We start from the raw sequence: 144,179 nt of genomic DNA on the forward strand, positions 1-144,179 counted from the left end.
TGAATAATATTCAAAAGAAACAAATTCTTCTGTGTGCAACAACATAGATAAGCTGGAAAGACATTATGCTAAATAAAATTAGGTGGGCACAGAAATCACAATATTACATTTTATTGTTTACATGGACTCTAACAAACTCATAAAATTAGAGACTAGTTAGACTGCAACCAGCAGAGATATTGATTTAAGAATGGAAGGTTTCAGTTTGGAAGATGAAATTTATATGTATATATATATATATATATATATACATATATATTTACTGTATTTTATAAATTTTGATCTTTAGTAACCTTAATTTTATCTGGAATGTTAATCCAAGTTTGCAAGAGATTCTAACCTATTCCTAGGTTGTTAGGGTCAGGTTGTGGACAACTATAGGTGTATCATTTTTTGTCGGTCATAAGTAGATAATTAAAGTTTTTGCCTAGATCCTAATTTACACACTAGAAAAGAATCCTTCAGAGTCATCTTAATTAGCAGTTGCATTAGTTATACACTTGGTTCTACACAGTGCATTAAGAAGAATTTTTAAAGATTAATTTTGGCACCTTCATCATTCTAAATTTGAAATTGTTGAATTTAACTCAAAGCACATAAAATTTTGTAGTCTACAGCCTTTAGACATCATGACAATGAGATTATTAAATGATTACTGCATAATACAGGTACTTAGAAAAGACCTCAAGTTCATCCAGTTGTCAAGCATTGATACAATATTGTTAAGTCTTTTTTTTTTTTGCCAGTCCTGGGGCTTGGACTCAGGGCCTGAGCACTGTCCCTGGCTTCTTTTTGCTCAAAGCTAGCACTCTGCCACTTGAGCCACAGTGCCACTTCTGGACCTTTTCTGTATATGTGATGCTGGGGAATTGAACCCAGGGCTTCATGTATATGAGCCAAGCACTCTTGCCACTAGGCGGTATTCCCAGCCCTATTGTTAAGTCTTCTTCTAATAGGTGAAGGAAATTTTCAAGCACGCTACACTTAACAAGGTATTCTTTTCCTACCCTTTCTTTCTAGTGATTGAGTATTCTGAAAAAGATGTTAATAAAAAAACCTTATAATTCCCTTCAGAAGGCTGCATTGGATACTTGTAACCTTCTCTAAAACAATTAAGTTACAGAATACAGAGGACTGGGTCCACAGTTCTCAATTTAAAAGAATTCTCAACAAGACTTGGACTTGAAAACCTGCAACTGACTTAAAACTAAGATTTTTCTTGGGAAATATTCCCCAGTAGCATGTGACTTTACAAAGATGGTATCTATCTAAGATAACAGACTTGTCCACTGACATTATGGTTAAAGTGTTCTCATTACTCATAATTCTATTAAACTTTAATGATATCATGTTTTGCATCCCTTAGTAGACATTATATAAGAATGTCTTTGAGAAAATATTGAATATGTGCCATATAAATGAAAAACATGCAATATTCTTACAGCTTTATCTTACTAATGAGACAATTGGGAATTTACTCCCAAGAACATACAAAAAGTCCACCCCTATCTAATGTGTTCTCCTCAATTACACATCTCATTGATAATCAACTGGATAAATCCATCATTTCTAATTGTGTTACGGAGACTCTTTGCATTAGATTTTGTCACTGGAATCACACAAAGTCCTCTTCTAAATTTAATCATTACCAATACATTGTCTAGAAATTTTCCTGGATTACATATCTTAACCTCAAATTCTACCACAACTTTTCCTTCTACCTAAGATCAGTGGCTGGGAATTCTTCTTGGTCATCAGTTCTTAACAACATCCACAATGTCTGATTACAAATAGTCTATATCAAGAATGTCATTCCAAGTTATGGAAATAAGTGATTTATCATTGTTGTTATTTTCAATGTAATATGTGAAATTATGCCTTTTTATTTTGTTGTTCTTCCCTATGGTTTTACCTCTGATGTCACTGTAACTAATTTTGGTACTCTGGGTATTGTATATATGTTTATCGGAACTAGGGAAGGGAAGGAGAACATCAAAATGGAGAGACAAAGTGTAAAAGGAGAACCAATGCAATAGCAATACTTACAAGACAATATGTTGTAAACCAACTCTACAACTGGGGTTGGGAATTGGGGAGGATTATGGTGGGAGAAAAATGAGGAAGGAGGTAAGTTTGGTAAGAAATGTACTCACTGCCTTACATATGAAACTGAAACCCCTCTGTACATCACGTTGACAATAAGAAAAGAATGTCCAATTTATTTTTATAATTGTAAAATCAAAATTCAACTTCTTTTTAAAAAAAGAACAGCTAATGGCAAAATCAGGAATCATCTAAGGTGTTCAATTACTAATGAATGGATGAAGAAAATGTCACACACATACACATGCACATGCATACACCCACCCACCCGCCCCCACACACGATAGAATATTACTCAGACATAAATAAAAACTGAAGTTGTATAATTTGCAGAAAAGTGGCTGAATTTCTGTGAACCTCCAGTTTTGTGTGTCCAGAGGCATAAAACATCTATGCCTCTAACAGTCCTTTGATTACATCAGAGCACTGGGGAAGTAAAGAACTTAGTTCTGCGTGAGACAGGGGAAAATGTGAGTATCTGGCAAAGTACTTGCTGCTGTTCTCTACTCTCTGAGAACCTGCCCATCAGTTAAGCCTCCTTAGGGAGAGAGGAAGCAAATGAATCATTCACAGAACTTTTGGTTAGAATTGTCTGTCTTGCCCAGCAGCAAATCCTAGACAACTAGGATTCAGCTTCCTAAGCTTAAATAATGTTCACACCAAGAGCTGAGAGCTGTTTCCTCAGTGATCCTCAGGCATTGGGCTGTCCCTGAAAACAGAGGGAAAGATCACTGGCCACTGTACTTGACACTGCTTGAGTTCACTGAAAGTTAAGCTGATAATACTATCTTCATTTTATGGCTTTCAGTCACTCAGATACTACAGCAGAGTCCCCAGATCCCTTGATTCTGACTAGTCCTCATTTTCAGGTACCAAAAGAAACTCAATCTCAAATAATAGACACCATTTCAAAATGGTGTCTAGCTGTAATTCTTCAAGTTAAGTAGAGTGACAAAATACTTTTCTTCTCCATTGTTAACCTGCCTCACAGGAAGTTACTCTTCGATCTAATGTCCTCATTAGCTTTAAGGCTGTCAGGAAGAGGGGTTTGTCTGATTTTTGTGGTTGGAATTTAGCTTCCTTTCCCCAAATGAAGATTGAATTGATGCTTTAGAATTTTTTCTACTTTTCTCTGCATCGCAAATCTGTTTCCCCATAATTTTTCGGCTGTCCTATTAAAGCTTGCATAGTATCTGATGCTCTTCTGTTCTTTCTCTCTTTGGAATTTAGTCTCTACTTTGTTATACTCTTCTCACTCACAGCCATGGTGGAAGTGTCTAATATACCACCTTTCCTTTGAGACCCTTGAAAACTTTTAAGTGGTCCATTTCTTACAGCTGTATTAGATAAATATATCTGTGATAAAAGCAGTGCCAGATTATACTTTTGTGTACTGTTTGAATGATTACTGTAACCTGTAAAATAGCTTTCTTTAGTTTTCTACAAGTTTGTCGATTTAAAATTCTAGAGTCTTAAAGCTTTAGTCACTATAAGTTACATGGTTAATGATGTGAAAAATGTATATCTCATGTAGATCATGAATAATGATCAGATATTTTTATATTTTCCTTGAATTGGTCAATCATATAAGTTTTTATCTTGTGCTATGCTAGTTTTTCTGTTCTGTTCCAGAAAACAAGAAATGTTATTTCCTGAATATTTTTCAGAAAAGTTCATTTGTCTATTATGTGACCCATGGCATTTTACCTGATAAATGATTTGAACTCTTAAGACTTATAGATGCCATAAGATTGGAGAAAAAACCCTAATTATTGTTTAATAACAGAATTGGTAGGTTTTGATTATTGGATGTGGCTTATGGCTTGCACATCTAATTTGATAATCCTATTCCTTGAGACTGGCAATATAAAAGGAGGAGAAAAAGAGGTTTGGGAGAGAAACTTTAATGTAAGGGAAGACATCATGAAAATTTTAGGAATGGGTGGGGCAAATACTAGGGCTCATCGGCAGGGGTCAAAACTTCCTAAGATCTAGAATCACAACAAATCAAAGAAAAGTTGGATAAATGGGATTGCATCAATCTGAAGAGTTTCTTCATGGCAAAATACATAGTTAGCAAGATAGAGAAAGCCCCCCAATGGGAAAAGATCTTTACTAGCTATGCATCAAACAAAGGCCTCATACATAAAATATATTTAGAGCTCAAAAAATTAAATCCCCCCAAAACAAACCCTCAAAATAAACACAACCCAATTAATAAATGGGTTAAATATTTAAGACAGACTTCTCAGAAGAAGTAAAAATGGCCTATAGACATACGAAGAGATGTTCCACATCTCTGGCCGTAAAAGAAATGCAAATCTAAATAACATTGAGATTGCACCTCTCCTCAGTTAGAATGGCCATTATCAAGAAAACTAACAACACATGGCGATGATGGTGCCCAAAGGAAATGATACTACCCTGTTGGTAGGAATATGAACTTGTTCAACTCCTCTGGAAAGCAGTATGAGTGGAGTTCCTTAAAAGGCTAAACATAGAGCTTCCCTATGACCCAGCAATTCCACTCCTGATCACAAAACAGGTTACACTAAAGCTACCAGCACAAACATATTTCTTTCAGCATTGTTTACCATAGCCATGAAATGGAATCATCCCAGATGCCTCTAGAGGATAAATTGATTTTCTTGAATGAGTCAAGAAAATGTGGTATATATACACAATGAAATTCTATGCTTCCATCAGAATGAATGATATTGCTCCATTTTTAAGGAAATGGAAAGACTTGGAAATAGTTATATTAAGCAAAGTAAGCCGGACCCAAAGAAACATAGGTTGCATAGTTTCCTTTTTTGGAACTAGTTCCTTTTTTGGAACTAGAATATGCCTATAAAACCATAAATAAATACAGTGGATGGTAAAATGTATATGATTGCATGTACATGATCATATTAAATATTTATCAAAATGATCTCCAAGAAATGGAGCAAGAAATGCTTTCTATTTTCTTTTTTATTTAAATTTTATTGTAAGAGTGTACAAGGATTATGTATAGAGTGGTTACAGTTATACAAGTCAGGTGTATATTTCTTTTTAGCAGTGTCATTTTTCTCTTCTTTTCTCCCAATATTTGCCTCATGATCCCACTCCCCTACAAGTTGTATAGTTCATTTTTAACATGGTGAGTAGTGAGTATCACTGCTGAGTTAGTTCACCCTTTGTCCCATCATTTTTGTGTTTCCCCTTCCCCCCCTCAAATCACATAAACTTACTTGTAAGACAAAAGGCACAGAATTAAAAAGCAGCAATAAAAAGGGAATAACAGAAAAATCCCCACAAAAAGTAAAATAAAAAACCATCTTGTTTCCGTTGGTTGGTGATGATTTTTATAAGCATCCTTTTATATCATTTTTTTTTTTTTGCCAGTCCTGGGCTTGGACTCAGGGCCTGAGCACTGTCCCTGGCTTCTTTTTGCTCAAGGCTAGCACTCTGCCACTTGAGCAACAGCGCCACTTCTGGCCATTTCCCATATATGTGGTGCTGGGGAATCGAACCCAGGGCTTCAGGTATACGAGGCAAGCACTCTTGCCACTAGGCCATATTCCCAGCCCATCCTTTTATATCATAACAAGCACATAGCTATTGGGTCCTTGTGATCCTTTCCTAAGAATATCCTCATTTGGTAATTTTGTCTTTCACCCTCACTGAGTTTACTTGTAGCTTCATAACTGTATTATAATTATTATAAATGAGAAGAAAACATGTTGCCTATTTCTTTAGATCTGGCTTACTTCACCTAATAAAGTTTTTCTGAAGCTTTCCATTTTCTTACAAATGGGTCAATGTCATTCTTTCCAATAGAAGTACAGAATGTTGGATATATAACACATTTTCTTGATCCATTTGTACACTGAATAGCATCTTAGTTGATTACATATCTTAGCTTTGCTGAAGTGTTGTTATTGTGAGTTTTCTTGATAATGGCCATTCTAATTGGGGTGAGTGTTTCTTTTTTGCTCCTTTGTCACTGTTTTTTTAAAATTAGTATTTCTGTGCCTTTTGTCTTGTGTGTAAGTTGCTATGTCTTGGAGAAGGTAAGGGGAAGCACAAAAATGGTGAGACAAAGGGTGAACTAATTTGGCAGTGATACTCACTAGGCACTATTGTGAAAATGAACTATAACAAGAAGGTCAGGAGGGAAAAAACTAAGAAAACCAGGGAATGGGTGACACTGTTCAAAAAGGAATGTACTCATTACCTGACCTACATAACTGTAACCACAATAAAAACGTAAAAAAAGAGGGCTGGGAATATGGCCTAGTGGTAGAGTGCTTGCCTTGCATACATGAAGTTAAATTCCTCAGCACCACATATACAGAAAACGGCCAGAAGTGGTGTTGTGGCTCAAGTGGTAGAGTGCTAGCCTTGATCAAAAAGAAGCCAGGGATAGTGCTCAGGCCCTGAGGCCAAGTCCCAGGTCTGGCAAATAAGAATAAATAAATAAATGAAAAAAATGTAAAAAAGAAATATACTCATTACCTGACTAATGTAACTGTAACCCCTCTTTATATCACCTTTACAATAACAAGAAAAAAGGATCTTAATTTCATATAAGTTCTAAGATGCCTTTGAGATTTCCCAGTGAAAAACAAATTAATTGGGAGGATTGTGCTCAATTAAGTAAAACAACAGGAAGGAAACAAGCTCATTCTAATTTCTGTTCTATAATATTTCATAAACAAGCCACTACAGCATGCCCTGAGGACCCAATGCACATTTAAAATTATTATAACTAGTTGCATGAATGAGTTGATGATTTGACAATACCCGGTAGAGTATCTTTAACTCCATCCTATGGGGAGTCCCCTAAAAATATTCAGAGGGTTTTTAAAGAATGGGTTTGCAGTAGAAGAAAGAAATGCCTCTCTCTCCAGTTTTGGGTTTGTGCAGGAAAAGTGGTAAGCAATTAATATTGCTTCTTTCAATATCTTCCATTTTATAGAAAATGAGTACACTTCTTGTTTTCTTGTGGTTGCCAAATTTTTATGGTTTTAAATATTAACATATTGTGATTTATATGTAACAGAACTAAATCATTACTTGAAATCTTAGTAGATAGGTGTTAATGATCAAATGAACACATATTTCAATTAGCATTTTACTATTATGGAAAAATAATTGGTGGGGAGCTTTTTCTTTATTTGCAATAGAATGAAGAATGAAAAATTTATGTAATTATGAAAAGGAAAATTCAAAATATACATGGATTGCATTATAATGTGAAAATTTTCCTTAATTGGTATATAAACTATATTGCTTGAAGAATACTCTTTAATAATTTTTTCTATATATGTGTTCTTTGAAATAAAATCTTGAAATAAAAATTCATAACTCTTACTAATTTGGGATGCATTATACATTGTCAGATCTAGTAATAGAAATATTAACAATTTTTTTTTTTTTTTGGCCAGTCCTGGGCCTTGGACTCAGGGCCTGAGCACTGTCCCTGGCCTCTTCTTGCTCAAGGCTAGCACTCTGCCACTTGAGCCGCAGCTCCCCCTCTGGCCCTTTTCCATATATGTGGTGCTGGGGAATCCAACTGAGAGCTTCATGTGTAGGAGGCAAGCACTCTTGCCACTAGGCCATACTCCCAGCCCAAACATTAACAATTTGATTATTTGTGATTGTAAAGAAGCTTAGACTGTCTGAAATAAATATGTGATGCACTTGTTCTCTCTTACATAATCAGGCTGTCTGCTAGTACATATTTAATAGTAAGAATTCCAAATCTCTTTCAGTCATCATTTATTTTCTATAAAGTTAGGAGAACAAATCATAATCACTTCCCATTTTAGTATTTTTTTCTCCAAAAATAGCATATTATTTTGAAATTAGATGAACAAAGTGTTCTGTTATTTAACATAAATTTGTACTACAGAGTATTGAGAAGCATAGCTATAGCATTAATAAAACATTTTTTATGGATATAGTATGTCTGTTCTGCATTTATTTTAAAATATTCATAATTCTTTTAGAGACTTTTCAAAAATCATGAGAAAGATTTAATTCAACCATATGTTATTAAATTCATGATTGGAACAAAGAATGATGAAGTTAGAAATAACCTTATGAACATTATTGAAATTCATAGAAACTAAAAAATCCTCTTACTCTAATGGAATCTGCTTTCTGCGTGAAAAATAGATATTGAATATTAAATGCTTAACTACAATGATATCATAATTATTTGTACTTTTCTGTATCTGACCTTCTCATATTCTTTTTTTTTTTTTTTTTTTTTTTTTTTTGCCAGTCCTGGTGCTTGGACTCAGGGCCTGAGCACTGTCCCTGGATTCTTTTTGATCAAGGCTAGCACTCTACCACTTAAGCCACAGTGCCACTTCTGGTTTTCTCCATATATGTGGTGCTGAGGAATTTAACCCAGGGATTCGTGTATACAAGCTAAGCATTCTACCACTCGTCCATATTCACAGCCTTGACCTTCTCAGATTCTATACACTATGGTTATTGACAGTAGTTCATGGTGATATTTTATTTGTTTTTTCATTGCTATATTTTATTCTATATTATGAGTGCATTGTGATTTATTTAGCTGTTTCACTGTGAATGTGTCTCACCTTTTTCATCTTGACCAATAATGTATCATGTAGTTCATTAATAACTTTAGATTATACTACTTTAATATTAGGATGTTTTCAAGAGACACTGGTAGACTGGAGAACATTTGCATTTTTAAATAACTAAGATTATATTTAATGACTAGTATAATTGTAAAATAGCTTTTAATATTGCTATTTAAATAAATATTTCCACATGTAAAACATTGAACAGGAATTTTTCATGATGTTTTCAGTGAGAAATGAATACGTATTAAATTTTCTCTTACTATGAATGAGAAGTGTTTGGGTTTCTCTTTCTCATTTTGTGTGTTGTATTTGTGTCTATTATATAAGGAAAGTTGTTTTTTTATTGTAGTTATTGGTCATTGTGATTTTTCATCTATAAGATTGATAATTTATATACTTTATATATTTTTCCTTTATCCATACACATAATTGTTCTCTTTAAAATATAAGGATATCATTCATATGCATAAATATATCTCCTAGATTTTTCATATGCACTTTGCTGTTGTGTGATGCTTTGTGTGCATTAACATACACTCCATTAGGATGTACATTATATTTATAGTATGCACTATTATCAATCCTGAGTGACAAGATATCTAAGTATCCCGTATAGTTGGTGGGAAAAATGGTTCAGAAGCAGAAAAAAAAGAAAAATAAATAAAAATTTATGGTGATAGTTATATTTTATACTGCCTTTCCTGATTTGAATAAAGGTTACAGCAATATTCATGCCATACTATTATCTCTTAAATTTCATAAGATACATTTTTTTGTAAAAATTTATGGTCTGAATTTTCATTTCTATCCAAATGTACAGCCAATAGTATTAGCAATATTTCCAAAGCAGCATCATTTTCTTATCCAGTGGAAATATTATATTTCTTATTATAAATGTTATGCTAATCAAATCTATTTCTGAACTCTGTTTTAATGGTAGTAATTATCTTATCTAATCTCATGCCAATATCATAATGTTTTATTTATATAGGCATCACATTATTGTTATATCTGTTGAGTTTTACTTGATATATATATATGTATATATACATACATACATATATATGTTTTTGTTAGTCTAGGGAAAATGGAAATTCTATTCTTCATTAGTATATTCAAGTTTTATATAACTCTTGTTACAGTGAAGAGAGTAGTTATAAAAGTTAGATGTCACTTGGAAAACATTAAGCATATAACAAATCATACAAATGTGAAATATTAACATTGCTAACATAGAAATCACTTCAGAGATCATGTCAAATAGAAAAATTTAAATAATTTTAAGATTCTACTATGACTTCATTTTTTCTTTCATTTCAGTGATTGTCTGCAGCACATATGGCAGATAGAAATAAGACTTTGGTGACTAAGTTTGTGCTCACAGGACTCACAGATCAGCCAGCGCTTCAAGTGCCCCTCTTCCTGCTGTTCTTCTTCATCTACCTCGTCACCATGGTGGGAAACCTGGGACTGATTGCTCTCATCTGGAAGGACTCTCAACTTCACTCCCCCATGTACTTATTCCTCAGCAGTTTAGCATTTGCTGATGCATGCACTTCCTCCTCTGTGACTCCTAAGATGCTTACACATTTTCTATCTAAAGATCACAGTCTATCACTCATTGAGTGTTTTGCCCAGTTTTATTTCTTTTGTTCCAGTGCAACCACAGAATGTTTCCTTCTGGTAGTGATGGCCTATGACCGTTATGTGGCCATACGCAATCCTTTACTTTATCCAGTGGTGATGTTCAACAAACTCTGCACTTTGTGTATATGTATTTCTTATTTTATTGGTATTCTGAATTCAACAATTCATGTGAGTTTGTTATTTCGATTACATTTTTGCAGGTCAAATGTCATAGATTATTTCTTCTGTGAAATTATGCAATTATTCAAAATTTCTTGCATAGATCCTACAGCCAATATGCTGGTTTCTTTCATTTTTTCAATCTTTATACAAGGCTTCACCTTTATAAACATTGCCATCTCTTATACATGTATTCTCTTTACCATTCTGCAAAAGAAGTTTGAGAAGGGCAGAAACAAAGCCTTTTCCACTTGCAGTGCACATCTACTCTCTGTCTCTTTGTTCTATGGAAATCTCTTCCTCATTTATATTTGTCCTGAATCTGAAACAGCTGAAGCTAAGGAAAAAATATATTCTTTATTTTACACAGTCATCATTCCTTTGTTAAATCCTTTTATCTATAGTCTGAGAAACAAAGAGGTTATAGGTGCTTTGAGAAGAGTGATGAAATAGCTTTTAGACAAGTTTCAAGTGGTTTCTTTAATAGGATCAGTAATAATAATAGTAACAACAAGAAGAAGAAAAAGTAAACAAGTTAGTCAAATTAGCTCTTACTATACCATTTCGTTAGCGGGCAGGTGCTGTCAATGCTAGGTTAGCTCTATGTGAAGAAATTCAGCTTTGTATTTGGATTTGTTACCATATGACGTTTCCTTGCATATATATCCAGCTACTCCTCTTATTCATAACTAGCTTGTTTATGCCCATTGCACCTTGTCTGAGCATTGAGATTCTACAAAGCAGTTATCCAATAGGGACTTTCAATTGCTGTAATGGACAATGTTACTCAAATATTAAAATTATTTAGTAATATCTAGCACTACTATGTATACACATACATAGCTTGTTATGTTCTGACTTACACAGAAGATGAAAATTATTTAAGTGGTTCTTTGCTACACTCAATAATTCTGGTGCACTGATTCACACTTTCATAAGACATTTCTATAGGTCACATAAATTACTGATATGGTGCGCCAGTTGTAGATGCATTTGAATTATGCCTGTAATGGTAAATTGTTTTATTCTCTCACCCACACCAATATTTCAAATGTCAACAGTCTTGGTTTAGAATTTTGCTCTATCTTTATGGCTATATAATACTGTATACATGGACTCCTAGAAAATATTACCTTAAACTTTTAATTCATTTTAATGTTTAAAATATTTAACAATAGAAGCTACAGTTTCACATGGCATGTTGAAAGTAATTACAACAGTGATATATCACTCGTTTCCATAACATGGAGTTCATTTCACTTAGCATTATCTTATGCATTCATAGGGGCATAGCAATTAGGCTTTGGTGATCCTCTGCTGTGACTAGCCTAACCTGTGTTAATTATTCCCTATGAGGGAGACCATAGAATCCATGTTTCTTTGGGTCTGTCTCACTTAACTTAATATAATTTTTTCCAAGTCTTTCTATTTCCTTATGAATGGGGTAATGTCATTCTTTCTGATATAGGCATAAAATTCCATTATGTATATGTACCACATTTTCCTGATCCATTTGTCTACTGAGGGGCAGCTTTAAAGTATTTAAATTAAATTAAAGTATTTAAATCATTATCTTTCTTTTCTCACTTTGATAACACACTATGTAGTAAGAGAAGTCTATCAGTTCTGGTAATAGACAGATTGTAGATAGAAAAAATATATATCAATAGTTGAGAATAAATGGAGGGTGGGTTTTAACTCAGCCCTCTAGAGAAGATGAGAACAGTAAAACCGGAGAGGGAACAAAAGATAATAGTGTATTTTGCTCATATAACAAATCCCCAAAAGATTAATGGAACATGCAACACAAATTTGTTATGTAGAATATTAATAACTATTAACATAGATTACTATACCCAAAAGATATAATTTGAAATTTAACAAGACATGAAAGTCTTTCATGATAACTGCAACTAGGGAGCTTAATAAAAACTAAACCAGCAATGCAGAATGCACTTAAAGAAATTTCAGACAGAAAAAAAATATAACTACAACTATAAGAGTAAAAGAATGAGTCTCATTGAAAAATTAAACAGGCAAATTTAGAAAACAACCAAACATTACCAAAAAATTTCTTAAAAGGCAGAAATTTATACATACCTTTCAGTAATAACTGATAAATATAAGTGTTCTCAGTTGTCCAAATGAAAGATACCCTGGAAGAATGGATGAGAAAACAAGTCTATATTTTTAGATGCTTGCAATGTAAATAGTTCACTGTTGGGGACTCAGTTTTGGCCTTGGTGGGGGAAGGGCGCCAAGAGCGAGACACTGCCCTTCTAACAATCAATGTGTTTATTTCTTTGAATTGATAAGCCTTTACCAAATAAATCAAAAGGAAGGGAAGAAAGAAAATCACATATTGAATGTTGAATTTTAAAAGACTTTTTATAAAGTACTACCACCAATGCTTTTCAAACTATTCTATAAAATGGAAATAGAAGTGTGAAGCCAACATTACCCTCATATCAAAACTGGATAAAAATGTAATGACAACATAATTACATAAAAATCTTGATAAAATGCTTGAAAACAAATTCAACAGCACATTAAAAATCACATATATCACAATATAGTAGAATTAATTTCAATAATGGATAGCTCAAAATTGGCATGCTGATAAATGTCAACAGAATATGTACAGAGTCTAAGAAAACAATCAAATGATCAATTTAATAGATACAGAAAGAAAAACTCTCTATCTCTTTCTCTCCCTCTCCCTATCTCTGTTTGTTAGTTGTAGGGCTTGACCTCTGGGCCTGGGCACTGTTTCTGTGCTCTTTAGCTCAAGAAGGGTTCTGTAGCACTTTGATTCACAGAGCCACTTCCGGTTTTCTGGTGGTTAACTGAAGATAAGAGTATCACGGACTTTCCTACCCAGGTTGGCATTAGTATGGTCTTGTTTGCGATCCATTGGATAAATGCCCAAAAGTGGGGTTTCTGGGTAATAGGGGAGCTCTTTGTTTATCTTTTTGAGGAACGTCCATACTGCTATCCATAGTGGTTCTTCTAGTTTACACTCCCACCAACAGTGTAGTAGGTTTCCTAAACTAAAGTTTCTTTTTCCTCATAGAAGTATTTTAATGTAAATTTGACAAAGCTTAAAGGTAACAGCATTTTCTTCTTGTGAGGAATATGTGCTGAGAAAAGATTTCATGGGTATACAATACCAATTCCATAGCAGATCTGATACTAGCAAAACATTCTATTTTTTCAATTGAGGTAAACACATAGAATATCTAACATGACACAATTAATAGACTGAACTCTGTACAGAGTTGTTACAGCGTCCTCCTGATCCTTTACACCCCCACACTGGAGTGTCTGAGAAAGTCCTGGTCGTGTGCAGTTAGCGTTCCTAGCTTGTGTGTGTCACAGGCTTGCAAGGAACCCAAGATGCTCCTGCTTTGCCTGGATCTTCATTGGTAAGCTCTTTGAAGAAGAGTCCCTAGAAATCAGAACAAGAATTGGCTTATGAAGCACAAACAATATAAAGATCTGTTTGAAACTAAAGGACAGGCTTATGGAGGCATAAAGGCTGGGTGTGAAAACACATTCTTGAAGCTGGAGTTGGGGGTGATGCAGTCCACCACCAATGCCCATCACGCCCTCCAGCCTGCCCCAAGGGCTTGAAGATACACCACAGTCCCTCCTGGGTAGTGAATTCACTGATGAACCAAAACAGTCATTCATTTGGGAACAACACACATAGTGTGGAAAACAAGGATATATTTTTTTCTCTTCTAAAAATATTTGAGGCAACATAACGGAGTGATCAACAGAAATGTACAAGTTTAACTTAGCTCCTACCTTTATACTACAGTAGTTGTAATTCTCAGAGTCTTTTTCCAGAGGATCTTTACATGGGCATCTTGTTGTCAGCAAGCCCTTGGTTCCTTTCACATTTGTGTTCTCACAGTTTTTTTTTTTTTTTTTTTTTTTGGCCATTCCTTGTCCTTGGGCTCAGGGCCTGAGCACTGTCCCTGGCTTCTTTTTGCTCAAGGCTAGCACTCTGCTACTTGAGACACAGAGCCACTTTTGGCCATTTTGTATGTATGTGGTGCTGGGGAATCGAACCCAGGGGTTCATGTATAGGAGGCTAGCGCTCTACCACTAGGCCATATTCCCAGCCGCCATCACATTTGTGTTCTTGTCATATTGGTCCTCTGTTGCTTGATTAAAAATGACAAAAGTAAAAAAGAATCACAGCTGTCTGGTCAAAGTTCAGAAAGTCTTAGAATAGCTTTTGCGTTCATTTCCTTTTCCCTGGAGGTCCCATCCACTACTGGGCCCACTCGTCCATTTATAAAACTGTGGGGTTCAAGACCCCATCCCCCTGCTTCATCCAGGAAGATGTTAAATCCCAAATTGTGAAAGAAACTTGGCTCTTCTCCTCCTGCCCGAAGAAGGAACAAGGCATGTCTTTATGGGCTACGCTAAGCTGAGGAAAGATGCTGAAACCTCCTCTCCCCCCCCCTCCCCCCGTCCCCCCTCACATGCCCGAAGTAGACGCAGGACAGAGATTTCCGGGAGCTTCCACCAGTCTCAAAGAACTTTAATCAGGGTGGGGTTTATATAATGGTAATGGCGGGCAGGAAGAGGAGGGACTAATTGAATATTAACAATTGGCTAAATAGGCTGTCCCTCAGGTGATGTCACGGAACTTCCTCTATGGGTGGAGACCACAGCCTCCCAAGGACCGGGTCTCCGCCATTACCCACGTGGCCGAGCTGAGAGGTGGGGCTGCTTTGCTTCTCTTCCGGCAGAACCCAGAAGATGGGAGTGGCTACCTTTTACACTGTCCCAGGGCTGGGGGAAGGGCAGCGTCTCGGGAGCTCTTGCCCCAACATCTGCCCTTTTTTGTTTTATAAATTAGCAGGGGATGTTGTAAACATATGGCATATATAGGCATGAGTCAAATGCTGACAGAAGACATAAGCCAGGAAAGTTCCATTTGGAGCATAAACCCAATTGTGAAATGAACAGGTAAGGAGGAATGACTGAAAGAAGTGTTTAGTGATAGAGAACCAGTTTGGCGTAGCCAGTCAGAGGCAATAAATAAATAAATAAATAAATAAATAAATAAATAAATGTATGTATGTATGTATGTATGTATGTATGTATATATACAACTGGCAGAAAAAAGAAAAATGGACAGGTATTATTTCTTTTGATTTCCCGGCTCTGATCCCTTTTGAAAGGGCGAGACAAAACATCTCCATTTAGGATATGACACCATTCTCCTCTCACTCCACTCCACATTCCCATCTCCTGGACTGGCTGAGTCCCAGGAGTTCCAGCGCTTGTTGCTGGGATGGCATGTTCTCATCTGCATTTACGGGTTTTGAACTCAGGGCCTGAGCACTGTCCCTGAGTACTTCTGCTCGAGGCTAGTGCTCTACCACTTGAGCCATGGTGCTACTTTCAGCATTTTGCTGGTCCTCTTGAGCCAAGCTCTCAGTCTGGCTCTGTGCTGGTTAACTGGGAGGTGGAGTTTTGGAGAGATTTTTCTTTTGCCTGGGCTGGCTTTGAACTGTGTCCAAGGAGTTTTAGATATAAAAGCCCTTTTTATTCCCAATAGAGCAACAGGAGAACAACAGAAATAGTCCATTTGGAACTTATTGAGAGCTGGCCAAAAGCCATTTGTTAAAGTTTTGCTGTAACATTTAGAGGACATGAAATCTATGTGCCATCAAATTAAATCATCATTTAACCTTACTGGAAAGTGGAAGAGAACACAAATGAACAACAATCAGAGGGCAGAGGGTTAAAACAATGTGAAAGTGGCTGTGTCTTTAATCCCAAATTGGCAGGTGCCATGCCATGCGATGGAGTCAGGCATGAGAGACCTGGGCAAGGCTGCAGTGGCATCTCTGGATAGACTGGCACATCTCCTTTTGGGTTGCCTGCAAAGTCTACACAGACTGGTTAAGATATTTAAATCCCTAGCATTCCTGGCTTTTGTAGGCTGATGCCCTTCTGGTTTAAGCAGGGTAAAAGGATTTTCTTAATCACAAAGAGATTAATCACAATGCAAGAGAGAGAGAGAGAGAGAGAGAGACAGACAGACAGAGAGAGAGACACCAAGGAATCGTTAGTAGTGAAACCAGGCAGCTTGGGAACAGACAGCTAGCACACGCGTTGTACCTGCATCCTAGGAAGCAAAATGTTTAATTTTGGGTCAGGAAAATTTAGGTTAATAGTCACATTTGTATGAAATGATTCCGATTCTTTTATCTTGAGAGTTTATGAGAACACAGGAGAGAACAATGGGAAGGTAAAATCTTAATTTGTACCAAAGAATTGTCAGGACTAGATGTACACTTGACTCTTAACACACTGGATATAAAGGGTAACACACTAGTTTTATATCATTGTACTTATACCACATGCTGAATATTTGAACCTTTTGGAGTTTTTCTTAGACACATTTGCTTGCACCTGAACATGACCAGTTTGTGTTGAAAACCTATTTTTGTTCTGCTTTTTAGTTTTACCAACAGACATACAGACACACAGACAATGCATCTGAACCTTGAGTGCTCTTAAAATTACTTTTCTGATTGGCCATTTAAGTTTCTGGAATTCCAGTGGCAAATGGTATTATTTTGCCCATAATAGAACCACGTGGTTGAATAAAAAACAAAAAGAAACCTCTCCTAGTCATAGAACCCCAAGACAACTCTGTGGCTCCCAACATGACAATTTTTTCAAATCATATCAGACAAGCAAACTTTCCATCCATCCAGAAAAGCTCTTCCAATTTTTTTTTGATGTAGGAATCATAATTACAAATTTAGACATTTATCCATTTAGCTTTTCAATAAGTTGGTGAGAATCATTAGCTTGCTTAGCCATATATTTTCTACATACAGGGCTAACGAATATTTACCTTTATCCCCACAAGTCAATTGTACATACTTAAACATACTTGCTTGATTACATGTAACTTAAGATGGGAGTCTTGCTTATTGCATCACTGTATTTACATAGAATTTGGTACCAAATCATTAGACTGACATCCAAAATAACTGTGACAAAAGTACTTTGAACTGGTAATTATAGGAAATCCAACCAAATTACTTATTGCTGTATCAGAACCATTTGTTTGCCCTTTTTTAGTATCTCCAATTACTCCGTTTTTGTTGGAAATCTGGGTCTTTTCCTTGTTTTAACCCCACCTGCAGCTGTAAGTTTGACACAGAGAGAAATGACAGGGAATCACAGCAGGGGTTTTTTCATAGGCCAGCAACAGGCGTTAGCCCCGCCCAGTTGTAGCGGCAGGAAAACAACACAAGGCTAACAGAATACAGACCACCCCCGCCTGCTGCCGCCACCACCGTGTCCCAGGAGCCCAGCGCACGCTGCTGCTAGCAAACCCGAGCGTGGCCACCGAGTGCTGCCGCCACCTGAGGCCACGCGGACCCCCAGATCGTCCTTCGCACACTCCCCATGACCCATTCGCAGATAGGGACCTGGTAACCCTGGGTCGGCGGGCGCTCCTGGGCAGGACGGCGGCATCCGCTCTGGGCACCGCAGCCACCTGTGCCCCCCTGCGGCATCTCTGCGGGACGCGAGCCCCACTGCACCCCGCTCCACCCCGCCTGGCGGGAAGCTGCCATGGCGGGGCCATTCTTTCTGGCGCCGTGTCCCAGGACTCGTGAAGCTGCGCGAGCCCATCCCCCCGAGGGCAGCGGAAAATCTGCTTCTCTATGCTTCTGCCCTATCTGGATGGGCAGGTCCTTCTCCTGAACCCAACTACTCAGCGTAGTCTGTGGGGTTATTGAACCCTGAAATTACCGGCCATGCGTTCATTCGCCCCCTGACTTGGGCGCCACTTGTGGAGTTCAAGACCCCGACCCCCGCTTCACCCAAGGAGATGTTAAATCTCAAATTGTGAAAGAAACTCAGCTCTTCTCCTCCCGCCCACAGAAGGAACAAGGCGTGTCTTTATGGGCTACGCTAAGCTGAGGAAAGATGCCGAAACCTCCCCCACCCCCTCACCTGTCCGGAGTAGACGCAGGACAGAGATTTTGGGGAGCCGGTTTGGATGTTCCACCAATCTCAAAGAACTTTAATCAAGGTGGGGTTTATATAACAGTAATGGCATGCAGGAAGAGGAGGGACTAATTGAATATTAACGATTGCCTAAATGGGCTGTCCCTCAGGTGATGTCACCGAACTTCCTCTATGGGTGGAGACCACAGCCCCCAAGGACCAGGTCTCCGCCATTACCCACGTGGCCGAGCTGAGAGGCGGGCTGCTTTGCTTCTCTTCCGGCAGAACCTGGAAGATGGGAGTGGCTACCTTTTACACTGTCCCAGGGCTGGGGGAAGGGCAGCATCTTGAAGCTCTTGTCGCCTTTCCCCCCATTAAGGCCAAAACTGAATCCCCAACAAAAACTAAAAGTTTTATAATCATTACTTTAAAAAAATAGCATTTCATTATGTTTTAAAATTAGACAAACAATATTGGTAACTTTTCAAAAGATAAGGTTTATGTTCTCAATGTGTTGAATAAATATGACTATAAAAGTATTAAAATATGTTTAGATACCTACAAATATCATCATGTGTCACAATTTTCTGAGCTATTTCTAAGACAGTTTATTAATCCTGTATACTTTATGCATGTATCAAAACTATATTGATAATATTGATAATAAACAAGGCTTACATGAATGCATTTAATGTTAAAAAATACCATAAAATACCTGGTAATCTTTTTTAATCACATGAATACATAATAATAAAAATATTTTGATTGACATGTACAGATCTGAGTCTATTCTTTATAACAATATCATTTTTTGGCAATTATCATCATTTAATATTGATTGGAGGCCTTTGAATGAATATCAATGTATGCAAAGGTAAGCGCAAGATAAAGTTTGAAAGTGAGCAACGCTTCTTTAAAAAGGATAAGCCTCTTAAGCATATGCTCAGCACAAAATAATGATAAATTAGTTACCTAATTATGAGTACCTCATATTTATTCTTTCATTTTGTGATGGACCAGGTCATTTATGGCTGAAGAAAACCTGACTCTGGTAACTGAGTTTGTGCTCACAGGACTCACAGATCATCCAGGGCTGCAGGTACCTCTCTTCCTGGTGTTTCTCCTCATCTACCTCATCACTATGGTGGACAACCTTGAGCTGATCGCTCTCATCTGGAAGGACCCCCACCTTCATACCCCCATGTACTTATTCTTCAGCAGCTTAGCTTTTGCTGATACATGTGCTTCATCCTCTGAGACTCCCAAGATGCTTATGAATTTTTTGTCTAGGAAACATGAGATATCTCTGTCTGAATGCTTCACTCAACTTTACATTTTTGGTACCAGTGCAACAACAAAATGCTTGCTCCTGTCAGTGATGGCCTATGACTGCTATGTGGCTATATGCAATCCTTTGCTTTATCCAGTGTTGATGTCCAATAGACTATGTACTCAATTTATTTCTGTTTCTTACATTGTTGGTCTTCTTCATTAAGTGATTCATATGGGTTTGCTAGTTATTTTTCTGCAGGTCCAATATCATACATTATTGCTTACTGTGAAATTTTACAACTGTTCAAAATTTCTTTCACAGATCCTACAGTTAACATGCTTATGATTTTAATCTTCTCTGTCTTTATACAAGTCCTCATCTTTCTGACAGTTATCATTTCATACTCTTTTGTCCTCTTCGATGTCCTGAGAAAGAATTCTGAGAAGGGCAGAAGCAAAGCCCTATCCACATGCAGTGCTCACCTGCTGTGTGTCACTTTATTCTATGGCACTCTCCTCCTCAGGAATGTGTGTATTATTATACAATAATAATTCCCCTGCTAAATCCTTTCATATATATACTGAGGAACAAAGAGGTTATAGGTGCCCTGAGAAGAATAATGAACAAATAAATTGTCTACCAATTTTTGAATTGTTTCTCACTTAAATTCTAAGGATGAGAACTCAAGAGATACAGATTAGCCAGTATGCTGCCATTTTACCAGAGTCTTCCAGTACTGTCTGTGGAGAAAGTTGGCTTTGCCCTATTTTCCTGTATTTGATTCCATTCACAGTATGGATCTGTGATAACTAGATTTTTTGGAAACTCTGTGCTCTATTTTATCTAAGAACTTTGCTTTTGCAAAATATGTATTTCCTTGGGACATAATGATTTACAAGTAGTAACTGACAATGTTACTGAGAAATGTGTAATAGAAATATCTCCAACTGAGACTGCATATAAATTTAGCTTCTTATTTGAATGTACCTACCAATCCTCCTTTGTCTTCAGATTAATAATGCTTTTTATTTGTTGTCATATGCAGCAACTTCAGTAGAATCATAAGAAAAAATAACATTCTGCTACTTCTAGACCTTATTTTTTTTAAAAGAAATACATCACTGAGTAAAAAAGGAAAGAATGAAGAGTGCTACAAATAACGTTGGGTATTAGGAAGAAAAATGGAAGTTAGGGGGAACTAAAACAGGATTGGTATATTAAAATTAATCAAGTTTGTTCTTTGAATTGAATGCTGTTAGTGGAAAATATGGCTATTCAATATTTTATAAAATTTTGAACATTTTCCTGCTAGGACTCTCCTAGATATAAACTCATTATTACAAATGAGGGAAACCGGAGCCTACAAAACAGGATGAGATCATTTTTTTCTTTTTCTTTTTTTTTTTTGGCCAGTCCTGGGCCTTGGACTCAGGGCCTGAGCACTGTCCCTGGCTTCTTCCCGCTCAAGGCTAGCACTCTGCCACTTGAGCCACAGCGCCGCTTCTGGCCGTTTTCTGTATATGTGGTGCTGGGGAATCGAACCTAGGGCCTCATGTATCCGAGGCAGGCACTCTTGCCACTAGGCTATATCCCCAGCCCCCATTTTTTTCTTTTGTTTGTTTTTTCCCCCTTTGGTTTATCCCCTATTGTCACTGTTTTAGATTCTGGTGCCCTGTGTCTTGTATATACATTTATCTGATTTGATACATTTATCTAAATTGTGCTTCTGCATTGCTGGTGAAATGATGATTTCTCTGTATGAGGAAAATGTGTACAGATTTGCACAATATTTCTAGAAATGTAGAAATGTCTACATATTGTGTAAGTACAATATGTAGATATGTTGGTATATACTTTATAATAATCCAACAAGTAAACCACTAATAACTACAAAACCTGGAATACACAACAGTCAGCAACTTGAGAATACAATTTGAGAATATGTATTAATCTGTGGGATAGAATTTCATTGAAAGAATGGAACCTGTGCCAACTAAAATTATTTTAAACAATTTAGATATTGCTTTGCCCATATTTATAGCCTTCATGTTAGACAACTTTCTATCTCTGTGACAAAGTATGTCAAAAAATAAAATTAAAGAAAAAATATTTATTTGGGCTCATGGTTTCAGATGTTTCTGTCATGGTCACAGAGCTCTGTTATTTCTGGTGTATAGCAAGGAAGGGTATTGTTGTAGGGTTGTGTGATGGAGCAAAGGCAAAAACTCTTGGGGCCCAAAAACCAATAGTGTCACGAAAAGGTATTGAGGACAGAATATACCCTTGAAAGGAGACTGTAGTGACTTGCTTCCTTCTTTACTCCCCACCTCCTAATGTTTCAACCATTTTTACAGTAGCCAAGTAAGATATGAATCCATAAATGTATTAATTCATTCATTAGAATCCCTATCATCTAATCATCAGTAAACGCTTCAATGTTGAATTCTGACCTGTTGAGGTACCAGACTTTTATTTTTTCCCTTTTATTTTATTGTAAAGGTCATCTATAGAGGGGTGACAGTAACATAAATCAGGTAATGAGCACATTTCTTTTTGAACAGTATCATCCCCAACTCCCTTATTTTCTCCCAGTACCAGTGTTTTATTTTATTATTAAACTATTTATTGAATATTTACCATCAAATATTGTTAAATACATTATCTTGCAGCATATCGCTTTCAAGTTAAAATGTCAGAAACAAACACCAATATTTACAATTCTTTTAAGGAATGTTATATAATGACACATTAAGGCGTAAATTCTTTTGGCTTATAATTCTTCAAAGAATGATAATAGCAAAAGTGATGCAAAATCTTCAGTGTGAGATTATGATTAAGCTACATTTTACAAAAATATGGTGGAAGATGGCAATAATCCCATTCAACATCCTGGATATATCCCTTCAGGAGGGACTGATAATTTATACAGTCAAACTTTAAAATTTACAGATAAAGTCAGTTTAATACTGCCACTGAGAAGTACATCCTTAACATATACAACTTTCAGGCCACAGTTTTGAACGTCTGAAGTATCAAGTTGGTTTGATGAATTAGTCGGTTGGCACTTATGGCATTTATTGCCTTACCATGTTTAAAATATGTTTTCAGGGTATCACTGAATCTTTTGGAGTACTTTACAAACTCTTCCTTTTGGTGTTCGAGTGCCCTGCGGTTCTGGTATTGGTATTTCTTGAAGACATTATTCACTGTATCAAGTAGTTCTTTTATTGCACTAGCTATGTCCTTGATTGTCTGCAGAAATCTCACTCTGTCATTGATCTCATCTGGGATCTTACTGAGAATCTGTTTAAGTGCTCGTGCCTTTTTGTTTAGGTCCTGGAATTCTGGCTCGGGTTGTTCAATCATATACTCTTCTACATCATCAGCAGCCATTCGAAGAAGGGACTCCATGAAGTTAACTTCTACACTTTTTTTCTCTAAAATTTTCATAATGATGTCTTGTGTCAGACCTGGATTTTCTTTTTCAGCCTTAATGAAAGCAGCTCTCAGTGTCTGAGCTGCAGAGAGATTTACTCGTTCTAGCTCATTAAACACAGGATACATGACTGCATAGAGGGGCATAGAAACCATGGGAGTGGTCTCAGCTTCATTCTTCATCTCTTCCATTGTCATCCTCATTCAAAAGCCAACTAGAGTAGAAAAAGCAGTGCTAAAATGCAAAAGAATCTTCATTCACTGCAATATTTCTTCTCTTCTTTCGTGTTAAACAATAGGGCACAAAATATACATGGACCGGCAACTGAGACCCCGACTTCACTTTCCACCTCTGGAGCCCCCTCAACTCCCGGATCGATTCACTCCGGCGACGCCGGAAGGACCCTTATTATTATTTTATTTTATTTTTTGCCAGTCCTGGAGCTTGGACTCAGGGCCTGAGCACTGTCCCTGGATTATTTTTGCTCAAGGCTAGCACTCTACCTCTAGAGCCACAGCGCTACTTACAACTTTTTCTGTTTATGTGGTGCTGAGAAATCAAACCCACGTGAGATAAGCACTCTACCCACTAGGCTATATTCCCAGCCCCAGTTCCAGAGTTTTAATACATAGGAATTTGGAGGACATTTCAGATCTTAATCATATCAGCCTCCATCATATACTAGATTTTTGACGCAATTTTATTTTGTTTGAAGAAACAGTTGAGAAGAAATTGTGCTTAAGTAAGACCCATAGATATTCCGAAAGATTATGAAAAGATGATGATGAAAGAGAATCCTTCAAGAAGGTACAACTTTAAATTGTGCTTTTGGTTGATCACTTTTCTCAGAAGCAGAAATGACCAATCTTTTGGTTACATGAAGATTCACATTCGGTTGGTAAAAGATTAAAAACTATCGTAATTGTAGAAATGGCTAAAAAGCACTTTGTGGAAAAGATATATTGATATACACCATAAAAATAAGATCATCAAGAAAGTTATAGCCTATGTAAATGCATTCCAAAAGCCAATATCAAGAAGCAGGAGTTTAACAATGAGGAGTATAGACTAATTCCTTCTTAAAAATTTATTCATTTATTTACTTTTTATTGTTGGAAGTCATGGGGCTTGAACTCAGGGTCTGTGCACTGTCCCTGAGGCTGTTTGGCTCAAGGCTAGCACTTGCACCATTTGAGCCACAGAACCTCTTCTGTTTTTTTCTTTTTATGTGATACTGAGGAATTGAACCCAGGGCTTCATGCATGCTAGGCAAGCACTCTACTGCTAAGCTACTTTCCAAGTCCTTAGTCTTTTTTTTGTTGTTGTTAGAAATCAATGTATTCTAGGAAAACATAAGAAACATAAGACAAGAAATTTGTGAAAATTAAATCTTAATATTTAGAAACTGTGAAACCTCACCAAACCCCTAATTAGAGAAGCACTTGTATAGCTGATTATAAGGTTAAAGGCTTGAGCACCAAGGCATCCAATGATTCCAGTCACAGAATTCAGGACTTGGAGCTCTGCTGTCCAATGATAGAAAAAGATGGGCAACTGAGATCTACAAGAGATGGAGGTGTTTTTTTTTTTTTGTTGTTGTTTGTTTGTTTGCTTTTTCTTCTGCCCGAAATGTAAAAGCATAAGGTGGTTCTTGTCTGCACTGCTAAGGTGGAATCTTTCTTGATTTGATTCTCTATTGAAGTAAATCATTGATTGATTCAAATGTCAACCTCTTCTAAAACCAATTATCAAATTTACTGAAGAATAGTTGTCTGAGGGTCCCTTAATCGAATCTTAAGATCTTGTTATCAATTTACCAATGTATGTCCTGCTGTGTGACATGACGCACAGTATATAATGGACATTTTGGGACACATGACAACATGATGGCCTTTACTTACACATTGAGTCTTTATTAAGGTCCAGTGATGGAAGAAAAGTTGTTCTCAAAAGGAGACAAGTTCTACCAAAGGATTCATAGCTCTCAAACATCTACCTACATAGACATCTCAAATACCCCATAAAATATCTCTTCTATCCACTGCCTCTTTAAGTACAAGTGTTATTTCTTGAAAGGCATGGAGCATGTGTTTATAGAGAAGAAATGCAAATCAAAACAACATTGAGATTCCACCTCACCCCAGTAAGAATGTCCATTACCAGGAAATCCAATAATAACAAATGTGGAGAGGATGTGGCCAAAAGGGAATACTACTACATTGTTGGAGGGATCTTTTCTTTTGTCACTGCCTTTCCTCTTTTTTACTTTTATTTTTATTTATTTTTAATTTTAAAATTTTATTGTAAAGAGGGGCTACAGTTGCATAGGTAAGGTCACAAGTACCTTTCTTTTCAAGCAGTGTTACCCCTCCCTCATTTTCTACCATTTCTGTCCCCTGACTCCCCTCTCTCCCAAGTTGTAAAGTTCATTTCCAACATAGTGTCTACTGAGTATCACTGTTGCATTTGTTCACCGTTTGTCCCACCATTTCTGAGCTTCCCCTTCCCATCCCCAAATCAGATAAACTTATATACAAAGCAAAACATACTGAAATCAAAACCAGTGACACTGCCTTTTCTTTGTGCTTCCTTTTTCACAAGGAAATTCTAGGTTTATTGATGAATGAATCTGTACTTGAAATGCCTCCTTGTTTAAACCATTCTTGCCAGTAATAACCCAAGTCTGGTCAAATATTGTTGATTGTTAAATTTTTTTTAAATTGTTTTTTTCAACCCAGAAACTAGTAAGCACCAATTAAGTCAAGCCTCTAGTCTTTTATGCTGCCATTATTTCTAAAATAAGGTTGCATGTGTTGTCAGAGCATACTAGACAGACATACACTATAGGTGCTAGAGTTCTATTGACTGAGATGGATCCTTACTTGTTTTCTGGCCAGGATGATTCAAACTGTGGTATTCTTGATGGTAGTACTCCAAGAAGAGACAGCATTTCTAGCTAAATTTATTTTTTACAATGACCATTGTATCTCTATATTTGTGAGGTAAATTGACATTTTGATTCATATATACGTTCAGGTTTAGCTTGGACTACTTATTATATTCCTTAAATGTTTATTCTTTTTCTGAGTAAATTCAGAATTTCTGCTTTTAAAGTATTTTGAAATATGAAATTATCATTATTCATAATTATCTTCCTAAAGTGTCATGGAACATGAAAATTTGTTCTCAAGCAATAACTGTTGATTATATGTACCTGTCTTCTTTCCTCCAGTCTCCCTTTGTCTGGTAGGGACTTGCCAGCTTCCATGGCATCCATATTTTAGAGTTCAACCACTAGGGAGACTGTAAGGCATTTATTCTGCTGTTACTAACTTATATCACCTTACACACTGTACCTTGTCTGTAAAGTTTGACATAGATCACAATATTTTATGCTTTATTTAAGAGTATATAGTACTCAACTATGTTTGTATATCACATTTTCTTTATCCATTTATCTACAGATGGGCACCAAGGTTGGTTGCATACTGTACTTTTTATAAAAAAAAAGTATGCAACAATTTCCTTTGGTATACACAATGGAAGGATTACAGATTTTATAATTGTTCTATTTTTAGTTTGGGGGCTTTTTAAAAAAAGAAAGATCTATACTTTTTCTATAATGAATATTTAAATTATCAGCAGCAGTGCATATTTGTTCTATTTATTTGTTTGTTTTGGTTAACTTTAATTCTTGCTGACTGATAAAAGATAACACTAAAGATACCAATATTTTTCATATATATGTACCATTTGCAAATCTTTCAAAATTGCAGTTTCAGGTTTTCTCATTTTTATTTTTTTAAATTTTTTTTCAAATTTTTATTATCAAACTGATGTACAGAGAGGTTACAGTTTCATACGTTAGGCATTGGATATACTTCTTGTATTGTTTGTTACCTTGTCCCTCATACCTCCCTCCCTCCTCCCCCTTTCCCTTTCCCCCCCTGAGGTGTTCAGTTCACTTACACCAAACAGTTTTGCAAGTATTGCTTTTGTAGTTGTTTGTCTTTTTTTACCCTGTGTCTCTCAATTTTGGTATTCCCTTTCAATTTCCTACTTCTAATACCAGTATACACGGTTTCCAATATACTCAGATAAGATTACAGAGATAGTGTAGGTACAACCACAGGAAGGTGATACAAGAACATCATCAATAATAGAATCTACAGATACAGATGGGACGTTGAAAGTAGTTACAACTGTGATATAACAATTGTTTCCATAACATGGAGTTTTTCACTTAGCATCATCTTATGTGTTCATAAGGGTATAGCTATTGGGCTCTTGTGATGCTCTGCTATGACTTGCCTAAACCTGTACTAATTATTCCCAATAAGGGAGACCATAGAGTCCATGTTCCTTTGGGTCTGGCTCACTTCACTTAGTATAATTTTTTCCAAGTCCTTCCATTTCCTTACAAATGGGGAGTTTTCTCATTTTTAAATTTTAAGTTGTTTTTGTCAAAACAAAATATTTTGGAAGTTTATGTTGTGAGTAGTAAATTATTGGTAGAATATACATTCTCTACAAGACTGTTAAATATATTGCTTTCATGTGTGTTGCTTAGATATAGACATGTACATTATATATTTTTAATTTTTGTATCTACAAATATACATTACTTTCATATGTGTTACTTATATATTATATACATATATGTATTTTATATTCTTATATATAATATAAATTAAATAAATATATGTATTTTCCTGATATAGACCACTATATCAATATCTACTCATTCTACATTCATGTACAGTATCTACAGACATGTCTATACTATAAATGTCTATTCTATATTTATAAATGTACATATAATATAGATGTATACATATATAATTATAGGTACACATATGCTACATACACATGTATAGTCTAGTCATCAGGGATTAATATAAAAACTCAGCCCAAACTCCTAAGATTGTAATATATAATGGACTTTTCATTTTCAAAACTAATATGTTGGTTTCTATCTATTAAAAAAAATACCAACAAATGTTTAATTTTATTTATTTTTATTTTAAACGTGATATACAGAGAAGTTACAATTACATAAGCCAAGTAATGAATACATTTCTTTTTGAACTTTGAGGTATGCATAAACTTGTCCAAAATTACCGCTGTGTTGAATAATGGGCCCAAGTGTAATTTCAGTTGTCAAAACTAACATAGTTTTCTAGATATCTATTTGATATCTAGTATTCTAAAGATTGTAATGCCCTGTTGGATGCCTTGGATTTTGCAAATAGATCCATATCAACAATGTCCAGCTGGAGATCTTCACCTTGACCTGAAGGGATTTCTAAGGCTCTCTTAGGAAATGTTTTGTATGCCTTCTAATTCTGGCCAAAACCCAGAGGTGTTCAACTGGTTTACAACTGTATTTAAAGAAAGTTATAGGGCTAGGAATGTGGCTTAGTGGCATAGTGCTTGCCTAGCATGCACAAAGCCCTGAGTTCAATTCCTCAGCACCACATAAACAGAGAAAGTCTGAAGTGGTGCTGTGGCTCAAGAGGTAGAGTGCTAGCCTTGAGCAAAATAAGCCAGGGAGTTCAAGCCCCAGAACTGGAAAAAAAAAAAAGAAACAAAATTATATAAACTATATTCTAGTTTGGGAAGAGAAGCCTTTACCATGCATCAGTGTGGAAAGATTTGAGAACAGAGCTGCAGTAACACCCATGCTACAACGTTTTTATTTTTTTTCTGTTTTTTCAAAAGTCTAATAATTTTAAAGGATCTCCATAATTTCTTAGAAGATATTGGTAAGAACAATCATTTTTTAATATTTATTATTGTTCATAAAACCTTTTTGTATTTATAAGGTTTAATTTTTCTTGTGATATTTTAGACGGTTTTCATAATATGAAAATTATTCAGGATTTATGGGAAATAAAGAATTTAGTAAGCACATTTTATTCTCATGATTAAAGTATGAATAACTAAAAGATCTTTTAAGTTGATTGACTTAAGAAGAAAATGATCTGTTAATCTATCCCATTTGTGATGACTTGCTACATTCTAGTGAAATCTAATGACAAGTGCTTTAAAACTATATTTGCAGATTTTCATCATTATAATAGTTACATAAGAAACATTTAGGATTGTTCTAGTAATGAAAATGCATTTGGGATAATTGCACTTTCTAATCAAAGTGCAAGGTTTATAAATTAAACATTAACTCATCTATAACTTTCTCCTAGATATTCTCATATATTTATAAATACATGTATATATCTGCAAGCATGTGTACATAAAATATTCAAAATATGCATAAAGTGAAATGCAGATATAATATTACATGTTTAAAGATATGAAGGTTCCAATATAGAAGTATAGAATTAAGCATTTAACAACAACACATAAATTTCATTGAGTAATTTTAGAGTACTATTTATTTCATATGTATATATATGACTTATGTTTATTCCTATATATTTTGTATGTATACACATATGTACAGTGCAATATGTATATAAATGTAAATATATGTATCATCTTCCTGTTCAGGAAACAGTATTTGAAAAGAGCCCACAAACAGTATTTTTTTTCAAAACTTTTTATTTTGAATTGAGTATAAGTTCATTAGTCTTTGACTCATTTTACTCAGATTTAAAAAGAAACTAGTTGAAAGTAAAGGTTCTCAAAAAGCCTAGCAAATTTTTTGAGACATTAATCCTAATTCTGGAAAGATACAATGACACAGTATGTAAATACTGAATTAAATTTGTACATAGAAATTTGTACATAGAAATGAGGTAAAATTAAATATCAAAATTTCTCAATCATGCACAAATTCAATCAGAAAATAGTCTTGAATTGTAAATAAAGTACTCTGAATTTCTAGTATTACTCAATATAATGGCCAGTGTTGATATAAATATCCACACAAACATTGGAGATTTTTGAATCATCTTATTGTCAGATATCTCTGATGTTCCCTTTCTCTCATTTCTTTGACTTGCCTCTCTTCCACTTACACACCCATCAAATGATTTTCCTTTTCCTTTTTTCCTCTTACTCTCTATTGTATTTAGTTTTCATCCATCGGAATTTCTCTTCCCACTCTGACCAATCCCTCTATGGTTGTCTTCTTGCCCCCTTATGTGCCTCTTCATTTGTTTTTTTTTTTTTTTGGAGGAAAATAAAGTTTCAAATCCTACAAAGAAGAAGAAAAATTCTGTGAGTTTCTGAGTTGTAAATAAGTCTGGTGACACTTGCTTCCCTTTCACTTGCTTTCCCTTAGTTCTTTTCCTTAAAAGAAAGTGTTATCAGTAAAGGCAATAAATAGCTCTTAATTCCTCCTCTCAGTAATCTCTCCGCATTCTTTTTCTTTTCCAGAATGGAGGACCTCTCTCTTCATTTTTTGCTTCCTGAAACATTTATTTTCCTACTTGGCACTGCCATTTTTATTATCTTTCCTTGTTTTATCTTTGTGACACTCAACTATCTTGTATTTCCCCTGCACATTTTTTCAATTACTCTTCAGAATCTTTTTTGTTGTCTTTCCCCAGCAGAAGGTTTGTTGTCTCTCTCTGCAGAGGTTGGGATTCTAATAAGGAAAGACAAGTTTGACAAGAAATGTACTCATTACCTTACATATGTAACTGTAACCCCTCTTTACATCATTGCCTTGACAATAAAATTAAATTTAAAAACAGAGAATTTTAATTGGCATTGGCTCTAGCATAGAATGGGAGAAATCACTTAGCTAAAATGACAGGAACCAGAAGAGTCATGGGCCAACGAACAACCACAATCACATCTCAATAGTGGATGGAAGATGAGCCCTCAAACACACAGTCAGTTTCTTTGCAGATGCAGAAGGTGGGTAGTAGTGCTGTGATACTTTTGTTTTTCAGGACTTGGTGCTTACAATGGTGATTTTATCTCTGAAAGATTGGTTATATTATTCTATATCCAATTCTAGGTTGGTGGGCATGAGTAGGCAAATCTATAAGCTCATCCTCTATAGGCTTTCTGAAGCTATATAGTCAGCAAGGATTCCATACTGTCCCTGGAATAGATTGTACTTAGCCTCTAATAGTATCTTCCATATCACATTTCAAGTTTTCACCTGCTGTTTTTATTTTTGTCTACTCTTCAGTGTATGTATGGTTCATAATTAGATCTTATCCAAGTCAATGATGGCCAAATCATTATTTAAAGTATTCTATTAGATCTATACTACGAGATATAACTTTCTTTGATGTTCTGAGAATGCTGCAACACAAACTTCTCAAATTGTGTAAGGGCTCAGTCTCAATTTTCCAATATCTTTCTAATCACCAGGAAAATATTGCCTGTTTACTAAATACTACCTATTAACACTAAATACTACCTACTACTACTACCACTACTACTACTATAAACATGTGACTATATTCTCATGACTCTACATTCTGAAAGCTTTAGAACCAATTTCTTTTTCCTCCTGAGCAGTAGCAATAGCATGCCACCATTAGGAGTACACTCTACATACATTTGTTCATCTAGGGAGCACTGTAAAAATGTTCATAATTTAACCTCATTTCTGGAACCAAAAGGAATGCATTAATTTCCACTTTCTTATTTCTGTAAATTGATGCAATTCTAAGAATGAAATGAGGTAAAATTTTATTCTGATAAGTGTGTGATTAAGAGCTGATAAAAGGGAAAGGGTGGTGGGAGGGGTAGGTGAAAATCTTAATGAAGGTGACACTGATCAATAGGTCTATTGAATTAAAACTTTTTTGTACAACTACTTAAAGAAAATAAAAATAGGGGCTGGGGATATGGCCTAGTGGCAAGAGTGCCTGCCTCATATACATGAGGCCCTGGGTTCAATTCCCCAGCACCACATATACAGAAAATAGCCAGAAGTGGCGCTGTGGCTCAAGTGGCAGAGTGCTAGCCTTGAGCAAAAAGAAGCCAGGGACAGTGCTCAGACTCAGAGTCCAAACCCCAGGACTGGCCAAAATAAATAAATAAATAAATAAAAATAATAAAATAAATAAGTAAATTTAATTCTGGTAACATGGGTCATCCTAAATATTAATTTTATGTTCCTATTGGCTGATCTTTTCCATGTATTTCCATTTCAGAAGCCATCTTTTGGAGTCATGAGAAGGGAAAACTCCACATTTCTGACAGAATTTGTCCTTACTGGACTTACACAACATCAAGAGCTTCAGTTCCCCTTGTTTCTAGTTTTCTTGGTCATCTACCTGCTTACCATTGTGTGGAACTTTGGTCTGATTGCTCTCATCTGGAAGGACCCTCACCTTCATATTCCCATGTACATTTTCCTGGGGAATTTAGCCTTTGTGGATGCTTGCTTATCATCCACGGTGACACCGAAGATGCTGGTAGACCTCAGAGATGAGAGCAGGACGATTTCTTATTCCCAATGTATGACACAGTTTTTCTCCTTTGCCATCTGGGTAACTGTAGAATGTTTTCTCCTGTCAGCAATGGCTTATGATCGCTATGTAGCCATATGCAGCCCCTTACTTTATCCAGTGATTGTGACTAATACACGGTGCATCTGGCTAATAGTTTTGTCCTATGTAGGTGGACTTGTTCATGCTTTAATTCATGGAGTTTTATTATTCAGATTAACCTTCTGTAATTCCAATATAATACAACACTTTTATTGTGACATTATGCCATTTTTTAAGATTTCCTGTACTGACACTTCTATAAATTATCTAATGGTATTTATTTTTGCTGGCTTAATTCAGCTAGTTACGATTGGAACTGTCATTATTTCCTATACACTTGTGCTCTTCACCATTTTACGAGCGAAGTCGATGAAAAGCGTGCGGAAAGCGTTCTCCACGTGTGGAGCCCATCTCCTGTCGGTGTCCTTGTACTATGGAACCCTTTTCATCATGTATGTGCTCCCCACATCTCAGCAAGCAGATGACCCCGACATAATGGACTCTCTGTTTTACACGGTCATAATCCCTGTGCTAAATCCAGTGATCTACAGTCTGAGAAACAAGCAAGTCATAGATTCCCTGAGAAAAATATTTAAGAAACGTTCTTAGATATGAAACTAATATTTATTCTGTGTCTAATATAAGCATTTTTTGCAGTTATTTGGGCATGTTTTGAAGTGTTTCGAAGCTTTATGCCATTGTAATTTTCCTGTTTTTTTTCCATTTTTAATTAAACTAACACTTTTTAATGGCATATGTTGATATATCTAATAGAACCCCTAAAATATTGGTATCATAAATCTGAAAATATTCAGAATTTAAAGTATCTATGTATGTTGACTAGTTATAAAAAGAAACATCGAGAGCACTTTTCTGCTCTTTTTTTTTTCATTGTGACTTTATCAATACGGCACTTGCTAAAATCCTTTTTTTTCAAAGGGGCCAACATGTAGGATTTATTTTACAGTTGGAAGTTTTATGTATGATGGAAATTCATTACATTTAGGCTATCTTGTTGGCAGATTTGTGTTTTCTGTGTAGAAGAAGCTTCAAACTCTACTAGTCTTCTAATATTTTCTTCCTAATTCTTTAATGGTGAATTTGTCTTTTAAAAAGTCAACTAACATATGCTCTGGAGAAATAAATAATATTTGGAATGCAATATTGAGAAAAATGACACAGTGATGGCAGGGCTAAATTCTGAGTCTGTTTTACTCAATTTGTATCTAGATAGGGAAAGAGACAACTTCAGGCTGTTTCCTTTGTCGTTGAAGGCCTTTGCCACTTTATTTTTATGATACATCCAATGCAAGAAGCTTTGTTAGTTCAGAAACAAAAGCATTAAATTTGCGTGGATGTAGAGAAGAAAATTGGTATAAGAAGAGGAACATGGTCCATTTCTGGAAATTAAAAATGATCAATATGAGTAGGAAGTCAGAAACATATCAATAGTTATTGGAATATATTACAGAAATATATTCACAAAGATCTAGTAATACTAAGAAAATGTGATGTCATAGCACTCAGTGGGGGTGCATGAAAGACATAGAAATGAGCAAGAGTGTTGTTCTTGCTGGTGGGATGTTCTTAGATGCTATGTTTCCTTTTACTTCATGCACTCCAACTATACTATAATCAGTGAGCTGTCTTCCACCCTAAGCCCCCATCCATCCATTTTGTTGGTCATGGGGCTTAAACTGAGGGTCAGGCTCTTTAATGATATGTTTTCTGGTGGTTAATGGAACATTAGAGTCTCATGGATTTTCCTGCCCTAGCTGGCTTTGAATGGCTGTCTTCAGATTTCAGCCTCCTGAGTAGCAAGGAATATAGCTGTGAACCATGAGTGCCCAGTCCATCACCTTTTTTTTTTTTTTACTGACACAATCAGAATCACTCTATAGAAAGTACTCATATATGGTAACACTCTTGTTGCTTATTTCCTCTGATATTGCCAAAGCAGTACAATTCTTTTGCAGATTTTGTTCTTATACAAACTTTGATTTAGTTATATTATTGTTCAGTAAGTTTTAACAATTGTCATTGATACCTGATCATATACATGTGTGATATTTTTATAAATCTGAATATATAAGTACAGATATGAACTATATGGATAATTTAGCTTGTTATATGTATATATACATAAGATATAATAGATACAATATTTCAGTGATTAAAGCATATTAGGCAGGTGTTTTTCTTTTTGAGTCATGCCTCCAGTCCTTTTGTGTGTGCTTATTTTGAAATAGGGTCTCACTCTTTACCTGAGGACAGCCTGGACCATTATTCTCCTATTTATGTTTCCAGTGGTGGCTGGGATGACAGGTACGCACATCACACCTATCTTTTTATGTAGAGATGGAGCTATGTAAACCATTATTTTTGGCCTAGAATAACCTCTAATCTAATTCTGATTCTCTTAATCTCTTCATTCTCTTAATTTCTTAAACCTCTCACATAGCTGGAACAATAAACCCATTTCACTGCTTCTTTTGAGATAGATGGGGGTCTCACGAACTTTTTTTTTTGGCCCTTATGGAGCTTAAACTCAGGGCTTGGACATTGTCACTGACTCTTTGGCTCGAGGCTACTCTACTACTTTCAGCCACAACTCCAATTACACTTTTCTGGTGGTTTATTGGAGATGAGAATATCAGATTTTCCTGCCTAGGCTAGCTTTGAACCATGATCCTGAGTTCTCAGCCTCCTGATAGCTCAGATTACTGGTGTGAGCCATCAGCACTCAGCTCATAAACTCTTTGGGGTGGGCTAGTCAGCAAACTTGATCCCCCCCAACCCTGCCTCCTGAGTAGCTAATGAACTACTAGCATTCCATTAAACATACATTCTCCAAACTACGTTTATTCATTCTGAATTATTTGGGGTTCCTCTCAAATTGAACTGAAATTTATCTCTAGAAACTTTTCTCTACTACTATAAAAGGATGAGGAAAGTTTCTGGACACACTCCCTCAGATACTTGTTTTTCTCATACAGTTCTCTATGTGAAAAATCAGCTCCTACATCAACACAACACTTATATCATTTATCTAAAATTGAAAAGTGATGCATGTGTGTCAGACATTTGACAAGCACTTAACACATAACAAGACATTTATTAGCTCAATAAACAATGGACAAAGATGTGACGAGACAATTCACTGAAGAGGTTTTACCATGCCAAATAACAGTGCCAAGTCATACTGGCTCATCAGTGATGTGGGAATGTGGACACAAACCTCAGTGAATGTCATTCAACGAATACTTTTGAAAGTTTATTGAAAGTAGGAATCTATTTGACTATATTTTTATAGTACAAGATAATAAAAATGATGAGTAAAGAGATAATCATAAATGATTAAGAGGATGAGTCAATTTAAGTCAAAATTTGATTTGGTACTAGTTATATCTGTAGATCATATTGTTTACCCCATAATTTTGCATATTATACTGACAGGAACTTTTGTGTAGTATATTTTTTTGACACATTTTCCAACCACAGGATAATACTAAGGAAGTTGATAATTGATAAGTGAGTGCTCTAATATAACCTCTTACAGTAAGGTGTTGGAAAGAAAGAGAAGGGAAAAGACAGGGAAGAAAAAAATCATCTCCAGTTTTTCTGTGATGTATTACCTGAGATGAGAAAGAGACTACTAGAAATAATGGCATAGGTTTTGATGAAGTAAATGATACCCATGACTGAGTGAAATGCTCTATGCTAAGACAAATGCAATGAATTTTATTGCTTTCAAGAAAAGTTCAGAGAAATCCAATGAAAACCATCACTTTGTAATTCCCTATAAAATAATTTGGATAATAGATATGCTTGTTATATAATTTGATTCCAAAAGTATTCAATAAACAATAGCTCTGATTGATGATTAAAATAAAACATGTCCTCTTTATTGTTTGTAGAGGTTGAGGGAAGAAACAAAAAGAATTAAAAAAAATCCTGCATTCATATAGTATTCTACTTAGATATCAAATCTAAAGGCCATCAAAATTAAACTGAGTATTTCTTTTTTTGAATTAATGCTTATTGACAAGTTCTGTGTTTATACCTAAAGGGAAAATATGAACAAGTTACAGTCCTATTTACAAGTACATTCTACCAGTTTCTTACTGTAAAGGAAGATGGCTGAGCCTGACCCACCCCACTATAACAGAATCTGTATTGTTTTTTCCTATTTATTGTCAAAGTGATGTATAGAGAGGTTACAGTTTCATACGTTAGGCATTGGATACATTTCTTGTACTGTTTGTTGGGGCATGGTGAGACACTAATATGACCAGAGCTCAGGTCCAGGTCACTCTCCCCTGCACTCCGGTGTCCATGTTTTCTTTCCATTTCCCTCTATTAGGGTTTTTCATCAGATTTTAGATTAGTGTAGGCAATAGCTCTGTGCCTCTAAGCCACATAGATAGGAGGACAGCTTTACTTTTAAATGCCTGAAGAAGCAAACTTAGTCCACAGGCCCTACAAGTAATGTTCTCATTAGTTAAGGAAAAATAATGATCAATACTTTTTTTCTATGTAATGCATACCTAAATATTTCAGGCACATGATATGCAACTGCAAGTAATGGCATCACCGAATTTGAATAGTCATAACTATATTTTCTTGGAGTCGATGGATGTTTATGATGCTAGAATCTGTAATGTCTTTCAGGCCATGTGGACTTGTGCTGTGTGTCCAAATTGGCCTGTCCTGCAGCGAAGGTCTACAGGGAGTCCTACGGCTTTCTTTTGGGAATTTCTCCAAGCTTTTCTCTACACAAGGAAGTACACACTGTACAATTCTGTGACTCTTGTGTTGAAGAACATGTGTATAAATAACGTGTTTAAGTTCGTGGAATGAGTCTTCCAAAATGGATCACCATGGAAAGAATTGCTGCCTGTGTTAGGGATATTTCTGTGTTACTCTGCTTTTCTGCTTTTAGCTTGGTATTGGCACTGGAACAGGCTGAAGGCCAATGGAACAGAATTGAAGGCCCAGAAATGAACCCACAGAACCATGCCTACTTAATCTTTGATGAAGGAGCTGAAAAAAAAAAGTAGGATGGAATAAAGATAGCCTCTTTAACAAATGGTGCTGGCCTAACTTGTTCAACACATGCAACAAACTAAAACTAAATCCTTATATATCATCCTGTACCAAAATCAATTCCAAATGGATCAAAGACCTTGAAACACTAAAAGAAGGAGTAGGAGAAACACTTTGGCTCCTTGGCACAGGACGAAACTTCCTTAACAAAGACCCAGAAATGCTACAAATCAAGGAAAGGATGGACAAATGGGACTGCATCAAACCACAGAGCTTCTGCAGGGCAAAGGACATAGCTGGCAAGATAAACAGAAAGCCCATAGATTGGGAAAAGATCTTACTGGCCATACAACGGACAAAGGCCTCATGCCTAAAATATATGCAGAACTAAAAAAATGAGATTTCTCCAAAACAAAACCGAAAAGAACTAACAGCCCCTTCAACAAGTGGGCTAAAGACTTAAAAAGAGACTTCTCTGATGAGGAAATGAGAATGGCCAAGAGACATATGAAAAAGTGCTCTACATCACTGGCCATAAAAGAAATGCAAATCAAAACAACATTGAGATTCCACCTCACCCCAGTAAGAATGTCCTTTATCAAGAAAATCTTTTCTCTCTTTAGAATTGAAATCCTCAACTTTCCAGTAGTACTCATGTCAGTATTCTTTTCTCTTCTTTTATGCTCATCAGATTAAACTGTTTGAAACAGGAAGTTATGTTATTGTACGGAAATTAACCTTAACTTAGAAATTCTATTGGGATTGGCATAATAATCAGGAAAGAAATGTTCAGGAACAGAAGAGAACAGGCAATCAATATCCAAATTCAGGTTCTAACACACACTAGCTTCATGAGTGTTTTAAGTGCTAATGAATTTCAGATGACCCTACTATTAAAGCCGTTGTGGGAGGTAACAAGTTTGATAAGAAATGTACTCACTACCTTACCTATGTAACTGTAACCCCTCTGTACATCACCTTGACAATAAAATTAAATTAAAAAAAGAAACCTGCCTAAAGCATAAGAAAGTCCTTGTCTACCTGTGTAGCTCATCTCTTCTCCGTGTCTTTATACTATGTTCCCTTATCTTCACATATTCACATCCTGCTTCTCCACAGGTAGAGGATCAAGACATGATAGACTCTCTGTTTTACATTATATTAATTCCTGCATTAAATCCCATTATCTACAGTCTGAGAAATAAGCAAGTCATAGATTCCACAAGGAAAATCTTGAAAAGAAGGGGGTTGTGAACTTTTCAGATGGATAAAATTCAGAGAATTGTGGTTGGAAGAAATTCCAGGCAAAATTGCTGGTGAGACTATGTCTCTGAACTAACTAGCAAAAAGCAGGGCTGGAGAAATGACTGAGTGAGTCCCCAATACAGAGAAGACTTATTTCTACTTGTTCCCTTTAAAAAAACAAAATGAAACAAAATGCACAAAATAACGTATGTTTAATGTGGCTGAACTTTGTTCATTTTGAAAGACTTTAGCAATAAGCCTGTCATTTAACAAGATAATGTGTAAGTACCTAAGAAGAGTCCTTAAAACATCTGAATATGGATTTCAAAAGCATACACATCATTTTGTAACTAACTGCAAAGTATCCTACAATAATTATATCAAACAATGAAAGTTGTGTACCTGTTTGTAGTTTTTCTGTGTGCATTCAGAAATGTATTAACTGTTCAAATACTGTAATTCCTACAGACCAAATTTAAATTGCATGTAGTTGATATTAATAAGAATAATGTAGCTTGATAAATACCACAATTACGTGTGTAGGGGAAGAACAGAACCAAATCCCTGGAATGTGGTGCTGGCCAACCAAAATAATTCATTGTACTCTATCGGCAAGTGGCTGACTTCAGCTCACATTCCACACAGTGGAATAAACAGAAAGGTGAATATAATAACAGATTTATGCCATGGAAAAATTGTAAGTGCATGTTCGTGTGTACTATGCCAACTGCATTTAAAATACTGAGGACAAGTCAGTAATGCTCACTGTCCATGAAATATTCCTTTTACAATTCTATTCCTATATTTTCTAAGAATCTGAAAAGTTCCACTAATTCAGAATGTTAACAAATTAAGCTGAAAGTTAAATTGAAGGGAATACACAGAGAAAAGTGTAATAAATAGAAAGGAATGGTTCTTTATTTTTTGTTTGTTTTAAAAATTAATGTATTGAGAAAGCAGAGATATCTAACTTGGGGAATGTATAATGGAAAAGATAATCTTTAAGTGTATTTTTAATGATTGATGGTATGATGTCAGTGTTCATGGAGTTTCTTGGACAGATGTAAAACTAAACATTCATTTGCATAAATATTTTCCTAAGAAATATCCTGGATTATTAGTTTCTGACAATGTCTGTGGATAGCAAGTGACCAAGGTATAGCATCATCCATCTCAGCACTGAGATTCTATACACATTCCAATGGATGCAACTGAGGTATTTCCTGAGCAATCTACTCACCCATGCATTTATAAAATTCTCAATATGTTTGATTCATATATGAATGCATCTTTATAAGTTTTCCTGTTAATTCTCAATGGGAAATCTAAATATATTACTACCATATTAAAAATTCCTTAAAAGTTTTGCTCCAATATGTGATCATCAATGAAGTGTCTGATGTAGACTTGGAATCCTGTGTAGTGCATCCTACAATGTCCCCTTACACAATCTTGATCCTCCCTGCTTCTGTCTTGGCAAACAAATCCCAGAAATTATTTGTGTCTCCCTTACTGATGGAGACTCCTAACTAAAACTTTGGAAACTGTCCAGACATACCATCATTTAAGAAAGAACAAGATCACTAAGAAATGTATAGGCAGTGAATTTTGGGAAGTAGAAATCTAGGTCACTTTCAGTGCATTTCTATCATCTTTGTTTCTTTGTTCCTCCATCATAATTATTGGCTAATAAAAATGCTCAGATTTCAGCATAAAGTGGGAGATCTAGTTAGGTGCATGTCTGGACTTTGAGCTGTAATTTTATGATAATTTTAGGTTGCTATGAATTCTTGAAAAGAAATTAGATCTCTGGCATTGTTAAAATTATGATGGAAAGACTGCTATAAAATTACACAAGATGAAGCACTCAGAAGACCACATTTTTACAAGTCAACTAAAAGTTTGCCTAGACATACCAGATATGTCATTTGAGTGGGAAAATAGAAATGTACAGTCGAACATTCGTTACTAAAATAGAATTGTCTGAAATGAAGTGACTTTATATTTAAAATCCTAATTCTGTAAAAGCCCTATGGAATAATTTAAGATTTCTGTAGATTGCCCAAGTCTGCAATTCCCAGTAGAATGGTTTTCCTTTGTTCTAAAGGAGCCTACTGGCTCTTGGGGAATTCAGCTCTCATTTGGCTTTTGGCAAGAGGAAATAGTGAACAACTGGCTGAGTTTTATTTTGAAGACATATTTAGAAAGTAACATTTCTTCAGCTTGTGAAGTCTCCAAAATGTATAAATGTGTGAGAATAAATTGTGTTCTATAACTTTTTCATGGCTATGCTATTTCTCTTATAGGTTGACTATTTATAAAGACTAATGTTTTTCAATTTCTCTGCAATTTCTTTCAAGGTATGAAAAATGATGTATAAAATATTCTTGTTTGCATAAAGTTAATTGTTTTGTTAATTTCTAGTGATTTAAGATAACATTTATAGGAATGGACAAATGGAAAAGAAAAACTATTAGTTAATTATCTCTGTATTTATTTTCATAAGGAAAGAACTGAAATTTAAGAAAAATAGCTAGGAAATTGATTTGTTCCTCTTAATTGTATTTTATTGTGTTTAATTTAACTATAATGAACTTATAAAATAGATATGTCAAACCAGAACATTAATTTAAAGGTTTGTTTAATATTTGAACCATACTATTCTTATAATAATACCTTTCTTTTGATTCTGATTTAAAAATACATTCCGTTTAATTAAATGTATGCTATGACCAAAACTCTTAAGGTATAAGTCACATATGAACACGTTAACCTTTCTACTGTCTCACCCACTTCATAAAAATTAAACCATTTATACACACACATACTCACACACAAGGTAATATATAGAAAATAGCCCACCATTGTTCTTCCCTGAATTTGTGATGCAAACAATATCTGTATGCCAATAGAAATTGAGATTTTTAAATAATTTTGTGAATTAAAATTTCATGGGACTGAGATGACACCAAATTAAAATGCATTTACCACTATATGTTCTTTATACAGTCTGCTTTAGAATTCAGTCTTAAGATTTTTCTTACAAAAGGTAACTGTTGAGAGAAAAGCAATCACAAGTCATCCTATGCATCTGGAAAATTAAAAATAGAGGTTAAGATACAGGTTAAGATAGTTTTAGTCAAGCACAATAGATTTTCAAATTAGAGGACAGATGTTAGTAAGTCACTACAAAGAAAAAGAGATACCCCCTTGTAATTCATAAAATGAGAAACGGTACATGTAGTTACAACATTCTTTGGATAGAGCCAAGATTAATTGAATCAGGTTATTTGGGAAATGGCACAGGTTATAGTGGTCATAAACATAAACATTGAAATATCCAATTCAGAGGCAAACTAGTTACTTTGAACACTCAGGCTTTTCAGGGTATTGAACTGTCATTCTCTCTGGGAATTGTAGTTTCTGCCACGTATCCAAGGCAATCATACCCTGACAACAAATCTCCAAGACTCAGGAAAATGTTTTTTCTCTCTTTGAGCGCTTGACAGGAAATGAATTTACTGAATGACTATTGGTGCTAACATAAAAACTTAAGACATTGGGGAAATCACCTATAAAAGTAGGCAAGGACTTGGAATATGGCCTAGTGGTAGAGTGCTTGTCTCATATACATGAAGCCCTGGGTTCGATTCCTCAGCACCACATATATAGAAAAAGCCAGAAGTGGCGCTGTGGTTCAAGTGGTAGAGTGCTAGCCTTGAGGATTAAAAAAACAACCCAAGGACACTGCTCAATCTCTGAGTTCAAGCTCCAGGTCTGGCAATAAATAAAGAAATAATAAAGAAATAAAGAAAAAATAGGCAAGAATAAAATAAATAAAAGCAGCCACTGAGAAAAGCATACAAACAAAACATTTATCAACACCAGCTCCATGAAAGCTGTTGTTAGTGCTGATGAACTCCCACAAATCTCAACTGCATGACCAGATTCATTGTGAAAGGGGAAACATATTTGCTTAATATTTTTGCATGAAATGTGATTCCAAAATTTTCATTGATCTTTTTTCTTTAGTTTCCCTCTCCTCAAATTCCAAATCTAATGTGGGTTAGTTTGACCAAGATTAGATTAAGTTCCCTCACTGTAAAAGGGTCACTAATTGAGTGTCTGCTCTAAATGGGTATTAGTCTCTGTCACTAACATCTATGTAATAGCAAAAGAGTCGAGCTCTGAGCAATCTAATTAATAGCTGGCACTCAACTTTGTAACCTATGTTTAAATGATATTTTGAAACAATTGTATTCTTTAACTAAAATTATACTTCAGAATTATGATGCTCCAACATCAGTTTTCCAGGTGCTAGGATTATACACATGAATAAGCATACTCAGTTTATAACTTACTTGTGTTCTTTCTACTTTATTTCTCTACTACTTTGGGTAGTTTTTATGGTATAAAAGATGCATTATTTTTCCTTTTATTATCATGATAACTCCTGAATCATTTATTTAATAGATAATGATATACTAAATGCTTGTCACCTGGAAATTCTAAAGATATACCACCATATCTCTTTGATTATCCACTCTGTTTGTATATAATATCACATAAAGCCCTCAAGATGAATTCTTGATTTAATTTCTCTGTCATTCTTATCACTAACAGCATCCTTTCACATGGGGCTTACGTACTTTGCATGAAAGTGAATCATATTTTAAATTACTTATTCTTTAGAACTTTCTTGAAGTACAGAGTCTATTTCTACAGTAATTTGTCTTTCTAAATTTTGTGAACATTTTAAAATTAATTCTTTATTTCTTTATTATCCTTAACTTTTACAAAGGACTTTCAACTCAATATATCAAGGCTTCTTGAGCAATGTCACCCATTTTTTCACTCTTTTCTGTCCTTTTCAATTCTAGTCATCCCTTCAATTCCTTTGATCCATAGTTTCTTTGATATATTATCTGGTTTATTATTCTTGGAAAGCGGAACCAGTTTCTTAATACGTTTAACCTTTCTTTCTCCTACTTGAAGCAAATTTTTATTAGGAAGAATTTTATAAATGACAGTTTATGTGCAGCGATTTGTCCTAAAGGATTCACTGCATAACTATTTTATGATAAATAAAGTTCAAACTCTTTTGAAAAGATTTCAACTAATTTTAGAGCCCTCGACTTAAAAAGACCTTTTTCTCTACTGTGCCTGTGTTATACTTGGGACACATTTTGTGTTTACTTGGAATAATTTTTCATTTTCTCCAAATATTTTTATTTTTAAATAAAGAACTGAAATTTAATTTCTTTTTCAACATTCCCAAGTTTCATTTTTGTAAAATAATAAATAAATATAAAAGACTCTCAACATTTTATGTTTTATTTCAATTCTTTTACAATGATTTTCGACTTATAAATTTATCAAAATATTATACTCATATGTGGTGATTTTTTTGTTGTCGTTGTTCATCCAGGGAACATAGCAGCAAGGACATGGAAAAGGAAAATGCAACGTCACTGACAGAGTTTGTTCTCATAGGACTGACACAACAACCGGAGTGGAAAATTCCTCTGTTCCTGCTGTTCCTGGTGATATATCTCATGACCATTGTGGGGAACCTTAGTCTGATTAGTGTCATCTGGTATGACCCTCACTTGTACATACCCATGTACTTATTCCTCGGGAATTTAGCTTTTGTAGACACTTGGGTTTCATCCACAGTGACACCAAAACTGCTGGTCACATTGTTAGTCAAGGACAAGATGACATCTCTCTGTGAATGTTTGACACAGTTTTTTTCCTTTGCATCCAGTGCATCCGTAGGATGATTTCTCTTGACAGCTATGGCTTATGATCGCTATGTAGCCATCTGCAAACCTCTACATTACCCAGTGATTATGACCAATACACTATGCATCTGGGTAGTTGTGCTGACATTTGTAGCAGGATTTCTTCATGCAATAATTCATCAGCATTTTTTAGTCAAATTAAACTTCTATGCTTCCAAAATATATCACTTTTTTTTTTCCTCAAATTTTTATTATCAAACTGACGTACAGAGAGGTTACAGTATCATACGTTGGGCATTGGATACATTTCTTGTACTGTTTGTTGCCTTGTAATATATCACTTTTATTGTGACATTTTGCCTCTATTGAAGAGGCAAAATTAATTTAATGCTGGTATACTTTTTGGCTGGCTCAGTTCAAGCATTCAGCTTTGTGACTGTTCTTACCTCTTATACATTGGTTATCTTTGCAATCTTGAAAAAGAAGTCTGTCAAAGATATAAAGAAAGCCTTCTCCACCTGTGGAGCCCATCTCTTTTCTGTGTCTTTATACTTTGGTACTCTTCTTATCATGTGTGTGCACCCTTCCTCTGTACAGAGAGATGAGGAGGACATGATGGACTCTCTGGTTTACACTGTCATAATTCCTGTGCTAAATCCAATTATCTACAGTCTGAGAAATAAGCAAGTCATAAACTCACTCAGAAAACAATGGAAAGGAAATGTTTAGATGGCATAGCAGAAGACTTTCTTCTTAACAAAATGCAATTTCATTGCAATTAAATTATTTATGCCATGTGAAAAATGATAATTTTTAATTATAATTTACTTAGACTTTAAGAATATTAAACTTCATAATTGTTATTGTTTATACAGCGTTTTGATGACCAGGAAGGTCTAGGACCAGAAATCATTCTGGTTTTGTTTTGGTGCTTTATCTTTTTAATTAAAAAATTATCTTTAAGTAGTCATACAAATGAGTTGCCATTTAACAATGCAATGTATGAATACAATGCATCTTTATCAATGACCCCCCCCCCCCCCGCTTTCAACATTCTCACTGATCTCTCCCCTACCCAACCACTTCCATTACTCTTCTTAATTTTGGATGCTATTGTACATTCAGTCCCTCTACCCTTTTCCCCTTGATTCTGCCCCATTACTTTCCAGAACTCATTTCCTGGTGTTTGTTTTGTTGAACTTGGACTTTCTCTTTTTCTTTTTCATTTTTTGTTTTCTTTATAATTTTTTTCTTTGAAATTTTTATTATCAAACTGATGTACAGAGAAGTTTAGTTTCATACGTTAGGCATTGGATATATTTCTTGTACTGTTTGTTACCTCGTCCCTCATTCCCACCTTCCCCTTACCCCTTCCCCTTTCCTCCCCATGAGTTGTTCAGTTCATTTACACCAAATAGTTTTGCAAGTATTGCTTTTGTAGATGTTTGTCTTTTTTTACCCTGTATGCCACTGTTTACCAGTATACACGGTTTCCAATATACTCAGATAAGATACAGAGATAGTGTAGGAACAACCACAGAAAGGGGATACAAGAAGATCATCAACAATAGAAGCTACAGTTACACATAGCATGTAGAAAGTAGTTATAACTGTGATATAACATTCGTTTCCAAAACATGGAGTTCATTTCACTCAGCTTCATCTTATGTGTTGATAAGGGTATAGCTATTGGGCTCTTGTGATCCTCTGCTGTGACTTGCCTAAACCTGTACTATTTATTCCCTATAAGGGAGACCATAGAGTCCATGTTTCTTTGGGTCTGGCTCACGTCACTTAGTATAATTTTTCCCAAGTCCTTCCATTCCTTACAAATGGGGCAATGTCATTCTTTCTTATAGAAACATAAAATTCCATTGTGTATATGTACCACATTTTCCTGATCCATTCATCTGCTGAGGGGCATCTGGGTTGGTTCCATATTCTAGCTATGACAAATTGTGCTCCCATGAATATTGTTGTGCTGGTAGCTTTAGTGTGATTCAGTTTGTTGTCTTTTGAATAGATACCCAAAATTGGGGCTGCTGGATCATAGGGGAGCTCTACGTTAAGCCTTCTGAGGAATCTCCATACTGCTTGCCAGAGTGGCTGAACCAGTTTACATTCCCACCAGCAATGAAGTAGGGTTCCCTTTTGGCCACATCCCCTCCAAGAATTGTTATTGTTGGTTTTCTTGATATAGGACAATCTTACTGGGGTGAGGTGGAATCTCTATGTTGTATTGATTTGCATTTCTTTTATGGCCAGTGATATAGAGTACTTTTTCATATGTCTCTTGGCCATTCTCATTTCCTCATCAGAGAAGTCTCTTTTTAAGTCTTTAGGCCCACTTGATGAGGGGGCTGTTGGTTCTTGGAGGATTTGTTTTGGAGGAATGTAATTTTTTTTTAGTTCTGCATATATTTAAGATATGAGGCCTTTGTCCATTGTATGGCTGATAAAGATCTTTTCCCAATCTGTGAGCTTTCTGTTTACCTTGCGAGCTATGTCCTTAGCCCTACAGAAGCAGTGCAGTTTGATGCAGTCCATTTGTCCAACCTTTCTTTGATTTGTTGCATTTCTGGATCTTTGTTAAGGAAGTTCCATCCTTTGCCAAGAAGCCCAAGTGTTTCTCCTACTCCTTCCTTTAGTGATTTCAGGGTGTCTGTTTTGATTTCAAGGTCTTTGATCCATTTGGAATTGATTTTGGTGCAGGGTGATATATAAGGATCTAGTTTTAGTTTGTTGCATGTGTTGATCCAGTTTTGCCAGCACCATTTGTTAAAGAGGCTATCTTTCTTCCAGACTACTTTTTTAGCTCCTTTATCAAAAAAAAAGTAAGCACAGTTCTGTGGGTTCATTTCTGGGGTTCAATTCTGTTCCATTGGTCTTCAGGCCTGTTCCGGTGCCAATACCAAGCTGTTTTTATTACTATAACTGTATAATGAAGTTTATAATGAAGTTGGATATTGTAATTCCTCCGGCACTGTTCTTTCTGCTTAGGATTGTTTTTGCTACTCTGGGTTTTTTATTGTTCTATATGAATTTCTGGATTGCTTCCTCTATTTCATTAACAAATGGTGTTGGGATATTAATGGGTATTGCATTGAATTTGTAGATAGCCTTTGGCAATATTGCCATTTTGATTATATTAATCCTCCCAATCCAGGAGCATGGGTGGCTTTTCCATTTCCTTCGTTCTGCCTTAATTTCATTTTTCATTTTTTTAAAGTTCTCATCATAGAGGTCTTTCACTTCTTTTGTTAAGGTTATTCCTTGGTATTTTATGTTTTTTGAGGCTATTGCAAAAGGAGTTGTTTTCCTGATTTCAGCCTTTGTCTTCAGGTCTTTAGGATAGAGAAAGGCCGTTGATTTTTGACGGTTTATTTTATATCCTGCAACTTTGCCAAACTTTTGGATCAGCTCTAGTAGCTTGGGGGTAGAGTCAATAGGGTTCTTTAGGTATAGGATCATGTCATCTGTGAAGAGAGAAAGTTTAACTTCATCTTTTCCTATTTGGATCCCCTTTATATTTTCTTCTTGCCTAATTGCACTGGCTAGGAATTCTAGTTCTATGTTGAAGAGAAGGGGAGAGAGTGGACATCTCTGTCTTGCTCCTGATTTTAAAGGGAATGGCTTTAGGTTTTCACCATTTAGAGTTATGCTTGCTGTTGGTTTGTGATAAACTGCCTTGATTATATTCAGGAATGTTCCCTAGAATCCCAGTTTTTCCAGGGCTTTTAGCATAAATGGGTGCTGGATTTTATCGAGTGCTTTTTCCACATCCAGTGAGATAACCATGTGGTTCTTTACCTTGCTCTGGTTGATGTGGTGGATTACATTAATTGACTTGCATATATTGAACCAACTTTGCATCCCGCAATGAATCCAGTTTGATCATGTAGTATGATTTTTTAATGACCTGTTGAAGTTGATTGGCCAGAATTTTGTTGAGAATTTTTGCATCTATGTTCATCAGGGAAATCGGTCTATAGTCCTCTTTCCATGATGAGTCCTTGCCTGGTTTTGGATGAGGGTTATTCTGGCTTTATAGACTGTGTCTGGTAGTGAATGTTCCCTTTCAATTTCATTGAAGAGTTTGAGAAATATTGGTGTGAGTTCTGTTTTGAAGGCTTTGTAGAATTCTGCTGTGAATCTGTCTGGACCTGGGCTTTTCTTGAATGGGAGATCACGTATTGCCGTTTCTATTTCAATGCTGGATATGGGTCTGTTCAGAAGGTTTAAATCTTCATGGTTGAGTTTGGGGATATCAACTTTTTCTAGGAAATCATCCATTTCTTCCAGGTTCTTGAATTTGTTGTCATGAAGGTTTACAAAATAGTTCCTTATTGTGTTCTTAATTTTGTTTTTTTCTGTGGTGATGTTACTTGTTTCATCTCTGATCTTGTTTATTTGAGTGTTCTGCCTTCGTTTTTTGGTCAGGTTTTCTAGGGGTTTGTCTATCTTGTTGATTTTTTGAAAGAACCAACTCTTTGTTTTGTTGATTCTTTCAATTTTTTTTTTTTTTTTTTTTTTTTTTTTTTTGGCCAGTCCTGGGCCTTGGACTCCGGGCCTGAGCACTGTCCCTGGCTTCTTCCCGCTCAAGGCTAGCACTCCGCCACTTGAGCCACAGCGCCGCTTCTGGCCGTTTTCTGTATATGTGGTGCTGGGGAATCGAACCTAGGGCCTCGTGTATCCGAGGCAGGCACTCTTGCCACTAGGCTATATCCCCAGCCCGTCTTTCAAATTTTTTTTGTCTGTAATTGATTTAATTCTGATTTGATTTTAATTATTTGCTTCTGTCTATTGACTTGGGGTTTGGCTTGTTGTTCTCAGTCTTTCTCTTTTGCAAGAATTATATTATGTGAAGTCTTCCTTAAAGCTACCCTATTTCAGTTAATACAATTGCATACACTTACTTGCACACTACCCAACATAATCACTTATAAGTTATAAGATAAATCTCACTATCACATATAAATGAAAATAAGCATCCTTTGTATCCCTGGGTCTGGGAAAAATTTAAGTCGCATCATTGTGTTTTGCTGCCCCATTTTTGCGATTCAAGGATGGTTAGAGGAATCTAGCTAGGGACTAATATTTTCCTTCATATGTAGATGTTGCATGATTAGGCTAGAAATATAGTAGATTTCTATTGATGTTGGTCCTGGGTTTAAAAGATGTGGCCAAAATGGAAAGCAGGACATCATTTATACACACATATTCATCAAATAGTTTATCTGTACTTTCATAATTTTTCTTAAGGAAGAATACAGCTTATTGAACACTTGTCCGAAAGAAAAATTTGGATAAGGTGTATTCTTTATATACTGTTATGCATATAAAATATATTTGAGTGTTTCTATGTAGCTGTATCCATTACTATGTATTTATATCTGATTTATCATCTATATATATTCATTAAAGAATTAACTTGTTAGGAGCAAGAAATCTACATTATAAACATATGTAGGTGTATATGCATATAATCACAGCAATTGAAGACCATCAAAAGTTACTGAAGGAGAGTATAAATTAAGCTGAGAATGTAGTATGAAGAACCAGATGTTTTCATGTTTGGAAAAATGAGAATATCAGCACAATTGATTATACAAGAAAGTTTTCACAGAAATTCACAGCTAATCTCAATTTAGGAGGAGGACCTCCATTGTATCAGTAGTGAAAATTATGAAAGTTTGGTGTTAAAAAATAGGCAGAAGGACATAACTGTATGGAAGTGATATAGAAAATGAGAAATAATAACACACAAAGACTTCCTTCTTTCCCAGCCACCTACTATGAATAGTGGCACCTTGTCCTTTTAATATTGCTTGAATTTGGATAATATACATTTCAAGCTCGTTATATGAGTTACAAATTTCAACGACCTTTAAATGTTTTCTTTATTATTCTTTATTATTTATTTATTTATTTTTTGTCTTTGATTTGGTGGTTTGTTTTGTTTTTTTTTTGTCAGTTGTAGGGTTTCAGTTCTGGGCCTGGGAAGTGTCTGCTGTCTCTGAGCTCATTAGCTCAAGGCTAGCACTCTACCACTTGAGCCACAGGGACACTTCTAGTTTTCTGGTGATTAATTGGAGATAAAAGAGTATCATGGACTCTCCTGAACGGACTGGCTTTGAACTGTGATTCTCAGATCTCAGCCTCTTGAATAGCTAGGATCACAGGCATGAGCCATGGGCACCTGGCTTTTTGATTTGGTGTTGTACACTATTTTTCATATTTTAATGAAAGTTTGAAAATTAATTCTCCAACCTTTAAATTTCATGTTTTTCTATGGCTACTAAAACTCCCTTCTCCAATATATTAGTTTTCTGGATTAACAAGCCTCTTCAGATGTTTTCTTTCTGAGAAAACTCTCTTCTCTAGAGCAATGACCAACAAATAGTTTCCTACTATGTAGTCCTCTTTCAATTCTTTCAACACTTTCTCATTTTTCCAGATTCTGTTACAATACAAATTTATTTCCAGTTGAATGAGATTAATTTTTCCAAGAAGTTCAGTTCACAATTCTCCAACACTGGTGGAATTAACAATGATTGTATATCTATTGGTATTTCTTTGGTTTTCTTTGATTAATTCAAACAAAAATTGGAATTGCATTAATATGAGTCCCAGGCTACACTGCAGAATATTCTCTATAATTTCAATTCCTTTACATGTATTACACAATTTCAACGCTCTGTGAATTTATCATACAAACATATAAGAATTTTCACCTGATTCTGTTTCAATTTATGCCACATGAAATAAATCATTTACTAAAATGTTATGCATTTATCAACAATATATAAGTTTTTATAACTGAAGTGCCGAAAAGTTAGTTTTTCATGTTCTATAACAAGTATAATTGCAAAACAACATTGTACGTGACACAATACCATTAATTTTCTTTCCATATTGAGACTATTTTAATCAAGAGAAAGCAGATAATAATGTAAGGCCTAACCATTTCTTTTCAATATTTTTTTCAGAGATCCTATGACTTGCTTGTTTCTCAGACTATAGATAATTGGATTTAAAACAGGAATTATGACAGTGTAAAATAAAGAGAAGATCATATCTTGATCATCTGTTTGTGAAGGTGCAGGATGAACATACATGAAGAGAAGGGGACCATAGTATAAAGACACAGATAGGAGATGGGCTCCACAAGTGGAAAGCGTTTTTCTCATTCCTTTTTCAGACTTTGTGGTTAAAACTGTAAGAAGAACAAATGTGTAAGAGATAAGAATAGTCATGATGGAGAATACTTGTACTGAACCAGAGAAAATAAAAAGCATGAGATAATTAAGAGAAGGATCTGTACAGGAAATCATTAACAATGGTATAACATCACAATAAAAGTGATGTATTATGTTGGATTTACAGAATGCTAATCTGAGTAAAAAACTTTCATGAATGACAGCATGAATAAAGCCACCTATGTAAGATAAGGCTAACAGCTGCATGCAGAGTCTGTAGGTCATAATCACTGGATAAAGTAAAGGTTTGCAGATGGCTACGTAGCGATCATAAGCCATTACTGCCAAAATGAAACACTCTGCAGTTGCACTGACAACAAAGGAAAAAAACTGAATCATGCATTCAGAGAAATACATCAGTTTGTTCTTGTCTAACAAATTGAGCAGCATATTTGGTGTCACTGTGGATGATAACCAGGCATCCACAAAGGCTAAATTGCCAAGACATAAATACATGGGGATGTGCAGATGAGAGTCTTTCCAGATGAGACCAATGAGACTCAAGTTTCCCAAAATAGTCATAAGATATACCACAAAGAAGAACAGGAACAGTGGGATTTTCCACTGCGGTTGATGCGTAAGTCCGGCGAGAACAAATTCTGTCACTACTGTTGTATTTTCTTTTTCCATGACCTCACTGGATGTCCTATGAAATTAAATAAAATTAACAACATAAAATAACATTCTCCTTGCACCTTGATTTAACATTATGATTCTTAGTCTATTTTCCCCAGTCAAAAACAAATGCCGCTTGACAACAACATTAAATTTGAAAAAGGGGAAAAAAATGACAAGATGTTAAACACACAGAAACATTGATGAGCCAAAAAAGGGGGAGGGGGATGGGGGAATGAGAGAAGAGGTAACAAACAGTACAAGAAGTGTACCCAAGGCCTAATGTATGAAATTGTAACCTCTCTGGTACATCACTTTGACAATAAATAAGAAAAAAAAATTAAAAATGCCATGTTGTAATGATAGAAAAACACATAAAAGTATAAAATATACAGATTTAGGAATATGGAGAGAATAAGACAGAAGTGCATGTACAAAAGGGATTCTGAGGTGAAAAATTCGTGAAAGAAATGATACCTAGACTGCAGCTATTTTTATGACCACAAAAATAACAGCAAATATGAGCTGTAACATCTGAATAATACAATGGCAATATCAGCCAAAATTGAGATAGGTGGAGTATGATTTGGGCTGTTTATTTGTCTGGCTTCTTTATTTTCCTGTTTACTTTTCTAGCTGATTATCTGAACTCTCTAGTATCAGTCTATTTCCATTTAAATTTCCCATTGTAACACAGATCACTGTATTGAAAACTGAGAGAAAAGAAGTCACTAGAAAAAGAAAAAAAAACTGGGAAAATGATTCTGTCAAAGTTCCAAAGAATAAAATCCACAAAATAAGATAGTAGGAAGCCTGTACTTGAAAAGGGTGAAGGAGTAAGAGGGAAAGGATTGATGAATGAAGAAGAGAAGGAGAAAACGCAGTTAAGATGTCAATGTACATCCTACAAAATTAACAAAGGGAAAGGATGCATAGGAGAAGGATGTGTGAGAATGTTGAAAGGCATAACATTGACAAAAATACAGTGTATTTATAAATTGCTTCAACAGGAAAAAAAAGAACTAAAGGAGGAACAAGAAACCTAAATGTTATGGACATAAAGAAAAGGAATGAACTAATTAGCAGTAAGGTGGGAAATTGTGCCAAATACCAAAATAAGTGTTCTAGTAGCAGAAAGGCTTAATGGAATTAAATACAGAGCTTCCCTAAGACCCAGAAATCCCACTCCCGGGCATTTATCCAATGGATTACAAACTAGGCCACACTAAACCCACTAGCACAACCATGTTCTTGCAGCACCATTTACTATATATGATATGTAATAAATCTAGATGTTCCTAAGTGGAAGAATGGATCAAGAAAATGTGGTATATATACACAATAGAATTATACTTATCCATCAGAAAGAATAATGCTGTACCATTCATAAGGAAGTGGAAAGACTTGAAAAAAATTATACTAAGTGAAGTAAGCCAGAGCCAAACAAACATAGGCTGCATGGTTTCCCTCATTTGTGATAACTACAATGTACCTATAATATAAAAGCACACACAAATTCGTAAGTATGTGCACTGGAAAATGATAAATTGTATAAGAATCTAGTAATTCACATTGAGGCCAAAGGAGGAGATGCATAGGATTGTGGACAAAGGCTCAATAGCTATGTGCAGATGTACATATAAAATAATGTTCTATGAAATCAACTTCAAGAAAAAGAAACAAGAGACTTTTCTAGTTGCTATTGTTGCTGTTTTTGTTTTCTTTCCTTTTATCTTGCTTGGTAGTTTTTTTGCATTTGGAAGGGTAAGGGAGGATACATAAAATGTGGAAAGGATGAACAAATACAATGAAAGTCAATAGACTCTATGCCGAAAATGAATTGGATATCTTGTGGGTGGAGTGGGAGGGGAAAAACTGGAGATAGCAAGAAAAGGGGAGACATGGTTCAGAAAAGTATATTCAATGATTATTAGCTGATTCATTTAACTACAACTCTATCAATTCTACAATAACAATTAAAAAAAGAAAACTAAGAATGCATATATTTGAATTAGAAAATAAGACATATGCTTTGGTTTTATTGAGGGCAGTTTCCCATGATAGAGTTCAGAGCAGAGAATAATTCAAAATGAATGGAAACAAGCAGCATCACAGTAAAGAGAATGAAAGGATATGTTTATTAAAATAGAAAACAATAAGTAGATACATACCATATATTCAATATAGTATAGTTTCCTGTAATCCATTTTAATAAAAATTACAAAGGAAAAAACTAGTGGAAAACAAGGGGTGTAATGGGACAAGTCACATTGAGAGGGAATTTGAGATGGATAGAAAGAAAATAAAAAGGAACTAAAATAAGCAAAGAAATAAAAGAGGATTGTGCCTAAGTGCAGAAATGTCAAAAGAAGAAAAAAAGTACCCAATAAGACTGAACATGAAATAAAGAGGAAGGCTTTGAAATTCACAGGCAAATGTTTGGATTACTCCAAAATATATTAACATTTCCGGGCTGATCTTTCCATATCTAAAAGTCTCTATTTAATTACAAAAGCAACAATGAAACAGTAGTTTTATTATGTATGATAGTAATATTGATTTTTAAATACTATCAAAACCAAAAATAAAAAAGTTATTATACAAGATATGGAATGCATAGTTGTTTGCCTGCATGGATTGCTTCACTATGTATGTGTAAAATGAACATCACTAGGTGAATTGCAAATATATACAGTAATACACACAGACAGACAGATACATACACATGGACAGATACATACATACTTGCAGACACATACACATAGGTCCTTATGTTTATTAATTCAGGGACTGAAATAAGCTTTCTCTGAAAACCATTTTTGTTTAATGTGGCAGCACTTTCTTACTCATCAACTGCTTTTAGCAAAATATTATGCAACTGAACATAGGAATTTTATGAAGTCAGTATCATTAACAATTAGCAATAATTTGTTTGGATATATTTTATTTGAAGTTTGATTTTTCTCCAGTACTGAAAATAACTACATAAGCTAAAATGATCAAATTTCATTTGTGTAGGAGTACTTGTTAATCTGAAGTGTGAGACAAAATGCTAGAAACAGATTTTCACCCTATATCTTGACTTATATACAAAATGCTCAGCAAAATATTATCAGAGGTGGGTGAAACCATAGAACTAACATTTTAAATGACTGGGAAAAAATTTAGGAAGAATACACCATAAATTAAATGCAATGGAACATTTGATTAGAAACATCAGAAATAGTTCTTACATATAAGTACAGTACAATGACTTGAATCTTTAAACCTAGAAATCTAATTGTAAATTGTTTAACGTTCCACATGATCAAATAAAGACAACATAGACATTACTAATGGAAACAAATAGGCTTAGAGGATTTGGGCTTATGAAAAATTTTAGCCCCCAAGGAAGAAAACAAGATAATTTAATCCATTTCCTACCTGGGAGATTTCGAATCTTGTGAATTTATTCTAAGTGCCTACAAATCACATAATAATGAACTCTCATTTAACAAACTTAAAATATATAAATAAATTCTATCTTACCGATACAGTGAAAACTATGGTTGAGATCATTTAAAAGTATTAGACTCTGGCAGGTACTGCTGGCTCAGGCCTCTAATACTAGCTACTGGTGAGTCTGAGATATAAGTTTTGTAGTTTGAAGCCAACCTGGGCAGGTAAGATGTGAGCCTTATCTCCAAGTAACTCTTCCCCCCAAAAAGCCCAACTGGAGCTCTGCCTCAAGTGGTAGAGTACTAGCCTTGAAGAGAGAGAGAATAAAATGCTCCAGTAGTGTCCAGGGCCAAGTTCAAGCCCCGGAACTGGCACAAAAATTAAAAAAAAAAGTATTAGACAGTAAAACAGCAAAAAAATAGAGTATAATAAAATTGATGGTAACAGAAGCAGCAATTTTGTGCACACTGATTGATTTGGGAAGTGTGATCAGCCATTATTAGTAGCATGCTGTTTATATAAGGTTTGAACACTGAGTGAACAAGAAGTGGAAGGAGTGGTGATATAAAATGCCTATGAGATTTTCAGAGTGTTCCCTGTAGGATCATGCAAACCATGCTACTGGGTGCAGTGAATTTGGGCACATATGAGAGGTGAATTGGCCTCGCAGGCATCACAGACTTATGGCATCATCAATATTCAGTCATTGTACACAGTTGTACTTTGGACAAGTAAAATCAGACCTTAGTTCAACATGCCCATCACAGATGCTACTTTATGCTTATTTGACTTCAATTCTATGCAACTCTGCATAGAGGGTTTTAACTGGTATGAGCTTCTCTGAACATGCCATTAACAAGTTGAAGATCCAGTTTCCCTTCAGGATCCAACTCTGAGTAAAATTCTTTGCTTATAAAAAGTACCTATCATTTCTAGAAAGCCCATTTCTCCCTCCCTTGAAACTCAAACATGAAAAATTACACTAAGCAAATGTGACAGAGAGTAACTAAAAACTAAAAAGTCAAGTCCTCAATAAGAGGTGATATATTTATGCTTTCCTAACATTGATGCCTAGGAATTTCCAAAATAGTTTGGAAAATGTGGACTTCGTGGATTGTAGGTCTGAAGTCTTTATTTTTAATTAATATGTATAAAACCTTGCTGTCAATGGAGCCTTCATCATAGAGGACTGAGAATATGAGAAAGGTTGGTTGTCTTGAATACAGAAATATCAGACATTGCAACAGGGAAAGGGCAAGTTTTTAGAAGGGCCATGGTATTGAGTCTGTGTAGGTTTTAATGAGGTCGAGAAGCTAGAGGTCAAGACTTTGTGCCTTACCCTGCTTTAAGTAAAGCAGTTCAATTCACAGATTTTGAATTCATGGCTAACAAGCTTGCATTTCTTTTCATTTATAAGAAAGCAACTGTGTAGGGGAGGGATGGGTGAGATGGTTGAAAAGGGTGAAATTGATCAAGATATATTGTGTTTGTGAAATGCTTTGTTAAGTGGCAACTACTTTGTGAACTATTTAGAGATAATAATAACTTTTATGAAAGCATCTGTTTCCTGAGCATCCATTCATAATAATAAAATAAATTTATTTCCAACATTATAACCAGGTATACAATTGAGTGAATATTATTATAGACTATTACTCTGAAATCACATAATAAATGTATTAAAATTAGAGAAATGCCTTGAACTAGAAGAATATCAATAAATTCTAAATGGAAAAGTGGAATTGGAAAAGCTGGATTTTGTGTTAGCAGTCTCTGTTAACAAAGTCTGAGAGTACAGCCTTGTCCAGAAAGGTTTCAAAGGCTTTGTTTGTTAATTTTTTGCCAGTCCTGCTGCTTGAGTTCAGGGCCTGAGTATTGTCCCTGGCTTCTTTTTGCTCAAGGCTAGCACTCTACCACTTTTGCCACAGTGCCACTTCTGGCTTTTTCTATATATGTGGTGTTGAGGAATCGAACCCAAGGCTTCATGTATACGAGACAAGTACTCTACCACTAGGCTATATTCCCAGCCCTCAAAGGCTTTTTTTTTGTTGTTGTTGGTATGAAAAGGTGTTATTAGAAGGATTGTGGAGCCAGAAACTTCAGAGAAAAGTACAAATATTTTAATTGAATGTACCAAGTAAGTGTGAGAGTGAGGAAAAGTTATATGTGTGTTTTTGAACACACAAATATATAACACATGAACATCTATAAGTATATCATACATATATGTATGCATGTATATATATAATAAGAACAAGTCTGTATGTGTATATATACATATATACAATTGTGTACATAATCTTGAAGTAGTAAAAAAACCCGTCAGTATTAGTGAAGATAGGTCAGATTTAACCTAGGAATTTTGTATGAAGTTTCAATGTTAAGGAAACAGTATCCACAGCCTGAAAGAGGTGTTTTGCAAACACAGCCAGTGAATAGATTTCAGAAAGGACACAGTGCTATCAATAGGTAAAATTATAAAATTTTGATTTGAAGAGATAAATGGCAAGAATAAACATGTCTGTTGACACCTCATTGTATTTAAACAGTATGACATCATATCTGGATATATTTTTTTGAATTTTGCTAACATGCATTGAAGTCCATATGTGAATTACAAGTTTCTGAAACTTTCTGTATTCTGATTTCCCAAGGAGAAAAAAAATCATTCCTTTTTATTCAAGTAGGCATGATGAAGTAATAATATCTTTTTCTTATTTATCACAGATTAGTTGTTTTAATTTCTTTGAATTTGTTTCGTAGGTTACATTGCAATGTTTATTCACTTCTTTCTTCTATAAAGGAGATAAATTTCTCCCAAGAAGTGAAATTTACTGTTTTCCAAAATGGTGTAATGAAATTCTTTTAAATATCAATCTTTCTGGAATTTCTTTTATTCATTTAAACATAAGTCTGACATTATTATGGAGATGTCTTATTATTCCCAGAGGATACAGCACAATGTTATGTGTAAAGTATAAGTGGAAGTTCTTTTTTCCTTTTTTTTTGTACTGGCACTGTGGCCTGAACTCTGGGCCTGGTTGCTGTCTCTGAGCTTTTTGCCAAAAGCAGGACCTGTACCACTAGAGACACAATTCCATTTCTGGATTTTTGGTGGTTAACCACAAATAAGTCCCACAGACTTTCTTTCCCTGGCTGGCTTTGAATAATAATGTTCAGATTTCAGCCTCTTAAATAGCTAGCTAGGATTAGAAGAATGATGTACTGGAACCCAGCTTGGAAATCCTTTTAAGAGAAAATATACTATTTATTATTCAATAAAGTAATAGATAAAGTGCTTTATTTCTCAAGGGCAGAACTAATGAACATTTTATAAAATTGATTATGTCTTTATTTGCAATTGTCAAATATGTGTAGAGTTCATTAGTTAGTAAAATATAGTTTATTACATTTTATGAACATCAGAATGCAAACATCATTGATATTAGCCAGAACATCCACAATCTCCCATGTATGACTTTTGTAACTTTAAATAAAAATTAAGATATTAATATAATTTCTGAACATTAATTTTTGAAAAATTTTAGAGAACTAAGACTTCCTTGGTTCTCTGACTGTAGGTGGTTGGATTTAAACAGGAGTTATACCATGTGACACAGAGAGAACATTTTCCTGTGGAGAGATGCACATTCCTGTAGAGGAATGGGCCATAGTATGAACATTCAATTAAAAGATGTGCTCTGTAGTTGGAGAAGGCTTTTATTATACTTTTTCTCAGGCTTTGACAAAAGTGTAAAGAGAACAAGTGTATTTTTCTTGAACCATAAAAAACAAAAATCCTTAGATAATGATCAGAAATATCAATACAGATGTCTTTAACGATTGCAAACAGAATGATATATATTGGACGGGCAGATTAATCGACTGAATGACTTCCTTAAATTACAGCATGAATGAAAACACTGACAAATGATAAAGTCTATTTCTGAATGCATAGTCTTTTGAACATAATGACTCTACAACATAATCACTCCACTAGGTATGACTACATCGCAGTCATACATGGCTGTAGCCAAGGCACAGCATTCTGCAATTATACTGATTGTAAAGGAAAAATACTGTGCCATACACCAAGACAAAGATATCACCTTTTCCTTGTCTAACAAATTGAGAAGTATTTTGAGGGTCACTGTGATCCACACTTTTAATAATCAAACAAATCTAGAGAGTCTATACATATGCAGTAGTTAATAGAATACAATATCCTATGCATAGTCTATACATTTTTCTCCATAGGTAGTTCGCACCAGAAGTATAACTTATGCAGTTACTTACAACGAGTAAAAATAGCAACATCATTCATTTGCCTTAACAAGTCATTAATTTCTTCTCACATCTTATTTTGTGGACTTAGCCACAGACAGAATAGAGAATTTGGGGTAGACCTAGAGAACTCGCAACTACATTCATTTTTACTGGCCTGGAAGTTGGGCAACAGGGATGAATTCAGTCTACTTCACTCAGAGAACCACTCACCTGGCTATAATTTTTGCCTCTAAACAGAAAAAAATGTCGTTGAATACCAAAACACTAGGTTTTCAACACCTTCGCAGAGCACGGCATTGGAGATGGACTTGTGTATCTCAGGGCAAAATATGGGACCAAAGTGTTCAATTTTCAAGGGAAAGGTGAGGGGTGAATGCAAAATAGAGTGGATTACACTCTTGCCCTGTCAGGCTTAGGGCCGTCAAGTACTGACATTGGGCGGGGGCCACGGGTGTCCATTTTTTTCCTCTTACTTTGTCCTCAACATGGAGAGGGACAGTGAGAGGACTGTGGGTAGGAGCCCCGGGGCCTCATCTGACTATCTAGAGAGCAGGGAGGACATTTTGTGAAACCCAGAGTGGGTCTCCTGCCCTGTCATCTCCAGAATGTGTTCTGTTTTGTTTAGCATATCACATCCACCTGGTGCAGAGAACTTGATAATGAGTTAATAACATGGTCATGTTCTGCCACACGAACTCTACCCAGGAGAAATACTTTGGCTTTGATCATAGTTGCCTATGAAGGTTTCAGAGCAAACCTTAACTTAGATTTTCATGTTTTAGAATCATTACAGTCATAATGTTTAAACCTCTACTTAAGTTGTTCTAATAAAGGAGAGTGGCATGTTTATTTGTGGCTTTCTGCAAGTATACATACATATATATGTACATATATATACATATATGTATATATATGGACCTGCAGCTTTAAATTTTTGTTTCTAGGACAATGTTATGCTAGCCAACAGTTATTTAGAAAAAAATACATACACTCACACACACACACAACTCTTATTCCTTGTATTTTATGACTATTTAAAATACCGTGACACAGAAAAATTTGTTTGCTTCTGTGTGCAATAGTACCTTCATTTTTCAAGTATATTTGAGTAAAATATCTTCTTTCAGTCTAAACTCAAATATTATCATGTTGCAGTAAATCACTGTTTGCATAGTGGAATTTTCTACTTTGTCATTATATGTCAACTTAGGCAAAAATATTTTCAAATTGAAATCACTTTTCTATGTGCTATTATACTTATTTCAGAATGTCAAAACCTTCTATTGTTCATTATTCTTCTTATAACATTTGTTACTTCTTTATTTCTAAGACTGTAAATGAAAGGATTTAGCAGAGGAATTATTAGTGTATAAAACACAGCACCTGCTCTGTCTTTATCTCCTTTACTCACTGAATTTGGATGAATATACACAAAGAGAAGAGAGCCATAGAACATGGACACAGAGAGGAAGTGGGATGCACAGGTAGATAAAGCTTTTCCTCTTCCTCCCTTGGATTTCATTGTGAATATAGTGAAAAGAATACAAAAATATGATATTATGACTACAGTAATTGTAAAAATTTGAATTAAACCTGCCAGGATAAGTATCATCAAATCATTAATATAAGGATCAACACAGGAGAGTCTGTATAAGGGAAGGACATCACAAAAAAAGTGATTGATTTGATGTGATCTGCAGAAGGTTAACCTAAACAATAATCCTACTTGGACAATCGAATGCAGGTTTGCAGCAATGTAGGCACCTATGGTCATCTGAATGCAGAGTTTCTTGGACATTCTGGTGTGGTACCGCAATGGGCTACAAATGGCCACATAGCGGTCATAGGCCATTGCTGCCAAAAGGAAGCAGTCTGTAGTTCCAGCAAAACAAAAAAAATAAAACTGTGCCATGCATTCATAAAGAGATATCATTCTGCCTGCAGAAAACAAGTTCTGTAGCATCTTGGGAGTAATGGTACAGGAACAGCAGGAATCCATGAGAGCCAGGTTTCCCAGAAAGATGTACATTGGTGTGTGAAGATGGTGTTCCATGTAAATCAATGCCACCAATCCAAGATTCCCCACCATGGTGACAAGATAGATGGTAAAGAACACGACAAACAGGAGGACCTTCAGCTCCGGATGATCTGTGAATCCTATGAGGATGAACTCAGTGGTGGAAGAGTCATTGTCCTCAGACATCCTTTCTTCACCTGTTAATAGTGAAATTGGAGATGGGAATGTGGCTCATTGGTAGAGAGCCTGCCAAGCTACATGAAGCCCTGGGTTCAATTTCTCAGTACCACATAAACAGAAAAAGACTGAAGTGGTGCTGTGGCTTATAGTGGTAGAATGCTAGTGTTCAGCAAAAGAAGCTCAGAGATTGTGCCCAGGCCCCAAGTTCAAGCCCCAAGACCGACAAAAAAATCAAAGAAAGACAAAAGATTAAAGTTGGGTAGATCTAAATTCTAATTGAAAGCACACAATATTTCATTCAATTTTTGAAACAATAGATTACTTTGTTAAGCATACGGGCTGTTAGTAGAACACAGCTTCCTGAAATCTTGGACATGATTTTTTTAGTGTCAGTACCAATGACCCATGTCTTTAACATTCAAAATTCACTAACATCTCCAAGGAGGGTAATTTACCAACATTTGCCTTAAATAATTCCAAGAAAGATGTCCAAACTACAATGTGTATCTTTATATTTTATAAGGGTCCTATATTTGGTTTATTGATTTAAATAATTTTAGTGTCAGTTTTTTTAAGCTCCTTAATAGAAATTTACAGTCAATTTTCCTAGATGTGGTATATATTTTTAACTGGGAAGATTATTTTTATACATTTTCTAGATAAGGTCATATTTTTAGGAAGCATGTTAGAAATATATCTTAAGTAAATATTGCAGAGGTTGCACAATTAATGTTGATCTTAAATCATAATTATTTTGGAAAGCTAAAAAGATAAATGACATGAATCAGGGTGTATTATACTTATAATTTAATATGCTGAATTGAAATAGCTTTGTACAACTGTTCAAAGGTAGCAAAAAGTAATATATGACAATATTGATACATTTTCTCCATAGTAACATCCATCTTTTAAAGATTAACTCATTATTTCATGCCATTATTTCTCTTCTTTCACAAATATTTCAGTCTTTCCTCACTTATGAATCACATGTGCAGTGCTACAGAATAGTCTTATGCCTGAATGTCACAGGCTATTCCAATCTCCCCTTCTGAATTATGGAGCCTGTCTCTTAGACTGAGGAAAATTTATAATTTCTTCTCTAAAAGCTGTATTTATTTGGCTTCTGAGTGTATCATTACTATTTTGTTAATATAAGTAAATGTCTCAGTTTTGTATTTAAATAATTCTGCGACAGGAATTGTGACATCTATGAGAGTGCTGGAGCAAGCTTAGTCATGGGACACTATGATAGGATGCACAAAAGCTCCCCTGCTTATGACCCAAAGTCACACACATTTCTAGTATATCAATATCAATAAACATTCTATGGAGAGAAGACAAAATTCATTCCAGAACTATCACTTTGCTATTGATCTGAAAATGATGACCTTTCTTTCATTACTCTACAACTGATCGCTAGTGACCAGTTGGGACATTTGACTTTGGAGGAGTTGATTGTGAAAAATTTCAAGGTAATCATCTTTAGATGTGTGTGTGTGTGTGTGTGTGTGTGTGTCCGTGTCTGTGTGTTTGCCACAAAAGTTGTTACTAGGAATCACTTTTAATATGTTGCCAGAAATTTTCAGAGAGTTTTACAAATTTTGCTCTCTGCAATTTTACTTATTTTGAAAATAGAATATCACAGTGCTGCACCTTACCCTAAAACCACATACCACTCACACTTTTTTGAAAATCTAGGAGTTGAAGGAAGGGGTTGAAAATTAGGAATATTGAAGAGAAAAAATAATTTTGAAAAGTAAATATGGTGGCTAAAATTAATGTTTCTTACCTTATACTTTTCAGAGAAAAGATTTTGCTTAGTGCATTGGTTGCTGTATGGTGAGGGTGTCAGAAGTTTAGCGTGTACTTGTACCTTGCTATCCAAAGTATTTGGGATGCAAAGGATAAAAATCTTAGAGACAATCTTTAAGTCATTGTTCTTAATTATGACTCTTATACTGAAGTTAAATTGTTGCATCAAATCCCAAAGGGAATTCATTGCAGCAACATCAGTGTATTCTGAAAGTCCTAAAGTTGCAAACCACATGAAATTAATTGAAGATGCCCTGTGAGACAAGATTTAAAAAAACAACAATTTTCACTAATGTCAGTTTGAAGATCATCTTTATCTTGTTGATTTATATACTTTATTGCTATTATTATTTTAAAATTCACTTCATCATTCTTTGTATAAAATATAAAATCAATAGCAGATATTCCCTGTCTGTCTTGACTCCTTACTGGTGCAATAATGTAGGTTATGTAAAGAATAGTATTTGGAAAGGAAATTCCAAGGTTTGTTTTTCTTCTTAGCATACTTCATTAAACTATGGGTTCCATTTTTTTAATACCTGAAAAGTTGATCATTCCTCCATTATCTCCATCATTATTACTGTGCCTAGAAAAAGTAATTTGGGGATACATTCATTCTAGTATTTCTAATACTCTGCAAACTCTCAAAGTTTGTAGCCCTCAATAGTCATTGAATTAATAAAGAGAGGGACAGACATACAGAAAGAGAGAGAGAGCGATGAAGGGACAGAGAGAGATAGAGACACACAGAGAGGTTTCTGCTATGGATACTATTCAAGAATTCACAATGGAATAGTGACCAAATTAACATGCAGTGAAAAGAATAGGTAACCCAGTCAGGTGCTGGTGGCTCACACCTATAATCCTAGCTACTCAGGAGGCTGAGATTTGATGATCACCATTCAAAGCCAGCGTTGGCAGGAAAGTACGTAAGATTCTTTTTTTTCCATATTTTTTATTGTCACCATGATGTACAGAGGATTTACAGTTTCATACATAGGGCACTGCGTATATTTCTTATTCAACTTATCTCCTCCTTCATTTTTTCCCATTTTCCCCTCCCCCATTTCCCTCGCCCCTTGAATTGTGCAGTTGGTTTACACCATATAGTTTTGTAAGTATTGCTGTTGTCTTGGTTTGTCTTTTTATCCTTTGTCTCTCGATTTTGATATTCTCTTTCCCTTCCCTATTTCCAATACATATATATACAATATCCAGGGTACCAAAATCAGTTAAGTGACATCAGGGTTAAACCACAGGAAAGAAAGACAAAAGAAAAAGGGCATAATTTCACATAGTATGTTGAAAATAACACCGATAAACCACTTGTCTCCATAACTTGGAGTTCATTTCACTTAGTATCATGTACATAGTTATTGAACTATTGTGATCTTCTTTTAGGATTATCCTAGATGCATACTAATTATTCCCAATGAGGGAGACCAAAGAGTCTATGTTTTTTTGGATCTGGCTCAATTCACTTAGTATGATTTTTTTCCAAGTCATATCGTCAATCAACCACCAGAAAATCAGAAATGGTGCTGTAGGTCAAGTAGTAGAGTGCTAGACTTGAGCTGAGGAACTCAGAGATTGTACTAATAAAGCCCAGAGTTCAAGCCTCATGACCACCACCACCACCACCAACACCAACAAAAAACTAACCCAAAAGAATCATGGAATAGAAAGATTTCAGGGTTCAGCAAAAGGAATCTTTTTATTGTTGTTGTTGTTTCCTGGATCTGAGCCTGGGACTTGAACTCAGTAGCTGCAGCTTTCACTCATTGGCTAGTGCTCTACTAATGGAGCCATGCCTCCAACCCTTGTAAAAATAATCTCGGATTAAATTGAAACAAGGAAAGTTACCATTTTTTTTCCAGAAAATAATCATTTTGTCTCACTTGTGTCAGGAAAGTTACAATATCATAAATTAGTCTCATCAGCAGTTGTGTGGGATTCTACATAAGAATTTGAGGAAGATGATGAGGAAATACATTTTTAAAAATTATTGCTGCAATAGAAATAGGGAGAAAAACAATGGTCTTGATTCTGACAACGTCCAGTAAAAGAAAAATTGTATACCAAAGTTCTAACTGTAAAAATGACATGAAACCCATATGAAGTATACCATACCTTTATTATACCCTTCATAATTAATTCACAAAACAGATGCATCTTGATATCTTGATACTTCCTTGATATATTATCTGTTTGGAAATGTTTCGTCTGATTTTTGTCTCAGAAGAACTATGAAATTAGAAATATTTAATTGATGTGAAGGTATATGGGATTTATATAAAGTTTATGGAAAATACTTTTAAGCAAATCAAATTTAAAGACCAATTTTTTCTAAGTAAGGCTTGACCCTCTGCACTGGAGAATTATAAAACCCATTAACAAAATAATTCCTGGTCTACTCTGAACCTTGCTGGAGACAGATCTCCTGACTTTGTCATATAACATGAATATGAAACATGGATTTCTTCTTTGTATGACCTAAGACTTATAAGACTAACAAGGTAATAAGGTAGTAATAAGGTCAGACTATCCAATTAATTTTGTACTAGTAGTGACAGGATTTGTGCCCTATGATCAAGCCTGAATGGGTCTAGAGGACACACTAGATATTAATAACCATATTCTCTAGCCTCTTCTGTAGGTTTGAGAAAATATATTCACTTTCATTTTATTTTTATTTTTCAGTTGTGGGGCTTGAACTCAGGACCTAGCTGCTGTCCCTGAGCTCATTTGCTCAAGGCTAGTGCTGTGCCACTTTGAGCCACAGCACCACTTCCAATTTTCTGTTGGTTAATTGGAGCCAAGATTCTCACAGATTTTCCTGCCTAGGCTGTCTTTAACTATCATCCTCAGATCTCAGCCTCCTTACAAGCTAGGATTATAAGTATAGGAAACCGACACCCAGCTAACATTTTCTTTTTAATAGTATAGTTTACTTTAAATGTTAAGTACTAGAAATGACACAATCTCTATTTCCAGTATACCCAAACATGAGGAAAAAAGGAAATAATGATGCAAACTGCAATACTGTCATATGGGTTGGGATGAACATAAACAAGCTACACAATATTTTAATAGGGGTTTGTTAATAAAAATTATATAAAGAATGTCTAAATCATTTAGCGGCTGTATTCATAATACATATGTATATAAGTGCAGTTTTATACATCTATATGTATCTGTAGTTAGGATTTTACACACACATACACACATATACATATATAGTAAATCTAGCTTAATGCCCAAAGGATAGTACATTTTTCAGTTAATTATTTTTCCTAATATTTGTATTTCATTTAGCTACTTATAAATTCACCATTTCTGACTCCTTTATTTGGAACAGCTCCATATTTTGTAAACACTATTAACATGTCAAGAATTTTCACTGTCACTTTTAGTGTCAGTGCAGGCTTTTGGAAATCCTAAGGACAGGCAAAGCAAAGACACAGGAAACACTTTGATTTAATGGAGAATCAGTCAATACAGTGTTACACATGATGACTAGGAAATAAACTACATGAAAAATTGATACACAAAAGCATTTTATTATGAATATAATGTTTCCAGATTAACATATCACAGCATATCACAAAAATACTCCACTGAGAAAATAAAATTGATTACTCAAAAGTAAAGTTGATTACTACTTTGAGAATCATTTGTAAGTATAATTCTTTAATTCACTTCTTATGTGTCCTACTATTACTTAGATTGCCAGACATATTTTCACAGAATATTATCTTTCTGAAATATTTTGGACGGATACCATCATATATTGAGTTAAAATTCTGAGCACTTATGGGCAATTTAAAATTTTTTCTTACTACCTCTAAATTATCATATAAAATCACTTTTCTTTGAGAGAAGGTACTTGCCTTACAGTGTTATAAAATTGTCTCTTTTCATAATTTTCCTCACAACATTTGTGACTTCCTTATTTCTAAGACTATAAATAAAGGGATTTAGTAAAGGAATTATAACAGTGTAAAAAACAGCAACAGATATGTCCTTATTCCCATCATTAACTGAATTTGGTCGAACATACATAAAGAGAAGAGAGCCATAGAATATTGACACAGAAAGGAAGTGGGATGCACAGGTAGATAAGGCTTTGCCTCTTCCCTCCTTGGATTTCATTGTGAATATAGTGAAAAGAATATAAAAATATGATACTAGAACTATAGCAATACTAAAGGCTTGAATTGACCCTGACATGATAAGTATCATCAAATCATTAACATAAGGGTCAACTGTGGAGATTCTATATAATGGAAGGACATCACAAAAGAAGTGATTGACTTGATGAGACCCACAGAAAGTTAACCTAAACAGTAATGCTACATGAATAGTAGAATCCACATGTCCAGCTATGAAGGCCCCAGTGGCCATCAGAATGCAGAGTTTTTTGGACATCCTGGTGTGGTACTGCAGTGGGCTACAGATGGCCACATAGCGGTCATAGGCCATTGCTGCCAGAAGAAAGCAGTCGGCAGTTTCAGCAAGACAGAGAAAATAGAACTGGACCATGCATTCACAGAGGGAAATCTGTTTTTTCTCAGAAAAGAAGTTCTCTAACATTTTGGGGGTAATGGCACAAGAACAGCAAGCATCCATGACAGCTAAGTTTCCTAGGAAGATGTACATTGGTGTGTGAAGACGGCGCTCTATGTAAATCAATGCCACCAATCCAAGATTCCCCACCATGGTGACCAGATACACAGCAAGAAATATCGCAAACAAGATCATCTTTAGGCTCGGCTTATCTGTAAATCCTGTGAGGGTAAATTCAGTCATGCAGGAGTTGTTTTCATTCATTATTACTTTGTCTGTGGAAATAGGAATTATGGAGATACAGGGGTTTAACTGAGTGTTAGTGATTCTTTCTTTCTTTCTTTCTTTCTTTCTTTCTTTCTTTCTTTCTTTCTTTCTTTCTTTCTTTCATAACAGTTAAGGAAATTTCTTCTACCATCTCAGCTTTCTGTGGAATATGGATATCTACATTTCCTGGGAGCATTTGTTCTTTGTAATGTGTCAGCATCTTCCTCTTAAGAGTCAGGAAAGTACTTTGATACTTTGTTTAAAGAGTGTACGCTTACTGTAGAAAAACATTTTTCTACATGTTCATGAAAGGATCCCATATAGTTTTAGGACACTCATTTGTTACCAGCTACATGGAAGGTAGGGCAAGAGAATTAAAGTACCACCACAACAAAATTAGTGCACTCATATCTTAGGTATGATTCTCAAAGTATTTTGTATAGTTTTACTATTTTGTATATTTTTCTGTATGAGGGATGTTTTTAAAAAGTATAATAGTATAAAAAGTATGCTATAATTGTTTGTTAGAGATCTGCAGTAAGGACTAGGGTAGAAAATATTCATCTTTTAAGTGTAATTACTTTGCGGGGGAAAAATGAGGGAGGGGGTAACAAGTTGAACAAGAAATGTACTCACTGCCTTACATATGAAACTGTAACCCCTCTGTACTTCACTTTGACAATAAAGGGAAAGAAAAGTACAATTACTTTGGAAAGTTGAAGTCAATGTCCACAGATAATGTTGTCTCATTATTTCCCCACAGTATCACTCATTTCCATAAACACTCTGTCCCTGCCATTCGTCTTGTTTATTTTGCCCAAATATCTGTTGTGTAAGGCTATAAAATGGTACTTGATATACTTTAATGTCTGAATGTCTGAAGCCACACCAATCACATGTTCTGAGTTGTGGAGCTGTGTTCTACACACAGGACAATGTGCAATATGTTGTATGGAAAATCTTCATTTGCTTTATATTTTCTACTTGTAAGCAGTTTTTAATGATATTGTAAATATTTTAAGGCTCATTGTTACTTAATTCTGTAAAAGGTACTACAAAATGCTGTAAGTAAATACATGGTTGTTGCTCAGGTAAAATGCATGTGACCCTGGCTTGAGTCTCTAGGGAACACACACACACACACACACACACACACACACACACAAATGTTCCTGTGATGTAGCAAACATTACAAGCCTAGTTCTGGTCTATTGATTTGGGAGGAATGACCTTATTTATAGTGCTTTACTAATGATCCCCAATAACTTCTTTACAGCTACACCTTAGTACTGTTAAATTGGACATAGGAAAATAAATCAAATCAATAACTTTTAAAAATTGCATCTTTCTTTAAATTGAACCATACATTTCCAACTTTCTATTTTATCAGTTCTGTTTCATAAAATTCAATAAGTATATATGATAAGTACACAGAATTAGAAAACTTACAAAATGGTGGAGTTTGCACTTTAGTTTTAACACAAAAACAGAAAAAAAGTTGAAATCTATTTACCACTTTTCAAAAATTTAATTGAAATTATCTCCACAATTCTCTGCATGAAATTGAAATTGAATTTTGAATTCAATTTTCTTTTGATTTAGAAATCATTTTATAATGTTATTTAAATTACCATTTGGAACATACTAACTGATTAACCTAATTGCATAAATTATGAGGTCAAAATGAACTTGTATTTCCATATTCAATGTATTAAAAAGGCAAAATAGAAGCTTGTTTATTCTGAAGCATTAAATATAAAAAGTTAAAATATAAAAGCATTAAATATAATCTATGAAATTCTCATTTACAAATTATTGTCAGTCTCTATGCCCTTATTATTTAATTGACTTTCTGTAATTATATCTATATAGCTTGAAAATTTATAATGAGAAATTTAGATGAAATATATTACATCACCATAAAGCCACATACCTCTCAATATTGACTATATAAAAATAAGAAAAGAGTTACATTTATGAACAGTAAAAAAGTTTGCATAACATAAAGAAATCCCTATATATGAGTGCTGTAAGTAAAAGTAAAATTTAGTGAAAATCTTGCCTTACCTATATTTCACAAAGAGATTTTTGCATTGTTTGCTTTATAGTTCAAGTGTTAGAATATGTTTATAACTTGTTCCCCAAAACACTTAGGTTAAGGGAATGACAATCTCAGAGACTACCTGCAGGACAGTGGCAGTTGTTGTGCCTCTTGTCTTGCAAAATTAGAGTTCTTCAAATCCTAAAGGAATTTTCCTGACATTGTTGCATTTCTGTGGGGACACTAGGTCTTGAAAAAACAAACCACTTGATATTAATTAAAGACATCCTGGGAGAAAATAGGGGTAAAATAAATGACCCTCACTGAAGTCTGTTAGGTGCTCATAATAAAGTGGGTTGGTTGAAGTTTACACATATGATAGCCATGTTCCTTACTGGTGAAATAGAAAATGGAGAGACAGGAACTCTAATATAATCTAAGAATATCATAGCTAGAATTCCATTGTATATATAGAGATCTATCTGTTTGTCTATCTATCTATCTATCATCTATCTATCTATCTATCTATCTATCTATCTATCTATCTATATCACATTTTCTTCATCCATTTGTCCACTGAGGGACATCTATGTTGACTCCATACCATGACTATGGTAAAAAATGCTGCAATAAACATGGTTGTGCTGGTGACTTTAATTTGGTCTGATTTATGGTCCATTGAATAATGCCCAGTAGTGGAATTGCTGGGTCATAGGGAAGCTCTGTGTAGTCTTTTAAGGAATGGAATTCTACTCATCCATCAGAAAGAATAGTATTCTCCCATTTGTAAGGAAACAGAAAGACCTGGAAAAATTATAATAAGTGAAGTATGCCAGAGCCAAAAAAATTACAGGCTACATAGTTTCCCTCATTTGTGGTAAATAGAACGTGCCTATAAATCTGCAAGTAAACACGCTGAATTACTAAAATAAATAAATAGAACTGGGCATGATAGTCATTAACATACAGAGGTCAAAGGAGGCTATGCATAGGAGTGGTGAACAAAGGCTCAAAAGCTATGGAGAGGTCATTATATAAGATAATATTCTATGAAATGAACTCCGTGCAAAGGAAACAAGAGACTTTTTTTGGCTTCCATTGTTGCTGTTTTAGTTTTATTTCCTTTTTTCTTGTTTGTTAGTTTGTATTTGGGAGGGTAAGCGATGGCACATCAAAGGTGGAACAAGGATGAACAAATACAATGGTGATACTAGATACTATATGGAAATGAACTGGATATCTTATGGGTGATGATAGGAAGGAAAGAATGGGAGACAATGATGGAAGGGGAGACGTAGTTCAAAAAGAATTGTACTGGGGCTGGGGATATAGCCTAGTGGCAAGAGTGCCTGCCTCGGATAAACGAGGCCCTAGGTTCGATTCCCCAGCACCACATATACAGAAAACAGCCAGAAGCGGCGCTGTGGCTCAAGTGGCAGAGTGCTAGCCTTGAGCGGGAAGAAGCCAGGGACAGTGCTCAGGCCCTGAGTCCAAGGCCCAGGACTGGCCAAAAAAAAAAAAAAAAAAAAAAAAAGAATTGTACTGATTGTATCTGATTCATGAAACGGTAACCCCTCTGTATATAAACTATACAAATACAATTAAAAATATGACTGTTTCTTAGGTAGACATATGGAAAGTGGTGTGGTAGTCAAGTTGTATTACTAAGAAACTACAGTTACATCTAGTGTTAAATTGCTTTAAAACAAATCAGTAAGAGCATAGAATAGAGAGGGTGAGCTTGCTAGAAATACACTTTACATCTAGAAAATATAATGAAATTCCCTTGCATCTCTGCAGGGCTTATTTAAAAATATTAAACTAGACATAAAGTAGTAGTCCAAATGCATGTAAGTATATTTATATCTATGATAAAGGTGAATTCATTCAATGGTGTCAGGGGAAGATGGAACTTAGGATTGGGCTTTTGAATGTAATGAAAAGGACGGAGTGAATAGCAGGCACACAATATTGCATTCAGCCACTGGTTAGGACACAGTGTCACAAAAGTTTTGCCAAATCTAGCTTTGAACCATGTTCTGCTGTTCTATGCATCCAGCATGACAAAGATCGTAGGCTTACACATCATGACTGACTTGGACAAACCTTTGTAGAATTGTCAACAATTGTTTCATAATTTAAGTTGTCATTTGCATTGTTATCATCTTCCCTTATTTTCCTCCAATATGTGATGCTTTCTTCCTCCTCTTGTCATTCATGACTTTGACAATTCTATTGTATTTGTAGATAGTTTTTGGCAATATTGTCATTTTCACAATGTTATTCTTTCCAAGGAGCAAGGGAGGTTTTTTCTTACCTCCTTAAATTTGCTTTAATTTTCATTTTCAGGTTTTTACAGTTTTCATTATAGCAGTCCTTCACATGTTTGGTTAAGTTAATTCGTACATTTTTATTTTTTGAGGTTATTAGGAAAGGAGTTGCTTTCATGATTCCAACCTTCTTTTTCTTGTTAATGATATACCTAAAAGCTATTGATTTTTTTCCTTTTTTTAGAATTTTGTGTTTTTTTTATTGTCAAAGTGATGTACAGAGGGGTTACAGTTTCATGTGTAAGGCAGTGAGTACATTTCTTAACAAACCTCCTCCCTCATTTTTCTCCCACCTTCTCTCCTCCCTGATTCTCCTCCCCCCCACCTCACTAAGCTGTACAGTTTCTTTACAGCATGTTGTCTTATAAGTATTGCTATTGAGCTGGCCACTTCCTTCTGTAACTTGGAGTTCATTTTGCTTAGCTTGATGTTATATGATCATAGGTACATAGTTATTGAGCTACTGTGGTCATCTACTAGTAAACTTGTTCAACCACTCTGGAGAGCAGTGTGAAGGTTCCTCAAAAGGCTAAACATAGAGCTACCCTAGGACCCAGCAACTCTACTTTTGGGCTACCCAAAGGATCACAAGCAAGACCACACGAAACCTACCAGCACAACCATGTTCATTGCAGCACAACTTACCATCACTAAAATATGGAACCCACTCAGATGCCCCTCAGTAGAGGAATGGATGAAGAAAATGTAGTACATATATACACAATGGCAGTCTATGCTTCTATCAGAAAGAATGGCATTGACCCATTTGTAGGAAATAGAAAGACTTGGAAAAAAATCATAGCAAGTGAAGTGAGCCAGACCCAAAGAAACATAGACCCTATGGTTTCCCTCCTTGGTAAAGCTATTGATTTTTGTAGGTTAATTTTATACTCTGCTACTTTGCAAAAGTTTCAGGTCAGCTCAAGTAACTTGAGAGAAGAATCTATGGGGTTCTTTAAATACAGGATCATGTCATCTGCAAAGAGGGAGTGTTTTATTTTGTATCCCCTTTTATTTGTCTCCAGTCATTGCTCTGCCTAGGAATTCCAATACTATATTGAAAAGGAGTGGAAAGAGCAGGAATCCTTGTCTCAACACAGTGATCTCACTCCTAGGCATTTTCCCTAATGACCAAAAACAAGGCCACACCAGCAAAACAATGTTCATTCCATATGGAATCAACCCAGATGTCACTTCTAAAAATTAACCCCTCCCCCCAAAAAACCAAATAATAAGTTGGCTAAAGAATTAAAAAGACAATTCTCTGGAGAAGAAATAGAATAGCCAATAGACACATGAAGAAATGTTCAACATTTCTAGCCATAAAAGAAATTCAAATAAAAACGACATTGAGATTCTACCCCACCCCAGTAGAATGGCCATTGTCAAGAAAACAAATAATAGTAGATGCTGGTAGGGATGTAGCCAGAATGGAATGTTACTACATTGTAGGTGGGTATGTAAACTGGTTCAACCACTCTGAAAGCAATAAGGAGGGTCTTTAAAAGACAAAATATAAACCTCCCCTCTCATCCAACAATTCCACTCCTGGGAATTTACCCAAATGGTCACAAATGCTGCCACACTAAAGCTACCAGCACAACAATGTTCGTTACAGCATTATTTACCATAGCTAAGATATGGAACCAATCCAGATGCCCCTCAGTAGATGAATGGATCAAGAAAATGTCGTATATATACACAATGGATTTATATGCTTCCATCAGAAAGAATGGTATTGTCCCATTCACAAGGAAATGGAAATACCTGGGAAAATATCATACTAAGTGAAGTAAGCCAAACCCAAAGAAAAGAAGGTTGCATGGTTTCCCTCATTTGTAACAATTAGTATATGTCTGGGTTAGTCCTAGGATCACAATAGCCCAATATATATGACCATATAAATTGATGCTAGTCATGAACTCCAGGATATGAAAACAAGAGTGTTTTTTGTTTGCTTTGTTTTATAGTGTACTGTTTGCAGGTATCTCTTTTGTCTTCATTTCTTCCTCTTCGCTGGTTTATTCCCTGTGGTCACTTTTTTATTTCAGTACCTTTTGTCTTGTATATAAGTTTATTTTATTTGAGAAAGGGAAGGGGAATCACAGAAATAATGGGACAAAGGGTTAACCAACACAACAGCAATACTCACTAGATACTGTGTTGCAAATGAACTTTACAACTCAGAGGGAGGGGAGTTGGGGTTAGGGGAGATAAAATGAGAGAAAACTAGGGAGGGTATACCCCCCTTCAATAAGAAATGTACTTATTACCTACATACATAACTGTAACACCTTTGAACATCACCTTTACAAAAAACCCCTCAATGTATATATATCTACAAAATTAAGAAAAATGATGGAAGGTGTGGGAGAATAATTTATCTGACCAGTGGAAAACTTAGTCTGGGCACAGAAGTTCTGGTGCCTTATTAGCAAACTAATAGGCCTTGGGGAAAAAAGTCTCCTGTGTTTGATGTTTGATGGCCAAAGGAAGCCAACTTTTGTTATGAGAATCTCCCTTTTCCCTGTAAAGAGCCTCCCTGGGGAGACTTGCTTGACCAGTTGCCTTTAGCAAAAGCTCTTCACACTATATAGGGAAGTCTCTTCACAGTAAATAGAGAAGTCATGGTCAAAGATAATTAGTCTCCAGGAAATAGTAGCTAGGTGATAGTTAAAGTTTTGCCTTGACTGGTTTAATCCCTTGTTTTGATATCAACAATCTTTGTACTAGTCACTGTTTATAATAGGAAAACTTTTGTAATAGTTTTCTCCCTCACAGTAGCAACATCCTCAACTTTTGTATTGAAATGGATATCATGTTGTATTAATTTTTACCCTTGAAGTTGTGAATTGATTTCTAAGCCTATATAAACCCTGGCCCTCCAGAAATAAAGTGTGCATTGGTCCACTTGCCTCTGCATCCCCTGTGTCCTGACTGTGGTTGCAGTTACTTGGGTCCAACAGGAAGGGTTGGGGGTGGGAGTGATGAGGGAGATTATGCAAGTGTAACATCCATTAAGATGCATTACATTCACAACTGCTTTGTTGAATGGTAACTCATTTGTACAACTACTTAAAGATAATTAACAATTACTAACAATCTATTAACAATTGAGGTATATAATTCTTAATTATTCAAATGTAAATTTAAAAAGCCCACTATATATAAATACAATTGTATTGAAACCATTTTGAAGGAAATATTCACTGAGTAACAAATATATTAGGAGTTGTTTGAGTAGTGGAAATATAAGATCAGATGTACATGATTGATACAGAAATATTTTTATGTATGAAACAGTTATAGTTTAATATTTTAATCATTTTATTAACCATCAGTTTAAAAATATTGTTCTTTTTGTGCTGGGTATATCTGTATGATGAGAATTATTTTAACTACAAATTGACAGATTACCAATAAAAAGACACCTTATTTTGTAGAACCTGAGAGAAAAAAATGACATAGAGAAATGTGAAAATATTTCTAATTGCAGAGAAAATATTCTGGGTGAATGAATACATCTCCAGCCATAATCTTTTGTATGAACTTTGCCTCCCACCAATGACATTGACTCAGAAAAGATGAGTCATTGAGAACTTGCAATCTTAATTTTTTTATTTTATTTTTATTGAAAAGGTGATGAGAAGGGGGGTTTACTGTTACCTAAGTAAGGTAATGAGTATATTTGTTTTTAAACATTCTTACCCAATCCCTATTTTCTCCTGCTTACCCCTCCCTATTCCTTTCACCCCAAGTTTTATGGTTCATATCCCACATAGTGTTAAGCGAGAATCAATATTGTATTGGTTCATCCTTTGTACTGCTGTTTCTGTGATTTGTTTCCCTTCCATATGTCAAATAATGTTATATACAAGACACAAGGCACAGAAAACTAAAAGAAACAAGCAAACAAAAAAAACCGTTCATACAGTGTGGGGCATGCCCGGATGCCTTGAGTCAGAAAGAGGAAGTCCCAGCAGACCCTGCCTGTTTCCCCAGCTCTGGAGCCACGTGTGGCTGTTATGCCACAACCTGGAAAGGTGGTCCTAGTTGGCCCTGCTTGTCTTGTGGCCCTGGGGTCACGGGTGGCTATTATGTGGAACCTGGAAAGGCGGTTCTAGCTGGCCCCACTTCCCATCCTTGGGACCACATGTGGCCAAGATGGCGCCTGGTGGTGAACCCGGAGGCAGTCCTGTGGGCTGTGAAGAAGAATTAGGCCGCCTCTTAGGATTGGTCCCTCGGGCCTCCACCCTTGACAGACAGCTCAGGCCTCCTCACAGTCCCTAGATAGGTGCATGTACACCCCTCCCCTTTCCTGCCGATCTTTGACCTGATTGGCTCCTGTGCCTTATTTAATAGAAGGATCTACCTCAATAAACGAGTCTTTGCACTGACTTAGCTCCCGGACTGTCTGTTGTCCTCTGGTGAGGGAGGGCTAGGTGTGGGCAATCTGTCGACCCTTTCCTTTTCTTGGCTCGCCTGGTCTGGGCGTGTTTCCCCATCTCTCCCCAGGTCAGGAGAGCGAGGGGCGGGGGGGGGGGGGCTAGAGACCCCGACAATACAGGACATAATAAAAACCTCTTGTTCCCATATCTTGGGGTTCATGTTGATACACTTCATTATATATGGGCCTATGCACTAAACAATTACATTATTGAGATCCCCTGTTAAGTATATAATAAAAATATCGTAGTTCTTAGGAGGGAAATAATGCAACCTACTTTTGTTTGGGTCTAGCTTACTTCACTTAATATAATTGTTTCCAAGTTTTTCCATTTCCTTATGAATGGGGCAATGCCATTTTTTCTGATAGAAACATAGAACCCCATTAAAAATGGGCTAAAGACTTAAAGAGAGATGACTCTGAAGAGGAAATAAGAATGGCCAAGAGCAAGCCACAGCAGAGGATCACAAGAGCCCAATAGCTATACCCTTATGATCACATAAGATGATGTTAAGTGAAATGAACGCCATTTTATGGAAATGGTTGTTATATCACAGTTGTAACTACGTTCAACATCCCATGTGTATCTGTAGTTTATCCTGTTGCTGATGTTCTTGTACTACCTTCTTGGATTGTAACTATACTATCTCTGTAATCTTATCTGAGTATATTGGAAACTGTGTATACTGGTATTAGAATTAGGAAATTGAGAGGGAATACCAAAATTGAGAGACAAAGGGTAAATTAAGAGAAACAACAACAAAAGCAATACTTGCAAAACTGTATGGTGTAAGCGAACTGAACACCTCAGGGGGGGGAAGGGGGAGGGGGGAGGGGTGTATGAGGGACAAGGTAACAAACAGTACAAGAAATGTATCCAATGCCTAACGTATGAAACTGTAACCTCTCTGTACATCAGTTTTATAATAAAAAATTTAAAAAAAAAGAATGGTCAAGAGATATATAAAAACATCTCTGGCCATAAAAGAAATGTAAATCAAAACGACATTGAGATTCCACATATATCAGTTAGAATGGCCATTACCAATAAAACTAATAACACCAGATACTGGCGGGGATGTGGCCAAAGGAGAACATGAATACACTGTTGGTGGGAGTGCAAACTTGTCTAACCACTCTGGAAAGGAGTATGGAGATTCCTCAAAATAGTAAACATAAAGCTCTCCTATGATCCAGCAATCCCACTCCTGGGCATTTACACAAATGACTACAAACAAGGCCACATGAAGCTATCACCACAACCATGTTTACTGCAGCATTATTTACCATATCTAAGATATGGAACAAACCCAGATGGCCCTCAGTAGATAAATGGACCAAGAAGATGTGGTTTATATACACAATGGAGTCCTATGCTGTAATCTTAAATTTTTAATTTTAATAATCCCCCAAAATTATGCTTTGGGATTAAGAAATTTGCTACAATACTAAATGAAGTTTGCCACTATAGTTTTATTCCCAATATTTACAGATTTACCAAGATATGAATTATGGTCTGAAAGTCATATATAATTTTGTAGTTGACTAATGATGCAACCTACCCTCGATTTTGATGTGCATTTTGGTTCTTTGATGCCTGTCCTAGGCTTGAACTCAGAGACTGAGTGCTGTGTCTGAGCTTTTGTGCTAAAGGCTAACAGTCTACCAACTGAGCGGCAACTCCACTTCTATCTTTTGAGTGGTTAATGGGAGATAAGAGTCATATGGACTTCCTGCCTGAGCTGGCTTTGAACCATCATCCTCAGATCTCAACCTCCTGAGTAGCTAGAATTATAAGAGTGAGACCCTGGCCTAAGAGATTTTAAAGTACATTTTACAGAATCTGTTCATTCTAATCTGATTTGATTCTACTACAATTATACTGTTTTATTAGGATATGACACTTTTTCCAATTCTTAACTTTGTAAAAATTATGTTCTTGGTTGGGTATGGTAGACATGCTTGTATTCCAAGCTACTTGGGAACCATAGATAAGAAGATCGCCATCCAAGAACAACTGGACAAAAACATCTAGAATATAATACTTTTTTACTTTGCCAATTCCTACTTCTGATCTCATTGTAACTACAGTGGAAAGCACATACAAGTAAGATCTTAGACATACTAAAGATTTCAGTCGATTTTGCCAGAATAAATATAATCAATTTATTGACACAATGGTCAACACAATGGAAAGATATCACAGAAAATGTGATCAACTTGATGAGATGTACAGAAAATTAATCTAAACAATAAGACTATTTCTATCATGGAATGCAGGTTTTCAGTTATATGGGCTCCTATGGTCATCTGAATGTAAAGTGTTTTGGACATCATATTGTGGTACCACAGCAAAGCCACATAGCAGCCACAGGCCATTGCTGCCAGAATAAAATACAGTCTGTAGTTGAACAAAACAGAAAATAAAAGTGTGTAATACATTCATTGAGGAAAAGAGCTCTGTCTGCAGACAAGAAGTTTGCTAAGGTCTTTGGAGTAACATCTCAGGGACAGAAATTTTCCATTATAGCCAGATTTCTTCATCTGTTCTCAACATTACTCTCACCACCTAATGTGTAGCTTATTGACATTAGTCTCATTCTGAGCTCTTTCCAAACAATCAGTTTCCAGAGCAGCCTTTTGAAGTTCACAACCATATTACTTGTCTTCTAAGATGAATTCAAATTCCTGAGCATTGCACTGAAGATTCTAAGTAACCTGCTCCATCCAAACATCTCTTAATCACTAAGACCTCTCTGTAACAACTTGCCCTTTGTCTGTTAGCTTTTCCTCATTATCCATTCAGCCCCCTAATTCTAGTGTCATTCTCATTTTTATAAACATTCACTGTGGTCATGCTCATTGATGATTTGCTGTCATTGTCAAAAACTTTCAGGTAAAGTTTACTTCTGCTGTTACTTAATAACAAAATAACAATGGTGATAAAACTACTTTCTTAACCTTCAAGCATGTAGAGAAAAGGCCGTGTAAATACTGGCTTTGCCCCTATCAGGCTTACTCACATGACTTTGTTAATTCAAATAGTTCAATATAAGCTTTTATTTTAAGAAAGCATAAAACAGCATGCTTAAGTAGATGTTAAGAAATATGTATAAAAAGTCTAGCTTCATGCAGAGTGCGTTGCACATTTTCAAAAAACTTATTTTATATATCTATATTTAGTTGATGAATAAATGTTTTTGCTTAGGTATTTAGGATTTTCACTCTTCTTTGTCTCATTTTTTTGTGTGAACATATCCATCTTTTGTTATGCTATGAGTCTATGAGTACTTATCACTGGAGTAAGTACAGATCTTTGGTTCTACTGAAAACCAGTGAAACAAGTGGTAGCAATGAGAAAAATATTATTCATTGAGAATATTCTAAGACTAAAGTAACATACATGATGGACAAATAAATAAGCCACATAAAAATTAATATTGATGATGTTAAGAACATCATTTTAAACCACACATTACAAACAAAAATACAGAAATGATATTTCAATAGAATTTGGAAAGAAAATAAGTAATATAAATTAAAAAACAATATTGGATGATATTTATTCTGGAAATCGAGTAAGTAATCTCATGAAACACTGAAAGTCACATTGAAAATTAAACTAAATCCAGCAATTAAATTTCTGATAAATGGCATTGTTTCAAAAAGATCGTCAGAATTTAGAATATGCTTGAGATTAAAAGTTATGTTTTCAAACTAAGAAATTGGCCAAAGATATTGAATAAATTACTCCCTAATATGTATTGACTTGAAATACTAGTATTAGTTTGAGTTATTAAAAATTGTGACTAGTTCAGTTCTGATATATCCTAGCACCTTAGATTTAAAAGTATTTTTACTCTAATTTCTCTTTTGAAAATTATTTTGACTCAAATATTATTATCTTTTAACAATCGCAGTGTGGTGTTGAAGCATATTTTTATTATCTATATATTTAGAATTTTTAAATCACTTTATCAAACTAAAATCACCTCACCAAAAGAAATATTATTTCAGTTTATTACACAATTTTGTTCCTCATTATTTTTTTCAAAACACTGACCACTTCCTTATTTCTTAGACTATAAATGAAGGGATTTAATAATGGAATCACTACAGTATAAAAAATAGCAACAGGTATATTCTTATCCCCTGAATTAACTGAGTTTGGTTGAGCATACATGAAGAGAAGAGATCCATAGAACATAGACACAGAGAGGAAGTGGGATGCACAGGTAGATAAGGCTTTCCCTCTTCCCCCTTTAGATTTCATTTTGAATATTGTGAAAAGGATATAAACATATGACACTAGGACAATAGCAATTGTAAATACTTGAATTGATCCTGCCAAAATGAATAGTATCAATTCATTGATATAAGGATCAACACAAGAGACTCTATAGAGTGGAAGGACATCACAGAAAAAGTGATCAATTTGATGAGACCTACAGAAGGTTAACTTAAATAATAACCCTACTTCAATCATGGGATGCAAGTTTCCTGCTATGTAGGCTCCAGTGGTCATCTGAATGCAGAGTTTCTTGGACATCATGGTGTGGTAATGCAGTGGGTTACAAATGGCCACATAGCGGTCATAGGCCATTGCTGCCAGAAGAAAGCAGTCTGTAGTTTCGGCAAGACAGAGAAAATAGAACTGGACCGTGCATTCATAAAAGGAAATCTTTTTTTCCACAGAAAAGAAGTTCTCTAACATTTTGGGCATAATGGCAGAGGAACAGCAGGAATCCATCAGAGCCAGATTTCCAAGAAAGATGTACATTGGTGTGTGAAGACGGCGTTCCACATAAATCAGTACCACTAATCCGAGATTCCCCACCATGGTGATCAGATAGATAGCAAAGAATACCACAAACAGGAGGACCTTCAGCTCTGAATGATTTGCAAATCCAATGAGTATAAATTCATTTGTTGAGGAATAATTGTCAGTCATCATGCCTTTGGCTATTGAAATAGAAATTAGGTAGATATTAGATATAAGATTCTAACAAGACCATATATATTTGTGTAAATATGTTTTTATATATTGCTTTAATTAGATGTCGATGAGTTCCTTATTCAGTTATCTCTTGCTGTGTGTGGAACACAGCAATAAGGGCATTTGTTCTCTTAAAGTATAAGAACTTGTGACTTCAAATTGACTTTTGAGAATTCATGTGGGTATATTGCTACTGTGCAATATTTAGGTTTTTTATTCTAAATTTATTTTTTATTCTTTTGTTGCTATATAACATTTTCTGAATGATATCACATTAGTTAGTAAGCTAATTGAAGGAGGCTGAACTTTATATTTCAGTTTCTAACATTTACAGAAATAAGAAATGTACTCAGTCCTAAAAAGAATTATATATTTACATTTGGGTTGGTTTAAAAAGATCATTTTATCTTATATCTATATTATAATTGGGACATATTGACTGATCAGTCTAATTATATAAACTCTGTGATCAAAATGTTTTTGTGCTTCTATAATCAAAATATTAAAAAGAACCCAGAAAGAATATTCAATGTACATGTGTAATAAGGGAAGTTAGAAATGAGTCTAGGAGGAGAGAACAAATTAAACAGAGGAAGAATAATTGAAAAGGAAGCTTTGAACAGTTAGGTTGACACATTAAAATGTAATTTCCTTGTACCCCCTTTTGAAGTTCAAAAAAATAACTTAAATTCAAAACAGAAAACAGTAGAAATGTTTCCCAAAATAATATAAGCATACAGTAAGATTCTGTGAGATATTTAAGTTCAATACATTACAATACATTTCAATGCAGATGCTTATATTATTTAATAAAATATTTGCTACTATACCTGTATATTTTTAAATGTCCTCTTATAATCACATAGGCACATTAATTACATCTTGGTAAATCATTTTAGGTCCACATTCCTCTTGATTTTTTGAAAGCATTGAAAAGATAGGAAAGGAGTTAAAAGTTAGAACCAAGAAAAATGATAAATAATTCATGGGAATTTATGTCAGATAAAGCCAATTTTCACAAAGATCTTTTTGAAAGTATATTATTTGCTTTATAAAGAAGTTCTCACATTTTAAAAGTAGGCATCTTCTTCTTCAAAGTATTTGAGATAAAGAGAACAAAACTCAGAGACGACCTACGGGTCAATTTTAGTCATTCTGTCCCTTGCACTGAAAGTTAAAGAGTTCCATTAAATCCTAAAGGGAATTTGCTGCTTTGACATCAAGGGTGTTTCTGTGGCGATATTAACTATTTGATACAAGCATTTAAAGATTCCCTATGAGACAATGAGATTAAAGCAAATAAACTTTACTAGAGATTACTTGAAGATTATTTTGCTGATTTTTTGTATTAACTTCCTAATTTTTATATTTTACTTCACCGTGAATTGTGTATAAGACGTAAAAGAGCCAGAAACTTGTTTTTGGTTAGTTTGGCCCCTGTTTGGAGGAAAAGGTATTTGCATGGTTTGCAAAAAATACCATTTGCAAAGAAAACCAGGTGTAGTAGGTTTGGCCACGTTGATCAATTTTTCCATTGAGTAAATTGACACTATCCTCATGTTGTACAACTTTCAGTGGATATAAGGTATTTTTATTTTTCATATTATCTTCAAGTAGTTCTACAAATGAGTGGTCCTTCAACAAAGTAGTTTTATGAGCATAGTACATATTGATCAATGTCACTCCTTTCAATATTCTCACCCACCCCTCCCAAACTACCACTATCCTCACTTTCCTTAGTTTCGTATGATGTACATTGAACTCATTGCATTATCCCTGGCTCTGTTCTCAGTAGCCCATCCCTCTCCCCATGACCCCATTTGATCCTTTTCAAATACATGCTTCCTAGTTTTGTTCTGTTGAATTTTGATTTTTGCTTTTCTAAGGAATTAAACTGTGTCCTCCCTTAAATCTATCATATTTCAGTTAATACATTTTTATTATTATTTTGTGCTAGCATATTTTATGTTCTATACCAGTTACTGAGATTGGTTTCTGCTTTCTGCTTCTATAGCTGCAACTTATCTTTTTCATTTGTTATTTTCCTTCATGCCATCATTCTTTACTAAAGTATATATTTATCTTTTAGTATATCTATTATTTGTAAACTCTTCTTCCTCCCTACATAGCATATGGCATACAAAGGGAAAATTTTTTGTTCTGTTCAGTTACATATTTCCAAGTTTCTGAATATTGTTTGGAAAATAATACGTGAGAAAATAGTAATAGTCTACTCTGCCATCATAACAGTATCTTATTTGTCTTCAAATCAGATTTGTTGCCTATTTTTGGAATTTTAGGTGCTCCACAGTCTGTCTGAATCTTACTATCTTGCTTTTTTCTTTGTCCCTCCAGGATCATGACAGGTACAGAACTCCAAGGTTCCATGTGCTTTAGTCACTTAATACAGTAGTAAAGTTATTCTCAAGGAAGAGCTTCTTCCACTTTTTCAATCTCAATTCTACTCACCTTTGAAATTATACATGAAGTCATCCATATGAACTTCCCCTTATATGTGAAACTGAATTGAGTTTTTCTCCTCTTGATCAAGATGATACTTACATGCCTTTACATTTATTGATTTTTGTGCCAGTCTTAGGTCTTGAACTCAGGATTTTAGCACTGTTTCTGAACTTCATTGGATCAAGGCTGGAACTCTACCACTTGAGCCACAGCTCCATTTCTGACCTTTACTGAGTAGTTTATTCGATAAGAGTTTCATGGACTTTCCTGCCTGGGCTTGCTTTGAACCTTGATCTTTAGATTTCAGCCAACTGAACAGCTAGGATTATGGGTGCAAGTCATCTGCACTTGGCTGCTTACCTTGCCTTTATATCACAATTTTCATTTCCCTAGGTTATTATAGGTAATATGAATGTATTAAATAACTTAAGTCAGGCAGGAATCAGGTCATAGCTCTTTTGAATTTTACTCATCTATCCCTCACCCCTTGGTCCCACACCTCTACGTACCCATCTCCTGGTGTTGATTTTGTTGCACTTTGACCTAGTCTTGCTAAAATATTGTACTATTTGAGCTCTCCATAGAGTCTTCTATACTTCAGTTCATTCATTTGTAACCACCTGTATGCTGCCTAAAATGTTTAATTATGGATTATGCATGCATTCTCCCTACCACAAATGAAGGAAATCATGCAAACTTTGTTATTCTGGATCTGGAATACATCACATAACATACTTTTTCCCAAGCTTCCCATTTCCTTGCAATGGCACTATATTATTCTTGATAATAGAGAAAAATTCCATTGCATATATGTATAATATTCTCTTGATGTATTTGTCCATTGAGGGGCATCTGGGATGATTCCATATCTTGGCTATGGTAAATAGTACTACAGTGAATATAATTGTGTTGGTGGCTTTACTGTAACTTTGTTTGTGTACTACTAGATAAATGCCCAGGAGTGGGATTGCTAGGTCATAGGATAGTTCCATGTTTCGTTATTTGAGGAACCTCCATACTGCTTTCCAGATTGGTTTAACAAACTTACTCTCCCACCTAAAGTGGAAACGAGTTCTCTTTTGGCCACATTCATGCCAGTATTTTTTGTTGTTTCTTTCCTTGATAATTGCCATTCTAACTGGGGTGAGGTAAGCTCTCAGGGTTGTTTTGATTTGCATTTCCTTTATGGCCAGAGATGTTGAACATTTTTTCAAGTGTCTATTGGCCATTTTTACTTCTTCTGAGAAGTCACTCTTTGAGTCATTAGCCTATTTATGAATTGGGTATTTTCTTTGAGCATTTAATTGGTGGGATTTATTTTTTGAGCTCTATGTATATTCAGGATATTAGGCACCTGTCTGATGCACAGCTAGTAAAATCTTGTCCTGTTCATGGGGCTTTCAAATTCTATCACAAACCCATAGCAATCAAAACAGCTTGGTACCAGCATAAAAATAGGCCTGAGGGCCACAGAACAGAATAAAAGACCCAGAAACATGCACAGACCTGTAGCCATCTACTACTCAATAAGGGAACCAGAAACAGGCTAGAAGTAAGACAAATGGTGTGGACAAAAGTGGTTATCCACATGGAGAAAACTAAAACTACATCCTCATATATAAGTGTGTACCAGCATCAGTTTGAAGAGAAGCAAAGACCTCAATGTAAGACTGGGAACCATCAAACTGTTACAGGAAGGGGTAAGAAAAAACAAACAAACACTAGGGCTCATTGGAACAAGTCAAAATTTTCTAAGCACTCATAAAAATCATGTTTTCTTGATTATTACAATTCTTATTAGAGTGAGATATAATCTTAGCATGGTTTTGATGTTCATTTCTATGATATCAAGTATTTCTTTATGTGTGTATTAGCCATTTATTTTTCTTCTTTAGAGACCTGTATGTCTCATTAATTTGCTTGTTTGTTTCTTGGGTTATTTTCCTCTAAAGACATGAGTAAAATAGGGAGTCCATGCTCTCCATTCATATATACTAGAGTATTGAAATCCTCTGGCAGGACAAAAAACTAAGAGAAAGAAATAGAAGTGAGGGGCTGGGGATATAGCCTAGTGGCAAGAGTGCCTGCCTCGGATACACGAGGCCCTAGGTTCGATTCCCCAGCACCACATATACAGAAAATGGCCAGAAGTGGCGCTGTGACTCAAGTGGCAGAGTGCTAGCCTTGAGTGGGAAGAAGCCAGGGACAGTGCTCAGGCCCTGAGTCCAAGGCCCAGGACTGGCCAAAAAAAAAAAAAAAACAAGAAATAGAAGTGAAAAAGCAAAGAAAGAGTAAAACAGTCTTTAATTACATGATATAATCTTATACATTGGGGGTCTTTTAGATGCCACAAAACTCTTAGATCTGATAAGTTATTTTGTCAATATAGAAAAACAAAATTAATGTACAAAAATCAATAGCTTTTGTATATATCAACAATCAAAGGTTAAGAAAGAACTCAGGAAAACATTTTCATTCACAATAGCATAAAATATAAATTCTTAGATATAAACTTAATCAAGATGGCAAAAGACCAGTAACAATTAAAACTGTAATGTATTTTTCCCTTTATTGTCAAAGTGGATTACAGAGGGGTTAGAGTTTCATATTTAAGGCAGTTAGTACATTTCTTTTTCAACTTGTTACCTCCTCCCTCATTTTCTCCCCTCTCACTGTCCCCCTCTCTATCTCCCCCCATGAGTTGTACAGTTGGTTTACACAGAGAAACTGAAGAAGATATGAGGAGATAGTAAGAATACCCATGTTTATGTGTTGTTAGAATTAATGTTCTAAAAGGACAAAGGACTATACTACTAAGAGCAATATGTGTGTGTGTATGTGTACGTGCGTGCGTGCGCGTGTGTGTGTATCCATCAAAATGAGAAGGTCATTTTCTGATGAAATAGAAAAATTAGCTCTAAAATTTAGAGTTTATATGGGAGCATATAAGAACTTGGTTAAAGTAACCCTATGCCAAAAGAGCAATGCTGGAGATATTTCAGTACCAGACTTCAAATTATACTACAGAGCCATAGTAACAAAAAGAGCATGGTGCTATACAAAAACAGGTAGAAAGGCTAATGGAACAGATGACTGCAACATAAACCTGAACAGCTAAAACCACCTGTATCATCACAAAGGAGTCCAAAGCCTATGCTGGAGAAAAGACAGTCTGTTCAATAAATAGTTCTGGAAAACTGGTTATCTACATGCAGAAGGCTGAAAGTAGACACTTATCTGTCACCCTGAATGGACTCTATGGTTTCCCTCATAGGTAATAATTAGTGCATGTCGAGGATAGTCCTAGCAGAAGATCACAATAGCTCAATAGCTATGCCTGCATGAAAACATAAGATGATGCTAAGTGAAATGAACACCGAGTTATGTAAACAAGTGGTATATCATTGTTGTAGTTATTTTCAACATGCCATGTGAAACAGTACCCTTTTTTATTTTTTTAAATTTCTCTTATATTCCCTTCCCATGGTTTTGCCTCTACTATCACTGCAACTGATCTTAGTACCCTGGGTACTGTATATACGTGTATTAGAACTAGGGAAGGGAAAGGGAAACCCAAAATAGAGAGACAAAGGATAAAAAGACAAACCATTGCAACAGCAATACTTACAAAACCATTTGTTGTAAACTAACTGTACAACTTGGGTTGGGAGAGAGGGAAATAGTGAGGGGGGAGGTGGGGGAAAATGAAGGAGGAGGTGACAAGTTGGATAAGAAATGTACTCACCTTACATATGAAACTGTAACCCCTTTGTACTTCACTTTAACAAAAAAAGAAGTAAAAAAGAAAAAGACCATCAAAAATTGCCCCAATTACTTCAAAAATCAGCTGAAAGAACTGATTCTTTGAAATTACTTCATGAATATATATATATATATATATATATATATATATATATATATATATATATATGTGTGTGTAGTTAATTTTGTTGAATATAGCTTCAAGTTGTCCAGGAAAGAGACCAAGAATTTATACATGGAACTGTGTCAAATTAAAAAGGCATTTCACATAAAAGGAAATATAATAATCTAGAGACAACCCATATAATGGGACAAAATTTTTGCCATTTAGGCATTGGATAGTAGCTAACTGTATTTATTTTGTAATGCAGCTTTTCATGTTAGTTCCTTTTGGAGATGTGCTCTAGAATTCCAGTTGGTTAAGCCGCATTGTCTCTGTTCAGAGATATGTGCAGGAACAGAGTGCCTCTGTAGCATCTTCACTTACAATCATTATCAGACATAATTACAGGTGTTTTAGTAATCACAACTTCAGGAATTACTCTGCCATATGGGATGCAATTGTCTTAGATGTAGATTTACCAGTGCTTTGATTGCAGAATGTACGCCTGCATGTACAGGTGTACTTTCAGAAGTTTATGTAAAGTCAAACTTTGATACCAAGACAGAGAAAGCACAGACGACATGGTAACTTCCGTGTCATATATGATAGACAAATAAGACAACCATATGATGAAATTAAAACTTGTAACATTTAATTATGTAGAGTATCACTTTATCTACAGTTTGATTAATATCCAATGCATGGATATCCCAGAGAATCTGAGAGTCACAATCACTAAAGTTAGAGATAAAAATATTCCTACTTATGTATTGGGGATATAGAAATATTGACCATGTAGGAAATATGATGTCGTAATACCTTATGTCCTAGAAAATTTCAAAATAAATTCGGGCATGTAGCTTTTCTCCAGTGAAGGTATTGCATAAGAACTTGAGGAGTGCTCTGATGTTAAGATTGAACATTGAGTTTGAGAAACTTTCAAGTGGTGTTATATGAGTTTTATTTTATGTTTTTATTCCTATTGGATATGTTGGAAATTGTGACTAATTAAACACTGGTATTAATGAATATTTAAGTACATTCAGTTCGCTCTTGGAAATGATATTTTGTTATATTTTCAGCAGAATATCACAGTGAATTGATTTGAAATTTTAAATATTTTCATTACAATGTAGCGTTCTCCCTTTTTCCATTTCCTTTAGTATTTGAAGAATATTATTATTAGTTAAAATCTTTTTTTCAAGGGAGATATTTGTTTCAGAATGTTGCACCATTTTCTCTTCTTCATTAGTGTCTTAATAACATTTATTACTTCCTTATTCCTTAGACTATAAATAAAAGGATTTAACAGTGGAATTATTAAAGTATAAAAAATAGCAATAGGAATATCTTTATCCACCTCACTAATTGAATTTGGACGCGTATACACAAAGAAAAGAGAGCCATAGAATATTGACACAGAGAGGAAGTGGGATGCACAAGTAGATAAGGCTTTGCCTCTTCCCCCTTTGGATTTCATTTTGAATATAGTGAAAAGAATATAGAAGTATGATACTAGGACTATAGCAATAGTAAGAATTAGATTGGCACCTGCCAATATAAACAGCATCAATTCATTTACATAGGGGTCTTCACAAGACAGAGCATGTAAGGGAAGGAGGTCACAGAAAAAGTGATTGATTATATTAGGGCCACAGAAAGTTAATCTAAATAATAACCCTACTTCAAGCAAAGGATGTAGGTTTCCAAATATGTAAGCACCTATGGTCATCTGAATGCAGAGTTTCTTGGACATGATAGCATGGTACTGCAGTGGGTTACAAATGGCCACATAGCGGTCATAGGCCATTGCTGATAGAAGATAACAGTCTGTAGTCTCAGCAAGACAGAGAAAATAAAATTGTGCCATACATTCATAGAGGGAAATCCTTCTGTCCTCAGAAAACAGATTTTCTAATGTCTTGGGAGTAACAGCACAGGAACAGAAGGCATCCATAAGAGCCAGGTTTCCCAGAAAGATGTACATTGGTGTATGAAGATGACGCTCCATGTAAATCAATGCCACCAAACCAAGATTCCCCACCATGGTGATCAGATAGATGGCAAAGAATATGAGAAACAGGGGGACCTTCAGGTCTGGATGATCTGAAAATCCTATGAGGATGAATTCAGTTGTCGTGGAGTAGTTTTCTTCAGCCATCACTTCTTGTCTGTTGGGATAGGAATGAGGAAGACCTAAAATTTCATTGAGAGCACATTTAATGTCCTGTTCTTTTCTTTTCATACTGTTTCTTCATTGAAGCTTCTTTGGTGTCTATGGAATACAGCTCCATGTACTTGAAGACATTTGTTTTCCTAAGATGTCATGATATGAGTCAAGATATGCCTTTCAATTTTCCCTCAATATCTTGATAAGTGCTGTGTGGATTTTGGATGGGGAATATATTTGTATTTATGAATTTATAAAAAATGACATCGATGTTTTGAGTCCCAGTTTGGTTATTTGTATTCAAATGTTTCCAGTTTCATATTAAATAATCAATTTTAATTGAATTTTCCAATATGTGTTCTTTTGCAGGTTGAATATTTTTATCTACAGTCAGAAGAATGGAATTTTTATACTAGTCATATTAGAAATATGAGAAAAATTAGAAAGAGAGAAAACAGACTTACTAATTGTTGAGTGTGTTTCTTTTTATCTTTAAAATAAATTACCTTGGGTTAGCTATCAACAATTCATACTTAAAACTGCAACTACTCAGGAAAATGAGATGAGAGAATCATGTGGAAATGGTCACATTGATCGATGTGCATTGTACTCAAACTGACATGTTGAATCAAAATACTTTTGTGCAACTACTTATAAATAATAAAAATTAAATATGAAAGATAAACAATCAGGACTACAGACCAGAACCAGTTAAAACTGAAGAGTTTATATAGTCTCTCTCTCCAATTAAGTACTAAAATGCAAGACTAATGGAATAGCTCAGTTGTTAGTGGGCCAGCCATAAGCCAATAGAGCTGAGTGTGAGCATGACATTGTGAATTCAAGTCCCATTACAAGCTTACAAATTACTTGCTCATGCTAACAAAATTGAATCATAGTTCTACATCTCTCTTTTCCTTTTCCAGTGTCATACATAGTTTGATAAACACTAATTCTTCATGCAGTATTCCAAGGCTGTGAATAATTCTACTTTTTTGTAAGCCATAGTATTTATGTACTATACAAATGAATGATTATTTTCATTATTGTTCCAGAATCACAGATATCTCTTTCTCTGAATTGTGGGGCATGTTTTCTATTCCCTACAAAATTCACATTTTTGTATAAATTGATTGCTTTAATTTTTAAAGTGTATTTGAACAATCTCCTTAGTGTAGTATAAACTAATTTTATTTTACATATTACACATCTGGATAAAGAGATGTAAAATAGCAGAAGTCAACATATATTCTAATACTATGCAGATATTTGATCCTTAGATAACTCTTCTGCATATTGAGATAGCTATATAGTGTAGAATACAGATAAACTTTTAATTTAATTAATATATCTAGTTAAATGTTTATTTTATGATGTTGGGATTTGAACTCAGAATCTCATGTTTGGTTGGCAGGCACTTTACTGCTGACTCAACCTCCAGTCTTTTTAATTTAATTTCTATTGTCAAAGTGATGCACAGAGGGGTTACAGTTTCATACATAAGGTAGTGAGTACATTTTTTGTCAAACTTGTTACTCTCTTCCTCATTTATCTCCTACCCTCTGTCCTACTTAGGCCCCCGCATCAAGTTGTACAGTTAGTTTACTACATATTGTCTTAAAAGTATTGCTGTTGCATTGGTTCACCTTTTACCCTTTGTCTCACCATTTTGACGTTGCCCTTCCCTTCCCTGAATCAGACAAACATATGTACAATACCCAGTGTACCAGAATCAAATACAGTGACAACAGTGGAAAAACTATTGGAAAGGTAAACAAAAGAAAAAGAAATAACTTCACATAGTTCATTAAAAAAACAACAAAAATGATAAACCACTTTTTTCCATTATTTGGAATTCATTTTGCTTATCATCATCTATGTGATAATATGTACATAGCTATTGAGCTACTGTGATCATCTGCTAAGACCATCCTAGACATATACTAATAAATACCAATGAGGGAAATGATAGAGTTTATGTTTCTATGGGTCAAGCTCACTTCACTTAGCATGATTTTTTTCAACTCTTCATTTCTGTATGAATAGGGCAATGTCATTCTTTCTAATAGAAGCACAGAATTCCATTGTGTATATATACCACAATTTTTTGATCCATTTGTCTACTGAGGGGCATATGGTTGGTTCCATATTTTAGCTACCTCAAATCTTAATTGTTAAAATATCATAAGAAGCTAGATTTTTCTACACATTTTTGATATTTTTTATTACAAAAAAGCTTTTCATTATCTTTACGGAGTTCTACAAAGGAGTTGCCATTTAAGAAAGCAACTTATAAATACACAATATCTTGATCAATGTCACTCCTTAAAAATTCTCATCCATTCTTCTCCTACCCACCCTTTCTCTCACTCTTCTTAATTTCATAGGCTGAACATTGAATTCTTGAGTACATTTCTCTCCTCTATTACTCTTCATTTGTCTTCCCTTTGTCACTGATCTTTTCCATACCTTTGGAGTACTCTCTTCCTGGGATTTCTTATGTTAAATTTTATCTTCGCGGCCCCCCCATCCCGCCTCCCCTGCTTCTCTCTTTATTGTAAAGGTAATGAAATCAGGTAATGCATACTTTTGGAATACTCTCTTCCTGGGGTTTCTTTTCTTGAATATTATCTTGATGCCCCTTTCTCTCTTTATTGTAAAGGTAATGAAATTAGGTAATGCATACATTTGTTTTTAAACATGGTTACCCCTTCCCTCATTTTCTCCCTCTCACTCCTCCACCACCAAAGCCTGTTTTACTTAGTTTGTATATTAAATGCACAGTGAGCTTTGGCCATGGTATTTCCTATGTGTATATATTATATTTGTTCCAATTACTCGTTATTTCTTTTTAAAATTCCAGTATAATTGTGAATCCCAATTTTGTTTTATTTTAAAAGTATACTCTCAATATGAAATGATCATTTTCAAGTGTTTTACTAAAAAAAAAACTTTTCATATAATTTATATGGTCAAATTTATTTATATTTTCATAGGCAAAACAAAAACAAAGGCAGTAAAACTTTAATGTGCTTAGGAATATTAACAGCAAACATATAATAGATGAGGTAAGTTAGAAATGTAGAAATAAACCTTAATATACATTGGTTTACTGAACAGGGCTTTGATGACCTTGCCTATACATTTTTAATTCTCTTCTGCAGCAGAGAAATCAGATAAATTAATTATTGTACTTTATATATATTCGCTATATCATTCAGATTTGATAAAAGTTACACAAATAAGAAAGAAGTTAAAGTTTGGAAAGAATGTAAATCTGTGAATAATTTTCAGGATTAAATCTTGTGGTTGATAAAATTAAAAGTGAATTCGAATATTTTCTTACCTAGATTTCATTGTGAGTAGTTTAAGAAATATGTTGCTTGCTTTATGATTAAGTTGTCATAATTTCAGGAAATATACATACCTTTTCTCTAACACATTTGAGGTTAAGGAAATGAAAATTTGTGGGACTACTTACAGGTCAGTATTACTGATTTTATGTCCTTTCATTGCAAAGTTAAAATGTTTCATCCAATTCTAAAGGGAATTCTCTTCACTGACATCAGCTAATTCTGTGATATATTTTGTCCAAAAATTAACAAAGCACTTGAAATTAATTAAAGGTGTCCTATGAGACCATGAGGTGAAAACAGTGACCCAGCTAAGCTCCTCTAGCTCGCACCTATAATCCTAGCAATTCAACAGGCTGAGATCTAAGTATTGCGGTTCAAAGCCAGCCTTACGAAAGTAAATGAAACTCTCATCTCCATTAGACTACCATAAAGCCAGAAGTGGAGCTGTGGTTCAAGTGGTAGAGCACATAAGGTCAGAGATAGACCATATTCCCTGAGGTCAAGACCCAGGGCTGGCACAAACAAAACAAATAAATAAAACAAAACAAATAAAAAGCAAAACAACAGCCCCTGCCATCTTCCCCCCACCTGCCCAAGTAGATAAAATATCCCAAAACAAATGACCCTCACTATAATATACTTGAAGATTTATTGCTGGTTTGGATGAAAAAGACTATAATTCTAAAAGATAATAAAAATAAAATAAAGATGGTACTTCTAGTTTATATCAAAACATCTCAGTTCATCTTTTTCTGAATTGGATTGCAATATTTTGCACAAAATATAAAATAAGTAGAAACCTGGCCCTGGCTTGTGGCTCCTTTTTCCCTCCCAGTACTACCAAAATATTTAATTTCAAATATGACTTCTATGAAAACTTTCCCAGGTTTTTGTAATGGAATGAATGTTACCTCTTGCTGAAGAGGCTTGTAGTTAACTTATTTCCCCTTATAGGTATGAATTGTATGTTTTTCAGTTTTGTTGTTGTCTATTTAGTGGATTTAAGTAAGGAATCAGTTGGTAGTCTTTGAGAACTCAGTGCAGAAAACATACCTACATCCTCTAAATATATGCAGTTCCTTGATGGCTAAACTATATGCAGGTCACACAAAAAGACAATAGGAAGAGATGACCCAGGAGTGAGAAGTTCTTGATTTAGAAATGGTTATTCATAAAGAGCTCATATTCTATTCAGGAACAAAGAAATAATGATTGCTAACTAGGATCCACTTCAGGCTGTAACTTATAAAGAGATAGAAATATTATATAGACATGGAAGAAAAGTGTGGAATAACAGTGATTGACAAATATGAGAAAGGATTTCACAACATAAATCCATTCCACTTGAATGGTATCTGGAGTTGGTGATTTTTTTTTACATATATAACAAGGGAAAAATGTTAACTTGATAACAGAACAACTTTGCAGACTTGATTTTGACTAATAACCTAAGGTAACCTTAACAATTCATGTTGATATCAAGTAACAATTGATATGAAAAGTCAAATCACTTTAATTTTGTGATAAATTTCCACAAATTCCTTAAGGCAAATCTTACCATAAGAAAAGAACAGGCAAGTCAGAACCTAAGGACATAAGAAATATTTATGCATGTATGTGTATATCATAATTGAATATATATATTTTCATTATACATAATATATAATTTCATTATATATACAGACAATGTATATATAACTTCATTATACATACATATGATTTCATATAGATGACAGATCTCTTCTGAAGTGAAAATATTAGGCTAAGAAACTGCCATAGATTGGAGGAAACTGAGAGAACACAAGTAGATTAAATTGAGGTCCTGATTTGAACCATGGAAAGATATAAGGCATAGAAAAGTTTCTGTAACCCAAAATTAGGTCCTAAGATAGATCCTAAGACAGTAATTAAAAAATACAAAAGAAGAGCTAAACCTATGGCAAGAATATCAACAACTAACCACACTTAAGATAGTTAAGTAAAAATACAATAGAATACAATTTTATTATATAGAAGGAGTAAATGAGCTGAGCTTCAGTAGTTCACACCTGAAATCCTAGCTATTCAGGTGGCTGAGACCTAGAGGATCATAGTTCAATGTCAGCACAGAAAGAAAAGTTTGTGAGACTCCATCTCCAAAATAAACAGTAAGGGCTGGGAATATGGCCTAGTGGCAACAGTGCTTGCCTCATATACATGAAGCCCTGGGATCCATTCCCCAGCACCACATATATAGAAAACGGCCAGAAGTGGCGCTGTGGCTCAAGTGGCAAAGTGCTAGCCTTGAGCAAAGAAGCCAGGGATAGTGCTCAGGCCCTGAGTCCAAGCCCAGGACTGGCCAAATAAATAAATAAACAAACAGTAAAATGCGAGGCTAGAGCAGTGATTCAAGTAGTAGAATGCCACCAAAAAAAAAAAAAAAAACAAAAACCTCAAGGAACTTAGTTCAGGCTGTGGTACTGCACACACCCATGCATACACACACGCACACACGCGCGCACACACACACACAGATGAACATCACTAAACACTGGTGCAGAAAAATTTCAGGGTTATGTTGTAAAGTTGTTATATGTTTAAAAGGTAAAGATATAAGGCCAAGGTTTGTTTCTTTTCTCAATTTTGTTAAAATGAACAAAGAAATATACTCCAGTAACCACTTGGATCTCTTGGGAAATTTTTCATTTATAGGCAAGAATTTATGTATTAGTTTATGGTCTCCACAATAAAGAATAGTTCCCTTATAAGATCAGATAGTGCTGGCATTACATAACAGAAAGATGCAAAACAACCTGCTGCTTCTTAGTTTAACTTCTAGAAGTCAACAAATTATGATTCTGATTTGCTTCAGCTAGAAAAATATGTCACAAACCAGTGACTTTATAGTGATCATTTAAAAAACAATTCTTAGGCTAACAACTTATTCTGAAAACTAGAAATTATATTTAGTTGCCTTTATTGTAGGCTGAATTAATTTTATTCCCTTAGACTATTCATCTTGAAAATGTAATGTTCTTAAATATTTACATAGAAAGGAAGAAAGAAGTAGCTTTCCTTATAGAACTAGATACTACTTCTTCCATTTTGTAGACGTTAACCAAAGAAGATACTTTTCACGTTAAATCATTTAATTTAATATTATGTTCCTTTATTGAGGCATGAAAGAAAATTTCCAGTTCTATGGCAGTTATTAAAATGGATAATAAAAGCTATTATGGAGAGTTCATTGAATTATAACTGATGTATGATCAGATTAATATAATATCTAGCAATAAAATTATGCTCAGTCATCTTTGAAAACACACCTATAGACAGATACTTTATGTAAACTTTTACATACATTTCCCCTTATGTGTCTTCTTTCATGATGTGAAATCAATTTTCTGTATAAGTTATTTTAAGAATATTGTAAGTTTTCATAGTTTTCTTAAGAACATCTATCACCTCTTTATTTCTCAGACTATAAATAAAAGGGTTCAATAATGGAATTATTATGGTATAAAATATTGCCACTGGTATATCTTTATCCCCTTCTTCAAAAGGTCGTATATACATAAGAAGACAAATATAGAATATTGAGACAGAAAAAAAGTGGGATGCACATGTGGAGAATGCTTTTCCTCTTCCATCCTTGGATGTCATTTTGAAAATTGTATAAAGAATGCAGAGGTAAGAGACCAAGACAGTGGCAATGGTAAAGACTTGAATTGGCATTGAAAAAATATATATCATTAGTTCGTTAATATAGGGGTCAGTACAGGAAAGTCTAAAGAGTGGAAGAATATCACAAAAAAAGTGATCGATTTGATTTGATTTACAGAAAGTTAACCGTAATAGAAACCCTACATGAATCATAGAATGCAAGTTACTGGTTATGAAGGACGCCACACTCATCTGAATGCAGAGTTTCTTGGACATCCTGGTGTGGTACTGTAGTGGGCTACAAATGGCCACATAGCGGTCATAGGCCATTGCTGCCAGAAGAAAGCAGTCGGCAGTTTCGGCAACACAGAGAAAATAAAACTGAACCATACATTCATAGAGGGATATCATTTTGTCCTCTGAAAAAAGGTCTTTTAGTATCTTTGGAGTAATGGCAGAAGAGCAGCAGGAATCCATGAGAGCCAGATTTCCCAGAAAGATGTACATTGGTGTGTGAAGACGGCGTTCCATGTAAATCAATGCCACCAAACCAAGATTCCCTACCATGGTGACCAGATAGATGACAAAGAACACGACAAACAGGAGGACCTTCAGCTCCGGATGATCTGTGAATCCTATGAGGATGAACTCAGTTGTCGAGGACTGATTTGCCTTAGCCATTCCGGATTTCTCTGTTGAAACATAAATAGTAAATGCATTCACTTCAGATTATAAATAGGGTGTAGCTAATTACCTTGTTTACAAAATTCAAGTCTGTCTTCTTTAATTTATTCTATGCATTCTCCTGCAAACTAGCAAACTCACAGTAATGCTATCATTTAGAAGAAATGTCTAGTGTACATAGGTGTGTGAAGACTACTTTCCATGTAAATCACACAAAATTATGTGATCTGCACACAAAATTTATCTGTGAGAATTTTCATAATGATTTTTTAGAATAATACCTAGAATAACTAGGTATCATTCTATGTCCATGCACAAGATCATGATAAGAATGCACAGTTGTCCCTTCCCAATTTGAAAGATGCACACAAAGGAGCACCCATACAAATGTTCATACTACTGGGAATTGAACTCATGGCTTTGCATTTACCAGACAAGTGGGTGACTACTTGATCCACTTTTTATCTTTTCTCTATTCCTTCCTTCCTTCCTTCCTTCCTTCCTTCCTTCCTTCCTTCCTTCCTTCCTTCCTTCCTTCCTTCCTTCCTTCCTTCCTTCCTCCCTCCCTCCCTCCCTCCCTCCCTCCCTTCCTTCCTTCCTTTCCTTCTTTCGTAAGATAGACTCTCGATTCCCCCCCCACCCCCAGGCTGGTTTTAGATTATGATCTTCCCACTTACATCATCCAAGTTGTTGGATTTGAAGTTTTACCTAATGCCTGGCTTGTTGTTGTTTTTTTCTGCATTGCTCAATAGTTTTTTATTGTCAAAATGTGATACAGAGGGGTTACAGATTCATATGAAAGGCAGTGAGTAATTTTCTTGTTCTACTTGTTATGAGCCTGGCATGGTTTATACAGAGAATCTCTGGCCTTGAGCAATGAACCTCTGGGGTCGTAGGTATTATAGGAATGTACCACCACACTTGAACTATGATTTCTCCCTCATCATTTTTGCCCATTACTAGCACTCTACCACTTGAGCCATGCCTCCCATTTTAGCGGTTTTGTTGGTTAACTGGAGAAAAGAATCTCACAAAGTTTTTGGTTTTTTTTTTTCCCATGATGGCCTGAACCCTAATCATCATATTTCAGCTTCTGAGTAGCTAGCATTGTATACCTGAGCTGCAAACACCAGCTTAAGATATTTTCTTATGTTAACTTTCTAGTGAAAATAATGATAATTTTAAATAATATCCTATGGGTCAATATACTGCTTAAAATAAATGTTTATACATTGGCTGTCTAATATTCTTTTCATCATAAATTAAATTGTACAAATTAACAGAGCTTCGTTATGATTTTTCTATGGACACATGTAGTGCATTTTGGTTATATTCAGCCCACTACTGCTCTTTCTAGTCCTCTTTTTTTTTTCTGTGCCCTTTCTGTTTCATCCCACATTTCTAGTCATACTTCTGACCATCATGGATTTATTGATTTTGTTTTGTTTCTCTTTAGTTACCCTTAACAAGACAAACTATGTGATGTTTTCCTTGTTGGGTCTAGCTCATTTCATTTCACATGACAATCTTCAATTTTATTTCCCTAGCAAATGAAATGATTTCATTTTCTTTCATGAATGAGTCGTTTCATTGCTGCAATGAAGTAGGAGTTTGAAAAACATGTTGCTAACCTCTTAGTAGCCTTTTCTATATAAGATTAACTAAAGGATATCTTACAAAACAATAGGCTAAGAATGAAATGTTCATTTATATTAATTTTTAACTTATTCTGTATCATATCCTATTTTCTCCAAGAACTCCCTTAAGGCTTTAGCTCTTAGTTATCCATTTACCATAATAGAGCTGTGTCTGATTTTAAGTCGTATTCATATCTGACCTGAAACTTGGTATCACAGTTTCTAAGCACAGTGTGCTTTTGCCTTGTGATGAATACCAGTCTGTATCTTCTCTAAAATCTTTTGTAGAAATCAGTGTCTTTAGTCTTGTTGAATTCCATGGAGGTTTCTTATTTACTTTTTTTTGACTCATTTACCTCCAATCTGCTAAATTTATTAGAGTTTAATATCATCCAAATTAATTATCAATGTAATATAGTTTAGCAACTACAAAAGTACAATATTTTAACTTTAGAAATAATATATGTTTTCAAGCATCATAAACATGATCACTTTTCTTCCAAAAACTGCCAATGCCTTTGGTTTCAGCATACTTCAAATATGCAATTTTGGAGGAGTCATAAGTAGTTATTCAAAGGCATTGTTTTAAATATAATTTTTATTAGTATTTCTCTGCTTCTAATTCTAGTCTAGATTGACCTTAATATAGATTTAGTCCTACTCTTTCACATAGTTCAAGGATATTCTCTTTAGTTTTATCACTAGATAATTAAATGAACATAATTTTTCTTTATTTTTTGACAATTGGCATTTATTAAATATATGATTATAAATACATGATTAATTAAATATATTAAATATATATATATTAAATAATATATTTATTAATATATGGGGGGATTCACTGTTACATCATCAGACACTGGATTCTAACTTTTTACTACAGCTTAATAAAATTCTATAACTTGCCTTTGAATTTTAGGTCTAAAACAACTTTTTTTTCAGGTCTTGAATTCTGAACTCAAGGTCTAGGAACTGTCTTTGAGGTTCCCCTTTTTTTTTTTTTTTTTTTTTCTTAAGGCTACTACTCTACTACTTGAGCCACAGCTAGAGTTTTGGCTTTTTCGTGACAAACTGGAAACAAGAGTCTCACAATTTCCTGCATGCATAGAACACCAATCCACAGATCTCAGCCTTCTTTTTTTTTTTTTTTTTTTTTTTTTTTTTTTGGCCAGTCCTGGGCCTTGGACTCAGGGCCTGAGCACTGTCCCTGGCTTCTTCCCGCTCAAGGCTAGCACTCTGCCACTTGAGCCACAGCGCCGCTTCTGGCCGTTTTCTGTATATGTGGTGCTGGGGAATCAAACCTAGGGCCTCGTGTATCCGAGGCAGGCACTCTTGCCACTAGGCTATATCCCCAGCCCTGATCTCAGCCTTCTTAATAGATAGGAGTACAGGCATGATCCATTAGCGCCTGACTCTATAACAACTTTTTTTTTTTTGGCCAGTCCTGGGCCTTGGACTCAGGGCCTGAGCACTGTCCCTGGCTTCTTCCCGCTCAAGGTTAGCACTCTGCCACTTGAGCCACAGCGCCGCTTCTGGCCGTTTTCCATATATGTGGTGCTGGGGAATCGAACCTAGGGTCTCGTGTATCCGAGGCAGGCACTCTTGCCACTAGGCTATATCCCCAGCCCCCTATAACAACTTTTAAATCTTCCCTAGTATTATACTATTTTAGAAACATACTTTTAGAAATGTAAAATGTACTGCTTTTGATCATTTTAGCATCATATATTGGTAAATCCACAGAAATAGTTTGTAACAATTACTACTTTGCTTGGAAAATATTGAATCAGAACATAATAAATTGAAACTTTTTTTCACAAATACAAAATGTACTCACTCATGTGAATCAAAAATCAACCTGACTTTAAATCCAGAGATGTTTTTTCAGAACAGTTACTTTGTGAACTTACCTCTATATTTGCTGATATTTAGAATGATCCACGTATTGTCACACCATTTCTTTCCATAATGGTTTCAATTTAGAAACAAAATCACAAAGTAGCTAAGTGAGTAAAGTGAGAAAACAGTAAATGTAATTAAAGTGTTTTAGAGATATGTATTATTCTGAGTGCTTCCAGATAAATTAGAAATCAATTCTCATGATTTGAATTCACTGAGTAAACATTTTATAGGATTAATTTGCCACCTGATGTTCTTTGTTTAAGAGGCATTAAGAAGAAAGAATTTTGTCTTTAAAACTTTGGGCAGCACATTTTGGAAATCCAGGAAAATGTCTCTACTTATAAGTCAGTAACAATAATTATGGTAACTGTGGGCCAAAATGACAGTTTTCCATGGACTCTAAAGGGATTTCCTTGGCACTGACATCAGAATATTTCTGTAGAGACTTTGAATCTGAGAGGCATGATTCCCCAAACAGCAGTAAACCAGACAAGATTAATTATAGACCCATTTTGAGATTCAGAGGTGAAGTCCATTTGCCATCACTGAAGTCCCCTTAAAGATCATCAGTCTTGTTTTTTCCAACCTTGTGATCCTACCTCCAAATCTTGAAAACCATAAAATAATCTTAGATAGAAAATCATTATCTACATTAAGAATTTTAAGTAGGAATGAAGCCTATGTAAAAAGAAATTCAGATTCATGGATCAGTGACATGTTTTATGATTCTTAAAAGCTAAATTAAATTTTAAGAAGCAGAAATGAATGGCAATTGTTTATAAGGTGAAGGATCAGGAAGACTAAAGGGAAATATATGGATGCTTGAAAGTATGGAGCAAACAGGAAATAATAGGAGGAGGGCATGTTGGTTGGTTGAAGGTTTTATTTTATTGAAGTTTAGTATGAAGTAGTTTTACAAAGAAGTTACAACCCATATGTCAGATTATGAATAAAATGTATCTTTATCAATGCTACCCTTTTCATCATTCTTCCCCATTTCTCCTCTCCTATACCTACCCTCAAGTTCAGTTTTTAGATAATGTACATGAATGTAATGACTGCATTTGGTTGGTTGGGTTTTAACCTCAAGCATGTGCTGATAGTGCTCTCTTCTGTGATCATTTTTAACTCTTGATTGAAAAATATGTAGGGCATCATTGTCCATTATTAATTAACTATTGTTTCTCTCTATTGAACACTCATACTGAAATTCCTTCTATCCTCAGACTTCTGTAAGAACACTTTTTGTTCCTATATTTCTGGTTATTCTTTCTTCATATTTTTCCATTACATTTACTATCCTCTTTTCTATATAGACACACAATACTGAAACTTCAAAAAAGTATAACCTCAGGTACATTTAGAAAATTATATACTCTGTTCTATATACCATAATAACTTTTTTTAAAGGCCTTCTTATTTTCAGTTAGAAAATTACTATATTCTACAATGTCAGTTTGTTTTATGCCAACTAACCAAAATTACTACCTTCTAGCATTTAAATGAATAGGTTCAAACTTTCCTGAAGTTCTTTGGAATAGTTTTGCATAGGTGGAAAAATTATTCTTTCAAGTTTTAAAACATGCACAAATAAAAATGTTAATGCTAGTCATTCTGTTTTTCCTGAAAGTTACAGCATGATATGTAAAAATATTGCAATTACTATAACATACTGTCCTATAAAGTAGATCATGTCTCAATTCTATAGATAAGAAAGCTCATGTACAGAGAAATAATCACCGCAAGTCCCATACCTAGAAAGTGAGAATTTCAGCTCAGGAGTCTAGCTTAGTGAGTTTGACTTCAGAGGCCACTGTCTTTTATATACCATAATATTCTATTTTATGATGAATTGAAATATGACAACCAATTCATGCCTCTTACCTACAAAATGAACTCTTATTTTTTGTACTTTAAAATGCCTAGGAGACCAGAATGTTATGTCAAACTAGTAAGAAGCTATATGGCTGTCTTCAGTAATAATACAGTAACCCTAACAATAACTGTTTTAACAACTAGAATGTTTAGGACTTGATTAATACTTTCTGGCTTCCTGTGTTTTGTTCTGTACTTCAAGACCAATTAGAGATATTGCTAGTCATTTTTAACTAATCACATAGGATGCCCTTCGTATAGTAAATTTTCCCAGCTGCCTTTCCATTTCCCTGCTATAAAGTTTTTAGTCTGTGTCAAACTGCAAGTGATTGTGGTTGAGTTTCTTGCTATCTTTCACTTGAAACAAAAACTTTACTATTCTTATTTATAGTTGTTTTCATTATTATCAGAGAATAATTTTTTCTCTAATATTCTTTACATACAATTTTTTTTCTTTCCTTTTTTATTGTTGTTGCTATTTTTCTCATTTATTGCCAAAGTGATGTACAGAGAGGTTACAGTTTCATACGTTAGGCATTGGATACATTTCTTGTACTGTTTGTTACCTCCTTCCTCATTCCCTGCTCCCCCTTTCATTCTCCCCCCATGAGTTGTTCAGTTGGTTTACACCAAACAGTTTTGCAAGTATTGCTTTTGTAGTCATTTGTCTTTTTAAACAGTGTCTCTCGATTTTGGTATTCCCTTTCACTTACCTAGTTCTAACACACCAGTATATACAGTTACCAATGTACTCAGATAAAATACAGTGATAGTGCAGGTACAACCACAGGAAGGGGATACAAGAGCATCATCAACAATAGAAGCTACGGTTTCACATGGCATGTTGAAAGTAATTACAACAGTGATCTATCACTCATTTTCATAACATGGAGTTCATTTCACATAGCATAAACTTATGTATTCATAGGGACATGGTTATTAGGCTCTTGTGATCCTCTGCTGTGACTATCCTGAACCGGTCCTAATTATTCCCTATGAGGAAGACCATAGAGTCCATGTTTCTTTGGGTCTCCTTATATATCACCCTGCACCAAAATCAATCCCAAATGGATCAAAGACCTCAAAATTAAAACAGATACCCTGAAAACACTAAAAGAAGGAGTAGGAGAAACACTTGGGCTCCTTGGCACAGGATAGAACTTCCTCAACAAAGACCCAGAAATGCTACAAATCAAAGAAAGGATAGAGAAATGGGACTGCATCAAACTGCAGAGCTTCTGCAGGGCAAAGGACATAGCCTGCAAGATAAACAGAAAGCCCACAGATTGGGAGAAGATCTTTACTGGCCATTCAACGGACAAAGGGCTCATATCTAAAATATATGCAGAACTAAAAAAATCAAATTTCTCCAAAACAAAACCGCAAAGAACCAACAGCCTCCTCAACAAGTGGGCTAAAGACTTACAAAGAGACTTCTCTGATGAGGAAATGAGAATGTCTAAGAGACATATGAAAAAGTGCTCTACATCACTGGCCATAAAAGAAATGCAAATAAAAACAACATTGAGATTCCATCTCACCCTATTAAGAATGTCCTATATCAACAAAGCTAACAATAACAAATGTTGGAGGGGATGTGGCCAAAAGGGAACCCTACTTCATTGTTGGTGGGAATGTAAACTGGTTCAGCCACTCTGGCAAGTGGTATAGAGATTCCTCAGAAAGCTAAACATAGAGCTACCCTATGACCCAGCAGCCCCACTTTTCGGCATCTACCCAAAAGACCACAAACAAGAACATACTGAAGCCACCAGCACAACAATGTTCATTGCAGCACAATTTGTCATAGCTAGAATCTGGAACCAACCCAGATGCCCCTCAGTAGAAGAATGGATCAGGAAAATGTGGTACATATACACAATGGAATTTTATGCCTCTATCAGAAAGAATGGCATTGCCCCATTTGTAAGAAAATGGAAGAAGTTGGAAAAAATTATACTAAGTGAAGTAAGCCAGTCCCAAAGATACATACAATTTTGATTCTATTAAAATATACAGTTTCATTAGAGAGAATTCTTGAAATTTCAGAGTAATCTGCTTTTCTAAAGGCTCAAATGACTGGCAACTATAGCAAACTTTTCAGGAGGAAATCAGTATATCTGAAGATACTATAAAAGTAAAGTTGGCTAACAGAATAATAGTAGATATAATTTTACGGCTTTATCAACACATAATTTGTATGATATAATGTATCCGTTTTAAGAGTCTAAAATCATTTCTGATAGTTTGTGGTGATACCATTAGTACAGTAAAATTTTAGACCAATTTTATCACTGAAAAATATTTACCAAATGTGTCTATGCAGTCAATCTATTCTCCTCACCTGGCCCCATACAACCAGTAATCTGATTTCTTTCACTGTAAGCTTTTTTTCTAGACTCTTTACAAAGCTGCAAATGTATAGCTCATAGTCTTGTATGTAGATTTTTTTTCTTTGCCATGGAACACAATTCTGTGATTGGTGACAAAGGGTAAAGTCCCTCCACTTCAAGCAGTCACAGTACAGCACCTGTGTTTTCAACTCGAGAACATGCCTGCAAAACCTCTGCCTTTGCTCACTTCACCAGTGCCAGGAACAATGATGTTAAGGATTGTGAGTTTGGTTGTACTTGAGTATATCTTCATGCCTGCAAGTTGATGACACCCATAGGTGGTTTAAATCACATTCAGATAAGATGTCAGCATGATGAAAAATAGTAGATCTAAAGAATATCTCTGCTGCCACAGACATATTGATTCAACAATGATACACAGATCAATTTTTTTTGTGAGCAATACAGAAATTAATTGAGAAGTGTGTGCATCCCCAGGCAAGCACAGAATCAGCTACACTGAAACCAGTGGGGGATACAGATGCATTCTTTGCCTGGCTCTTATTTAAAAACATTACCATACAATCAGGAGAAGACCTTTGTTCTCAGATTTTCCCTATAGGGAATGAAGAAAATAAATAATAATACATCTAGTTTATTGGTTTTTGTATTTTTAAGTTGCCAGAGACACTAAGAATTGAAAGGATAGCAAAACATACATTTTTAAACTAGACTACTTGAAGAAAGGATACTTACATAAAATAAATAAATACATAAAATACATAAATACTTTCATAAAATACATAAATGAACCGAACAACTCATAAGGGGGAAAAGGAAAGGGGAGGGGGAGAGGGGAATGAGGGAGGAGGTAACAAACAGTACAAGAAATGTATCCAATGCCTAGCATATGAAACTGTAACCTCTCTGTACATCAGTTTGACAGTAAAAATTTAAAAAAAAAACTAGACTACTTGAATAAAGAAAGGATACTTACATAAAATAAAGTCAGAAATCAAAAGAAAGTTTACAACTTTACAAAAACAGTCACAGAAGACTCTACTATGAATGATTACACAAATGATGACAAATTGGATAGCCTACAGAAAACCTTTCCCAAGCATGCCTACTGTGTCTTATTTTGAGATCCAATTATTGTCAAGTTGACACCGAAACACATTGACATCAACACTAACATGCCATCCCTGACGCCCAAAAGGCTCATGTCTATCAGTTTCAAATGTACTAGGCCTGGAGCTAAGAAACAATCTACTCACTTAGATTTTCTTTCATTGCTGGGATAAAAGATGTGTATTATCAATTGATCAGTTCATGACCTTGAGGTTGACATTTTATGTTCAAACCATAGATCACTGAAATAATGATTTACCTCACTTGGGAACAGAGCAATGGGGCCAGGTGACCATGGATTATCTCCTAATCTCACACCAGGAGACAAACTAAAGCTTCCTTTTCAATTGTTTTTCTCAAGTATTTATAGAAAAAAAAAACTTGATTAAATACACTTGTAAATGTGTGTGTGTGTGTGTGTGTGTGTGTGTGTGTGTGTGTGTATGGGAATTATAAAGATACATCCCATGAAGACTTGATGCCTAACAGAAATAAAACTGCAGTGCATAGGAGAGTAGACATTATTTTTTCTGAGTAGTTTGCAGACTTGCTTTTAAGTCTGTCACTATAATCTCTAAATCAATTACCAATAATATTCTTCAGTTGGTGTAACACCTGTGATTTCCTGTTTGTTAAAGAAAAAGAGGCTTGTGGGGCAGTGGCTGCTGCTTTAGGAGGCGGTCCTAATAGGCCCGCCTCTTCTCCAGCCCTGGGGCTGGTGGCTGTTAGCTCTGCCTGCAACCTCAGGGTCAGGAACGGGAAAGGCCAGCTCTAACCAGCCCTGCCTCCCACCTCAGACCGCATCGGGGGAGGAACCCAGAGGCATTCATGGGGGACTTGAAGACCGCCCATAGAGGAAGTCCCATGATGTCACCTGTGAAGGACAGCCTGATCAGCGTATCACAGTGTCTAGCTAGCCACTCCAAATCCCTCCCCTTCCTGCTCCTCATCACTGCTATATAAACCCCACCCTGAACTTAAAGCCTTTGGATGTTTGCGAATGACTCCCTGAAAGCGCCTGTGTGTCCTGAGTCCTGATTTGAACATAAGTAGGCTGGGGTTGGCGTTTTTCATGGCTTACACATTTTCTCGGTTTCTACCCCACAGGGGCACGCCCTCACGTCTCTCCTCTGGGTAAGGAGAAGTGCACTGGGCCCAGAGCCCCGACAGAGGCTGACTTAGTTTATAATACTAGTTACTCCAACAGTATAATAATATTTGGAAGCCTTCAGCAATGGATAGAAAATTGGGATAAAATGGAAAATTGAAAGTGAGGCTATACTCTTTAACAAATGGTGCTGGCAAAACTGGTTCAACACCTGCAACAAACTAAAACTAGATCCTTATATATCACCCCACAACAAAATCAATTCCAAATGGATTAAAGACCTCGAAATAAAAACAGATATCCTTAAAACACTTCAAGAAGGAGTAGGAGAAACACTTAGGCTCCTTGGCACAGGATGCAACTTCCTTAATAAAGGTCCAGAAATGCTACAAATCAAAGAAAGGTTGGACAAATGGGATTGCATCAAACTGCAGAGCTTCTGCAGGACAAAGGACATAGCTTTCAAGACAAACAGAAAGCCCACAGATTGGGAAAAGATCTTCACCAGCTATACAATGGACAAAGGCCTCATATCTAAAATATATGCAGAACTAAAAAAATTAAATTCCTTCAAAACAAAACCTCAAAGAACCAACAGCCCCCTCAACAAGTAGGCTAAAGACTTAAAAAGAGCCTTCTCTGATGAGGAAATGAGAATGGCCAAGAGATATATGAAAAAGTGCTCTACATCACTGACCATAAAAGAAATGAAAATAAAAACAACATTGAGATTCCATCTCACCCCAGTTAAGAATGTCCTTTATGTTAAAACTAACAATGACAAATGTTGGAGGGGATGTGGCCAAAAGGGAACCCTACTTCATTGTTGGTGGGAATGTAAACTGGTTCAGCCACTGTGGCAAGCAGTATGTAGATTCCTCACAAGGCTAAATATAGAACTCCTCTATGACCCAGCAACCCCACTTTTGGGCATCTACCCAAAAGACCACAAACAAGAATACACTAAAGTCAGCATCACAACAATGTTCATAGCAGCAGAATTTGTCATAGCTAGAATATGGCACCAACCCAGATGCCCCTCAGTAGACAAATGGATCAGGAAAATGTGGTACATATACACAATGAAATTTTATGACTCCATCAGAAAGAATGACATTGCCCCATTTGTAAGGAAATGGAAGAACTTGGAAAAAATTATACTAAGTGAAGTGAGCCAGACCCAAAGAAACATGGACTCTATGGTTTCCCTCATAGGGAATAATTAGCATAGTTTTAAGTTAATCACAGCAGAGGATCACAAGAGCCAAATAGCTATTCCCTTATGAACACATAATATGATGCTAAGTGATATGAACTCCATGTTATGGAACTGTGTGTTATATCAGTGTTGTAATTACTTTCAACATGCCATGTGAAACCGTAGCTTCTATTGTTGATGATCCTCTTGTATCCCCTTCCTATGGTTTGTTGATGATTCTCTTGTATTCCTTTCCTGTGCTTGTCCCTGTGCTCTCACCGCATCTCATCTGAGTACCTTGGATACTGTATGTACTGGTATTAGAACTAGGGAAGTGAATATCAAAATTGAGAGACAAAGGATAAAAAGAGAAATGACTCCAAAAGCAATACTTGTGAAACCATTTGGTGTAAACCAACTGAACAACTCATGGGGGGAGAGGGAAAGAGTGAGGGAGAGGAGGGTATGAGGGAGGAGGTAACAAATAGTATAAGAAGTATACCCATGGCCTAATGTATTAAACTGTAAAAAAAAAAATTAAAAAAAAGAAAGTGATCCCTAAGTAATCCCTAGTTCATTTCCTAAGGTTGTCACAAGCTGTATACAATAAAGAAAACTTGCAGAAAAATTTCATTTATAAATATATACACAAGATTTTTAAATGTAGGAAGTGAATCCATATTGTGTAAAAAGTATAATATGAACAAGGTAGTTTCAGGAATTTTAAAGATGCTTTAATTTTGAGTTCTTAATATATCTTCTCTAATAAAATAAAAGAAATCATGGTCATTTTAACAGATGTGAAAAACAATGTTAAGATTTTATAACACTTCATGATAGAAATCTTAACATTTGAAGTCAAAAACTTCCTTAAACAAATAAAGATGAGGTATTAAAAATTAAGGGATATTACCTGTATAGTAAAACTCAATCTTCCCTTTTGAGATCAGGAATGATCCAAAAGTACCTGATGCCATTACTTCTCTTCAAAGAAAGTAGATCTTATTTTCAATTCATGAAGAGAAATAAAAAGAATTAATAAAAAGTTTATGAAGCAGAAATGGAAGAGGAAGTAATGACTGAGAGTTGATTGGGTAAGAAAGGAAATGGTGGTTGAAAAATACAAAAATTTTCTCAATATAAATCATTTCTAATTCTTAATTTTTAAGACATAAATTTTGATTCATTATTCAATAATTTGTATTTTTGTTAATATGGTGTTTGGTGTATGACATTAATAATTTCACTTTTATATGTAAATAAGAATAAAATTCTATTTTTTGAGATTAACCTGGAGATCACATGGCTACAATACATCCATGATGATGTTCATTTATGGCTCAGTTAAGAATAAATATATTAATTCAACAAAATATTATCCAAGTAAATTTTCTAAAAGTTAGGAAAACATGAAGTAATATATTTTAAAATCTGAAGGAAAATTACAGCCATGATTGGAAAGCTATTCTTTATAATTAAAAAAGTACAAAATCTGTTCATAATAAGTAAAGCAAGAGAATGAATGACACTAAATCAGCACATCAGAAGCTAAAACACATGGAAGCATCTTCTTTCAGAAGTAATCCTACATGTGAAAGAGAAAGGTAACCAAAACCATAAGAATTCTGCAGAGAATAAATTGTCCTAGAAGAGATGGACGTATATGGATTACAAAATAATCAAAGAATTAGTATATACATTACAATGATAACTTGAATTGCTAATGATCTCAAATTTGCAATTAAAAGAAAATGTCTGACAGGTTGGGCTGGAAACAAAATCCAAGTATTTGGTGCCTGCAAGAAATTCATCTCTCTGGGAAATGTAATAAGATTTTCAAGCAAAAGGCGTACATAAACAAATTAGTTGTATCTGAGAAAGCATACTTGAAGACCAAATTTGTCAGATGACATAAATATTCAGAGACAATGATGCATAAAGAGACTATGACAATTATTGACATATATTCTGTAAATGTCAGTGGCCCCAACATAACAAAACAAACACTAGTAGACAGAAAAGCACTGATAGACTCCAACAACACAATAGTGGGAGACTTCAGTACTCCCATCTCATCACTAGGTCATTAAGATAAAAATCCAATCATGAAGCTTCAGAATTATACATCACAGTAGAGCAAACATTATAGGAAACAACACAGAAATTATTCTTTCAAGCTATAAAATGACCAAAGCATTCAATATCTAAATATAATGAAATATTTCCTATGATCATGTATATTTACTACTATAGTGTAATTTCAAGAAGACTCCAGTTTTCTTTTTAAATATTAGTAACTGGCACTGGTAAGTTGATTTTTTTATTTGTGCCAATACTGAGGTTTGAACTTAGAGCAAGGGCACTGTCTTTGAGCATTTTACTCGACTAGTGCACTACAAGTTGAGCCACAGCTCCACTATTTGGAGATAAGAATCTTTGGGACTTTCCTGTCCCTGCTGGCTTCAAGTGAGGGTTCTCAGATCTCAGCCTCCTGAGTAGCTTGATTACTGATCTTTTAAGTGCCAGACTTTGTGTTCAAATACTTTAGCTAGTATTTTATGAATCTTAAAATATTCACCACAAATCTTTGTATTTAATGGTATTATTCTCATGATGTATGCCTTTTATAAATGAAAGAATAGAGACAGAATATTTGTCAATTAGTCATGATTTCTTGTGCAGCCAACAACATGTGCATCTCATTGTAAAGATTATGGAACACATCACTGTATTTATCCATCATTTGTAATTGAGCTTTCTGCTCCTCTGGATCAGGTCACCATCCTGGTTTTGTCTGTTATAAGTTCAGAGAATGAAGGGAAGTAAATGTAGGTACTAATGAATTCACAATGCAGGTTTCCATCAATAAAATATGCATTTTTTTCTTATAATAGGATATTGACTGTTCTCCTTTGGAGAACCCAGGACTTGGAATCCTAGCAAGGTAAAAGATAGAGGATGGTGTTAGCTGAGTGCTAAGGAATAAAAATACACAAAGTAAATTTCAGTGAGAACCATTGCCAGAATCATCTTACTTTAATGATTTGATATCGGCAAGATAGAAAAAGAGGGTGTAGACTGTAATCAAGTTGGTTTAGTGCCAGGAAAGAGAAGAAATCTTAAGTCCATGCCAAAGTTGACTCACGTCTCATAATTATTGTGTAAACATTGTTTTCATTTGAAAAAAATGTGACTTCATTAAAAAAATCCCTATGGAATTCCTAATAAGTTCTACTGAGTATTGCATAAAAATTACATTCGTATTTACAATTAGAGAAGTTTTTCAATTCCCAGTCTATTTCAAACTTCTAATAAGGCCTCTAGTGGAGACTGTTAAATTCACCACGACATTTTCAACAGAGGTTGTTAGCATTCTCCGTATGTCTGCAGTAAATAGGTCAATGAATTGCGAGCCAATTACTAACCTATGGATTTTTTTTCATAAGTTAATGGAAGTCTCAGAATATTTGTCATAATAGCTTTTCTGAAAGAGGTAGGATTCTTCTCTGCTTCCTTTCATAATGAAGTGAGACAAGAGCTTTTCAGTCCTTGGTATCTATCAGATTTGTGGAAGTTTTTGGTTTATATCCACAGATGACATCTAAGTAAAAATTAGAGAATAGTCTAATAATATCTTGAGAGAATAAGTAATACAAAAACAATTATAATTTTAACTTCATTAATGTAAGCCTTAATCTCATCCCATTTTCAATTTTGCAGAAAATTTTAACAAGTAAAGGATGCATAAATGACTTTACAATGTTTAAACAAAATAAAAGCTAGACACAAGCCAGGAAATTAGGGCTTATAATAATAATGGAAACAGTTATAAATAAGAATAGCAAAGTTTTTGCTTCAAGTACAGAACAGAAAGAAATCCAACCACAATAATTTGCAGTTTGACACAGACTCAGAGAACTGTAGCAGGAAAATGGAATGTAAGTGTGGTAGTTTGGCTTCTATACAGTTTCTGTACATTGCAAGGTCTTAACAGTACAAACTAGTTAACTCTGGACCCTGGAAATGGTAAAACAAAAATATTACTTGGGCCCTTGTGGGCAGGGAACAATCCAGTGATGATTCCACTTCCCAGGAAGATGGTATTTCAGCAACTTAATCTGCAAAGGAATTATAAAGCTCTTGAGGAGTTGAGGCACTAGAGTTGTTTGTCCTCTAAAGCAGTATTCTCAACATACAAAATTACTCTATGACCCTGCAATTCCATTCCCATCTCTTCTGTCAAATAACTTAAGTACAATTTTTACATAGCATACAAAGAATATATGAATTTAATGATGGCATCTGCTCACTCCTGGCCATTTACGCAGATGACCACAAACAAACAAAGCCATATTAAAGCTACAGCACTACTATGTCCCTTGCAGCACCATTTACCATATCTATAATATGTTAACAACCCAGATGTCCCTCAGTAGATGAATGAATCAAGAAAATAGAGTGACTTCTGCCATGGCATTTTTCTTATGAGTGAGTGCTTTGACTTAACTCCAACCTTGTCATATAGAGGGAAGCAGTGAGTGGGATAGGCATATGCCTCTCTGGTTTCCCTCATAGGGAATAGTTAGCACAGGTTTAGTTTAGTCATAGCAGAAGATCACAATAGCCCAATAGCTATGCCCTTATTAACACATAAGATGATGCTAAGTGAAATGAACTCCATGGTATGGAAATAAGTGTTATATTGTTGTTGTGATTATTTTCAACATGCTCATGTGAAAGTCCCCTTTTTTTCTTTTCTTTTTCTCTCATATTCCCTTCCTGTGGTTTTAACCCTGCAATCACAGTATCTGATCTTAGTACCCTAGATACTGTATTAGAACTAGGTAAGGGAAAGGTAATACCAAATCAAGAGACAAAGGATAAAAAGACAAATGATTCCAAAAGCAATACTTACAAAACCATTTGGTATAAACCAACTGAACAACTCAAGAGGGGGAAGGGGAAAGGGAGGCGAGGGAGGGGGGAGGTGGGGGAAGGTAACAAGTTGAACAAGAAATGTACTCGCTGCCTTACATATGAAACTGTAACCCCCCCCCCCCCCATAACTCACTTTGACAATAAAGGGGAACAAAAGAACCAAACAATTTTGCCTCCCTTCTGTAATCCTACCTACTCAAGAGGCTCAGATCTGAGCATCATAATTTGTCACCAGCCTGGAAAGAAATGTCTTTGAGGTTCTAAATCTCCAATTAAGCACCAAAAATTTGAAGTAGAGCTATATCTCAAGTGGTAGAGCGGCAGCCTTAGCGAAGAAAGCTAAGGTACACCATCAGTGTCCTGAGTTCAAGCCCCAGTACCAGCACAAAAAAAAGCAATAAAATAAAAACATCAAAAAATGAGCGTTCTTGTGGATTAAAAATTCTAAAGTCTAGCTCTGTAATATTAACACTCATCCACTGACTTTCTCCTTATCTAGGCTCCGAATCCTATTTAAAGGAGTGAGTGTTTTTAGAATATATTCTCTAAATAAATTTATGATTCATTATTAAGCTCCTAAGGAAAACAAAAACCATCTATTAGGACCTTTTACTTACCAACCTTTTCCTCATTGAAGATTTATCAAATAGAGATGTTCAAAGGAAGAGGTTTCTATAAATATTCTGTGACCTTTCATATAATCCAAGCATTCAATAATTTTTAAATTTTATATTCATTATATTTTCTGATTACATAAAATTCTTTATTGCTCAAATAAGAAAATGTTTTCTATATAAATCATATAACAATAGATCAAAAGTAATTATATGTATTTCTACTGCTAGAAAGCTATTGCTCCTTTTTACCTTCTTTCCTACTAATCTTTTCATTCATATATACTTAAATTATATAAACTTTTACTTAGATCACATAACTTAAATATTAGTTAGAAGATGAAATGAGATATTAGCTATTTCGGAGGCATTTAAAAAACTCATTGAATCTTTTGTTGGAAAGAGAGATAAAACTTATTCTTGAGTCTTAAAGATTTATTGTTATGGGCATGTTGCTGCTCAGCTATAATGTAAGGAACAGAAACTAACTACAGGAACAATTTTCCAGTACTCTTCAGCATAAAGAGATTTCAGAGTGGCTAGATTGCCCTCTAGCTACTGGAATTTCCAAAGGATTAAAAAAAATTCCGGACCACTGTAATGTGTACTAGCTCCTAAACAACCTAACTCCCTTTTTTTCTTGTCCATTTTGAAAAGTTTATAGATTCTGAAATATAGATGAGTTAAGAAATACTCATTTTCTAAGATTAATTGATAACATTGCAGACATATCTCCATGACATTTTGTCCCTCCTATCTCTGTCAAATTACATAAGTAAGTTTGCTCACCTTTCCACTCTCCATTGGGCCAAATATTTTGTTTTGTTTTGTTTTGTTTATTTATTGGGGTTAGGGGAGTGTGGGCAAGAAATGGTTAAAAAGAAAAAAAAAGAGCTTTCTGCTTTAAGGAGTTTTCCCAGAGAGAGGATTCATTTTCATTACACATGAACATGGATGGACACTTTCCTCTGGTTTTCATAACAATTTGAATTAAAGGTAACAGGCATAATATATGTCTTACTGAAATCTAGTACATTCATTGGCCAAATCAGTGTTCTTTATGTTCTTATTAATGCATGAAAGGAACTGGCAGTTTGGCTTCAAGAACAAATGAAAAGCAATCAGAAATCTAACTAGTCTTTGATCGGTGTCCAGAGTAATTACTGAAGAATTATTTTGCAGTAATGGCTTTCAATATTTAAGTATCCAGTGAAATTATGATTAAGACTGTTGATTCTAAGAACTAAGAGAGTTAGAGAAGAATTTTGTTTAAATGCCAAGTTCAGAATAAAATATCAATAATCTCCACCTCACCTTGCAATATCCATAAATAAAGTAGACATAGGGGATACAAATTATATAAATGTTAAATAAAAAGTGCACTCAGAATGGAGAAGTATTTTTCATTCAATTTGTCACTTATTCTAGTTCAATGAAACATTCATAAGGAAAATAACCACTTAATATCTGTCTTAAGACAGAGTAAGTCTAGTTACATTGTTGCTTTCAGAACTTCCTCAAAACATAACAGTAACTATTGATAAACTTCCCTGGTTTAAACTTAGCCATTTATCTTGAAACACATTACTTCTTAAGATGAACATCTATATCATGCCTTGAAAAGCCAAAGCAGAAAGTAAAATCAGACAGCCAGAAACTTCATTAACACATCTAGACAGAGGTTTGCTTGTATGTTTTGGTATCCAAAACCTTTTTGCCACACATTGCACAGATGCCCTTTTTGTAGGCACAGCCCTGGCAATAATGAGAACCTGGTTGGGGTACAGAACTCTTACAAATTCTGCAAGTGGAGAATTTGTTCTTTCCATATGGATCAAATCTTGCTTTCTTTGAAGTCAAAGCTTTATTTTCATTCAGTTTTCTTCCACCACTTTCTGTGGTATTCCTTGCACCATCCTTCCATGTATCAGGAGTGATGACAGTACCAAGTTTCTTTTCACATTTTCACACACCATCCTTCCGCCCACAGTTTCCCCCTCAGCAACAGAAGCAGCGGCAGCAGCTTGAAAACATCAACACTATGGCCAAAGAAAAATTCCTCTTCCGGCTACGCCATCGCACTTCCGGCCTCTTGGCCACCGGCTCCTGCCTATCCTCCCAAATATTTCTTTTATAAAGATTTTTATTATCTTGAATGGCCAAGAGACATATGAAAAAGTGCTCTACATCACTGGCCATAAAGGAAATGCAAATCAAAACAACATTGAGATTCCATCTCACCCCAGTAAGAATGTCATATATCAAGAAAACTAACAATAACAGTTGTTGGAGGGGATGTGGCCAAAAGGGAACCCTACTTCATTGTTGGTGGGAATGTAAACTGGTTCAGCCACTCTGGCGAGCAGTATGGAGATTCCTCAGAAGGCTAAATGTAGAACTCCCCTATGACCCAGCAACCCCACTTTTGGGTATTTATCCAAAAAACTAAAAACAAAATCAAAGTAAAGCCACCAGCACAACAATGTTCATTGCAGTGCAATTTGTCATAGCGAGAACCTGGAACCAACCCAGATGCCCCTCCGTAGATGAATGGATCAGGAAAATGTGGTACATATACACAATGGAATTTTATGCCTCTATCAGAAAGAATGACATTGCCCCATTTGTAAGGAAATGGAAGGACTTGGAAAAAATTATACTAATGATTGTTATATCAGAGTTGAAACTACTTTCAACATCCCATGTGTATCTGTAGTTTCTACTATTGATGATGTTCGTGTATCACCTTCTTGTGATTGTATCTACACTATCTCTGTAATCTTATCTGAGTGTATGGGAAACAGTGTGTACTGGTATTAGAATTAGGAAAGTGAAAGGGAATACCAAAATTGAGAGGCAAAGGGTAAAATAAGAGAAACAACAACAAAAGCAATACTTGCAAAACTGTTTGGTGTAAGTGAACTGAACACCTCAGGGGGGGAAAGGGGGAGGGGAGAGGGGGATATGAGGGACAAGGTAACAAACAGTACAAGAAATGTATCCAATGCCTAACGTGTGAAACTGTAACCTCTCTGTACATCAGTTTTATAATAAAAACTTAAAAAAAGATTTTTATTATCTTTAAATAGTTGTACAATGGAGTTGTCATTAACGGGAGTAGTTTATAAATACAGTGCATCTTGATCAATGGCACCCATTTCAACACATTCCTTTCCTCACTTCTCTGAATTTTTAAGTTATGTGTTAATTTGTTTTTGCCATTTAGCAAAGCAGTTTATGTATACAATGCATCGCGATCTGTGTCATCACTTCAACATCTTCAAGCCCTTTCAACCTTCCCCTTTCATTGTGTGTGTGTGTGTGTGTGTCCCCTTAATCTTGGTTATGTTTGAAAAATTGCTGCTACACTTACACTTTCCCTTTTAAAGTTTTTCTAGTGGTATTATCTCTTGGATTTTAACTGAACCTCTGGCCTCTGATTTGCAAATCTATTCCCTGAAAAATATTCTCTCCATATGTACATCAATTTAGTTATAAATTTCCTTGGGTCATAGCTTGTTAGACTATTTTCATATCCAGTTGTCTTTTGCAGGAATAATGTTGAGCAGAGATGGCAAGCTGAAACAAGTTATGTAAATAACAGTTTAGTAACTACTATTTTAGAAATTTAGAATTAGCTTTATTTCCACATATTCTCAAATTATGAAATGGTGTAAATTCTCAGATTCTGTATATTCTTAATTGTAAATCATATATGCTAAACAGAACAGTAGAGGGATTTTTGTGCATTTCTTGTTATATGTACATCTGTGTATAACCATGTGTGTTTGAATGCTCTGATTATTATTGGCTGTGACATAGAACAGAGGGGAAAATATTTGACTACTTTAAAATTTCAATCAACATATTTACTTAAGCACATGGACTCTCATCAAAATCAATGGAGATGTAGTTTTAAAAAGTTTAAATTTATGATTGATTTTTAAATGGAGTTTTAAAATAACACATGTCCTCCAAAAGTTATCTTGTAACATAAGTGCAACTAGGTTAGCAATATGATATAACCTAACTTAAGAGAAAGTATAATTCTTAACAATTTTCTTTATCTAGTTTTTAGTCAAAAATAAAACATAAATAAAACTCATTAACAATTTCATTATTACCTATATATTTAGGCATTTTAAACCTAGTCTTAAAATTTTTATGCATTAAGCAAAAACCTTACTTCTTATATAAAGGATAATGAATATTATAGAAATAATTTAATCTATTTCTCATACCTTTAAAGATTTGGGAGATATTTATTTATATTGACTTTATAAATAGAAAAAAGTACAATTGTAGTGCAAGAATCACAAATATAGGTAAGAATTCTTGCACACTGATTTCTCTGATTCATTTGCTATGTGGGGAAATGATGTTATTTAAATACACTTGCAAGATAAAGAGTTAGTCAATTGCCCTACTATATGTTCTGGCCAAAACAAAAAGAGGAGGTAAAGCCAAGTCCCCCAAGGGAGACAAAGGGTTCCTTTTAGGGAAAAGCAAAACTTTTACTGGGCATAATATATTTGGATAATCTGGATATTGTGACAAAATGGAAAACAATATGGAGAACTTCAAATTGTTCCACATGTATTTTCAGAATTTAGAATTTTAAACACGAAGTCACTATAGACAGATCTATTTTAACAAATGATACTGTTCTGTACAATTATTTTCCATAATAAGTGAAACTTCTGACATATTTAGGTAAGCTTCATTTCTGTATACAATGTTATTTTACATAGATTTTATTTGTATGACTTTGTCTAAGTTGATTAAAATGTGATTGTATTGAAGCCAAAGATCTAGATTTTCTTCAGGAACAAAACCAGAATGAAGTTATGTGGGACAACATAGTTCAAATTCCAGACTTGAATTAAAGAGACAATACCTTATAAGAAATTTTCCTAATCAAACATGGAGGTGCAAAGGAAAAGCAAGTAAAATGGAGCTGAAAGGTATGTGGCTTAGAACTAAGATCTTAGGCTGCAATGTCTATAAATTTCCTGAAGATCTTATTAAAACAGATTCTATTCTAAAAACGGATGCTTTTGGTCACTTGCCTTAAAAATAAAGATTAATAACAAGGTTGCCTTTATTTCAATGCTGATTTGCCTGCAAAAAGAGAAGTCATAGCCAGGGATGCTACATGAAAAATATTATACCAGCCTTCAAGTTTATGTCAGAACCTTTGTAAGAACAAAGTTACAAATTGGAAGAAAACCATGAATAATTTTAATGAGTATAATGGTCAGATTTTTCCATTAAATATTAATTATACTTTGTTAATAAACATTTATTGGGAAATGCTTACTATACCAATTAGATACAGCATTGAGTAGTACTATAACTACCTACAGGAAAAGCATTTACTTTTAATTTTTTTTTTGGCCAGTCTTGGGCCTTGGACTCAGGGCCTGAGCACTGTCCCTGGCTTCTTCCCGCTCAAGGCTAGCACTCTGCCACTTGAGCCACAGCGCCACTTCTGGCCGTTTTCTGTATATGTGGTGCTGGGGAATTGAACCTAGGGCCTCGTGCATCCGAGGCAGGCACTCTTGCCACTAGGCTATATCCCCAGCCCTTACTTTTAATTTTTTTAATGTAACCCCTGTTGGAAGAAAAGAAGAAAACATACAGCGTATTTTTCAGAAGAGTCATTATTCATTTATTTGGCTTCCTTAGGATTTTGCAAGAGAAATAAGCATGTATAGAAAAGAATATCATTTTATATAAGCGGAATCACTGTATATACTCCACAACAATGTGGAGTAAATGATATGATGCATGAAGGTAGTATTTCACCTAACCAGGAGATGAAGCTCAGCTGCTCTATTCAGTTTTGTTTGATTGTGTCTTACTATGTATGCTAATTTTGAATAAAATGCTCTCTTACTACTTGTAATAAGGCTATTTCTTTTAAATTAATCAATTTTAAGTGGAACTTCATGACAACACATTCAGGTTTTGCATTTCCCTGATGACTAATACTATCCAGTATGTACATGTGTTATGTGACATGTGTATATATTTTAAGTAAACTGAGTCTTCGAATCCTTGTCTATTTTTGAAAAAATTGGGTCATCACATTTCTTACTAAATATTTGAGGGAAACCCTATATTTTAAACACATATTAATACTAATCTTATCATTTTGATAGAAATGCTTTCTTTTTAGGAGGAAACATTTGCCTTGTAAAAGAGTATCATTAAAATGTAACCACGTGTTCCAGCACTGAGCATTCTGAGGAGAGTACTATACGGGTAAAATGTGTTCCTTAGAGAATAATTTAAGTCCAGACAACTTTCAGTAACAGAGTCCATGAGAATTATAAAGGAAAACATTCCAAGGAGAAACAAAGATTTTTTTTTGTTGTTTATAGAAAAGACTTCAAGTATTTCAGAGTTAGCAAATAAATAAGTGTAGATAAATACATGCATATCAAATAATTACTATAGACACTAACAAAAGTTTGTATCCACCTATTCACAGGTATTTTTGAATATCTGCATCAAAATAACTACATTACATATTAATATAACCTGATAGTAAGAGTAATTTTAAAAGTTATTGAAGAATATGAATCAATCAGAGTTTTGCATATGACAAAAAATCTAGAATCAGTATTTAGAGAGTAAGACAGTGTGAGTTAAGGAGTGAAGGAATTCAACTTTTTCAGTGCACACAGGTAAATAGTTGTGCTTATGGTTCTGATAAATGTTAGTAGAAATGTGCATGAAGTTTCAGTGTTGAACAGAAGGTCAGGGATAGCCATTGAGTTGACTCTTTCAGTGGATTTAGGGGGTAAAGGGTATGTGGAAAGCTAGTGTGTAGAGAAACACCAGACTTATCACATTCTTGCATACCACTCACTGAGCAATGTGTCATTTTATCTTAATATTACTTAGTGTGATGTATGAGGTAATATGTGTTTAATGCTACTTGTTTTCAGGAACACATTCCAAATAAGATATTATTAAGATACTAAGGTATAAGCTAAGAGGAGGTATTATTTATGTTGTATCCTTACTTGATTCAGTTATTGAAATAATCAAAGATAGACAACTTTCCCTTTCTATGCCACCATTTTGCTTCTTTGCATCCATCCTAAATTATTGTATCTTATCTGATAGGTGTCTGAGTAGATCAAGATTTTTGCTTAGAATAGTATAACACAAATTAGACTGAAAATGGATCTACAAGAGATTGTAAACAAAAACAACCAAGCTATCTCTTTCCATTCCTCACACAAACACACTGAGAGAAGAGCATCCTCTCAGGTTTTGATTCTGCCTTTTCTATTTATTTTCAGGATGTTGCTTCTATTTTGGTGTCTTTCTTCACATGATATGGGAGTTGTATTTTTACAAGAAGTAAATTTATCATTTCCAGAAAAAGATGCAAAAAGACTAAAAGACTAGATTTCCTGAATTGTCATCTGTTCCCACAGACACAAGCAGCTAACACAACTGAGTGAACAAAGCAGGGCTATCTAGCTCACAGTCATCAGCTGAATAATTATGTCATGTAAAACAGCGTATTTTTTTTGCCAGTCCTGGGCCTTGAACTCAGGGCCTGAGCACTGTCCCTGGCTTCTTTTTGCTCAAGGCTCACTCTGCCACTTGAGCCACAGTGCCACTTCTTGCCACTTTCTATACATGTGGTGCTGAGGAATCGAACCCAGGACTTCATGTATATGAGGCAAGCACTCTTGTTACTAGGCCATATTCCCAGCCCCAAAACATCATAAAAATTAAAACACTATTTTAGCACTTAGTTCATTAAAAATCACGTTAGAATACAGGCTAAATATTTCAAATGAAAGAAAGCACCATTTTAAGGATTCTATTTTGAATATTATTTTATGCCATTAAAATGGTTAAATTACTAATCCAATCAGAATTAAAAACACACAAGAAAAACTATAATTTCTTTGAAGATTTTTTTCATAAAAGACATATCTAAGTGGAAAGTTATGTAATTGCTTCATGATAAATGGAAAGTATATAATATGCTATGATCTATACATTTCTGCTTAATATTTTAGTCAGTGAATTTATGACTTGTTTGTTCCTCAGACTGTAGATAAGGGGATTTAGCACTGGAATTATGACAGTGTAAAATAAAGAGTCCATCATACCATGATTGTCTCCTTGTTGGGAGGCGGGGAGTACATACATGAATAGAAGAGGGCCATAGTACAAAGACACAGATAAGAGATGAGCTCCACAGGTGGAGAAGGCTTTCCTTAGGCCTTTCATAGACTTATTCTTTAAAATTGTAAACAGCACTAGTGAATAAGAGATAAGAACTATCACAATAGTGAATACTTGAATTGTACCAGAAAAAATAAAAACCAGCAGCAAATTAATGAAAGGATCAGTACAGGAAATGCTATACAAAGGCATTATATCACAATAAAAGTGATGTATTACATTGGAATTACAGAATGTTAATCTAAATAAAAATCCCACATGAAACAAGGAATGAAGAAAGCCTCCCACAAATGAAAAAACTAATAGCCGCAAGCAGAGCCTATTGGTCATAATTACTGGGTAATGTAAAGGTTTGCATACGGCAACATAGCGATCATAAGCCATTACTCCTAACAGAAAGCATTCTGTGGTTCCACCGAATGCAAAGGCGAAAAATTGTATCATGCATTCTGAAAGAGAGATCATCTTCCTTGTTGCTAACAAGTTCACCAGCATATTTGGAGTCACAGTGGATGATATCCATGCGTCCACAAAAGCTAAACTTCCAAGGAAGAAGTACATAGGGATGTGCAGGTGAGGGTCCTTCCAGATGAGGGCAATTAGTCCAAGGTTTCCCACAACGGTGATGAGATAGATTACCAAGAATACCAGGAACAGTGGGACTTCAAGCTCTTGCCGATCTGTAAGTCCTGTGAGAACAAAGTCTGTCAGCAATGTTGCATTTTCCTTTTCCATGACCACAGGATGTCCTCTAGAGGAAAATGAAATGTAAAAAACAATCACTAGAATTTATAAAATGAATATTGAAGGAGAGAAATTATTACAATTTATAATTCCACCAGAACAGCCATTTAGTTTTCTTCTTATATAGGGATGGAAAATATTGGGAAGAATTGAAGTATCTTAAATACAGCAGCAATTATTTCAATTTTGTAACTGTTTTAAAATTATGATCATATAATCTTCTTTTTAAAATGCTCCCAAGAAGACTAAAATATAGGTAGAACTAAGGAATTGGTGGCTCATGCCTATAATCCTCGCTACTCTGGATGCTGAGATCTGAGGATCACATTCAAAGCCAGCCCAGGCAAGGAAGTCCAAAAGACTCTTATCTCCTATTTACCACCCCAAATCCAGAAGTAGAGTTTAACAATGAGAAATTTTTATGTGTATTAAACTGTCTTCTATATTACCACGTTAGAAATAGAATTTCTCTTTGTTAAGCTTATTTCCGATTGAAATTGAAAGTGCTGCATGTCCAGAGGTTGACAAGCAATGAAACAATAAATTAAATTGAGTAAGGTGATTAAATAAAGAAGTAAGAGAGAAAAGGCAAAGCTAAATATTGTAAATACGAAGACTGGAAAGATACAAAGATTGACAAAATGTAGTTCATTGCAAATTCAAAATTAAATGTTCTAGGAAGAGAAAGAATGACTACAGAATATTGAGTGTGGAAACTCGGGCATTTTCAATGGCATTAGTGAGAGCACTTTCCTGTCTGGAATAGACCTAGGATTAGTGAACAGGATGTGAATGGGGTGCAAGTGGTACAGAGTACAAGAAATGATGCAGGGAGCATCCCAAAATGCAGAGCAGTATGCAGTCACCTGAAGGTCTACTACCATTTATTCTGTACAATGTTTAGACAACTTTTACCAAAGTAGGATAAGCACCTGAATGAAATGGGGAAAGACAATCAAGGTAGAAAAGGGACAGCAAATGGGAAGAGACATTTGGATGGTGAGAAGAAAATACATGGAAAGACAAATAGGGAGTAATTGCAGGTCATGAATGGATAAGTGTAGAAAAGACAAGCCAAAGAAGGCGAATATGAGAGATTAATGAGGAAAAAAGAATTATAATTATTAATATTGGTATATATAAAATAGTCAAATATGTATGTATTCATAAAACAGTTGACTATATTTCTTCTATAAGACATCACCATATATTACTGTAATGAAATAGGTACTCTACACTATTTTTATCTATGCTATATTAAAAGGTGTATACAAGAAAATTATTGTCAGAGTAGTAGTGTGGAGTAATCACTATTGAATTGATAGATCTTAGGTTTAATTTAGAGTGTGAGACTAAACAGCATGTATTTTCATATCATAATCATCATAAACACTTTCTATGTAATAATCAGTATATCATCGATCTTTAAACTTTATTTTGAAGGCTGTAATATTCAAAGTTAGCAGAAATTACAAAATCATTTCAAATAGAATAGCGAAAAAATCTTGTTATAGGGAACAATTCAACCTACATCTATTGAGTTATACAGATTTTAGATACAAAAATAGGATATGATTTTTTTTTACTTTCCATGTCCTTTAACAATTTTGGCATTTTACACTCAAATTCAAATATTACTATGTCAATAAGCTTAAAACCTTATACAATATACACACTATTTATAGATAGCAATTAATACTGGAAATAATTAGCTTTACCAATAACATCCAAGAAGTGATGAAATTCTTTAAAATGATAGATTTTCAAATGAAAGATGATACATGATCATACAGGAGTGACAATGATTAAGGTAACATTTTTTTTTGTACACTGGTTTATTTTGAAGGCTTCACTTGAAAAGCTGAAGAAAATTTCATCTATATAACGTTGCTTTGATCATTAGAGTCAACCAATTGTATAACTCTGTTTGCCAAGAGAAGAAGGCTAAAGAACTGAAATTCCCCTGAGAGAGCCTGAGGATTCCCTGTAGTGTAAAAGATCTTCAGTTGGGCACTGCTGGTTTCTCAATGTGTGTGAAATTCAGGTCATCCCCCAGGACAATCTACAGGTTAGCATTCAACAATAGCAAGTCACTTTAGGAGAACCTGGTATTAACAATTGTAATTTCATGTGTGCCAGTATTCCTTACAACCAGTGACATCTTTCACTGGTGTATGAAAGACCAGTTTTATATAAAATTTGATGCTGTATAGTTTATGACTTTAAGAAGACCAATTGTCCTTCTTGAGAAAACATAAAGTCATGTTTTCTTCCTCATACAAACAATAGCTTAAGTTTCTCACATCAATTAGCTCTTCCATTATGTGTGGAATTCTGATGCACAGTTTTAGTAGGTAAATGTCAGTGGAGGAATGCATGCAAAGGAAAGAGAAACAACAAAGCTCCTTTGAGAAAGCTAGACTAGATCTGTGTTGCTCAAGGAGTGATGCCTAAGCATTTCTTAGACCTTTTGTTAAGAAGTACATTCTGTTTAATTCTAGGGTGAAACTAGGGAATCTCCAGTTATAGCAAGATCATGCCTGAGGGCCCTGGCCATTTACAAAAGTTTCATCATTGGTAGCCCTAGTTCATTTTTGGAGAAATAAAATCTTACCAGTACAAATGCCTGCAGAGTCAAATGGAGGAGGCAGAAGGAAGATCATTCCATATCAAAGCGAAGAGGCCAACATTTATGAAACACAAGGGCCCTGTATGTTAGCTCAGGATATTATTCTTTACCTCAAGACAAGGGAAAGGGATCAAAGATTATTAGACATGGTGACACTATGTTCAAATTTTCCTATGAAAAATAAGCAGAGAATGTTGTCAATGACTATTCAATCAGGGAAAGAGAATTATATTCCTCTCTTCTACATTTGTCATCTGAGTAGTAAACCAGATTAAAATTAGATAATGGAACTTCCTGGAGGACGGCGGAGGAGCAGCAGAGCCCTAGCTGAGCTTCCTCCAACATCACAGTTTTTCCATCCCAGAGAAACTTTTACTCCTAGAAAGACAGCCCAAGTAAGTTATAACAGTACAGGGATTCTGGCCAGGAAGGAAAAATCGACGTTGCTGGCCTGAAAACACAGATTTGAGCTCCGGGCAGCGTTCCACCGACACTCCAGTTCCAGTGCAAGCACAGCACCCCACACTTTGTGCACCTAAACCACACCAGCAGCAAGCAGGGAGAAATCCTCCAGATGGCGGCAGACACATGCGGATTGCAGGCTGAGCACGGACAGGCCGAAATCACAGAGAAAGCATGAGTACCCCACGAAAGACATTCTCACTCGTGCCCACAGAGCAGCTCCTTGAAGATAACCCTTTCCCCAGTGCCAGAGCAAAGTGCCAGCTTTAACACTGGCATAGGATCAGACCAGACTGGAACTAAAGCAGGCCTGGGGAAAGTGAGGACAAAGCGGCCATTTTGAAAAGGGCAAGAGGGACCAATCAGTGACAGCCAGCTCCGCCCAGAACACCCCCTGCCTTGGCGGGAAGCTTGTTCTAGGCTGCAGCTCACACACTCAGGTGAATTCAGCCAGAGGTGCCTGCCCTCCCCGCCGGAATTTCTAAATTAAAACCAAAAGTGGCGAGCAGCTACCAGTGGCACAGAGCAACCAGACTGGAGAACAAACAGTTCCTGAGACAGATAAATAGTCCCGTCACAGTGGAAGCCCAATTCCCAGCCCGAAACAGAGCTGAATTCCATAGCCAGCTCCACCAGGAGGCCACCCAGCCCAGGAGGGAGGAACCTCCCCCAGGCAAGTATCTATCAGCCAGGTAAACAAGGCCAGAGGCGCTCAGCCCTGCTGAGTCCACAGCCTATTTAAAGACAGGCATTAAAGGCACTGGCCTCACAGCAGACAGGAGGAGTCATGGTTCCCAAGACTGTTCACGTCCCCATCTACAGTGGACACCCAAGGCCAACCTGCAAGCTGTGTGAACCACAGAGCCCCAGGATTTTACTAACAGGGGAGGGAGGGGGTCAGAGAAGGTCCACCCCCTGCAAATTGAAAGCAAGTCAAACCAGCCAAGCAGCAAAATAGACTGCAGACCATTGCAAGGAAACCAGAGACTGTAGAAAGCCAAGGAAACAAAGAAGACTCCATTTTTTTTTTCAAAACAGTTTTTAAGCATTTTTTGTTTTTTGTTTTTTCATTTCTGAAACATCATTAATTTTTGTTTTACATTTTAGCCTGTTTGTCTTACCAAGTTTTTTTGGGGGGGTTGTTCATTTTTTCTGGTTTTTCTATTTTTTTAAAATAACTTTTCTCTGTTTTGTGCATTTGTCTTCCACTATTTTTTATTTATCTCTCTCTCTTCACATTCTCTCTCTTTAAAAATTTATTTTCCTATAATACCTCCACTTTTCTGCTAACACTCCATTGCTATCATTTTAACCTTGTTCTTTCTTCTGATTCTACTGTTCTCCACATTTCCACGACACTGAAACTAAACCAAATCATCACCCATCCCCCCCCATACATTTTACTCTATTCTCCTTACTACCTCTAACTTACCCTCCTGACTTACTTCCAGGACCTCCAGATTCCATTGACCGCTGGTTATTGGATAGAGGGTATCCCTGCTCGGTCAGAGTGAATCAAAGGGGTTCAAAGAAAAAGACAGCCAGTCCAAAAAGAACTTAATGTAAGAACAAAAATTGCTCATAGGGTTGTAAAAGTAAATAAGTAATTACTGAATATAGGGCTCAGAATTGGTTGTTATATCAAAATTGTATTCTTAAGGAACACCAAATCTAATTTTGTACACAGGTATACAAGGTATCTGTATATAATTGTGAACTTCTAAAATTTACACAACAGTGCTTGGTAAGGTCTGCTTTGGGTCTTAAACGGTGCTCACAAGTGCTTGTAGATTGGCATTCCCAATCCAAATGGGCAGAAGAAACACAAGAAAGATGGCAAACAATGGAGCTTCATCTCCCACTCAATACAAGCAGGAAGCAGGGCAGTCATTTCAAAAACATAAAAGAGAACCCTCAAAATGCTCTACAAACTTTACTGATAAAAATGATAAATGAAAAGTTTGAATCACTTCAGTCAGCTATTCTAGAGTGTGAGGAGGCAAAGAAAAATTAATAGAGATAACAAGTGGTGATGGCAAAACTGGCTCAACACATGCAACAAACTAAAACTAGATCCTTATATATCACCCTGCACCAAAATCAATTCCAAATGGATTAAAGACCTCGAAATCAAAACAGATACCCTGAAAACACTAAAGGAAGAAGTAGGAGAAACACTTGGGCTCCTTGGCGCAGGACAGGACTTCCTTAACAAAGACCCAGAAAGGCTACAAATCAAAGAAAGGTTGGACAAATGGGACTGCATCAAACTGCAGAGCTTCTGCATGGCAAAGGACATAGCTCGCAAGATAAACAGAAAGCACACAGACTGGGAGAAGATCTTTACCAGACATTCAACAGACAAAGGCATCATCTCTAAAATATATGCAGAACTAAAAAAATTACCTTCTTCCAAAACAAAACCATAAAGAACCAATAGCCCCCTCATCAAGTGGGCTAAAGACTTACAAAGAGACTTCTCTGATGAGGAAATGAGAATGGCTAAGAGACATATGAAAAAGTGCTCTACATCACTGGCCATAAAAGAAATGCAAATCAAAACAACATAGAAATTCCATCTCACCCCAGTAAGAATGTCATACATCAAGAACACCAACAATAACAATTGTTGGAGGGGATGTGGCCAAAAGGGAACCCTACTTCATTGTTGGTGGGAATGTAAACTGGTTCAGCCACTCTGGCAAGCAGTATGGAGATTCCTCAGAAGGCTAAATATAGAACTCCCCTATGACCCAGCAGCCCTACTTTTGGGTATCTATCCAAAAGACCACAAACAAAATCACAGTAATGACACCAGCACAACAATGTTCATCGCAGCACAATTTGTCATAGTTAGAATCTGGAACCAGCCCAGATTTCCCTCAGTAGAGGAATGGATCAGGAAAAGGTGGTACATATACACAATGGAATTTTATGCCTCTATCAGAAAGAATGACATTGCCCCATTTGTAAGGAAATGGAAGGACTTGGAAAAAATTATACTAAGTGAAGTGAGCCAGACTCAAAGAAACATGGACTCTATGGTCTCCCTTATTGGGAATAATTAGCACAGGTTTAGGCAAGTCATAGCAGAGCATCACAAGGCCCAATAGCTATACCCTTTTGAACACATAAGATGATGCTAAGTGAAATGAACTCCATGTTATGGAGACAATTGTTATATCACAGTTGTAACTACTTTCAACGTCCCATGTGTATCTGTAGCTTCTATTATTGATGATGTTCTTGTATCCCCTTTCTGTGGTTGTACCTACACTATCTCTGTAATCTTATCTGAGTATATTGGAAATAGTGTATACTGGTATTGGAAGTAGGAAATTGAAAGGGAATACCAAAATTGAGAGACACAGGGTAAAAAAAGACAAACAACTACAAAAGCAATACTTGCAAAACTGTTTGGTGTAAGTGAACTGAACACCTCCGGGGGTGGGGGGCTGAAGGGAAAGGGGGAGGAGGGAGGGGGGTATGAGGGAGGAGGTAACAAACAGTACAAGAAATGTATCCAATGCCTAACGTATGAAACTGTAACCTCTCTGTACATCAGTTTGATAATAAAAATTTGAAAAAAAAGTTAATAGAGTATTTCATGGCCTCCACAAATAGAAAAAAAATTGAACTTCAAGAGTCAAATGAAAAGATAGTTACCCAGCTGAAAGATTTGAGAGACAGCACTCAAAACCAAATTAATGAAGTTAATGAAGTAAAGAAGTCCCTGCAGGACGTAAGAGATAAGTACAGCAAGGACGTGGAGATCATCCGGAAAGTCCAGGAAAAGAGATTCAATATCAAGTAGCTAGCCTACAGTTCCGACTAACTGAAGCAGAAGATCGAATCTCAGGGCTGAAGATTCCCTAGAATCTATGGAGAAAGATAAAAAATCAATACAAAACCAATTCAATCGACAAAACAGATCGCTCCAGGAGATTCAAGACACAATCAGGAAGCCCAATTTAATAATAGGTATTGAGGAAAACTTGGAGAAGGAAGTTAATGGAATAGGCAACCTATTTAACAGAATATTAGCTGAGAACTTCCCAAATATCCAGAAGGATAGGCCTATACAGATACAAGAAGCATTTAGAACCCCAAACCAACAGACCAGAATAGGACATCCCACCAACACATTGTGATCAAAACAGAATCAATAGAGTCCAAGGAAATAATCCTTAAAGCTGTTAGGGAGAAGAAAACAATCACATATAAAGGAAAAGCAATCAGAATTACCCAGACTTCTCAGCAGAGACCATGAAAACAAGGAGAGCCTGGAATGAGGTATGCCAAACCCTAAATAAAAATAACTACCAACCAAGAATACTGTACCCAGCCAAACTCTCATTTATAGCCGAAGGTCAAGTAAAAGTCTTCCACAGTAAGGAAAAACTGAAACAATATATCTCCACCAAACCAGCTTTACAGAAAATCCTCAAAGATGTACTATACTTGGAAAATAATCAAGATCCTGATGCAGACAGAGAAATGAACCCTAAATAGTAAACCGGAATATGAGATCAACAAATGGGAAGACTCATCCTTTAACAAGATAGGGATAATGAAAGGAACAAGTGATCAGCTCTCAATCCTAACTCTCAATATTAATGGACTTAATTCTCCAATCAAATGACATAGGCTCATAAGTTGGATCAAAAATCAAGATCCATCTGTCTGCTGCCTCCAAGAGACACATATATCCAGCAAAAGTAAACATCTTCTAAAAATGAAAGGCAGAAATAAAATCTATCAAGCAAATGGCCCCCATAAGCAGGCCGGAGTTGCAATCCTAGTATCAGACAAAATTGACTTCAAATTAAAAAAGGTAAGAAGAGACAAAGAAGGTTACTACATACTAGTAAAGGGATCTCTCCTACAAGAAGATATAACCATCCTAAATAGCTACACACCAAATGCAGGAGCACCCAACTTCATCGAACAAACACTACTGACTCTTATAAACACTCATAACCCAAACACATTGATAGTTGGGGACTTTAACTTTCCACTATCAGCACTGGACAGATCAACACGCCAAAAACTGAACAAGCAAACCACAGAACTAAACAAATGCATAGACCAACTAGTCTTAATCAATATCGACAGAATATTCCAACCAGCCACAACAGAATACACATTCTTCTAGCAGCACATGGAACATTCTCCAAAATAGATCACATATTAGTGCACAAAGAAAATCTGTACAAATTCAGAAGTATCAAAACCATTCCCTGCATTCTCTCAGACCACAATGGAATAAAATTAGAGGTCAACTCAAACAGCCACCACAGAAAATCCTGCAGCCCATGGAGACTAAACAACACACTGCTGAACCATCAGTGGGTCATTGAAGAAATGAGAACAGAAACTCAAATGTTTATGGAATTAAACCAAGATGAGGACACAAAGTACCAGCTCCTTTGTGACACAGCAAAGGCAGTAATCAGAGGAAAATTTATATCTCTGAATGCCTACACCAACAAACTGGAGAAACAGTAACTCAATAATTTAAGGAAGCACCTTAATTTCCTTGAAAGAGAACAACAAGCCAAACCCCAAGTCAATAGACGGAAGCAAATAATTAAAATCAAATCAGAATTAAATCAATTAGAGGCAAAAAGAAAATTGAAAGAATTAACAAAACAAACAGTTGGTTCTTTGAAAAAATCAACAAGACAGACCCCTAGCAAACCTGACCAAATAAATGAAGGCAGCATACTCAAATAAACAAATAAAGAGATGAAACAGGTAACATCACCACAGAAACAACCAAAATTCAGAACATAATAAGGGACTATTTTGCAAACCTTTATGCCACCATATTCTAGAACTTGGAAGAAATGAATGATTTCCTAGAAAAAATTCATATCCCCAAACTCAACCATGAAGATTTAAACCTTCTAAACAGACCCATATCCAGTATTGAAATGGAAACGGCAATAAGTGATCTCCCATCCAAGAAAAGCCCAGGTCCAGACGGATTCACAGCAGAATTCTAAAAGGCCTTCAAAACAGAACTCACACCAATATTTCTCAAACTCTTCAATGAAATTGAAAGAGAAAGTTCACTACCAGACACATTCTATGAAGCCAGAATAACCCTCATCCCAAAACTAGGCAGGCACTCATCACGGAAAGAGGACTATAGACCGATTTCCCTGATGAACATAGATGCAAAAATTCTCAATAAAATTCTGGCCAATCGACTTCAACAGTTCATCAAACGTGTTCAGATCAATATTCAAAGTCAGATGGCATGACAGTTCATAAGACTCTTATCTTTGTTTACCTACCAAAAAGCCAGCAGTGAAGCCGTGACTCAAGTAGAAGAGTTCTAACTTTGAGCAAAAACATTCATAGACAGCAACAAGGCCCTGAGTTCAAGCCCAGCACTGGAGCACACACACTCACAAATATACACAAACACACACACTACTTACTTATTATATATAATACACACACATATATAAATTAATGGTGCATTTATTTATAATTTTAAATTAATATTTGCATTTCAAGCTGTACCGTTATATACAATAAAACACAAAACTCTACTGAAATACCATTTTTAGAAGAACTATTAACTGTCAATTCACCACCTTTTGAAGATAAAAATATGTATTGACCAAGAACTGTGATTATTTAAAGAAAGAATACTCTTTGGTCTATGGCAAAGTAGGGTGGCTATTACTTATCAAAATTATGTACTTATCATAAACAAAGGACCTGATTATGGTTCTTTAGAAATTTCACTGGGTTAATTTGTTATAATTTCTATCATTTGGCACCAGAAAAATGTCTTCCCAATAGTTCTAGGTAATACAATCACTTATTGCTCAGTAGGCTGTGTCATCACCTTTTCACCATGCGAAGATCACTGTGATATCATGTGAAAGGTACAGTGATCAACCATTCTGTGAAAGGTAATTATAAATGTATGAAGAAACCCTAAAATTAATAATTATATAAATGATAACTCAAAATATTGAAACAGGCACTTTAAAAACAACAGATATAACTTTAAGATATAGCAGATAAGTCACAAGTATACAATGATATATTATCTATCTGTAAAATACAAATAAAATCATAGGAACATGTTACTGTGATATATTAATATATTACTATGATATATATGTATCAGAGTAAATTAATAAAAACTTTGAAAAAATTCCTCATATTGGAAGCATTAATGGGGAATTTTTATTACCAAAGGCAGGAAAGATAAAGAGGGAAGGGAAAAGAAGGGAAGAGGAGGGAAGAAAAAGGAAGGGAAAGGAAGAGAAGATTAATAAATATATTTAATTAATTTGTGAATATTAGTTATTGTAATAAAGTGATAAATCACATGTTTCGACAGCTAGAATCTTGGAGTCTTTATTAGAATGTTAGCAATCTACATCAGCCAATTGTTACAAAGGCCTGAAGCCCACAAACACTCTCAACACTGTTACAAAACAGGCCAGAGAAGAAAGAAGAAAAAAAAATACCAACAAATCAATTCAGCTTCAAAAGGAGAGCTGAAGTGGGATATCATGGTGACTGGAGATACGCCAGGAGACAAGACACAGGACAGGAACATTGAGATACGAGATACATTGAGATATGGCATAATGGTGCCTATACTCATCCAGGCCTAAATAGGTTCAGAGCAGAGGCAGGGTCACAGGAAACTCCCAATCCCAGGCACTGGATTGACAGGTCTGGCAACCCATCAGTCAAGTAGCAGCCAGCCCCTGCCTCCAGGGATTAGGGCACGCCCATCACCTGGGAGGCAGGGGCATCACCTTCTTGCCAGCATGATGCCAGACCCTATCATTCACCATGTGGCCAATATGGTGCTGGCCAGACCTGATCTCCTTACTTCATTATAAGTGCTGTTTTGGACATAATACTAGATATTTTGGCACATTGTGCTACTTATTCCACATTTTTTTTTAGGAATACAGAATTTTTTAAAAAATATTAAACCATCTGTGTTTAATCTTAACAAGAAATGAATATAAACATAACCATGAATGTCCTGGTACAAGCAAGAATATTACATGGACAGTGTAGAAATCAAACTTTTTTTTTTTTTTTTTTTTTTTTTTGCCAGTCCTGGGGCTTGGACTCAGAGCCTGAGCACTGTCCCTAGCTTCTTTTGTGCTCAAGGCTAGCACTCTGCCACTTGAGCCACAGCGCCACTTCTGGCCGTTTTCTGTATATGTGGTGCTGGGGAATTGAACCCAGGTCCTCATGTACACGAGGCAAGCACTCTTGCCATATCCCCAGCCCCAGGAATAGAGAAAATTTTATTACCTCAAAGGAAGAAAATCATGGGAGATGTTTCTTTAAAAAAATCATATTCTCATCATTAAAAGGATGTACAAAATTGTTCTACACATCTTGATCAATTTCACCTGACTTTCATTAGTATCCCGCATCCCTCCTAATCCAACCACTACCCTCACATTTTGTGTTTTCATGGGATTCACCTAGAATATTAAGGCATCATTCTCCTTTCTGTCCTTTTTTCATTCTCAACCCACTCCACTGATCTCTCTCCCTAAACCTTAAACATTCCAGTTTCTTGTTACTAATTCTTCTAAGGAATTCCATCATTTGAACTTTCCCCTGCAGATATCCTGGCTTGGTTAATGTGTCTGTGTCCCCTTCACACAACCACATTATGTATTTCCTTGAATATTAATAAATTGTTTCTAACTTCCACATATCAGATAAAATATGTTAACCATGATTGTTCCTTTACCCACGATATTTTATCTCTATCATACTTCTAAGAATGATTGACTAATGAAACTTTCAAAAATACTTCCTTCTCTTCCTTGACATCCAGAGTAGAATGACTCCCCACAAATCGCCCTGTTGAGGAGGGAGAAATTCCCTGGAAAGAGCACAAAAACCTGGGATGTGGTTTGGTCTTAGATACAAAAAGAAAAACCTGAAATATGTTTTTGTCAATATTACTTTGTTTACTAGAATTGTAATCATCTATAACTATTATGTTTACTTGCTTGCTTTGCCTAACTGGCTCGACCACCTGCCTGTGGTTTTCACCCTTAAAAACCCAGGCCTATTGAAGCTGAGTGCTGCACTTTGCTCCCCAAATGGCAGAATGCAAATCATTGTGTGGAAAATAAAATCCTAGACCAATTAATTGAGTGTCTTGAAGTCTTCTTCGAATTGGGATACTACATCATTGCCTGTCTAGCCGTGGGTTAGACTCTCACTGTGGGTTGGAGTCCCACCTTGGTGATGGGGATACAACATTCCTGTATTTCTAGTCATGACTTTCTTAGAGTTTGCCTTTTATCTCAAATGTCCTTTTACTATGGAGTTAATTACATATCAATGTTTAGACATGAAACATTAATGTTAGAAATAAGTTTATCCTTATTGTTATGAGTGGGAGCTCAGGAACTAGTTGCCTTTATTGAAGCAAGGAGACCAGGTCTGGCCATGTGGTATCCACCACATAGGGAAATTGGATTTAACTGGCACCATCTTGTCTTCATGGTGGGAGAAGGGGAAGTCCTACATCACAGGTGATAAGCATGCCTCAATTCCAAGTGGGAGGGGTGAGGACTTGGACTATAGGTTCCTGGACCTGCCAGTCTTGGTTCATGAACACTGGAGTTTCCTAGTTTCCTGTGACTCTGCCCCCTGACTCTGACTGTTTTTAGGCTCAGACCAGGTCAGGGTGGTTACCTCATCCCTCCTGTGCTGTCTCTTGTCTCTCCTCCAGTCAACATGGTGTCCCACTTCAGCTCTCCATTAGAACTGACCTGGTTTGTTGGTAGCTCTGTCTTTCCTCTCCTACTCTCATGGCTCAGTTTTCTAACAGTGTTAAGTGTATTTGCAGGGCTGCAGGCTTTTGGGATAGGTGTCCAAATAATAAAGGCTTCTAATAAGGACTCCCTATTTGACCTCTCAAAATGTGGCTTCCGTGTTTTCTCATGGTACAACATCATAAAAGTTATTATTAGTTTTAAGTAGTTTGCAAAGGAATTGTCATTTAACAAAGCATTTCAAGAATACATTATGTCTTCATCAATGTTACCCCTTTCAACCTTCTCATCCATCCTCCCTTAAACAGTTGCTTTTTATGAATGAAAAGAAATTTATAAATTAAAGAAATTTATGAATGAAAAGATAACATATAAATACCTTGGCCATTTTTAAAAATAATCTGTCAGTTGAGTTCTTTTTCTTAGGGCAGGGTAAGGCACAACGTCTCAGACTAGCCTCTAGGACACATTCAAATTTACATAGACTCAATGTCATGGCCCTTCTGAAAACTTATCTCTTCCCCTTTGCAATTTCTGATTTTTCTCTGTTCAAGACAATCACACATCTCTCATATTTTCAGTCCTCTTAGGGAAAGCCCCATTGACAGCAAGGTTTTACAAATGTTAATTAGAAAGAAAGACTTCAGACCCACAATCCACAAATACTGAAACAAATCCACACTTTTCCAAACTGTCTTGGAAATTCATAATCATCATATTAAGACAGCATAGACATAGGTGAGTCACCTCTTCTTGAGGATTTGACAGTTTCTTTAGCTATTTTATGTCACATTTGCCTGGTGGAATTTTTTTTTCCATCAAATTTGAGTTTCAAATAAAGAAGCAATGGATACTTCTGGAAATGAGATGTACTTTTCCTAAACAAACTATTTTACTTAGAGTTGAGAAACTGGGATCTTCAACTTATTAATGGCATGTTTGGATAAACTCATACTTGTCATAAACCTCAGAAGAGTTTTATAGAACACAGTTTTCTATACCTTTCATAACACTGTAGTCAAATAAACACAAAATATCATCTGTGACGGAAATGTTTGAATTAAGGTCTGATTTTATTGGTCCAAAGTAGAACTATGTACAAAGACTAAATGTTGATGGTTCCAGAAGTCTCTGAGGCCTGCAAGATCAACTACTCACCTCTAATACCTCTCCAAATTCATTGTGCCCAGTAGCATGGTTTGCATGATCCTTCAGGGAACCCTCCCGTAATCTCATAGGAATTTTATATCACCTCTCTTTCCACTTCTGGTTGACTCATTATTCAAAGAAAATCTTATATAAACAGCATTCTACCAAGAATGACAGGTGAAATCTCCAACAGTGTGCAAAGAATTGCTACTTTTGTTATCATCAACTCTGTGATACTCTTTTCTTCTGTTTTATAGTCTAATATTGTTTTTCTTTGTGGGTCAGTTCTGGGGCTTAAACGTGGCCTTGGCACTTCCCCTGAATTTTTTTCTCAAGGCTAGCACATTAACATTTGAACAATATCTCCACTTGTACTTTTTTTTTTGGGGGGTGGAGTTACTTAGAGATAAGAGTCTCATGTCTTTCCTGTCCAGGTTAGTTTTGAACTACAAACCTCATATCTCAGCCTCCTGACTAGCTAGAATTATAGGCATGACCCACCAGTGCCCTTCTGAAGTCTAATACTTTTAAAGGATCTCTACCATACTTTTCAGTATATGGGTAAGGATAAAATGATTTATGTACTTTAAATTCTTTACAGTTGTGTTGTTATGCAATATGTAGGCACTTAGATTAAATTTATAAGATTTAAAATATGACATGTAATTGATTGCACTACCTCTTTCGTCTTGGGCTAAAATTTTCCATAAGCAAAAACTGTCTAAAACTTTGTTTCCTTTGGTAATGTGTATGTTTTGCGTCTACATATCCTTATTTGATGATGTGGAACTGTTGTAATCACTTTCAACATGCCGTGTGAAACCATAGCTTTTATTGTTGATGATCCTCTTATATCCCCTTCCTGTGGTTGTACCCGCACTATCACTGTATCTTATCTGAGTACATTGGAAACTGTATATACTGGTATTAGAACTAGGAAAGTGAAAGGGAATATCAAAATCAAGAGACAACGTATAAAAAGACAAACGACTCCAAAAGCAATACTTACAAAAACATTTGGTGTAAGCCAACTGATTTCTACGTTTAAAAATTGAAGTCATTATACTCATGCAAGAACTTTTCCTGAGGAGTCTGAAAAAAATGTCCCATTATATTTCATTTGTCTTGTTTTCCTCCTAAACTTTTTCAAAGTCAGTTAAAATATTGGTACTATATCTTTACCCAGCTTTGGTAATATTTTACTGAGCACTTTGTATATAAATCAGTATAGGGTGAGATAGAGTGAAAATCTATTTCTACTACCCTTCTTGCACTTTTGACTTTGTAAGCATTCCTATACAAATTAAATTTGATCATCTTTACTTAGATAGTTACATCAGTATTGGAGAAAATCACATTACAAATAAAATATATCAAAATTGGAATAATTGCTATTGTTATCAATATTACTTTATAAAATTCCTTTTTTCATTTGCATAATATTTTGCCAAAAGAGACGTGAGTAAGAAAATTCTTTCACATTAAACAAATACAGTTTTTACAGAAAGCCTGTTTCAGTCCATGTATTAACAAAGGTAAGTTTATATATTTTATTACAAATATTTGATATTTAGCCAGTGGTGTTCATTATATATATACATATACATAAATGTATATACAGAGAGAGAGAGTAAAGCATTCTGTGTAGACAAACATGTACATTCCATTATCTCATATAATAAATGCTTTCTTATTGGTTTTGAAAGTACATAAAAATATGTAACACCAGCATACAATATAATATACCCATAATAAAGTTATTGTGTTAGTGTTGCTTTTATAATTAAATATATAAGGACTTCAAACTGTGGAAAGATCATCCAGGAAATGTGAGTATATTTTGGAGTACATTTGCATGTAAATTTCAAAGCATTCTGCTTTATTTCATGTTGTCTTATTATATAATTTATCTCTTCTTTTGACTTATCTGCACTGAGCCACATTTCTCTTTTATTACTTTGCTCATTCAATTTCCCTCTTGTTTTCTTTTTATCTATCTCAAATTCTGTCTCAATGTCATTTGTCCCACCACACCCCTTATTTCTCACTAGTTTCTTTTTAAACAGTGTCATTTCTTCCCTCCAGTTCACCAGTTTTTTCCCTCCTAACCACTCTCCCCATTTTTAAATTTATGTCAGAATGTTTGCTTTTCTGTTCCTCTTTTTTTTCATTTAAGAAATATATCTCAGTCAATGTCGCCCCTTTCAACATCTCACCCATCCCTCCCCTCCTCACACCTACCCTTTCCCATACTCTTCTTGATTTTGTAGGATATACATTTGCTTCTTGACTGCCTTCTCCCCCAATTCTGTTCATGCATCTGTCCCTTTCCCCTTGACTTCACCATACCTTTCAAGTACAGGCTTCCCCATGTCTTATTTTGCTAAATTTTGATAGGATCATTTTGTTCAGTAATTTTTTTCTCACATAACACTTCTTTATTTATTTTCTTGAGAGGGGAGTGAAAGTTCAACCTTCTTGGAAGAAAAGCCACCTACAGCAGGAAAGCTGCTTTCTGTAAATCCACCATGACACCAAGTTTATAAGAAAGATATTTTTGTAATGTTTAGTACATGGTAGCAGAATTTATCCTAGAACAGGTGAGCATTTATTTGTTGTTAATAGTGTGTACAGCACTGTAACTGACCTTTCCTCCATCGGGAAAAATGTTCTCTGCTCCTCACAACACAATGCTTTCAAAGAGGTAGTTGCTGGCTTAGTCTGAGGTCAGTTCATAAGGACAGAGTATAAAACAAAGAACAAATGTAGCTTTCAAAAATCAACATACAGGCACCACTTTAACACCAACAGGAGCCTTAAAAAAAACCACTTCACTTAGAATATACATTATCCAAAGATTCTAGACAATCTAAACTGAAATTCTACACAATGCACTAGAAAATAAGAAAAACTATATGAACCATAGAAATCTATCCACTTACTATAACTTTGTTGATAGCTTTGGCAGAAAAGTTCAGTGTCTGAGCTCTGTCTAGGACATGAAAATAAATTCATATTGTATGTCCAAGCTTATGTTAAGCATAAGGCTAAGCTTATGCTTCAAGTTCTATTCAGGATTAGGTATAGTCCTAATACCTAAAATAACAATGATCATTACTATATTGGTAGCACAAACTGAATTTGATGGCTAATATACTATGCTGTTCATCAAGATGTGTGCATGTGGGTGCATGTATGCAGGTTTCAATGTGTACAACATTTTTAACTTAAAAATATAAATACTGTAGTTCTTGTGGGACAATTTGTATGTGAGTCTGTCTACTTTATATATTATGGAAGGTAATATGCACCTGATTGAGGAACTCACTTCTAGCATCTCAACTTGGGAACTTATTAGTCATTGAAAATAACAAAATCCATGTAATAAAACGACACAAACATGCATTTTGTGGTACAAGAGAAAATATTACTAATCCAATCCCTAAATAATACACAATGGCATTCTGACAAGCTTAGAGTTTCTTTTCATTACAAACAAGGTACAAAATATTTTACAGGATAGGACTAACAGCATAATCTTTTATCTGGTCCTAGAATATTTCTCTTTCTAGAGTTTGGCTAATCCTCTTCTATGGGCCATGTGAGAAGGTCGTGGGATGTCACTGCCTTATATGGACCCTTCAGGTTCTGTGCCTGGTTATGACTTTGTTCATTGTCCACCTTAGGGACAGCTTCATCATTTCATTTGCATAAAGCCCCATTTCTTTCTGTAGGTGCAACTTTTCTAATGAATGGAGAGTCAGGCCTGCTCAGTAACTTTTTATCCAGTGACTTTTTTCTTTCAATTTTTTATTTTAGAGATTCATTTTACAACAATTGCAATAATTTCTTTATTAAATGAAAGTAGACAGACTAAAGATTTTATATAATCAGTTAAAAATGAGGAGAAAAACAAAGAAGCCAGGCAAATAAACAGCTCAAATCAACTAGGGCTGCTAGTCCCTTCAGATATTATAATTCACTAGCTGTTCTTTTTGTGGTCATAAAATTAGTGCTAGTCTAGGTATCATTTCCTTCATGAAACTTTCACCTCAGACTCTGTTTTGTTCATGTGTTTGTCTTATTTTCTCTATATTCCTAATTCTGTATTTGCTTTTGATTGGGAAAATCTAGACGAAGGACCATCATGTTAAATCTATGTGCAAGGGGAATGAAATAAAGTGCCTACCTCTTTTTGACTTCTTCAATATTTGTTCATTTCTGCCCATCAAAAAGAAGCAAAGGTGCAATTCATATGAGAAAAGGGCTCATATGCACCCAAATAATGCATGGTGTCCAAATGTAAGCTTTTTAATGTAATTTTAACAGAATACTACCCTATTCCTTCATCTTTATTTCTATTTGTTTAGAGTACTTAGAACTATGCTTCCAAGTATTCCAATTACATCTAAGTAATAATTATTCCTCAATCCATTTAGATGTACGTCATTTGGATGTTAGAAGATGATCTTCAAATTGAATAGACAATGCATAATAGTTTTAAAGCTTATTGTTTAAATTTTACTTATTTATTTTTTAATGATGGGGATTGGACCAAGGTATTGTACATGTTACAGAATCAATTGACCTATAATCCAGCTTTTACTCAATGTTATTTTTCATGAGGGCTTATCCAGTGACCACGTTACTGCTCTTTGTATCACTGTTGACTCTTAAAAATTAGCTAATATATCAGACAATCATAGTGTCTGTACATTCTGAATTTATTGGACTTACGTCTTCTATTACTTTCTTACTACAAATATCATAAAATGTATGTATTAGGGACTGCAGTGATATTCAAAGGACTGTATAGTAAAGTGTGGCTTCCATCATATTTGAACTATGGTCTATAACTCTACAAATCTGTTGTTTACCATATGCTCTTCCAGGCTATGGATATGTCTAATATGGTTTGGGAATCCCTCAACAACACTACAGTCCCTGATTACTGTGGTAATAGTCCCTGATTATTACTCCTGATTCCACTGTTCTCTCTCTCAAGCCATTTTCTACTCTATAAATTTTTAATTAAAATATTCTTTTACATCATTAAACATACTGAAAAAAACTCAAGTGAAATCTATTCCTTGAAGAATAAAGTGAAATTCCTTCACATTATATTCCAAGATTCCTAAATACCTTTTCTTTAGTACATGAACCTTATGCAGGAAATCAAATTCCTATTCTGACTTAGTAGTTTTAAATAAGTTGATCAGAAGCTTGCTTAGAATGTCTACCATTGTAACCAAATTCATTGCATCCTACAAATTTATTAAACTGAATTAACTTAAATGTTTTTCATGTTTAATTTAGCAAA

General features: G+C 35.2%; 11 protein-coding genes and 2 pseudogenes across 11 annotated transcripts; 4 read left to right on the forward strand and 9 right to left on the reverse strand.

Moving 5' to 3' along the window:
- Positions 1-10,049: 10,049 nt before the first annotated feature.
- Positions 10,050-10,970, forward strand: LOC125351257 (olfactory receptor 5AC1-like). The gene has a single exon (XM_048345961.1). It carries the CDS (start codon positions 10,050-10,052, stop codon positions 10,968-10,970), a length of 921 nt encoding a protein of 306 aa, XP_048201918.1.
- An 8,572-nt stretch (positions 10,971-19,542) lies between these two features.
- LOC125351607 lies at positions 19,543-20,419 on the forward strand (annotated as a pseudogene).
- A 2,014-nt stretch (positions 20,420-22,433) lies between these two features.
- Positions 22,434-23,623, reverse strand: LOC125351608 (programmed cell death protein 10-like). The gene has a single exon (XM_048346475.1). The coding sequence runs from the start codon at positions 23,425-23,427 to the stop codon at positions 22,792-22,794; it is 636 nt and encodes a 211-aa protein (XP_048202432.1). The 5' UTR covers positions 23,428-23,623; the 3' UTR covers positions 22,434-22,791.
- An 8,702-nt stretch (positions 23,624-32,325) lies between these two features.
- LOC125351606 (olfactory receptor 5H2-like) lies at positions 32,326-33,255 on the forward strand. Its single transcript, XM_048346474.1, has one exon. It carries the CDS (start codon positions 32,326-32,328, stop codon positions 33,253-33,255), a length of 930 nt encoding a protein of 309 aa, XP_048202431.1.
- An 11,123-nt stretch (positions 33,256-44,378) lies between these two features.
- On the forward strand, positions 44,379-45,410 carry LOC125351258 (annotated as a pseudogene).
- Positions 45,411-51,640: 6,230 nt separating this feature from the next.
- Positions 51,641-52,615, reverse strand: LOC125351259 (olfactory receptor 183-like). Its single transcript, XM_048345962.1, has one exon. The coding sequence runs from the start codon at positions 52,568-52,570 to the stop codon at positions 51,641-51,643; it is 930 nt and encodes a 309-aa protein (XP_048201919.1). The 5' UTR covers positions 52,571-52,615.
- Positions 52,616-61,550: 8,935 nt separating this feature from the next.
- Positions 61,551-62,483, reverse strand: LOC125351260 (olfactory receptor 5K3-like). The gene has a single exon (XM_048345964.1). The coding sequence runs from the start codon at positions 62,481-62,483 to the stop codon at positions 61,551-61,553; it is 933 nt and encodes a 310-aa protein (XP_048201921.1).
- A 5,697-nt stretch (positions 62,484-68,180) lies between these two features.
- Positions 68,181-69,119, reverse strand: LOC125351047 (olfactory receptor 5K3-like). Its single transcript, XM_048345795.1, has one exon. It carries the CDS (start codon positions 69,117-69,119, stop codon positions 68,181-68,183), a length of 939 nt encoding a protein of 312 aa, XP_048201752.1.
- Positions 69,120-76,925: 7,806 nt separating this feature from the next.
- LOC125351048 (olfactory receptor 5K1-like) lies at positions 76,926-82,894 on the reverse strand. The gene is made up of 3 exons (XM_048345796.1): positions 81,966-82,894; positions 79,994-80,010; positions 76,926-76,939 (listed from the first exon to the last, which is right to left on the reverse strand). The coding sequence occupies exons 1-3, from the start codon at positions 82,892-82,894 to the stop codon at positions 76,926-76,928; spliced, it is 960 nt and encodes a 319-aa protein (XP_048201753.1).
- Positions 82,895-90,450: 7,556 nt separating this feature from the next.
- Positions 90,451-91,425, reverse strand: LOC125351049 (olfactory receptor 5K3-like). The gene has a single exon (XM_048345797.1). The coding sequence runs from the start codon at positions 91,423-91,425 to the stop codon at positions 90,451-90,453; it is 975 nt and encodes a 324-aa protein (XP_048201754.1).
- Positions 91,426-98,165: 6,740 nt separating this feature from the next.
- Positions 98,166-99,113, reverse strand: LOC125351261 (olfactory receptor Olfr180-like). Its single transcript, XM_048345965.1, has one exon. It carries the CDS (start codon positions 99,111-99,113, stop codon positions 98,166-98,168), a length of 948 nt encoding a protein of 315 aa, XP_048201922.1.
- Positions 99,114-116,703: 17,590 nt separating this feature from the next.
- LOC125351050 (cysteine-rich PDZ-binding protein-like) lies at positions 116,704-117,817 on the reverse strand (the record flags this gene model as incomplete). Its single annotated transcript, XM_048345798.1, has 1 exon — positions 116,704-117,817. A coding segment is annotated over one exon (291 nt), but the record flags the coding sequence as incomplete, so codon positions are not given.
- A 6,063-nt stretch (positions 117,818-123,880) lies between these two features.
- On the reverse strand, positions 123,881-124,810 carry LOC125351262 (olfactory receptor 186-like). Its single transcript, XM_048345966.1, has one exon. The coding sequence runs from the start codon at positions 124,808-124,810 to the stop codon at positions 123,881-123,883; it is 930 nt and encodes a 309-aa protein (XP_048201923.1).
- Positions 124,811-144,179: the final 19,369 nt, after the last annotated feature.

Source organism: Perognathus longimembris, chromosome 5 (assembly GCF_023159225.1).
Source record: "Perognathus longimembris pacificus isolate PPM17 chromosome 5, ASM2315922v1, whole genome shotgun sequence".
Classification (NCBI taxonomy): Eukaryota; Metazoa; Chordata; class Mammalia; order Rodentia; family Heteromyidae; genus Perognathus; species Perognathus longimembris.

What these genes read in the sequence shown, in the direction of transcription:
- LOC125351262 (XM_048345966.1), bottom strand. Translation starts at nt 124,810, where the DNA reads ATGGAAAAGGAAAATGCAACATTGCTGACAGACTTTGTTCTCACAGGA.
- LOC125351257 (XM_048345961.1), top strand. Translation starts at nt 10,050, where the DNA reads ATGGCAGATAGAAATAAGACTTTGGTGACTAAGTTTGTGCTCACAGGA.
- LOC125351608 (XM_048346475.1), bottom strand. Translation starts at nt 23,427, where the DNA reads ATGAGGATGACAATGGAAGAGATGAAGAATGAAGCTGAGACCACTCCC.
- LOC125351261 (XM_048345965.1), bottom strand. Translation starts at nt 99,113, where the DNA reads ATGGCTAAGGCAAATCAGTCCTCGACAACTGAGTTCATCCTCATAGGA.
- LOC125351048 (XM_048345796.1), bottom strand. Translation starts at nt 82,894, where the DNA reads ATGATGACTGACAATTATTCCTCAACAAATGAATTTATACTCATTGGA.
- LOC125351047 (XM_048345795.1), bottom strand. Translation starts at nt 69,119, where the DNA reads ATGAATGAAAACAACTCCTGCATGACTGAATTTACCCTCACAGGATTT.
- LOC125351049 (XM_048345797.1), bottom strand. Translation starts at nt 91,425, where the DNA reads ATGGCTGAAGAAAACTACTCCACGACAACTGAATTCATCCTCATAGGA.
- LOC125351259 (XM_048345962.1), bottom strand. Translation starts at nt 52,570, where the DNA reads ATGGAAAAAGAAAATACAACAGTAGTGACAGAATTTGTTCTCGCCGGA.
- LOC125351606 (XM_048346474.1), top strand. Translation starts at nt 32,326, where the DNA reads ATGAGAAGGGAAAACTCCACATTTCTGACAGAATTTGTCCTTACTGGA.
- LOC125351260 (XM_048345964.1), bottom strand. Translation starts at nt 62,483, where the DNA reads ATGTCTGAGGACAATGACTCTTCCACCACTGAGTTCATCCTCATAGGA.